The sequence below is a fragment of the Eptesicus fuscus genome, chromosome 3, assembly GCF_027574615.1.
Source record: "Eptesicus fuscus isolate TK198812 chromosome 3, DD_ASM_mEF_20220401, whole genome shotgun sequence".
Taxonomy (NCBI): Eukaryota; Metazoa; Chordata; class Mammalia; order Chiroptera; family Vespertilionidae; genus Eptesicus; species Eptesicus fuscus.
In genome coordinates this window covers 65,587,245-65,694,070 of record NC_072475.1, presented here as the reverse complement: position 1 = coordinate 65,694,070, position 106,826 = coordinate 65,587,245, and the positions used below count along the sequence as shown (strand labels likewise).

Sequence of the window (106,826 nt, the reverse complement as noted above, 5' to 3'; positions counted from 1 at the left end):
AGGTTCTATAAGTAGATAAAAAGTTCTTGCTGGCTCAATCAGAATATGGGTTGCTAAAGACTCAATTTCTAAATGATGCTTGAGGTGAAATAAAAATAAGAGAACTTAAGAGAGAAAACTTAAGCTCTACGGGTTTATTCAGAAACCTTGAATGCTTACTTAAGGCTTCACCTATATGTACAGGCTTGGTATTCAAATAAAATTGGTATTTGATTTCTGGGTGCTAATATCAGCCAATATTCTATAACTTACTGCAGTTAAGAATAAAGGATTTAGATGGAAAGAGATTATGAGTTACTTTTAGTCTCATTTTCTATAGTGGCCATTAGTCTTAAGTTTTTAGAGGATAACTGTGGAGACAGGGATATTGTAGAAGAAATAAAGTTTGATTTAGGGTGTTTTGTCATGTCTGAGTAAATCACACATCTTCCACAGAGGACAGAATCATTTTGCAGGTGGTATAGCTATAGCTAGGTATCCCTTCGAAGAAGTAAGAGATGATGACAGAATTTATTGAATACACAGAACTTTACCAACTCATATTTTCAACCTACCAAATAACAGTTACCTCAGGGTACAGGGACTTTCTCATTTTACTCTGCTTTTATCTACTACTTGAATTTGTTGTAATAAATGTGTTTTGTAATGAAAAAGAAAATTTCTAGCAGATAATTCAGTTCACAGAAGGGAATATCTTTATAGCCTTTAGCACCTTAAAGATTAAAACATTCTTTGAAAGATAAACATCTTGACATATACCAGTTGATCAAACTGAGGTCTAGAAGCCAGATCAAATATTTAGAAGTAGCAATTGGGAGCATGACCAAATATTTTAACAAATTGCTGGACTTCTCTTCCTACTTATCAAGGTGCACTAAAGAAAAGTGTGTTTGGTACCCCAATTTCTCTGAAATTAGGATACGCAGTTATCCATTACAGCTCTGCAAAGAGTACCTTTGATGCGTGATTTTCCATTAGGGGTGGGCAGAAAGGATGGAGTCCGGCAGAATGCTTGTTGCGGATGCTAAGGTACTAACTAGGTGCCTGGCCACAAATGACTCCTTTTCTAAGTGCTCACTACTTTTAATTTCTATTTAATTAAAGTTACATTTGCTAACAACTCACGTTAAGCTATAAGGACATTTTCCTCCACAAGCTCAGGCAAGCAAACACATCCTTTTTAAAGTTTATGATGCTAAAAATACAGACGCTGCATTTGAACAGTGGAACAGGAACAGTTCCTGTGGCTGATCCTGCTGGGATAAATGCTTTAGTGAACTGATTAGCAACCCAAGAGAAATAAAAGAAGGAAGTACAAACTCAAAAAGAAGTCCTTTAATCCAAGGAATACCTGACAGAACAACCAGGTAGATGCATGTGCATGTGGGTGGGTGGTGCAACAGACCTGTATGGACCATGGACATTCCATCCTAAGCACAGGCTGGCTTGTGTTCCCTGGACACCAAGGACTCTTACACGAGGGCGGGTATCTGACGCTGGACAACCAGAGTCACGGTGGGGCCAGCCTCTGGAAGTCCGGAAGGATTTCAGCTACCTTCTTACGGAGTTGCTCTCGCCTTTCTTCTCTTACTCTTTCTTCTTTCATAAACTTTGCAAACTTCTTCCATGTCTGAAATGTGATCCAGAGAATCCTCCTTTAAGAATAAAAAGGGGGAAAATGTGAAATATTAAGGAAAAGTTGACTTTCCATCTGAAGTACATGTAAGAATAAGCCTTAGATGAATAAAACATATTAAAAGGGCACGTAAATGCTGAAACTGGTTTGGCTCAGTGGATAGAGCGTCGGCCTGCGGACTGAGGGGTCCTCGGTTCGATTCCGGTCAAGGGCACGTGCCTTGGTTGCGGGCACATCCCTGGTGGGGGGTGTGCAGGAAGTGGCTGATTGATGTTTCTCTCTCATCGATGTTTCTAACTCTCTATCCCTCTCTCTTCCTCTCCGTAAAAAATTCAGTAAGATATATTTAAAAAAAAAAAAAAAAGCACGTAAATCACAATTGGAATTCAGGCTGAGAAATGCTGTAAAGAAAAGAAAGCCACAGAAGTGGATGGGAGTGACCAATAGGTTATTTTTACTTTCCCTTAGGCGGCCAGGGAAGGCCTGTGTGAGGAGGTGCCACTCCTGTGCCTACACAACAGTCTTTACACCACAGAACGCGGAGGCATCTGCCACATTAAGCTCATAGGAAATGACAGACACCCAGTCGCTAAAGAAGGACAGACCAATTGTTTACTCTCAAAGGGAAGTGCATAATAAAACTTAGGGCATTTCTATCCAAAACGCTTAAAATCACACAAAACAAAGGGAAACTTACACCTTATTCCCCAAGGAATTTAGATTAAATAAGACACCACTATATTATAAATATTAATATGGCATACAGTGTGATTTGAATTACATAAAATTCCAAACCAGGCAAAACTAAACTATAGTCTTGAAGGCTGCATGCTTGGAAGGTAGAAGTGAAAAAAAAAAAAAAAAAAGGCAAGGTCATGCTCCTCACAACACTCAGGAGCAGTTCACCTTGAGGAGGGAAGGCGGGGCCTTTGGGCAGAAGCCAGCAGGGACTCTGGGGCCAGCAATGTCCTACTTCTGGGCCTCGGTGGTGGTGACACAGATGTCCCCTTTATAGTAACTCATTAAGGTGGACTTGCATGATTTAAGCACCTCTGTATTAGTGTTATATTTCACAATAATGTTAAAAAATTGAACTTATAAACCTATGTGACAAAGAATACATACATTTGCTAAAGTGTGTTTCATGTACTTCTCATAATTTTATTCTCCTGCCAGCCCCTGGGAAGCAGAGAAGACAGGCACCCTCCTCATTTTAAAGACGGGGCCCCTAGAGTTCCAGGGGTGGGTTACTATCTTGCTTTCATCACCGAGTCAATGGGTGAGCTGGAACGCTCAGCTCTGCTGGTATCACTGAATGCCCAGCTCTCCTAGCCTCCACCTCCTCTTTCTGGACATGTTCCAGGTACAGAATATATCGCAGGGCAATTATGCAGTCAAAGAGTGACTTTCCTCAGAGATCAGACCCTCACCTGTCACTGTGCTCCACGGCAAGCTTGTGCTTGCTCTGAGAATCGATCCGGGCCTCCCTGACCATGTTAAGCCAGGCCCTGCAAATCTTCTTTTGAAGAAAATGCATACACAGTGTTTGTGCTTCTTCCTCCAGGTCAGTCAGGTACTGGGGATGAAGAAAGGAACAGAAATGAGTCAAATAATGTCACAAAGAATTAGAGCAAATACACAGCACAAAAGGGAATAGAAACACACATAAGACAAAGGAACAAAGGACATTGGAGGCATAAAGAGAAAACGTGGCAGCCAAGAAAACAGCCTCTGTAATGTCTGAAGGAAATAATGGAACCAGAGGGGGGAAACAGTTACAATATCGAGGGTGATCTACAATACAAAGAATAATTTCCTTTTCTTATTTATAAAGGATTTCTAGTAAAACCTCTTGAGCAATTATGGGATAAGAAACAAGTATAAAATCAAAAGTTGATATAATGACATAATTTATAGAGATGAACAGTGTGAAAAGAAATAGGCTTAACATTTTATATTAACAAAAAGTTAATTTGATATTTCCACATGATTGACTATTTTATATTGTTCTTGAAAAAACATAATGACTGGACATTCTGGATTGCATCTAATTCTCTTACACGGATTAAGTAGAGACGGATTCAAAGCTCCCTTCCCTGTGCCTTACCTGCTGCCAGCTCTGGACGACTCTCCTAAGCAACGTTTGGGAATAACATTGGTCGGCCCGGGCCATCTTCCTAGCCAGGCTCTCCTGGCTACAACGGAACCAGCTCAGCAGGCATTTCCTCTGTAGGGCCAAAGAGTGATGTTCTTCGGCCACCTGCATCATTTTATAAATAAGAAAAGGAAATTATTCTTTGTATTGTAGATCACTTAAGAAAACACACATTCATTCCCTTGGCAAACGATGCTGCAAACCACATGAAGAGAGAATATCTTAAGGACATTCAGCCTATGTCCCTAAAGCTTTGACTACTGACTCTATTTTAGGGGGGTTTTAGATTCACCGCATGCAGAGCCTTTCGGTGCTGACTCCCTGAAGACCACTGACTGGCTGGTTATCAGGGAAATGGAATAAACAGTCTCCAAAGCCATTCTTTCGCTTGCACCGAGTTTTGAAGTGGGTGGCTGGCAATATTCTCAGTTTGTTCTGTTGGAGCTCAGACAGCAACTCCATAACAAACCTCTCTTTTTTATGTACTTAACCACTGTCTAAATGAGGAAATGCCAATACTTTCAATTAGTTTTGTAGAATGAGCTGTCACCAGCACTGAAATTTAGACATTATCAATAAACCACAAAACCATCTGATAGAAAAATAACATGATGAATAATTTAATGTCTTACCAACTTAAAAGGCTCAGAGCATCCTTCTTTCAAAATAAACATACAACTCAGAGTTTATAGATTTTAAAAAGGAAGTGTTATATTCTTTCAAGAGGTAAGAGGAAAAAAATCCTTCCCTTTTGTTCTCCCCAGTTACACATTTTTCTAAGCCTTGTCTAGCCACCCAGCATTATGAATGTGATTGACCCAAGCCAATCTCGTGGCAGTCATACTTGGTCAAAATGGGCATTATAAGAGGTCTCTGTGGCACCTGAGATGCTGCCTGTCCTGACTTCTGTCTGGGGACCAAAAGGCAAGGGCAGCCAGAAACCATAGCCTCCTCCCTCCCTTTTCTTCATCCTCTGGGAACACGGAGATACCCAGAAAGAAAACGATTCTCAGAAGGCTCCTTAAAAGTTCTAAAAATGGTTGCTGGAATAAATGGAATATAGCATGAGAAAGAGAAAATTCTGAAATGTCTAAATTAAATGACAGTGACCGGGAAGTGAGAGAAAGACGGAACTGTTAGCCCATTAATGACTGCTCACATTCCTCCCACGGCCTGTTGGAGCTTCAGGTTAACCTCCAGGTTATTTCAACCAGGCCCCACCTGACTCCAGGGGCCGCGGCTTGTTTGCGCGTGCGGGCACTCTCCAGACTGTGGCCCACAGTCAATCCACAGGAGGGAACATTTCTCTTTGTTGGTCCTGCTTCCCCTTCCCCCCATCTTTGCCTGCAGCTAATGAAAATTCTTCCAGATCCCCTTTCCTCTGCCTTCCCTCGGCTCCATGCACAGGAATGCTTGCAAAACTCTGGGACCATGGGCACACTGTCTGATCTACTCAGCCATGTTCCTGGTGATGTAGATTAGAATCTATGCTTTTGGCTAGCATTTTGGACCAATAACCCTTATTTAAAAATACAGTTGTCATGGAAGTTAATTTTATTTGTTTAACAAGCACATGTGAGTTTAAGGGAAAATGCTAAATAATCCGTCTGAAGAAAATGATAGAAATAAACGAGGAATTGTGTAACTGGACCCTTCTCCTTCCTTAATTTTTCTTTCCCTTCCTGGAAGCCAACTCTGATGGGTGAAGAAGCCATCCCTTCCTCTTACTGCTCTCCAGAACTTTCCATTTTACTTTTTATTTTTTTAACTTTCAACTGGTGCCTGGCACCTACTAGTACATGACCCTCCGACTGCTACACCACACAGAGGCTGCGGGAACAGGCAGGATTCTTGGGAGAAGACGGTGCTGAGCTCCTCTGGCTTTGTGACCAAGGCGCTGTGACTCTGAGCTAGCCAGTTCTCTTCTCTAGGGCTCAGTTCCCTGTCTACAAAGTGAAGGAGATGCAGAGGACTACGAACGTTCTAAAATTCTCTTTTGTTGTGGTAGGCTGAAGAGCGGCCCCTCGGATGGCCTTGCCCTGATCCCTGGAACCTATAAGTAGGTGACCTTACATGGTAAAAGGGATTTTGCAGATGTGATTAAGTGAAGGATCTTAATGAGTCCTAAATGTAATCACAGGGTCCTTATAAGAGGGACACAGGAGGATCAGGAAGATTAGAGTGATTTGAGGAAGAGGCTGTGAGCAGTGGAATGCAGGTGACTGTTAGACGCTGAAAACGGAAAGGAGACATTCTCTCCTTGGAACCTCCAGAAGGAACTTGTCCCCCTCACAGTTTGACCTTAGCCTAGTAGGTCTGGTTTTGGACTTCTGACCTCCAGAATTTTAGGATAATAAATTTGTGTTGTTTTAAGTCACTAAGGTTGTAGTCATTTGTTATAACAACAACAGAAAACAAATACACTTGTATGAACTAGAGAGGTTATTCTCAAAATATGGTGCTCAGACAACTTGTATCAAAACCCCCTGGGCTACCTTTTAAACATGCAGAGTCCCTGATATCCACCCCCCTTCCCACTCCCCACCCCAGCCAAGAACCCAGACTTACTGAAAATACTTGGAGGTGGGACCAGGAAAGTACATTTTTATAAGTTCTCCAGATGGTTTTATGATCAAGAAATTTTGGAAATGCTGGTTTCAGATCTGTGATTTTCTGTTTTTATTTTAATTGGATTTTTCTATATTTAAAGCCTATAATTGTTATTTTGAGCTCAAACTCCTGTTTCTATTTTTACATTCTTCTGAATAAATTTTTAAAAATTTAATTTGATTATTCACTCATAAATTCTATTTTGTTTCTAAATTTCATACCTTTCTTGATTTTAGTCCATCAAAAACAATGACCAAAAAAGAAGAGCTAATCCTGTCTGCCTTTCCTTTGTGTATTCATAGTTAACAATAAAGAAATAGATAAAAGCCAGAGAAAACTAGGAGCACTCAACTGGATAGCAAATTATCTGATATGACCAATCTTTGTGGTTATATATTACTAGAGGCTTGGTACATGAAATTCGTGCACAGGTGTGGTCCCTAGGCCTGGCCGGTGATCAAGTTCTCCGTCTCCCTGTCTCCTCCTTACCTCGCTGCCCAAGTCTGTCACCCCCCATCCCAAATTCCCCATCCCAGCCCAGGGGGAGGGACCCAGGAAGTGGGCTGCCAGCCCCAAGAAGGGAACAGCCCTTGGCCCCCCTGGGAAAGGAGCCGTGTCTGCCACTACCCATCCCCGGTTCCCTGTCCCGGGCGATCGGGCGATCAGGGCCTGCTGGCCGGGGGGAAGGACCAGGAGGTTGGCCGGCAGGCCCCATTGGCGATCAGGGCCTGTGGGCTGGGGGCAGCTCCTGCGTTGAGTGTCTGCTTTTTGGTGGTCAGTGCGTGTCATAGCGACCGCTCGTTCCGGTTGTTCTGGTCACTTGGACTTTTATATATATAGATAAGAAGCAAATTTTAATTCAAATTTCAGATTTCATTTCCAGATTCATTCACTGAGAAGACTGAGGAGTCAGCTCGCCCATCTCACTACTAGAAAAGCCAAAGCAAATTAGCAATGGCTGGGGGCACAGGTGGGTCCAGGCCTCCAGATAGGATGGATTCCCCTGCACCCAGGCCTGACCACCACAAATGTGCACCCTCGGGTGTTTTGGAAACTCGATAGTTCCAGAGCCACTGGTAAGGAGGCTGAGGACAAAAAGAGTCAGGGACAGAAAAAAGATAGTGGGAAGGGCATTTGGGGAAAATAAAAAAGAAGGAATGAAACTGTAAAAATAGGAAGAGAACAAGGAGAATGAAGGGTGAATAGACTGGTGAGGCAGGATAAAAAGCAGCCTAAGTCACATTCACAGAGGTATAACCTGCAACATTACTTGATTTAGTGGGGCTCTGATACTATGAAGCATTATTGTTCATTTTTAATCCTGGTTTTCACAACCAAAACTACTAGTCTTACTTTTCAGTATTAACCTGGCCAAATGTATAAATAAGAATGGCCATCAATGGTACACATTACCGAGCTTATTACTAACTAGAATTCTAAAGGCAACATTTTATACGTTTTGAGCTTCATAATCATTTAGTTGAATCATCTATGCACTAGATAATTTTGAAGGTATTTGATTTCATATATCTTTGTGTGGCAGAGTGGATTGCTGTTCCTTGTAATAGGATTATATAGCCATATTCGTTGTGTATGATTTCATAGTGTCTCCCAAAGGAGTAGATGAGCCTCTTTCACCCCTTAGTGACTTTCAGTTTAGCGCTATGATTTGCTCTGGCCAAAAGAATGTTAGTAAGCACAATACAAGCAGAGGTTTCACATGGGTTTACATAAAAGTGTTTGGCCTTTGTACCCCAGACATTTGCCAGGTGAAAAGCATGTCCTGAATAGCTGCTATAGCCAGAAAGAGTGGCTGTGGAGAGACCTGAACCCAATCCACAACTGGTCCACATACATGTGAGTAAGAAATAAATGCCTGAATTATATATATGCCATTAATATTTGGGGGCTGTTTGTTATGCATCTTTACTGAAGCAGAAATCTGACTAACATACCTATGGTAATTATTTTTCCTTTTATTAAACACTGCTAATAGTGAGAGAGGCATCTGTTTGTCTTACCTGGTAGGTCTATAATAAAAATTTACTCTAGCTTTTTTCAACCTATTCAATTACATAAATCTTTCTTTACCTTGGAAGATGAAATCTAAACTCTTATCCAAAACAAATAAATATAAACACCCACTTCATTTATCTTTCTGGCTTTTCAATCACCAAACAACACCCAAATCTAATTTTATGCTATTTGAAAAGTCAATTTTCTAATTTTGAGGGGTATGAGTATGACACTATACCTGGATGTTTTGCTTGCTTTGCATTCTCAATCTCTTCCAAGGCTCCAGACCTTTTTTCCTTAGCAACACGCTTTCATAATGATCTTTGGCTATTGCTTCCAGCTGTTGGTTCCTCTTAATTCTCTTCTGCTTCTCCAGTTCTTTCTGAAAAACAATGAAGACGTAAAAATGGTGAGGAGGGACCAAGAAGACAACCTAGGAGGCTCCTGAACGTCCCTCTTCCTTCAGATGCACTGAATATACAGCTACCCACAGAGAATTACCTCTGGAAGAAATCTAGAAACCAGTCGAATGACTCTTCCATATTGGGCGAGTGAGAAAATACCCACATTGAAAGGCTGAGACACAATTTTGTCATAAACTCACAGTTGGCACAGCACCATACAATAGGGAGGGAACTCCCGACTCCCAGCTGGGGTTTGGACTGCACATCTAAAACCTCAATTTTTAAAACAACCACCCAAAACACCTGGATTTGAAAAACACTGGAGCTTATGTCCACAAGACACACAAAACTATAGCAAAGAAACAGTTCTTACTGGCTAAAAACTTCCCTAACCTGGGGAAAGAAAGAGACATCCAAATCCAAGAAGCCCAAAGAATATATACAGTATATACTAGAGGCCTGATGCATAAAATTCTTGCAAGGGGCTTGGCCCTCACAGCCACGACTGCCTCGTGGCCCCGCCCCCCCCATCACGTTCCCCCCTCACCCCCGGCCCATTGGTCGTTCTGGAAGGTCGTTCTGCCATCCGGTCTAATTAGCATATTAGCTCTTTATTATATAGGATGACTCTAAAGAGACACACACAAAGACACATTATAATGGAACTGTCAAAAGTTAAAGGTAAGGAGAGAATCTTAAAAGTAGCAAGAGAAAAGCAACATGTTACATATAAGGGCAATCCCATAAGACTACAAGTGGATTTTTCAGCAGAAACCATGAAAGCCACAGGGAGTGGAGTGATATAGTCAAAGTGCTGAAAGGACTGCCAACCAGAAATGCTCTACCCACAAAAGTGTCCTTTAAAATTGAAGGATAAAGGGTTTCCAGACAAACAAAAGCTGAAAGAGTCTATCACCATTCGATCAGCCTTATAAGAAATGCTAAAGGGACTTCTTCAAGTTGAAACAAAGGATGCTGATTGGTAACATGAAAACATATGAAAGTATAAAACTTGCTGGTAAAGGCAAATTCAGAACACTCTGATATTGTAAATGGTAGTAAATGAATTGCTTATAACTCTAGATAAAGGTTAAAAGCCAAAGTGCTAAAAATAACTGCAATAAGTTGTTAATAGATAAACAATGTAAAAATATATATTATGACATCAAATACATAAACAGGAGTGTAAAAATAGAGCTTTTGCATGCAAAGTTATCAGCTTATAATAGACTGTTATAGTTATAAGACATTTTATGTAAGCCTCATGGTAATCACAAAATATAAACCTATAGTAGATAGACACACACACAAAAAAAGAGAAAGGAATCAAAGCATACCAACTAGAAGAATCATCACATCAAAGGAAGAAAGAGAGGAACAAAGAACTATAAAACAGAAAGAAAAGAGTTAACAAAAGACAATTTAAGTCTGCACTGATCAATAATTACTTAAATGTACACAGACTAAATTCTCCAATCAAAAACATACAGTGGCTGAATGTATAAAAAAGAAGACCCAACTGTATGCTGCCAGTGAAGGCTCACTTCAGCTTTAAGAACACACACAGACCATTTGCAACAGCATGGATGGAACTGGAGAGCATTATGCTAAGCGAAATAAGCCAGTCAGAGAAAGATAAATATCACATGATCTCACTCATATGTGGGATATAATGATCAACATAATTTGATGAACAAGAATAGATCCAGAGACAATTGGCAGGATGGGGGTTAGAAAGCAACCAAAGGACTTGTATGCATGCATATTAGCATAACCAATGGACATAGACGCTGGGGCTGTGGGGGCTTGCCTGGGGTGGGAATGGCTCAGGGGAGGTGGGTCCCTCGGGGAAAAAGGAGACCTATGTAAAATTTCAGACAATAAAAAAAAAAAGATTCAATAAAATGTAAAACGATGAAAAATAAATAAATAACACACAGAGAATGAAAATGAAGGGGTGGAAAAAGATATTCCATGAAAACTGAACTAAAAGATAAAGGGTAGCTATACTTATATCAGACAAAATAGACATTAAGCCAAAACCTTAAGAGACAAAGAAGGTCATGATATCAGGATAGAGGGGTCAACTCATCAAGAGGCTATAACAATTGTAAATATTTATGTACCCAACATCAGAGCACCTAAATATAGAAAGCAAATACCAGCATACTGAATGGAGAAATAGACAACAATAAAATTACAGTAGGGAACTTCAATAACTCACTTTAAACAATGGATAGATCATCCAGACAGAAAAATTAATAGGAAACATTGGACTTAAACAAATGTTAAACCAGATGCACCTAACAGACATATACAGAACATTACATCTAACTGCAGCAGAATGCACATTTTCTCAAGTGCGCATGAAACATTCTCCAGGATAGATCATATGTTAGGCCAAAAAACAAGTCTTAATAAATTTAATAAGATTAAAATCATAGCAAGTGTCTTTTCTGACCATGATGCTATTGAATTAGAAATCAATTATATATTTACTAGAGGCCTGGTGCACAAATCCGTGCACGGCAGGGGGGGGGGGGTGGTCCCCTCAGCCCAGCCTGCACCCTCTCCAATCCGGGACATCCTTCTCACAATCCAGGATAGCTGGCTCCTAACTGCTCACCTGCCTGCCTGCCTGATCACCCCAATGGCCTCTGCCTGCTGGCCTGATCGCTCCTAACTGCCCCCGCTGCCGGCCTGGTTGCCTCTCACTGCCCCCCCACTGGCCGGGTTGCCCCTAACTGCACCTCACCCCCCCCCCCCGCCAGCCTGGTCGCTCCCAACTGCCCCCCGCTGCCAGCTGGTCACCCCTAACTGCCCCCCCCCCCGCCAGCCTGGTTGCCCCACGCAGCCTGCTGTTCGGTCGTTTGGTCACCCCTAACTTCCTGCGCGCGCCCCCCCCCCCCCCCACCCCGCTGGCTTGGTTGCCCCACAAAGCCTGCTGTTCGGTCATTGCATGAGGGCGTCCCAACCAATTTGCATATTAACCCTTTTATTAATATAGATTCTTTATACAGTAAATCTCCCAAATTGATTTCATTCACTTCCAGAGCATGAAAAATATTGACATGGTTTTGACTCCCAGATTCCTTAGTATAATCTTGATGTCTGGACTTATATATTCACCTGCCTATCTGACATATTTATTTGGATGTCTAATAGGCATCTCACATTTAACATGTCCCTCTTGTAGAGGCCTTTCCTCCTCAGCATCCAGCAGCTCAAATATCTCCTCCCAGAGAGACCTTTCACATCTTGCTTCCCCTATCAGACCTTCCCTCCCCTCCTTCTTAGCTGTTACATATTACCTGTTTTCCCCAGCTAGCATATACATTTTTGAGGGCAGGGCTTTTGTCTGTCTTCTCCACTGCTCTATTCTAACACCTAGAACAATGCCTAGTACATAGTAGATTCTCTAAAGATATTTGTTAAACAAACAGATATGCTTGTTAAGCAATTATGGAAGACTTAAAATCTTACCTGGTCTTCTCTGATAAATTTATCTTTTCAATCACAAACGTCAACTGTCTATCAATCAAAAGCATATTTATATAGCCATAAAAGTCATTGTCTGATAAGGGTTACTAGAAAGTGAGCTTTTAACAAAAATGAGCACTGAGATGTTAGGAGGGGTTTAGATTTTTATTTTTAAAAGGCATTGTGTGAGACCTGTGAGTGACCAGGTTACTGCTGCACCTGACACTAACGGACACCATTGGACTATCACTGACCATGCTGTCCCAGGTGGTACTTCCTGCCATTACTACAGTGGCTCCCTCTCTGAAGAATGAAGCACATCTAGGTCCAGGGGAATTGCAGGTAACAAGGATCTTTCAGAGAGGACAGCCAAGTCTTGATCCTGAACCTGGAGGACATTTTCCTCAATATGGAGAACAAATAGGACGTGAGCTTTTTCTTGATAAATTCTTCCAGTTCCTTCATCCTAAAACTGATGTCATAGGACTTACCTTGCATTTTCTATCCAAAGAAATATGTGAGTGCCCTAGAGACCTTCTTTACCATATCAACAGTTGGGTTGATTATCTATGTAATTAGAAATTATGGTACCACTGTTGAGCAATTTGCTGATAAACTTGAGCAAAAAGTACCCAACTAAAAGAGGTGAAGCAGGCTTCCATCAAGCACATACAGAATATGACTGACTTGGAGATGTCAGGCACAGGTTCAGAAATGTAATTATCTTTTTGATATCCAGAAGAATAACACTGCTATGGCCTTGAAAGTCGCTTACTGTGAACGGCTCTATAAAGTAAAAAGGAGGTAAAGAATCACTTGTGCAGAATATAATGCGTCAAAGGAATAAGACCACAAAAGATAAACTGGGTGGAGAAACACACTGTGTTTGCATCTACGCTAGAGCAAAAGGAGATAAATGCCCACGGCATTTTAGAGCTAAAGCTCTTGGCAAAGAAAGCTCAAACACAGCCAGTCTGTAAATGCATTTATCTCAATTGAGACAGCTACAAACAACTGATTTACTCAATAGAAACTAGTCTATGTGACAACATCTTTTTGTCTATTGCTGGGGACTGAAATTACATTTCATGTTTCCTAAAAAGGAAGATTTCAGCTTGGTATAGTGAGAAAAATTAAATAACTTATTCGTCAGTAATGTATTTCTCATCCTTCTTGCCTTGCACAAGCTGTCTTCATCCAGCAAGAAAAAGCTAGGCAGACAGAAAATTAATAACTTTTTATGAACCAATCAGAGAATTGAAGCCATTACAAATCTGAAGAGACAGGCACCTTTAGGGAGACATAGGACCCAAGCATTTGCTTATCTGAGTCAGAAGCCACCATACACCATATGAGTCAGTAAGATGATTAAACTAGAAATTTTGGTGAATTGCTGGAGGCCAAGGGTAGGCCAGCTTGAGAAAGGTGAAGCTCCTGGGGTCATAGTTATAGGGAGGTTCCCCTCCTTTGTGCAGGCCTTTGTTCTAGGAACTCCACCAGGCTCTCAAAGAGAGGATCAAGGAGAGCCCAGATAAGTTCCCACCATGGTTCCACTGGCAGGGAGAAAAAGCAACCACTGCAAAATCTGCCCAGACCTTTCTCCCTTAAGAAGAATAAGACTTCATCTGCAAGTGGCACCACCTGAGAGCACTAGTGGAATGCCACTGCAGCTGTGGGAAGGGAACTCTGTCTAGGCCACTACCTAAGTGGAGGGGGACCCTCACGGAGTGATGGAATTTCAGCTCACAGACTGTACACTGGATACTAAAAGAAGGGAACAGAAGGGTAGGGAAAATCTCTACTTCTAAAGTAGGAGCAGAAATTCTCCTGAATGCCCAATATTGTGCACTCCAAAGAGTGAGATTTAATCAGAACATTAGAGAATGCTACCCCTCGTCCATACCCTACTCAGCATGCTAACAAACCTCCAGTAATAACAATGGAGTACAGCTGAGAGAGCTGCTAAGAGACAGATTCTCTCTGGGGAATAGTACAAAGGGAAGGCCTAAGGCCAAAAGAGGAGACAAAATAAGTCACTAGAGAAAACTGAAGTGTATAGTACCCACAGTAATAACAAACCTCAACAATAGTAATGATTAACACACTTCAAAAACAGCCCAACTCCTGGCTAGATTGGCACACATCTCCACACTAAAAGCCTGTTTATCTCAGTTTCTATTGTCCTGGACAACATGACAACATGCCTGGCTTACAAATATATATATATATAAATATATAAATATATATATTATATACACACACACACACACACACACACACACACACACACACACACACTAGAGGCCTGGTGCACGAATTCGTGCATGGCTGGGGTCAGGCCAGTGTCAGGCCAGTGGGGGGTGGGGGGGAGAAGGGACACGGGGGGATGGGGGAGTTGATTGGGGCCAGGCCGGCTGGGTGGAGGCTGCAGTGTGCGTCATAGTGCACAGGTCGTTCCGGTCTTTCTAGTGTTCCGGTCGCTTGGCTTTTATATATATAGGTATGTTGGTATGTCAAATATATACAGGGTTCCCCCCAAAATGTATACACACAAAAAGAAATACTTAGGTATAAATCTAACAAAAAATATATAAGATCTCTGAAAAGAAATAAAAACACTTGTGAAATAAGTAAAACATCTAAATAAATGTTTATAAAGACTCAATGTTGTTAAGATGTCCATTCTTCCAACTTGATCTATAATTCAATATGATCACAAACAAAATTTTAGCACGAGTTTTTATACATATCAACAAGATTAGTCTAAAATTTATATCAAATGGCCAAAGAACTAGAATAGCCAAAACATTGTATAAAAGAATAAAAGGGAGAATTCACATTTACTATATTCAAGATTTACTGTAAAGCTACAGCAATCAAAGACAGTGTGGTACTGTTAAAGAAATATACATAAAGATCAACAGAACAGAACAGAGAGCCCAGAAATAGACCCACATAAATACAGTCAATTGATTTTTGACAAAGTTATAAAGGTAATTCAAAACAACTTAATATTAGAAACCACTAAAATTACATGGAACACATGTTGGGAAATGCTACTTCAGAACCCTTATGTAATTTTTAAGGGAGGTAACTGGGCTGTTTCTAGAGACTTCTTAGGCTTACTTAGCTAGGGATGAATTATAGTACATGCCTTTTGCTCCATGGACAAGCTGAACCATTCTGTGGATACCCAGTCAGCCTCTTTTTCCAGTCACTCCTACCATTACCCAATGGGCTCATAAACAAAGTGGCCATGTGGCAGGGATGGAGGCTATACAAGGGCTCAGCAACGCAGACTTCCATTCACCAAGGCCGACTGACTGTGGCCACTGCTGATTGCCCAATCAACCAGCAGCAGAGACTAACACTGAGTCTTCAAAATGGCATCATTTTCTGGGTTGACCAGATAGCTATCAGATGGCAGTTGATTATATTAGACTGTTTCCATCACAGAAGGAGCAGCGTTTTGTTTTTACTGGAATAGACACTCTAGATATAGATTTGCCTTTCCTCTACACAATGCTTTTGCCCCAAACGACTACCCATGGACTTACATGGTCTCATCTGTGGACTTACAGAACTTATCCACCATCATTGTATTCCACATGGCATGGCTTTTAATCATGAAACTCATTTTACAACAAAAGAAGTGTGGCAATGGGCCTACACACATGGAACTTATGTGCCCTACCATCCTGAAGAAGCTGGCTTGACAGAATGTTGGCATGGTCTCTTATAAATATGTTTTTGAATTGATTTTAGAGAGAGAGAAGGGACAGGGAGAGAGAAACACTGATGTGAGAGTGAAACAATTGGGTACTTCCTGCACACCCACTACTGGGTATAGTGCCCGAAACCCTGGCGATGTTCTTTGAGAGGGTAGGTGCAGAGCTGGCATGATCTTGTGAAGACTCAGTTGCAGTTCCAGTTAGGTGGCAATACCTTGCAGGTCTATGGTAAGGTTCTCCAGAGGGCTGTATATGCTCTGAGTCAGCATCCAATATATGGCACTGTTCCTCCCACAGCCAGGATTCACAGGTTCCAGGAATCAAGAGGTGGAAGTGGGATTGGCACCACTCATGATTACCTCCAGTGACCCACTAGCAAAATTTTTGCTTCCTTTTTCCACTTTATGTTCTGTTAGTCTTGAGGTCTTGGTTTCAAATGGGGGAATGCTTCTACCAGGAGACACAACAATGATTCCACTGAACTGAAAGTTAAAAATGCCACTCAATCATATTGGGTTCCTTATGACTCTAAATCAACAGGCAAAGAAGGAAGTGCTGGCTGGGGTGAATAAACCTGACTGCTAAGCGAAATTGGAGAGTCTACTATTCCACAGTGGAGGTAAGGAAGAGTATTTCGGGAATACAGGAGGCCCCTTAGAGTATATCTTAGTATTACTATACCCTGGGGTTAAGATCAAAAGAAAACTACAACAACCCAATCCACACTGGACTACTCAGGAATGAAGGTTTGGGTCACCTCACCAGGTAAAAAACTATGATTAGCAGAGGTGCTTGCTGAAGGCAAAGAGAAGAGTGGGTAGTGGAAGAACATAAGTTATAAACACTAGCTACACCCACTTGGCCAGTTACATAAATGAAGACTGTAATTGTCATGAGTATCCATTTCTTATTTTGCTATGAATATATTTATCTGTATATGTATCTTTGTTTTCTTGCCTTTCTGATTCTCTTATTATGTAACATATGATGTATTGGCTTTATATTATGGTATTTAAGTATTATTCATTTTACATTATAGTATTTAAGTTATGGGTTATCAAGGAGAAGAGTAAACATCACTCAAAACTTTACCTCATCTTCTGGGGCAGAGGTTAGAGCATTTCTGATTGTATGCAGGATAGTTGTATCATGTTAGGCAGAATTATGAAGTTGTTACTGTCCTTATTTGAAGATTATGTTGGTTTCATATGTGTATGGATAACAAGTTGACAATGGGGTGAACTTGTGATGGTTAATTTTATGTGTCAACTTGCCTGTGCCACAGGGTGCCCAGACTAAAGATTATTTCTGGGTGTGTCTGTGAGGGTGTTTTTGGATGATATTAATTATTTGAATCCATGGACTCAGTAAAGTAGATTGATCTCCCTAATATGTGTGGGCATCATCCAATCCTTTACGAACCTGAATAGGAGAATAAGGCAGAAGAAGGAATTTACTGTTTTTGCTTCCTGCCTGCCTGCTTGAGCTGAGACATGGTCTCCTGCCCTTGAACCGGGATTTGTACCATCAGCTCCCAAGTTTCAGGCCTTCAAACTTGGCCTGGAATTATATCACTGGCTTTCCTAGGTCTCCAGCTTCTGGATGGCAGACTGTGGGACATCTCAGCTTCCATAATCATCTGAGTCAATTCCTTATGATAAATCTCTCCATATATATACTAGAGGCCCGGTGCACAAAATTCATGCACAGAGGGGAGTTGTCCCTCAGCCCAGCCTGTACCCTCTCCAATCTGGGACCCCTCGAGGGATGTCTGACTGCCCGTTTAGGCCCGATCCCAGTGGTGAATACAGTGGGTGGGTTAATATTCCCAGGCAAGATCTTTTAACATGTCTTTAACCAAACGCAGAGCATTGTCTTCTTTCCGAAGTGATTTGGCCTTGCAGTCGATGTTGATGGTTGACCTGGATCAACCCATGATTTTGTGCATTTGGGATTCTCAAAATAAATCTACTTTCATCACCAGTCACAACTCGATGCAAAAAAGACTTTGTGCTGTTGAAGCAACATTTTACTGATGACTTTTTGGTTTTCCATTTGTCTTTCGTTCAGTTGATGTGGCACCCATTTTCCTTCCTTTAAAATCTTTCCCATTACTTGTAAATGATTGGAAATTGTTTGCTGAGCAAGTTTAATCTTTGTGCAAGTTGCTTTTGAGTTTGACACGCATCTTCATCCAATAATGCTTGTAATTATCTTTAAACTTTTTTGGTTGACCTGGGCATTCTTTATCTTTCACATAGAAATCATCACTTTTAAAGTGTTTAAACCAGCGTTCACAAGTATTTTGAGATGGAGCATGTTCACCATAAGCTTCCCGAAGTATTCAGCAGCACTTTTCTTCAAAATAATGAATTAAAACTTCCCACAAATGTTTTTTTTGGCACGAAATTTGACATTTTAAGTGTAAAAATATCTATGATGTTAACACCTTCAGCAAATTTGACATATGAAGTTTTGAAGCTTGTTGTCAATACAACAAAATAGCAAACATATCAAATTGCATATATATCAACATATGTGTAACTCCATCTATTTAAAAAAATCCTCATTATTAACTGGGACACCTAATATACATATATTTTCTTTCTCTGGAGAACCCTAATTCAATTTCCAATTCAAATCTCTTTCCTATGAAAATGCCTCTATTTTCTCCCCAATCTTCATGGATCTTGCCTGCACAACTCTATTGATCTCTTTTGGTCTGGGAGGCACCAAACAGCATGTGCTATACTACTAGTATACCATCTTTATAGGTATGTATTTTAAGGACTTACGTTTCCAACTAGAATTTAATGACCTTGAAAAAAGAGTTTTATCTCTTATTTTTTTCTCTCTGTGTATTTTCTTTCATTTGTTCATTTATTTACTCATTCAATACATTTGCTGAGTCCCTACTATATGCTCAGTACATTGCTAGCCAATACAATAGTGAGCGACTTCAGACTGCTCCTTCTACTCTTATGGAGATTACAGCTTAGGAGATGCAGATACAAATAAAACAACCATGGAATAGATGCATAATTAAAACCCTAGTAATGCTTTGAAGAAAATATACTCAGAGTCCACAGAGAGTGACCTAACCTAACCTTGGGTGAAGAGGAGGGTTGGGCAAGACTAATCTGGAAGAAGTCATATTGAGCTAAAATGTAAAGAAGAGTAGATTTTCACTAAAAAGAGAAAAAGGGTGCAGGTGAGAAAAGAGTGTTCTAAACAGAAGTTCTGAGGTGGGGAAAGTGCACAGGGTCTCAGCATTGCACACAATAGGCTTCAAGAGACAGGCAATAGACCAGACAGACACTACTAACCATTTTCTTCAGTCTCTTCTCTTCTCGTTTTTTCTCAAATTGAGCCTCCTTTTCTTCTGCCTCCCTCTTCTGACGCTCCTCCTCTTGGGCCTTTAACTGGGCCTGATCAAGTTTAGAATTTGTAAAAATCAGAACCCTCGATTTGCATGGAAATATGATCCTTAAGTTGAGATTGAGAGAAGTATCTACCCAAGTGTCCACCCTGCCTCTGGAAGAAGCTTGCACTTTGTGATAAAAGTAGAAAACCCAACCAACAGGTGGTCAGTTGTGTAACTTGAAAGTTTCTCCAAAGAACACTCTTCTCCTTGGGAAGATGAGACTAAGCATGAATAAGACCATTAACTTTCTATCATAAAATGATTACTTTCTAGTTCTTCTTTTCATCTGTGAAATACTAAGTCCAAACTATATATAATGTGGGAAAATTTGTTCTTTCATTTCATTTAAAAACCCCTCAAAACTGTTAGTAGTACCTATTTTTTCTTAGTAGGCACAACGTTTACTTCTGACAGGTCAAAACTTCGAAAGATAAGAACTCTCCACCTTTGCAAACTTGTAAGGTTGGACATCTACCTATAACAGACTAGTCTTGGTTACCTGTCAATCTTCCAATATGCTAGTTCTCATCGACTTCTGTAACATTTCCCACTACACACATGATGTTGATCTTTTCCCCTTTATTTTCCTAAAATTGTTACAGAGTTCAGGCCAGTAGGCCAAAAGCCATTTCCAAAGTTGGAATAACTCTATTGTCTCAATAGGCTTAAACAAGCTAGACTTAAATTTTTTTTAATAAACACTTATACAAATCCTTTCTTGTGCCTCAGTTTGCATTCTTGATTTATTACCAATTTTTCCTCTTCTTGTTTTTGTTTCTTCTCTGCCAAGATCCGCCTACGTTCAGTTCGCTGAGCTGCTCTCTCTTCCATGGCTAGAAAATAGTAAGAGTTCCAGTATCAAACATATAAGGAGCACTGCAAAACAAATCTCTCTATTTTACAGTAAAATTTGGTGTTATTAAGGTTTTCTTTTAACTTGAGTGTTCGCAATTTCAGAAATATATGTATAAAATTTCTATAAAATACAAATATATAAACTATAGGTATGTATGTATATTCCCTGTAAGTTAAAGACCTATAAGCTCATCCTCAACAATGATGAGCAATTTGCAGATTACGTTTTTACTTACATTACATTCTATTCTATTAGAATAATGTTTACTGATTTAAATTAGATAATGTGTCTTGATGATACTTTTAGTATATGAAACTGAGAAACCATAATTTTAATTTGATAATTCCTTTAATGAATGTAGATGTTAATTATACCTAACAAATACTTTGAGAATAGAATTACTCCCATTGAATCCACTAATTTTTCCCAAGTCATGATACATACGTCTGTATATGTAACAACAACAACAACCACAAACTAAAGTTTAGGGTCACAATGAATACATTTTAATTTAGTTTTAAGGCCTGGATATCCAGATGGGCAGGAAATGGAACTGTACTAAGCATTTGGAGAGCTGGCATCTGAACGAATTTGAGTGTCAGACTCCTGTTCTTGACAGTCTATTAAATATCAATCCAAAAGAAGCAAATGTGCAAGATGGTCTGATAATATGACTGTCATCAGCCAGGACTTTCAGAGGAAGAGGAGCATGGGTGGGAGGAGTACCAAATTCTGCTCACCCAAGTCAGCCAATGGTTACTTTGGTTCCTTGTGTCATATTATAGGGGAAGAACATTTAAGTCCAAGTTTCAAGAATTAATAAACAAAACACTCACTAGGCTATGTCTTACAGATATTAAGTGTCTGCTTTGCTGGAAAAGAATAGTAGGGTGCCACAGATGGCAGGAGTGAGGATGTCTTTCAGGAGGCAGAAGCAGACTAGAGGATTAAAGTGAGAGAACCCTGAGAAGTGGAGCCTCTGGTAATATGTCCCTTCCCATCTTTTCTGGAGCTAGCTAGTCATTGAAGACTACTTGCAAGGTAGCCTGAGGTGCTAACTTGTTGATCAAATAATAAAAAAAGTAATAAGTGGGCATTTTTAATTATCCTCAGTGGACACAGATGGCATAAACTGCTGTCCTAGCAGAGTCAATGCAAAGACTGCTAATTTCTTCATTAATGGGAATGAACTTCAGGCACAGTGTCCTTCAGATGACCTCAATTTTGGTTAGGGCAGCAATCTTGCCATAGGAGAAAACTCAGATTTACAAAACACAATCTGCCCTAACCGGTTTGGCTCAGGGGATAGAGTGTTGGCCTGTGGACTGAAGGGTCCCAGGTTAGATTCGGGTCAAGGGCATGTACCTTGGTTGCGGGCACATCCCCAGTAGGGGGTGTGTAGGAGGCAGCTGATCGATGTTTCTCTCTCATCGATGTTTCTAACTCTCTATCCCTCTCCCTTGCTCTCATTAAAAAAATAAAATAAAATCATAAAATAAATTTAAAAAACCCCAACACAATCTAATTGTCAAAGTGCCTACCACACGTACAAACACATGTACAATGGTTGACTAAGTATACAGTGAAAACAATTAGCAGATTCATTGGTGGGTTCTAAGGAATGCTTCTCTTCCAATAGTATTGTTTGGTTTAAATAATTATTTCTATGTTATCAACAATCTTATTAAATTAAAATGTGTGGTTTACAGATTTCATTACTAAAAGCCTATCATCAAGGCACAACTCATTATAAAATGATGTACTAATTTAAAATAAATTGCTATAAATTTTAATGTTAACAAAATAAAATTATAGCTGATCTTGATCAATGTTTATTCTAGGCAGCTACTCAGAGTTTTCTCATTTGTGTATCTGACCCACTTTTTAAAAAATCACAATACAATCTCAAATTAGAGGAAAACGATACACCTCTCAGCATTTTTATTTTATTGGCTGGAAAGGCCCAAAGTTTGGCAGAAGAGTCAGGAGAAAAGTTGTGGAGCACTCTGGTGTATTCCATTTCTCACGTGTCTACCCACCTTAGACTGACCAGGTTCTGCCAAGCTCAAAACCCAAGAGTAGCCTGAATTCAGTCCCAGCACACTCTACTCCACAAGGGAAGATAACCACCACCAAGGCCAAAACAAGACAGCCCTGCCTTTAAGTATGGGATGGGGTGCCATCAGCTTCCTTGGGTTCCTTCTGGGTCCAGAAAGATAATTTTGGGAGTTGCTTCTACTACCTTCAGTCCCAGGGGAAGCAACAGAAGAACTGGAGAAGGAAAAAAAAAAATTCAGACCAATAACCAGCGTTGTTCAAAGCCCTTGCACCTGAGGAACTACTCATTAATCCTTTCTTGCTAAGATAACCACGCATTATTACACCCACTGGATAAATTGGTGTAACAAGGCATGGAAAGGTTGAGTGAATGGCCTGCATCTCCAGTGTGTGAGGCACTCCAACTCTCACCCCAGTACTTCAAATCAATAGTGTCACCCACTTCTTATCCTACCATTTGTCACACATATTGAGTATATCTCAAGCACCTCTGAAATCATCCTAAATGGCTTTTAAGAAATTTGGACTCTTATTTCAGGCTCAAAAATGTTTACTTTTATCCAAAACAACTATAAATTTAAGCTAGATAATTGCCATCCCGATAAAGCTAGATAATTGCTCCATTTGGACCCAATATTGTCTGACATGACTTCTCAGCACTTAATATGATTAAAAAACCCGTAAGTCAATCTAAAGCGAGTATTTTTCTCTTTTATTGATATAACAGAGTTCCTAGACAAAGGCAGCTGCAATACCAATGGTAATGTATAAGTGGATCCTTCTAGTTAGGCAGTTGCTAGCCTTAAAGACCTATTTGTATCTGCCATGTACCAATCACAATGCATGGGCCTACTGGGTCTGAGAGTGCACAACAAAAGGAAAGCAGAGATCATGGAGCCTGGAAGCTAGGTAAAGTTCAGGAGCCCGTCTACCACAAACTGAAAAACTCCAAATAATGAGTCCAGAGAGTGTTCTGATACAAGGACATACTTTGAAAGCACCTGGCAGGTTTTTTCAGGTTCTTCTCTGGGGATTGACAGCAGGCGGCTTTGTGTGTCCATGAGAGCTGCATCACGCTCCGCTGCCCACCGAGCCTTCGCCAGCCTCTGGCTTTCCTTCAGCTCCAGAATTGTTTTGTGCTGCTCCTGAAGTTTCTTCTTTTGCTTCTCAATCAGCTGCTGCTGGAAGACATGGCGATTGTGGAAATGACCCATGCAAATGGGTTTTGCTTTCTGGCTGGTGGTTCTGAGCTTCTCATCGCTGTCAGGCTGCTGGGAGGCCTCAACATCCAAGGTCTTGTGCGGCTTATTGTCTGAGGTGTTCAGAGGGACATTCTGCAGGGGAACTTGCAAGGTGCTCTTTGTTGGTCTTCCCAGGTAGGGGCTAGGCATACAATCATTGCTCTTTGAGGGAGGCTTTTCCCGCAAAAGGGGCACGGCAGTCACCTGATAGAGAGGGAAAAGGTTCTAGAGCTCAGCTATTTAAGGACTGTGCTGCTGAGATCCAACTTCATCTAGTCAGCATTGTTCTGTTCAATGGCACAACTGCTCAGCACCCCAGTCAGAGTTGCCTGTGTTCCTGGCCTGGCTATCTCACAGGCCATCAGTCTTCACCCTGGGAACCACTCTTAGAATGTGCAATGCTGCTGGCCGGAAAAGTGTGTGTGTGTGTGTGTGTGTGTGTGTGTGTGTGGAGGGGAAGGGGGCAGGGAGAGAATAGCTACAGCTGCACAAACCACTGACATGGGCTAGAACATTTGTAATCAGAAAAGTGTGCTCTCATAGATGTCTAATTTGGATAGTTCATTTGTAAATTAGACAAGATTACTCCAGATATATATGACAGGAACTTTAATCTGCATGAATTAACTGAATTTTGTAGAAAATTGAAAAATTTGTGGCAAAGGATATAGTCTTTCTCAAGAATGTTTGAAAACTAAAGAATACCTTTATAAATCAATAATACTCATTAAAATAGCTCGTTAATAATAGTTATTTCAATGCTTCTCTTGCCACTAGTAAATTAATCACAGGGTATTTATTTTAAGATTAAGGCCTGGATTAAAGTTTAGAGTCTCTAGTTATTCTAAAACAATCTATTTGTGGGAAATACTGACACACCCAGAATCAATGGGCAAATATCTGTGTTATATAAGAATGTTACCTAATAATATTTTGTATTAGCACGTGGCTTAATAGTTTTCAAAGTTTTATCATTTATATCTCATTTAATAGACTGAGATATCACAATTACAAGTTCTATACAGAAGGAAAGAAAACAGAATTTTTAATCAGAAAAGTTTATCCAAAAAAAAAAAAGAAAAGAAAAGTTTATCCTAGCCAAGTAATGTCATAGTTAAAAATGTCTCTTCTAGAATGGTTTGATGCCATGGTCTAAGGTCTAACCAGTTTTTGATTTTGCCATCTGCAGTGGTATAAGGATAAAAATGCTGTGAACTATCTTACATGTCTTAGAAGCCTCTAGTTCTAACAGAGTGCCATACTTGGATACTCAAAGATATTTTTCATGATGATGGAAATATTTTCTTTATATTCAGCTGAAGTGAAAGATGTGGTATGTGGAAACTCTGACATGTTAAATATTTTTTAAAATAACCTTCTATTTCAGAAATGTCAGTGGACATTTATTCATGAGAACACCTGCGGGGTACATGTTTTAGGCCCTTTTAAACTTCGTGGGAATGACATATTATTAACCCAGCAAGGCTGTAAAAGCCTTGAGTACAGCAACAAGATTTCTTTTGGATCATAGTAACTCTTTAAGGTGAAATTAGAGAAAGAAAGAAAAGCTTACTGGTACAGATTGTACTTAATAGAACAGAACTGAACAATCTGGCTTAATCAGAGAAAATCACCTATTAGCTAAATGATAATTCTGAAAAATTTGAAGATATAAAAATGTGTTTATGATACATGAGTTCCTATGATTGTATAATTAATGTGTGCGCATCTAACTAAAGATTTTATATTTTCATTGTTCATGTTATACTCTACACTCTGGAAAATATTAGAGTTTATCTAGTAACTTACAGTCTATTATAGCCCTTTATTTTCATTTGCTCTAATTTTTTTTTTTTTACAATCTAGATAAATTATTTTGAATTTTATTTCAGAAACATGGAGACCTTTTTTCTTGAGTGTAAATTATGTAAGTATTTTAGTAACTTTTCTGCTTTACACAGGAAAAAAAATACTTTCTGCTGACTTCCTTTTTTTCATTGAAAGATAACAGTGGAACTCTGTAAGGTAAAAGGTTCCACACAGCTATTTCCCAAGATAGAAGACTCTCCTGGGTCTCAATGGAAACAAAATCCTTTGACTGACACAAAGGTAGGTAAACTGCCTGGGGGAAGGGACCAGTTTGTTACATAAGGCACATAAGCATCATCATGCTCCCCTTTGCTGAGAGACTAAGCTTAAATGAAAACTAACTACTTACTAGCAGGAGTCAGGGTGAAAAACAAGGCTGGGGATGCTCTAGGGCCCACTTCAGTTTCACAGATCTGAGGTAAGTACTTAACAGCATTATGTGGAGGGATGGAAGGGCCGGGGCGGAGGTGAGTGGGTAGAGTACCTCCTTTGAAAGGCTTTTCAAACACAAGTGCAATTATGAAAGAAAAAAACTGGTAGGATTGCCTTTATAAAAACTTAACTGTGTATAGCACCAAACACCATAAATAAACCAAAAAGACAAATGACAGAATGAAAAAAATTTGCAAAACATATAATAATAAAAGCACCAATGGCCTTAAAAATATAAAGAGCTCTTATCCTATATAATAAAAGGCTAATATGCAAATTGTCCGAACGGCAGAACGACTGGTCGCTATGATGTGCACTGACCACCATGTGGAAGACGCTCAATGCAGGAGCTGCCCCCTGGTGGTCAGTTCGCTCCCACAGGGAAAGCACTGCTCAGTCAGAAGCCAGGCTCATGGCTGGTGAGCACAATGGTGGTGGCAGGAGCCTCTCCCGCCTCTGCTGCAGCACTAAGGACCCCTGGGCAGACATCCCCCAAGGGGTCCTGGACTGCGCGAGGGCACAGGCCGGGCTGAGAGACCAACTCCCTCCCCCCCCTCTCCGAGTGCACGAATGTCGTGCACCAGGCCTCTAGTAAATAAGAAAAAGATACATAATCAAGTAGAAAAAAGGGCATGAAGAGACAAGTCACTATATATCTATCTTACTAAATCCATTTTCATGTACTACATATCTATGTAAATGGGAAATATAAAAAATGTTTAACCTCAGCAGTAATTAAAAATCCGCAGCCCTGGCTGGTTTACTCAATGGTTAGAGCTTTGGCCTGCGCACCGGGATGCCTTGGGTTCAATTCCTGGTCAAGGGCACATACCTTGTACCTCAGTTGCAGGTTTGATCCCTGGCCCTGGTCGAGGAGCGTGCGGGAGGCAACCAATCCATGTGTCTCTCTCACATGGATGTTTCTCCCCCTCCTCTTCCTTCCCTTCCACTCTGTCTGAAAATCAATGGAAAAAAATATCCTTGGATAAGGAATGAAAAAAAAAAAATACCACATGCAAATGTTGAAGCAATAATATGAAAATATTTTACCTGTTAACTTGTTAACTTGGTAAAAGTGAAAAAATATGTTAAAATATGTTATCAGAAAAGAAAACAGGCACTTCCTACAGTACAACCTTTCTGGAAGGGCAACTTGGTAAGAGTCTTTAAAATGTGCATTCTATTGTTAGGTAATTATCCAAGGAAAAGCATTATGGACGTGTGCAAAGATTTAACTACAAGGATGTTCACTAAAGCTCTGTTTGCAATCGTGGCAAACTGGAAACAACTTAAATGTCCAGTAATAGAAGAGGAAGTAAACAGATTCTACCTTATAATTCATGGTAAAATATCATGCAGCCATTACAATATGATGGTACAGAATGGTAGTCCTTAACTCGGACCCAGTTAAGTATTCACCCTTATACTTCAATTAAGTATAAGGGTGAATATTCATCAGGTTCACCTGCGGAACTTTAAAAAAATACAAGGGCTCCACTCTGAGATTCTGAATTAGTGGTCTGATTCTGCAGTATAGACTCAGTTGAGAACTACTGTTTTGAAGACTTATTGACTTAAAAAAATTCTCATGTGATATTATGAAAACACAAAAGAAATCTTTTAGAAAAGCAGAACAATGACATTATTTTTAAAAAGAAAAATACATGGCCTTCCTTTTCTTGTATTATGGCAGATTAATGTTTTCAATGATTTGACTGAATAAAAATTTAAAGCTAAATAAAATACTGAAGAGCAAATTTTGCATATACCTGAATAGAGAAAAGACTAGATGGCTTTACTTCAACATGTTACTGATGGTTATTTCCAAATAATGAAATTATAGGCTATTTTTCTTTTTTTCCCCTGTCATTTTCTCCTACCAAACTGCTACAATTAATATCTATGATTTTTCTCACTAGGAAAATAAAAATATAAATATTCCCCTTATAATTCACAAGGCTCATTTAGGAAGAAAATATCTGATGATCAAATAAGAGGAGTTCAAGAGTTGTAAACAATGCTTTATATTACCTGTTCCTGAAGGAGTCTTTCTCTTAGTTGTTTTAAATTCCCTCTATTAGGTCCCTCCTAAGCTTGAGCTACACCAAAGTTTATATGTGACTAGAGGCCTGGTGCATGAATTCGTGCACAGGTGGGGTCCCTCAGCCTGGCCAGTGATCAGGCCAATCAGGTCTATTTGGCCCAGTCCTCATCAGGGTGATTGGGGCCGGCTGGCCAGGGGGAGGGACCTCGGGAGGTTGGCCGGCCACGGGAGGTTGGCTGTGGGAGCGCACTGACCACCAGGGGGCAGCTCCTGCATTGAGTGTCTGCCCCTTGGTGGTCAGTGTGCATCATAGCTACCATCTGGTTGTCTGGTCATAACGGTCGCTTAGGCTTTTATATATATAGACTAGAGGCCTGGTGCACGAAATTCGTGCACGGGGGATGGGAGGTCTGCCTCAGCCCAGCCTGCACCCTCTCCAATCTGGGACCCCTCTAGGGATGTCTGACTGCCCGTTTAGGCCCAATCCTGGTAGTATTGGGCCTAAACGGGCAGTTGGACATCCTTCTCACAATCCAGGACTGATGGCTCCCAACCGCTCGCCTGCCTGCCTGCCTGCCTGATTGCCCCTAACTGCTTCTGCCTGCCAGCCTGATCACCCCCTAACCACTCCCCTGCCAGCCTGATCGGTGCCTAACTGCCCTCCCCTGCCAGCCTGGTCACCCCTAACTACTGCCCTCCCTTGCTGGCCTGATCGCCCCCAACTGCCCTCCCTTGCAGGCCTGGTCCCTCCCAACTGCACTCCCCTGCCAGCCATCTTGTGGCAGCCATCTTGTACGTTGGAATGATGGTCAATTTGCATATTACCTCTTTATTATATAAGATTATAAAAAGAGGACGCAGTTCAAGAAAATGAACAATGACTGAAAGTAAACCTTTGTGCATTACAGCAGCTCATCTTTTAGATAGCCTAGTGAGGCAACCTGACAACGGCTAACGTAGCCCAAGCTACCCAAGTGCAAAGCTAAAATACAAGTGATTAATAAGCAGGAAGGCTAAGCAAAAGCAAAGCAAAGTACCTCTCCTGTAGGTGGCTCCACCGTGGCTGTTGCCTCCTTGAGCAGACTGGTGCCTACTGACCCAGCTGCACTGAGTTTTCCTAGTGACGCTGCCTTCAACAGCTCACCCATTTTCTTCCTGGTTTCCTCCTTTGTTAGAGCCAGCTCTCTCTTTAGGATCTCTGCACGATGCCAATGCTGCCATTCTGTAAAGTGGTGCCGGAGAACTTGCTTCTGGTGATGCCAATGCTGCCATTCTGTAAAGTGGTGCTGGAGAACGTGCTTCCTGTTATACTCAGCAGCCAGTTGTTGTTTTCTAAGCAACAAAGCACTTCCATTAAAAAAGATAAGCAATTTACAGCTTGTTACTTGGTGATATAAATGAAACACAAGTCCAGAGGAGTCCCAGCAATGCTCCACTTAGCTCCACCGTATCCTTCCATTTAAGCTAAAAGGAGCTGTTTTATAAAATTCCCTGGTGTAAAGGGTCTGCTCATGGAAGGCACTGGCACTTTAAGACATTACCTCAGAAGAGTGACTATTCTGTTCTATCATGTCACAAAGACACATTACATTTTTTGATTACCATAAAATAGCTTCTAAAGGCTTTTGGAGAGGAAGGAGCAAAAATAATTCTATATAATAAAGAGCTAATAAGCAAATGGTCATTGTGCCCTCGTGCCCTTGCATTGGGGCTGGGGGACCTGAGGCTGCACACCCCCACCCAGTGGGGCTTGATGGGGGACCTGAGGCCACGTCCCCTGCCCCAGCACTGGAGGACCTGAGGCTGTGCCCCTGCCCCAGTGCTGGGGCTGGGGGACCTGAGGTGGGCTGGGGCTTGATGGGGGACCTGAGGCTGTGCCCCCCGCCTGGTGGGCTTGACAGGGGTGGGGCTGGCAGGGTCTGGGTCTCGCGCGATTTCGAGGCTCATGCTGGTGGGTGGGAACTTGACTCTGGGTCCTGTGGCGCACCCCAGACTCTGACAGGAGGGAGATTTTCATATACATTTTACTAATTTTCTTTCATCTCTGACACTTCTATTATAGAGAATGGGCAAATAGCAATATTAAAATATTTGCTCTAATTAATTCCCTTTTAATGTGCATGAATTTTGTGCACTGGGCCACTAGTAGGTATATAGGTAAGTACTTTTTAAAAGATGAGGGAGCTATCCAGCTATCTGGGAAACCTAAGGAAGACAGAAATTTGGGAGGAAGAAAAAGGAACAAAACTGAAGTGAATTGTCAACAATTAAGTATAAGACTTATAATTGTCAACATGGAACTAAGAAGGTAGATCTGGGAAAGGAGGACTTACTTGGCCAGGGAATGATTATCTAAAAAGAAGGACTCATTTACAGACCCTTTAAATTAAACGATTGAAGGACTGCCCTGTGAAGATAACCGCTAACAACTAGTCATGTGTGAAAGGCAAAGACAGGCACTTGCTGTTATGGAGCTCCTTCCCCAGCTAGTAGGGATTCAGGTTCATTCTCTTCCTAAGGAAGAGCTCCTGAAAGCTGCATAAACATTAGGGGAATTGACTGAGTGGAGGTAGGAATTGACTGAGTGGAGGTACCAACTACATGCCCTTCCTAAAGGGACTCTCCATTAGGAGATACCTTGGAAGCAGCCATTGAGAATTTAAGCCTGGCTTTTCTGAGCTCCATCTGTAAGTGGATGCTTACTGTCCCTGAAGAAGTGAGGTATGGAGCTTGGAACTTATGTTGCATCAGGGGTTAGCTTCGAAGTTTAAAACCTAATATTGTTTAGTTACCTACTTGATTTTATCTTGTAAAGGGGAATCAAATAACTTCTCTATAATACTGTATGCATATCCATTTCTGTTAAATAAACATAATGTTTAACTCTCCTCATGGACTTTCGGGTATCACAACAAAAAAAATCAAAGTTCTTGAGTCAATGTGTCAGGAGAACCTTTCTACCGTTCTTATATACTTAAGAGACTTTGAAACCTTTTTGACTGCCACCTACAGTAAGAAAAAAATGTTATACTGTGACTCAATATGCAAGTTTATGTGTGCATGTATGAAACAAAACTATAACTGAAACAAAAGTTTCATCAAACAATATTTATCTTATTATCAGAGACACACTCAGATATTTCTGTTCTAATATGTTATATTTCTTTAAAAAAACATAGCTACTCTAGACTACTCTAGAGTCACAGACTTTATTTAACCTATGTCAGAGGAATTGAATGAAACAACCAATTAGTGAGAGTAAAGTTAATTGAAATGATGCATTTCAGGATAAACACTAACAGCAACTCTGCAAAGAGCATTTTTCATTATACTTAACTAGAAGCCCAGTGCACGAAATTTGTGCACGGCGGGGGGAGGGGGGGAAGCTGGTCCCTCAGCCCAGCCTGCACCCTCTCCCTCTCCAATCTGAGACCCCTAGAGGGATGTCCATCTGCCTGTTTAGGCCCGATCCTACTGGGATCGGGCCTAAACTGGCAGTCGGACATCCCTCTCACAATCCAGGACTGCTGGCTCCCAACGGCTCGCCTGCCTGCCTTCCTGATTGCCCCTAACCGCTTCTGCCTGCCAGCCTGATCACCCCCTAACCACTCCCCTGCCAGCCTGATTGCCCCTAAGTACCCTCCCCTGCAGGCCTAGTCTCCCCCAACTGCCGTCCCCTGAAGGCCTGGTCCCTCCCAACTGCCCTCTCTTGCAGGCCTGGTCCCCCCCAACTGCTTTCCCCTGCAGGCCTGGGTCCCCCCCAACTGCCCTTCCCTGCAGGCCATCTTGTGCCCACATGGGGGCAGCCATCTTTGACCACATGGGGGTGACCATCTTGTGTGTTGGAGTTATGGTCAATTTGCATATTACTCTTTTATTAGATAAAATTGCTTCTTTCTAATGAATTAAATAATTGAATTGGTATTCAATAAATACATAGTGGTTGACTGATAGATTTTGTAATGAAAGTACAATATAGGTGGTTATAAGTATTTGTATTTTATTATACTTTGATGAAAATAAAGTATCTAATATGAGACTGAATAACCTTGAAATAAAAATTTTAGAGGACATAAGAATAATAAATAAGGTAGCAACACAGGTAAGAACAAAGCTCTAGCCTGGCCCATGAGACATAGTGGTGGAGCATTGACCTATGAACCCGGAGGTCATGGTTCAATTCCAGGTCAGGGCACATGCCAGGATTGCCGGCTCATTCCCCAGTAGGGGGTGTGCAGGAGACAGCCGTTCAATGATTCCCTCTCCTCACTGATGTTTCTCTTTCTCCTTCTCCCTTTCTCTCTGAAATCAATAAAAATGTATTTAAAAAAACCACACACACAAAGAAAAACAAAGCTCCAAAAACCCTACAGCACTTTACATAATTAAGTGAAAATCGTAAATTTTCACAGGAGAATGTACATTGCTCTGATTAAAGTGAAAATTGATTTACAACAATCTGCTCAGAAAGGAGGAGTGTGAAATTTACCTGAAGTGTTAATTTCATGTTTTTACAGCATAAACAAGCCAAAACAAAACTGAGATTTTGACTGTCAAGGAAAAGATTATTTGGACACTATCAAAAGGCAAAAAGAAAAAGTATATTTGAAGCATAACAAAAACTCAAAAATGCATGTTCACTATAGTGCTTAGAGCCTACTCTATAATGGTTTTGCAGGCGATGTGAAGATCTAGTTAAGGTATCTGTGTTTGTGGGTCGAGGTGGAAAGGTGGAAACACAGAAGCCAGGGGTCCGGAGACAAGGCTGGGTCCACTCCAGTGCCCTTGCAGTTCACTTCAGCAGTGACAATATTCCAGATAAGCCAACTTCTATACTTTTAAAAAGATGACACAGAAAATATAAATATTTCTGAAAGTGAAAAATCACTTAAATTTCTTAAAAGCTCAACAAGATGTGATTTACTTGGGAATGCTGAGCTAAAGAAATGGTTTCAGACACAGTTTACAGATAATCATTGAATGAAAGACAGAGTTCCTGTATGGAAAACATCCTGTCCCAGTATGCTGCCAAGATGAAATCAGGGAATTTGTGGCATAATCATCACAATTATATAACTGCATGCAGATAAAAGCCATCTCTAAAGACCTAAGAATATAAAATATAAAAGGTTTAAATAGGAATTTAAATATGAACCATGATGCTTAGAACCAACAACTCAAATGATACCTAGTGGTTGGTGCATATTATGGAACCAGGAAGTCAGAACACTAACAGAACACTGGGCAAGTGACTGAAAGTTTCTAAGCTTCAGATTCCTCCTCTAAGTGATGTCATCCTTTAAAAAAAGCCCTATACTGCCTGTCCTATATAGAACAAATCCTCATGTAAGATAATAACACTATCTTAGAATATTTCTAGGTATCGAAAGAATATCTTGAATTTTTAAAAAGGGAAATAAGGAAAAAGGGAATGAGCTCATGAACACAGATGTGGTGATTCCATGGGAGGTAGAGGGTCGGGGGTGGGGCAGGAGGTAGGTGGAGGTGGAGGAAGATATTGGGGAGATAAATGGTGATGAAAAAAATATAAATAAAATAAAGAAAAAGAAGGAAATGAGAAATGACAAATAAGTAACCACATACTAGTGATCTGATTGCGTGCCGAGATCTGATGCAGAACATAAAAACAGCAGTGCCACTAACAGCTGCATCTGGGATGAGCCGCTTCAGCAGGAATAGGAATGGAAAAAGCTAATGTTTTCAATAATGCACCAGGTAGCCCCCAGGGAAAACGTGGAAGACAATACATTTCTGTTTTAGAGCTTTAGCATGAGCCAGATAATGCAAGTCTGTCCTCCTGCCTCTCTGACGGACATATCAGGAGGTTTAGCAGCTTCAGATGCCATTCAGTTTCTGGATACCCAGGAGTCCATGGAGGGAAGGGCAATATAACATGTTAACAGAGGTACTCCATAAATGACTGCCCAAAAGAATGCTGGAAGTGGGGACTACCTGACGCCCTCGAGCCCACGGACATTTCTTGGTTTCTGCTTGCAGCAGCTACCTTTGAGTTTTTTACTCCACCTTTAATATCCCGACCTCTTTGAGCAAAATCACCCACCTTAATATCCTAAACCAATTTCTAGAACAAAAAACAAGATGCACAGAACCAGGGATTTTCAGGAAAGCAGCACAAAGAACAGTTTGTGTCTAATAGATCCTTTCTTCTCATGTATTTCAGCATGACTTGTCATTTGTTAATTACTTCTCTTATTTTTCATCTGCAACCAGCTTAAGTGAATTACAGTATAGTTGAAAAACATGGTTGTCTTAGGGAACCATCACCTGGAAGCTTCTTAATATGGAGCTGTGTGGTATAGAAAAAAGCATCTGACTCTGAATCAAAAAGACCAGGATCCAGTCCTGCACTACCTACTCTTAACTTCATGACCTTGAATTACTTACCCTCTCTGGGTCTTACTTTTACCATCTATAAAATGAGGGGCTGGATTAGACAAGTGTTCAGATAGCCTTCCTGCTCTAAGATATTTTTGCTCTAAAGTTTTGTGGTAAAAAATTATTATAAGTTAAATATTTTCTCTCTTTCATTTTTTTTTTAAAGTAGTATCTTACAAATGTGTTTAATGGTATGTTTGTGTATGTGTGTCTATGCAAGTGTGTGAGTGTGAGTAGGTGTGTAATGGCTTTGTAACATACAGAATTAAAACGAAAAAGTAGTACCCATTCTGAACATTTAAAAAGAGACACCTGAAAATAATTCACAGATATGAGACAAAAAGTTCTGAGATCTTAATAAAAATTGGCACATTATGAAATCCCCATTTAGTGTTTTTATATTTAAACAGTTTAATGTCAATGGAATCTCAAGTTCTTTAGATTTTTTTTCTACAGGTGTCTTCTGGCATGTAAACTTCACAAACATCTCAGTTTCTACTCCTTTATGCCCTTATTCATGTGGCTTCCCTTTTAAAACACCCCCAGTTTCCCTTCTTTTTCCAACAAGTCCATTTCCAGCTATTCCTATTTCAGTTAGACTTAATCCCTTATATCAATCACTGGGTCCTGAGAATTTAGAAATGAATTATGAAAGACTTCCCTATGTTGAATTTTTAAATAAAAATTTCTATAGCATACTATAGAAAGTAAAATCGACTTGGCCCCCCTCTTGCTTAAAAACTTTCAAGAATTTTCCTCGCCGAAACCAGTTTGGCTCAATGAATAGAGCGTCGGTCTGCGGACTGAAAGGTCCCAGGTTCGATTCCGGTCAAGGGCATGTACATGGGCTGTGGACACATCCCTGGTAGGGGGTGTGCAGGAGGCAGCAGATCGATGATTCTCTCTCATTGATGTTTCTAGCTCTCTATCCCTCTCCCTTCCTCTCTGTAAAAAATCAATAAAATATATTTTTTAAAAAAAGAATTTTCCTCTATTTACAAAAGAATATTTAAACTCCTTGTCCTGACATTCAAAGCCTTTTGCAAGTTGATGAACTTTACAACCACATGCTTGATGATCTCCAGCTAATATGAACGGCTACACTCCATGCCATCAACTTGTCTCCCCATTTCCACTTAGGAGCATCCTACTTACTGTGCAGAGCCCAGCTCATGACCCATCTTCTTGATAAAACCTTTCCTGGCACTCTGTAGGAGTCTCCTAGTCACAGCGACACTTCCCTCTGCTAAGGTCTTATCAGAAGGGGATGCTTTACACAGTTTACTGGTATAATGCTATTCGATATCTCTACTGTTTCTAGATCTTGTTTTCCCCACAAAATTGTGAGTTCTTTGAGGACAAGGAGCCATGTATCAGTCTCCTACATGTCCTTCCCAGGGCCTAATGCTGTCACATGGTTGTACAACTCCAGGGGTTGTCATTCCCTTCTACATAACAATGCTCAATGCTTTCATATACCATCCCTTTAGTTTTTCACCCTGAATGAATAACAGGGTTGTTGGTAGAGAAGTGAGCAAATATAAAAACATGAACTGCCCTCTCCCAAATCAACAAATTGTTCCTTCTACATATATGATTTTGGTTCAAGAATGTAAAGTTAAACTTAGAAATGAAAAGAACAGAATGTATTTAAGATGATGGAGCAAAGAAAGTTTTACTTGAAGACAAATTTTGTCATTCACAAGAATAAGAGGGATGCTGGAAGCTATCCAATGTCTACACTATCATGAAAGTGCATCAGAGAACTCGAAGGCTGATGGACCTTGAGCTTTAGTAAGGGCTAAAAGCTATGCACCAATTGTTCTGTCGAGATAATGGTGGCTCAAGCAATTTCCTGACCTAATAGCCTCAAAGTAAATCTTTACTAATATTTACTGACCTTTAAGATAGTCTGCTATCGGATTGCCAGCCTGACTAAGGGCAAGATGTGTGTTCTAAAACTGAATAAACGCTAACAGGGCCTGGGGCCCAGTGGAGCCTTTCCACTAGATAAGGTTTTCCACCTGGCCCCCCATGCCTCTAAATTCATATTTCTTGTCTAGTGTATTCGTTTGTGTGCAGCCCCTTTCCAGATCCTGAACCCTAGCCATAAAGGATGCGGCAATCACAGAGGAAGTTGATAAAAAGGTGTCAAAACCTCTATACAAGATGAAGAACAAAAGATGGGGGAATGGGAGGAATCACTCTTGGCAGGTCTGTCCTCCCAGATGGATGTTCCCTGTGTCCCTAATTAATATTCTATGTGCAGATAGTGATTTCTACCAAAGTGAATTACTGGCATATAAACCAAACTCTGTCTTTTGAATTATAAAACAGTCCAAGTGAAATGCTGCTACATGTGAGGACAAGGGAAAAAGCATACCTGCTTCCTTTAAAAAAGGAAAGCGTGCACATTAATATATTTTAATTAAGTAATTTTTCTGCTTATAATCTTCAGTTAAATTTTTCTAGTTTGGGATGCAACGTAAACCAATTGTTAGCACATTTTATAAGCAGGTGAGATGATTCCAGTGAACAGAGCTTTGAGAATTCGTTTCTGGATACATCAAGAGGAAAGCTGTTCTAGATAAATGCACTAGAAGGGCTTTCATGGTAAATAATGATACCTGTTTTCTTCCCTGAGCTCCCGCTCCATGGCTTGTGTCTCCCGCTCCAGCCTCCGAGATCTCGTGTAGTCTCTCCAGGCCTTCAGGACCTTCAGTTGAAACTTCCAGTTGGACAGAGTTCCAGCTTTCCCCAGCTTAATCCTGTGGTCAAGAATCAGCTTGTGCCAGGCAGAGAAATAGCGCTTCTGACACTACAATGGAAACAACATTTGGAAAATCACCACCAGTGTTTCTAATAGGTAATAAAGCCCTCTCCTCAGATTTCTGCCTCACACTTTTTCTAACAAAATTAGCAACTGTTGTCTTAATGGAAGGGGAACAGACCAGACACAATTACTTTATGCTAATAATGACAAGAAATATTCAAGTCATGCAACTGAGGCACTCTCAGCCTCATGACTTAAACTAAATACTTCATCCTCCTTGTAAGGCACCAGTTCTATGGGGAGCTGGACTAACAGTCACATTTAAGGTCTAAGATAAAGAGCTTGTTTGAGAGACTTGAAAGACCTGCTTCTGATAGGATCTCTCATGCCAGGCTATCTTGGAATTTAAAATACCAACCATTTAATTCATCCCTGTTACTAATTCTGCTGATGTCCTGCATAAATGAACATGGAGGTCCCATAAGGATGGAGTGGGTTCTCTGGTCCCTGGGAACAAGACAACTAAAACCAGTAGCTTGAGCTGGGCGACCCCTAACTATGTTAGGGCCTTGGTGGAACAGGCCTAGAGAGACTAGACACTCAGGCTTCCTACAATCTTCCACTGTATGCATGTGACAATAATCAGACAAGGTCTGCTGACCCTAAGGATGCCCTAGAAAAGTGCTCATGGCCCTCATCTAAGAAAATCTCTGAGATCTAGTCCTTGTCTATATCTTCTATTTTCACAGAAAACTTTATGTTCCTAATACATCAAATTACTTTCATCTCTTGGCCTTACACCAACCATACTGTTTCACACTTTTCTATCTATGGTCATCCTAATTTCTTCCTCCTTTTCTCTCCTCTCCCTGCCTGACTACTTCAGAAGTCACCTCCCTTAGGGAGCCCTCCTATTACCAACCACTCTCCCCAAATGTCAGTGCCCTTCCAGAGCAATCTATTCTTTCTTCAGTCAAGACACTCAACACACTGCATTACAATCACCTGTTCACTGGTTTGCACTAGACTGGGAGCCTCTGGAAGGAAAGACCCCGGCTCCATAAATGGGAATGGCAAGTCTGGGAGCGTTACCAAGTATGGGGAGCACTAAATGGAAAGCAACTTCATAGGAGGTGCCTTTGTGGGAGGTCTGAGGGAAGCCTGAGGCCCAGCAACGAGAACTTAGTAGTACTCTCAGGGTCAACCTGATTTACTGCTTCTTTCTGTATAAAAATACTTACCTTTCACTATTTCAACATTTAGCAAGCGCACCACTGTGTTTGCATTTGGGAACTCTGAACAAAGTTGCTAAAGATATAGATTTTAAGGTGTCATAGGGAGAGAGAATAAATTAAAAGTCTAATAACATAAGGGAGTATATGCTTGATTTTTTTTTAGTTCTTTTTTAAAAAAATAAATCTTTATTGTTCAGATTATTACAATTGTTCCTCTTTTTTCCCCCATAGCTCCCCTTCACCTGGTTCCCACCCCACCCTCTGCCCTTACCCCCCCTCCACTGTCCTCACCCATAGGTGTACGATTTTTGTCTAGTCTCTTCCCACACCCCCCACACCCCTTTCCCCCCGAGAATTGTCAGTCCACTCCCTTTCTATGCCCCTGATTCTATTATATTCACCAGTTTATTCTGTTCATCAGATTTTTTATTCCCTTGGTTTTTAGATCCACTTGTTGATAGAAATGTATTTGTTGTTCATAATTTTTATCTTTACCTTTTTCTTCTTCTTCCTCTTCTTAAAGAATACCTTTCAGTATTTCATATAATACTGGTTTGGCGGTGATGAACTCCTTTAGCTTTTTCTTATCTGTGAAGCTCTTTATCTGACCTTCGATTCTGAATGATAGCTTTGCTGGGTAGAGTAATCTTGGTTGTAGGTTCTTGCTATTCAACACTTTGAATATTTCTTGCCACTCCCTTCTGGCCTGCATAGTTTCTGTTGAGAAATCAGCTGACAATCGTATGGGTGCTCCCTTGTAGGTAACTAACTGCTTTTCTCTTGATGCTTTTAATATTCTTTGTCTTTTGCTCTTGGCATTTTAATTATGATGTGTCTTGGTGTGGTCCTCTTTGGATTCCTTTTGTTTGGGGTTCTCTGCACTTCCTGGACTTGTAAGTCTATTTCTTTCACCAGGTGGGGGAAGTTTTCTGTCATTATTTCTACAAATAGGTTTTCAGTATCTTGCTCTCTCTCTTCTTCTGGCACCCCCATAATTCGGATGTTGGTACAGTTGAAGTTGTCCCAGAGGCTCCTTACACTATCCTCATATTTTTGTATTCTTTTTTCTTTTTTCTTTTCCGGTTGGGTTTTTTTTGCTTCTTTGTATTTCAAATCTTTTGACTTGATTCTTGAGATCCTCTAGTCTGCTGTTGGATCTCTGTATATTATTTTTTATTTTAGTCAGTGTATGCTTAATTTCTAGTTGGTCCTTTTTCATATCCTCGAGGGTCTCACTAAATTTATCGGCCTTTTCTAGAAAATGCTTGAAAAACCTTATAACTGTGGTTTTGAACTCTATATCCAGTCGTTTGCTTTCCTCCATTTTTTTTTCATTTGTGACCTGTTTCTTTGTCTCCACATTTTGGCTGCTTCCCTGTGTTGATAGAGTGGCTTTGTGTGCTAGGTGTCCTATAGGGCCCAGTGGCTCAGCCTCTCCAGTTACCTGAGGTGGACACTCTTGGTGCACCCCTTTGTGGACTGTGTGCACAGTCTTGTTGTAGTTAAGCCTTGATTGTTGTTGGTGTCACTGGGAGGAATTGACCTCCAGGCCAATTGGCTGTGAGGATCAGCTGTGTCTACGATGGGAGAACTTCTGTGCTGGAGACACCCTTATGAGACAAGACTTGCTTCAGTGGGGCTTTGGTGCTCACTGAGTCTGCCCCCTGAGTGTGTCTCTTATGGATCTGAGGAGTTATAATCTGGATGGTCCCACTCTGACTCCTGGGTACACTGACTCTTGGATCTCCAAGGAGGTGCAAATTTAGCCTCTGCCTGAGGCCACCCAGCAGGAGCTACAGAGAGATCTGCAGATTCCTCTTCTTTGTTTGGGTTTTGGAGGTGCCCAGATGAGGCCCAGCTGTGAAGCAATGCAAGCTGCTGCGGGGCCTTGGGCCTTCTTTCGGATGTTCTGGGTCTCACTGACTCAGCTGCAGTTTGTTAGGTAAGTTTAGGATTCAAAGGACAAGGCCATTCATATGCAAAAGCCTCTGCGCTCAGCTTGGATGGGGCGGAGTCTCAGGGTGGAGCAAACAGCAATGACTTTGTGGGGGGGATCTCAGGGCAGGGCAAACAGCAATGGCTTCCCATCAGCCCTGCCCTAAGAGGCCCCTGGGTCTCAGTGTCCCTCAGTAATTGCTGCAAGCACCTCTGAGAGAAAGCTGCCCTCGAGTTCCACCCACTGCCAGACAGTCCAGGTTCTCCCCGTATGAGTCTGAGTCCCCAGAGTCTCGCCTGGAACTGGAGTTCAGAGCAGTCGGGAGCTTTTGTTTCCCTCCCGATTGAGAAAGCCAGCCGCGTACTCAGTTGCCAGCCCTCTCCGCGCACGCGCCTCTGTACCTCTGCCTTCCGCAGCTCCTCTGAGTCTCAGTGTGCTTTTCTCTTTCCTTCTAGTTGTAGAATTTCCACTCAGCCAGCCTTCCTGTGGTTCTGGATGATGTCCATTTTGTCTTTTAGTTGTAGTTTTGAAATTGTTGTGAGAGGCAGCAGTTCAGGTGTTTACCTCTGCCGCCATCTTGGTTTCTCCTTATGCTAGAATTTTTAGAAATAGGCCACTTGGCCAGAAATATTTTCTACATAGGAATAGTCATATTCCCATTTAGACAAAATACAAAATCTTTATTTCCCATCAGGAGAAACCATGGAAAAAGTTAATAATAAACTCTTGTTCCTCTTCTAATATGTCAAACAAGGGCACATTTTCTGAAACATTGTCTCAGATTCAGTAGAAGGAGGGAGAGAGGTGGAAGAAGAGAGGAACAGAAGAAGGGAGATTTGCTGAATATAAGATATCCTTTAGTCATAACAAGGAAGAAACACAGCTGCCAGGCAGAGGGGTTATGCTTTTTGCATTATCATCTGTTTATCCCACAAAATACATCATGAAAAAATGTTCACTTGTGTGCCATAGTAAAAATATCCTCTACTTACCAGATTCAAGAGATTCCTCTTGAATGACTTGATTTTTATCTCCTACAATATTTCTAATGATGAAATAGCACAAACATAATCCACTTTGACAATAACACTATTTACTAATAGTTTCCTTCTTGGATTTCTACATTCCTTTTCTCCGTAAGTTCAAAGCACCCTACATGTACTATTTTACTAGTATTAATTCGTATTTACTAGTATTAAATCATTACAAAATAAAGACTGCAGATATCATTATACTTTACTTTACCAAGCTGAACTTCAAGTAGAGAAGGTCTAATGACTAAATTCACAAAATAAAGAGTTAGTGGTACACCTAAGGCTAAAACTGAAACACTCTGGCATCCTGACGACCCTAATCTCTTAGACAAAAAGGTCTCTCCTCAAAAGGAAGGCACATTCTTTGCTTTTTTTTTTTTTAATGCTGAAAGAGAAAAAACTTGATATATAACTTACTATGGTTAGAAAAGCACTGTTAGAACATATCCGAACTTAAGAATAAATTCTACAGTCAATCTATTTCTTTTAAAATACTTAAGTTTAGATTTAGATAGCAAAATGATCAATTTTAAAGGTCTATAATTCAGTTTCACTACACAGAGGTTAATAGCAGGAAAGTGACAGACTTCTTTTTTGTCCCTAGGGCTAATGTTGCCCCTCCCTTTCTTATTGAGTAACATCTATACTAATAAAAGGGTAATATGCTAATTAGACTGGATAGACTGGATGTCTTCTGGACATCCTTCCGGACAAAGCTGTGGTGGCTGCGAGGGCCAAGGAGGGCTAGCAGCCATGGCGGCCGGCAGTGGCAGCAGCATTGGGGTGATGAGGGTGGCGCTTTCCCCTGATCGAGCTGGTTGCCTCCCGCAGAGGGAGGCCAGACTGCAGCTTAGGCCCGCTCCCTGGGGGAGTGTGCCTAAGCTATCAGTAGGATATCACCCGAGGGCCCCTGGACTGTGAGAGGGGGCAGGCTGGGCTGAGGGACCCCCCCCCCCGCCTCCAGTGCACAAATTTTCGTGCACCGGGCTTCTAGTTTATATCTATAATACCCTAATATGCAAATAGACTGAATGCAGAACAACTGAACAACCGGTTGCTGTCATCAGGGCGAGCCTCTGGTGGTTACTGAAAATTCTTTGCTACCACGAACCACGGACCTGCCCAATGCTCGCACGTGCTGCTGCTGGCACCAGCCCCACTTGCACCTGCTGCCAGCGCCAGAGCTGCCACTGGCACATGCTGCCAGTGCCTGGCACCGGTCCTGATTGCTTGGCACCATCAAGGGGTGCGAGCAGCGGCTGCCGGCCCTATTGTCCCTGAGGGCTTCACTACCTCCTCCTGCTCCTGAGGGGAGATTGGGGCAGCAGCTGCTGCTTGCACCCGCTGATGGTGCTAGCCCTGCTCGCACCCATTGATGGCGCCAGCCCCAATTACTCCGCACTGACAGCGGGTGTGAGCAGCAGTGGTGGAAGTGGAGCTGCCGACAGACAGAGGACCAGGGGCTAGGGCAGGAGTGGCAGGGTGGGGTCACAGAGGATGGGCCAAGACATGCCTCTGTGCCCACCGCAGCCTTGCAGCCCACAGTTCCTTTCAAGGTGCACGAATTCGTGCACTGGGCCCCTAGTTGGTTAATAAGATTATATAGGTTTCAAGTGTAAATTCAATGATACAACATCTGTATATTGCACTGTGTGCCTACCACCCAAAATCAAATCACCATATATTTGACCCCCTTTATCCTTTACTAACCCTCACCCATGTACTTTTCCTCTGGTAACCACCATACTATTATCTGTGTCTATGAGTTTTTGTTTGTTTATCTTGTTTGCTCATTTGTTGCTTTCAGTTTTATATTCCACATATGAGTGAAAGCATATGGTTCCTAATTTTTTTTTATTGTTTAAAGTATTACATATATCTCCTTTTTTACCCCCATTAAACTTCCCCCAGCCTCCCCTACCCCGTCGCATGCCCTCATCCCACCCCCACCCCAGTGTCTTGTGTCCATTGGTGTGCTTATATGCATGCATACAAGTCCTTTGGTTGATCTCTTTCCCCTCCTCCCCAACACTCCCCAGGCTTCCCGCTGTAATTTGACAGTCTGTTCGGTGCTTTACTGCTCATGTATCTATCTTTTTGTTCATCAGGTTATAATGTTCTTTATTTTCCATAAATGAGAGAGATCATGTGGTATTTTTCTTTCATTGCCTGGCTTATTTCACTTAACATAATGCTCTCCAGGTCCATCCATGCTGCTGCAAATGGTAAAAGTTCCTTCTTTTTATAGCAGTGTAGTATTCCATTGTGTAGATGTACCATAGTTTTCTAATCCACTCATCTGCTGATGGGCATTTAGGCTGTTTCCAAATCTTAGCTATTACAAATTGTGCTGCTATGAACTTAGGGGTGCATATATCCTTTCTGATTGGTGTTTCTAGATTCTTGGGATATATTCCTAGAAGTGGGATTACTGGGTCAAATGGCAGTTCCATTATTAGTTTTTTGAGGAAACTCCATACCATTCTCCAAAGTGGCTGCACTAGTCTGCATTCCCACCAGCAGTGCACGAGTGTTTCTTTTTCTCCACATCCTCGCCAGCACTTATCTCTTTTTATGTCCTTTATTTTGAGAACTAATTTGTCAGAAATAAGTATTGCTACCCCAGCTTTTTTTTTTCATTTCCATTCGCCTGAAAAACCTTTTTCCATCCCTTCAACCTCAGCCTGTGTGCGTCTTTTTTTCCGAGGTAGGTTTCTTGTAGACAGCAGATATATGGGTCATATTTTCTTATCCAATCCGTTATCCTATGTCTTCTGATTGGGGCATTTAATCCTTTACATTTAAAGTTATTATTGATAGGTACTTGTTTGTCGCCATTTTTATTCTTTACCCCTGTGTTCCTTCTTTGCTTCCTATTTCTGTTTTGTTTGTTTTTTACAGCAGACCCTTTAGCATTTCTTGCATTGCTGGTTTGGTGGTAATAAACTCCCTTAGTCCTTTTTTGTCTGTGAAGCTCCAGATTTCACCTTCAATTTTGATTGATAGCCTTGCTGGGTACAGTATTCTTTGATTCAGACCCTTCCTTTGCATGACTTTGTATATTTCATTCCATTCTCTTCTGGCCTGATGTGTTTCTGTTGAGAAATCAGTCGCTAGCCTGATGGGGGATCCTTTGTAGGTAACTTTCTGTCTCTCTCTGGCCGCTTTTAAGATTCTTACTTTGTCATTGGTGTTTGCCAATTTAATTATAATGTGCCTTGGTGTCAGTCTTTTGTGGTTCATTTTGCTTGGGACTCTGTGAGTTTCTTGGATTTGTGTGGGGTTTTTCTTCCCTATATCAGGGAAATTTTCTGGCATTATTTCTTTAAACAGGTTTTCTATTCCTTGCTCAGTTTCCTCTCCTTCTGGCACCCCTATATGTGGATGTTGTTTCGTTTCGTGTTGTCCTAAAGTTCCCTTAGGCTCTCCTCCTGCTTTTTAATTTTTTTTCTAGAAGCTGCTCTATTTGGGTATTTTTTTCTACCCTGTCTTCTAGCTCACTGATGCAGTCCTCTGCTTCTTCTAGTCTACTCTTGATGCTTTCTATTGAGTTCTTTACAACAGCGATTCCATTTTTCATTTCTTCTTGGTTCTTCTTCATTTCCTCTTGGTTCTTACTCATATTGTCGAATTTGTCTTCCATTCTTTTCAGCCACCTTATGACCATTTCTCTGAATTCTTTCTCTGACAGGTTGCTTGCCTCCATTTCATTTAATTCCTTTTCTGGTGATGCCTGCTTTTCTTTCATATGCGGGCTGTTTCTTTGTCTCCCCATGATCTCTCTTCTCCGGGTGTCTGGTTATGTAGTTCTCTCTCTCCTGCATTGATTTAAAGGCACAAAATACAACACAACAAGGTACAACGCACAAGGCACTGAACACAAATGTATTCACGATATTAATAATCCCAAATAAAGGTGACCACCAGAGAAAGGTGAATTAGAGGATAGGAGAGAAAGAAGAGGAAAAAAAAGGAGTGCAAAAATGAAATTGATAAAAGGAAAAAATATGAGAAAAGAGAGAGAATAAGAAAGAAGAGGGGAAAAAACTATATACATGGGGAGAAAACTCCAATAGAACAACCACTAATCCCAACAAATGCCAGCAACAAGTAACTGGAGGTGAATGCAAACTACAAACAACAACTAATATCAAGCAAGGCGAGGGAAAACAGAAGCAAAAAACAAACACAAAACAAAAAAACAGAAAGAAAAAGCAAAACAATCTCACAAACAAGCATAAAAAATCAATATAATCAACCATCAAGCAAGGAACAACAAAAGTACAGAGAGAAAAAAAATTTTGGATAGTGAAGAAAGAGAAGAGAGAGGTGTGTATGGACTTTATTAGGTAGAACACTAATCCCAAAGTAAAATCAAGAGAAAATAAAATGACACTTTAAAAAAAAAGGTAAAATAGTAGTAGTAATAATACTGATTGAAAATAAAAATGTAATAATGAAAAAGGTAAAATCAAGTGAGGAAAAAAGAAAAAAATTTAGTTTCTTAAGTAAAAGATGAAAAAAATAAAAATAAAAATGTGCAGTAGTGAAGGTCATTCACTTCCTCTACTGTTCTGTTTGGCACGCCTGTTTCCTAGTCAGGACAGTATTGAAGTTCCCTGCGTTCCACTGCTCCTCAGTGTTGTAAGCCAGTCCTGATTGTTAGGCAGGCAGTACGTCTCTATTTCATGTTTTCTTTTACTTGTTTTTACACAAGAGTCAATTTTTGATTCATCCCCTGGGTGGCAGTGTTTCCGAATTGACCTCCGGGTCTATAGGTCCTCTCTAGCCAGTGCTTAGATCCTGCTTTCCCTGTAGCACTCAATACCGGTTTGTGGGAGTGGGTTGCCCCAGAGCTGGTTCCCCAGGTTCCAGAAAAACAACTTTGCCCTTCAGTCTCTTATAGCGACCCCAATTGGGTGATCCTATGTATTGGGCTTAGTAATCAGAAGCAAGGATTTAAAGAGGGAAAAAAAAAAAGAAAAAAGAGCCAGAGTAAGTGTGCGAACTCCAGGGCTGCGCGCAAGTCTGTGCAGTCTTTTCTTTTTCCCTTGGGTCTAAGCAGCTGGCATACTTTTAAAATTTTTAGGCTGTCCTTTTGCATTCAGATCAAAATGGGTTGCTTTTTAGAGTTCCCTTCTGTTAGCAGCTCTGCGGACCCCCTTCCACATTCATGGATCATGCCAGCCCCAACAGCCACGATTTTCCTAGGCGCAGACTTCCCCAGGTCTCCAGCTCCCGCTGCGCAGTGTTTCTCTCTCCTGCCGGGACCAGAGACCTCACTTTATCCCAGGCAAAATCTGACCTTTCCGCAGTGGAGTGTAGAGCTCCTCTGAATCCGCGTGCTTGCGCCACTCAGGGACTGATGTTCTCGGGTTCGCAGCTGTTCGGTGGGTGCCGTAGTTGTAGATTTTTAGGCTTCTGATAACATCCACTTTCCCCTTCACGATGGCGCAGTCTCTGCGTCCAATCCAGTTGCTTCGGGAGGGAACCCAGCAGCAGTGGGGGCTGTCTGGTCAGGGGAGCCCTGTCCAGCAGTCTCCCACTGTCTCCTGGAGTATAGCAGTCTCTCAACTCACCAACAAACACTCCCCATGTGACCACACACTCTCCCTTTGTTTTCTCACTCACACAGTATCTTGCAGTCTGCCTTCACGTTGGCAGCCATCTTTTCTGGTTCCTAACTTTTTCTAACTTATTTCACTTTGCCTGATATTCTCAAGACCCATCCATGTTGTGTCAAATGGCTGCTTTCTTAACACCAGGTTGCTATTGTTTTTTATTGAATTCAGAGAGGAAAGGAAAGGGAGAGACAGATAGAAACATCAAGGAGGAGAGAGCATCGTTGATCAGCTGCATGCCCCCTACTGGGGATTGAGCCCACAACCCAGGCATGTGCCCTGACTGGGAATTGAACTGTGACTTCCTGGTTCATAGGATGCTCAACCACTGAGCCACACCAGCTGGGCAGTTTGCTATTGGTTTTTATTCTGCCTACTAAAAAATGCAATCCCATTAAAATTTTAATAAAAAAATAAAAGTATGAATGAAGAATAGCTAGTTGGTTATTTATGATTCATAGCAAACATTATTCAGGCAAACAGGGGTCCCACAAATGTGCTTAAAGGAAAACATTTGGGAAAAGAAAATACTCTGTCTCCTCTGGGAGATGCAAGCACTCTGATTAATTTAGAAGGGACGAGAAGCGGCACACGTCCATAGTCATGATCTACACCCTTCCTATTATATGTTCCTGCTCTCCCAGGTCAGTTTCTCCTTTTTGGTTCTACACTCTAGAACTATAATAGTGCTTAATCTCTTCGCTCTTTGAAACAGAACTAGTATTTAAAAAGACAATTGGGTTGGAAGAGAAATATACTCTGTTGAAGCCAGAACTTAATGTTTTAACTAGCTGGATAACCAGTCTGACCTCTCTCCATTCTTAACTAGCTTCAGATTTCTCTGCACCATGTTTTTATTTCTGATAGATTTTCAAATACAGGGATGGGCAAAAGCAGGTTAATAAGAAATAATATAACAATTAACAAATAAATAATAATGCAAGAATAAATTCCATGTTTCACATACTCATAACTTTAAAACTACTTTTGCCTACCCCTGCATAGTAATACATTCTTTTACTAACTTCCACATCTCTTTACATAGTTATGGTGATAATTAAGGCTTCATACAGGTCAATAAAATACTGGAAATCACTTTGGGAAAGACTGTTCTCAAGTACATATCTATAATAATTTCAAAAATAAAATACTACAAAATGAAATTTAGAAACTTCTTAAGTGAAATGCTTTTCTCCTCTCACAGTCCTCTATAAGACATCATTTGGTCATTAAGGATTCTGCTCTAAAGAAGAAATGACAGTTCACCTTGTCAAATTTATTACCTGCACTCGAGTTGCCCTCCTTGTGTTGGCAAGAAAGCTCTTCCCTGAAGTGTAATCACACCACTGTCACTGGGAGTGATTGACGTTGGGTGGAACAGCAATTTGCTATCTAATCTTCATTGTAATTTTAACCCTGTCACTATAGATGCTTGTTCTGATTAATGAAGTGGGTAACTCATCAAAATTCCTCAGCTACTTCCCTTTTGTCAGAAAGCTCAGTGATAATTGCATCAAAATTCTCTGCTATGGAAAACTAAACAATGAACTGTAAAGAGGACAAAAATGTCAACAAGTTTACAATTTATTTCTACCGAATGGAACTAACTGCGGTGCAACTAGTGGTCTAGGGGAGTTGGCCAAGGCACGAATGTTAGGAACCAAGCTACTCTCTCTCTCCCCAGGGCCCTAACTGACACCTTGCTGCTCCCAGGCCAGAAGGAACAGACACTGTATCGCTATACAAGGAAGCGATCTACAACTTCTTTTTTCCTTTTGTGGACTACTATAGTTGGGTGAGACACCACAGACCATATGAAGTGTCTGGGGTTGGAAAGAAGAGGATATTGGCAAAATAAATGCCCCAGGAAGGAGCAGCACTGAAAAGTGGTACCTTGTGAAGCATCCTACTCCTAATTTTTATAATTTTCAAAAGAAAACAGAGGAAATCATTGTGTCTCCTACCCTCAGATTTATACATATGCTCCTATAACTAAACACATTAGGGAAAATACACAGTGCCAAGACTTGACATGCTGTTGAGTTCCACGCAAAAATCTGGAGGCCTAAACTTTGACAAGCATTGCTGTGTGAAACGCTACCTAAGTCTATTGGCTATAGACAAAAAGCTACATCCTTGTTATATGCTGGGAGATGTGATGCTGATTTTACGTCTGTATTTTTTATTTCCTTTCTTTTTTAAACATAAAATATGCTAATTATAAAAATTTAACAAACACATCTAAAAACAGAAGAGAAGAATTAAACCCCTCACTCAGCTTCAAGAATTATCATCCTATTAACCAATGTCACACCAATCCTATCTAATAAAGAGGGAATATGCTAATTGACCCTCATGCCGTTGCAAAGATGGCAGCATCCACAGCCAATAAGGAGGGAATATGCTAACTGACTGCCATGCCCTCAAAGATGGCAGTGCCCACAGCCAATAAGGAGGGAATATGCTAATTGACTGCCACGCCCTCAAAGATGACAGTGCCCACAGCCACAAGATGGTGGCGCCCAGTCCCCTTAGCCCTGCTGGGGTGGCAGGCGTGTGGCAAGGCCGAGCCTGCCTTTAGGCAGGCCCGGCTGCTCCGCACACCTGCCTCCAGAGTCCCCCAGTCCCCTCAGCCCCCCAGCCGCCCAGGGCTGGCCCAAAGCACAGGCAAGCCTCAGATGTCACCTGCCCAGCCACCCAGGGCCGCCCGAGGCTCAGGTAACCAGGGCTGGCTGAGGCTTGCATTGCTGGCAGTGGCAGCAACAGAGGTGTGATGGGGGCTTCGCCTCCCACTCCTGAGGGCTCCCAGACTGTGAGATGGGGCAGGCCAGGCTGAGGGACCCCCCTCCAGTGCATGAATTTTCATGCACTGGGCCTCTAGTACATCCTACCTAATAAAAGAGAAATATGCAAATTAACCATCACTCCGCTACACCCACCAGCCACGCACACCAGCCAATCAGTGTGAATATGCAAATTAACCCCAACCAAGATGGCTGCCACCACAGAGAGCAGGAGGGAGGCTTGGGTTTCCCCAGCAATAGAGGAAGCCAAGCTTTCCACACACCCTGGCGGGCCCAGGCCTCCACTCAAGAATGCAAAGTTTCAATTATAGAAGATAAATCCCAAGAAATATGGTGGCAGCCACGGAGCTGGAGAGAGCAGGCTAGGGTTGCCTCCGGCGACCGAGGAAGCCAAGCTTTCAACCTGCCCTGGCCGGCCCAGGCCTCCGCTTAAGGCTACTAAGTTTCATTATAGAAGGTAAACAAATCCAAACAGAAATGGCAGCAGCCACGGCGTGAGCAGAAGGCTTGGCTTTGCTCCAGGCTACAAAGTTTCGATTGTAGAAGATAAATAAACCCCAGATACCAGGGCCTCCGCTTGGGTTGCCGGGGGGCATGGCTGGCCTGCAAACCACCACAGGCCCCTCGCCCACACTGCCCCATGCCCCAAGGGAATCCCCACCCTGATCCGGGACACCCTTCAGGGCAAACCAGCTGGCTCCCACCCATGCACCAGGCCTCTATCCTATCTAATAAAAGAGTAATATGCAGATTGACCATCACTCGAACACACAAGATCAAGATAGCTGCCCCCATGTGGTCAAAGATCCTGCCCCCATGTGGACACAAGATGGCCACCACAAGATGGCCAGCAGGGGAGGGCATTTGGGAGGGACCAGGCCTGCAAGGGAGGGCAGTTGGGAGCAATCAAGCCTGCAGGGGAGGGCAGTTAGGGGTGACCAGGTCGGCAGAGGAGGGAAGTTGGAGGCAAACAGGCTGGCAGGGGAGCAGTTAGACATCAATCAGGCTGGCAGGGCAGTGGTTAGGGGGTGATCAGCCTGGCAGGCAGAAGTGGTTAGGGGCAATCAGGAAGGCAGGCAGGTAAGCAGTTGGGAGCCAGCAGTCCTGGATTATGAGAGGGATCCCAGATTGGAGAGGGTGCAGGCTGGGCTGAGGGACACACCCCACCCCATGCACGAATTTCGTGCACCGGGCCTCTAGTTTAATAATAATAAAAAAAGAATTATCAACATTGTGATAATCTTGTTTCATCTCTCCTCTCCCTACTTTTTTTTTCTGGAGTATTTAAAAATAAATCCCAGACATCAGACATTTTATCATTTCACCCATAAAAGCATCGAAATGTATTGCTAACATAAGGACATTTTATAAATTCTTCTTAATTTTGTTAAGAAGTTTTAATCAATAATACTGCTATAATGAGCTAATTCTGCTTCACTCTAGTAGAATTTCAGAGAGCAATTGCTTAGTCTTGCCATACAGTAAATTCATAGCCAGTAAGACTCTCTGGGATCTTTTAAAAGAAGAATGACTGTAACACAGCTATCACCGGCCATTCAGATAGGGCTCCTTTCCCAACATGGTCTGGATCATATTTTAAGAGGGAAGGCAGACTTACTGCTCCCCATCACCTTCTCTTTCCTTTCCTTTCATCCCCTTCTAGACCTTTTTCCCCCCTCTATGAATCCCCACTCCCCTCTACACACACACACACACACACACACGCACACACACAATGCCAAAAGTACAGCTTACCTCAGAATATATTAGACAAATGCTCGATTCATCTCTACAGTAGTCCAACAATAAGACAATGATATGATGTCATTTGTTCCTCACCCATAGATCCTTATACTAGTAAATATATTCACCTGAATGTCTAGTGTTTAAAGAAAAGGATATTCTACTCTGTAAAAGTTTAGAAGATGAACTTTATTTGTGCCAAAGGTTCTTTTCTTAAATTTTCAAAGCATAATTTAATTAGTATTTTTAAAAGAAAAAAATTATATATACATGAATGGAATCTGTGGGATCAAAAAAGGCTTCATGCTTGAAAAACAAAACACCAGTGCAATATTTTGGTAAATTGGCCCTCACTGTCCCTTCTGTGAGAATAAGAAACCTGGGTTATTTGTTGGATGAGGGTAAGGAAGAATATAATAACAAAATAAACAACCTCCTTACCAACCCTAGAATTTTACTTGGAAGTTGTCCAGAGAGTTGGTTATATGTATACCACACATGGTCCTTGGCAATAAACTTAGAGGACAGATTTACACAACTCCCAATATTCTTCATGTGTGCCTGACATTTCTCTTTGCAGTAGTTTTATTTCCAAAGAGGCTTTTCTTTCATTTCCTTCCCCAAACAGACAACACTGCTGAAAGGATGGTTGCTATGTTTCAGTTCAGAAACTGTTTTGCTTCAGTAGTGTGTAGGCAGTCCTGATAAAACTAAGATCTTTGGGAAGAAATCATGCTATATAAATGAGGTACTTAACTACAGTTCTCATCACCTTGTCAGAAAAAAATCCAGGCTTTTTTTCTATACATACCCATGCTCCCTTGGTTTAGTTTGGGGTGGCCTTTTGGAAGGCACAATGCCACAAACACAACATTAACAATGATTTTCTAACAGAAAAACCCAACCAAATAAGCAATTTTAGTTTCCCATAGAATAAAGATTTAGTGTCAACCCATCTTTCATTGTTCTCTTCAACTTTTACAAGCAGGAAAGATTGTAGACTTTCTTATCTTAATAAGAAAGCATGAAATGTATTTCAGAGTAGGGTGCAAAATTAAGAAGGCTGTTTTCCAAATGGTGTAAGAGCTTCATAGTTAATCCCTCATGTTGTTTGTGCTAATTAGCAATGACATGTGGATTGCTGAATCTCCCTAAGAGATTTCACTGTAAGATCAAAGAAAAAATAGGATAGGCTAGAAGCAGAAAATTTCTATAAAAAAATCTATAGATTTTTTTCATAAAACAATGAGGCTTAGAAATGAAATGTGTGGGAAAGGTGCATGAATAGTGTTTTAATGAGAGCCTGCTCTGTTTCTTTCAGAACATCTCCTATTAAATAACATGCTCCAAATGTGATGTTAAGAGATTGTTTGGGGAGTTGCCTGGCCGGTGTTGCTCACTGGTTGAGTGTTGACCTATGAACTGCGGGGTCACGGTTCTATTCCTGGTCAGGGTACATACCTGGGTTGTGGGCTCAATCCCCAGTAGGGGGGTATTCAGGAGGAAGTTGGTCAATGATTCTCTATAATTATTGATATTTCTATCTCTCTCCCTCTCCTTTCCTCTCTCTGAAATCAATTTAAAAACATATTTTAAAAAAAAACCCTTAAAAAAAAAGGAGAATGTTTGGGGAACAAATACAATCCAGAACCAAAGCACAAAAAGTACAGGAATTAATGGAACCCAAACTACAGCAACTCTTTAAAACATATTCTTTAAAGTCCTCTTGCAAATACTCTACAGAGACAGCTGCTGGGTTTGTGCCAGTGACCCATTCTGAGGATGCTGACAGGAGCTTCCTGTTATTTAGCCGCTCACTGCAAGGCAGCTAGGCATCTTTCCCCTTTTTATCCTGTGGCCATATGCAGGCTGCTGAGTATCCAGGTTTCATTACCCAAGGGCAGCTCCAGGCTCCTTTGGAATAGGGGAGGAATGTGGGCTGGGACCAAAAGAATGAGCCCAGAGCGCCTGCTACTCCGATGGCATTTACCTGAGGACCATCCTGTCTCCAGCCAAGTCAATGTAAAAGCCTGACAAGCATGGTGGTAGATTTCCCCATGTCTCAGATATACCCATACACACTGGAGAAATCTAAATTAGAGGTTCACTAACAATCATCACATTGAAAGGGAAGGAGGACATAAGTAACTTTGGAAAACAATATTTTGGCTAATAAGGCTAAAAACAAAAATAACAGTATAAATATTATACTCAATAAATTTATTTCCATAGTTACATGGGTTAGTTATTCTGAAGCTACTTTATAATATACTAAGATTAAATAAGTAAGTAAGTATATTTAGATAATAAGCTTTAGGTTACTCACTGTCAGAGAAAGAAGTTCCAGACAAGCAAGGAGGAAAGGCTATGCTAAAACCTGTGTGCTGGGTTAGGGTTAAAGTTATTTTATTATATACTAGAGGCCTGGGGCACAAAATTTGTGCACTTGGGGGCAGTCCCTCAGCCCGGCCTGTGCCCTCTTGTAGTATGGGAGCCCTCGGGGGATGTCCGATTGACGGGTTAGGCCTGCTCCAGGTCTAAGCCGGCAGTTGGACAAACTTAGCGCTGCCGCAGAGGTGGGAGAGGCTCCCGTCACTGCCGTTGCACTTGCCAGCCATGAGCCCAGCTAGGGCTTTTGGCTGAGCGGTGCTCCCCTCTGTGGGAGTGCACTGACCACCAGGGGGCAGCTCCTGCATTGAGTGTCTGCTCCCTGGTTACCAGTGCATGTCATAATGACCAGTTGTTCTGCGGTTCGGTCAATATGCATATTAGCCTTTTATTATATAGGATACACAGATAGATACAGAAATAAGTTACAAATAAAGAAAGGGGAAGGATAGTATGACCCTGTGTGTTACACTGGACTTGGAGGCACCAGTGTGAACTCATGGATTTTAATATGCATACTGATGGACAGCCACAGAAATAAATATAATGTGTGTGCACGTGTGGGTTAGTATACATACACATATTTCCCAACTATGTCTGCCAAGAGGGGAGGGCCTAGAGACAATGACACTCCAGGAGCAGTGAACATACCTAGTTCCATGATCTTGGTTTCTAAATATTATTCTCCTATAAAAGGAACCAGGTTCCATGTAGAAGTGGTTGATTCCAGGGTTAAGGCAGGAAAAAACAAGATTGCCTAAAACATCTTGTGGTGATAGAAAGAAAGGAAGTACCCAAAAAAGATGGAAGCATTTTGAAAGGGCAAAGAGTCAACTTGAAACATTTCCTAATGGCCAAAGTTAGAACAATTTGAGTAAGAAAGTAAACAACAAAAATATTAGGTTATAACTCACAGAATAAAATAAATACCCATGAGCCTATACTGATACAGACAAATTATTGAATAAATGAATGGATGCTAAAATAGGCAAAAGTTTAAGAATAAGCAGGAGAGTTGCATAATTTCACAATATTTCCTCTAAGACATTTATGAGTCACAAAGAGAAAGTAGTAACTTTACAGTGGGGAAACCCACCAGACACAATCTTAAGTGATCAAGGTTAACCTCAACAGTAATAAGACATGTTAACGTTATGTACCCCCAATATGATGTGCTGAGATGGGCAGAGCCTCACTTGCTGTAGTATTCTTACCAAAAATGCATAATCTCAATCTAAGCAGAAGAAATCATCAGAAAACCCCAATTGGGAGACATTCTACAATATGCCTGACTAGCATTCTTCAAAAATGTCAAGATCATAAAAGATAAGGAAAGACAGGAACTGGGAAGAGACTACGGAGACTTAACAACGAAATGCAACATGAAATTATGGACTGAGTCCTAAAACAGAAAAAGGACATAACAGAAAAACTGGTGACATTCTAATCCTATATAATAAAAGCCTAATATGCTAAGTGTCTGACCGTTTGTTCGACCGTTTGACCAGTCACTATGACACACACTGACCACAAGGGGGCAGACGCTCTGACCAGTAGGTTAGCTTGCTGCTGGGGTCTGGCCGATCAGGACAGTGTGAGATGGGCCAGACATGACCTGGAGCCCTCCCCAGCCCCGATCGTGCACTGGTGGGGTCCTTTGGCCTGGCCTGCAGCTTTTGCCAATCTGGGACCCCTCGGAAGATGTTGAAGAGCCAGTTTCGGCCCAATCCATGCAGGCCAGGCTGAGAGACCCCACTGATGCACGAATCCGTGCACCAGGTCTCTAGAAGAAGCTATATTTTAGTTAATGGTATTTAACTAAATACCAATATTAATTTCCCAGTTTTGATAATTATACTATGCTTATGTAAGATATTGATATTGGGGAAAGCTGCGTGAAGGGTATTCAGAAACTGTGTACCGTTTTTTGCAACTATTCTGTATGTCTAAGATTATTTAAAAATAAAAACTATAATAATAAAGTATAGGTTCAAATTAAGCAGAATCTGTGACAAAGTGGAGATAACTCATTCACAATCTCATGTTTACATACACTGGCTGGTCTTTCTAAAATCTGTTTTAGTAGGGCACTAAATTTGTAAAATTCTTATGTGTCTAAAATTCATACCTAGCACTTCCATCTAAAACATACATTATTATTTCTTCTTGTATAGTGGACTTCCCCAATAAAGAATAAAAGTTAATCTTATTGGGAGCACATATTCTACTCATCTCTCACTGGTTGGGTAATATATCATGGCACTTTTTCCTTATGTTTCTCAAGATGGCCCCCTGAGTACTCATTTGCCTCCTACTTTCTTTCAGAAATCTGACCTGTTGCTGCAGGAAGTCACACCAACTCTGTCAGTCTCAGGAAGGACACAGCATCTACGAGTCTTTGCCAATCTTTCTCAAAATGTTAATCCCAAATCTTAACATTTCCTTCTACCACACTTCCCTCTTTATTCCTGAAACCAAAACTCTGACCAAACTCTTGTTTTATATCTGAATTCTTATGACTTCTTGACCATCAGTCTAAAAAGCCACCATCAAATATGTCTAGCTTTAAAAAAAAAATCGCCTCGGTTGGGCTTAGTGTTACTTTGTGCCATCTCTGATGGAGCCTTTGTCATTTATGCTACAGAATGCTGAGTAAAGAAACATTACAATTCCCACCTGCTGATTTTCCTTGTAAGTCTGGATTAATAACTCCTTCAGTTTCTTCTTTCTCTCTTTTGCCATTTTTTCTTCCTCCAAAAGAATATGAACACCTTGGAATATGCCTTTTTCTGGATATTTTGGAGAACTTTCTTCTTGCTTTTTCTTCTCTCTAACAATTTAAAAATACATATATGAACAATAGACTTAACAATGAGTAATTACAACAGACCCTAGTGGAATGAATACTGACTTTTCCATCAGGAGACACAGATTTTTAGATCTGGCGTTAAAGCTCACAATAGGTTTTTTTGGGGGGGGGCCTTACTTTATTCCTTTTTAAAATAAAATACAGGTAAAATGAAATAAAATTATTATAATGTACTCTGAGAAGTAGAAAGCTCTATAGACATTTTAGTAAAGTATTTTTATTGAGTTTAATATTGAGTGATACTTTGACCAAAGTTTGAGAGTTAACAACTACTAGGTATTCTCTAACATAGACATAAATTCTCTCTCTTCTTATAAGGGTGGCACAAAAAAGAAATGAGATTTTTACAATAAGGCATTTACAAGGGTTCTAGGGAGAAAGATAATAAAAGAATCAGGTGTTATTGAGTAAGAACAGAATTTATATTAATCTTGAAAGAGAAAATACAGAACTTAATAAAAATAAAGAAAGTAACAAGAGTTTGTTAGTAACTTGGTTGCTCATCTTTCTGGCCATCCTCTTTCTCGCCCAATTATCGATTCTTTCTCATCTAGGTCATCCCTCTTATATTCATGTAAGCTCATAGCCACTGCCTTCTTATTGGAGTATATTAAACTGCATAGGTATAAGGTCTATATATATATATATATATACTACTAATGTGGTAGTAAACATACCAAGTCAGGAATCAGGATTCATGGACTTTGGCCACAAATCAGCTGTGAAAACTCAGGCAAGTCACCTGGTCTTTCTCCACTTCACTTTACATTTGTGGGAACTCAAATTGAGACAGGGATGTCTGAGTACTCTGCAGACATCCTCTCACTAATTCTCCTATCTCATACAAGGGAGCACACAGTGTTATATCTTATTACCAGTGATGTTAACCATCACTTGGTTAAGGTGGTTTCTCCAGTACAAAGTTGCTATTTTTCCCTTTGTAATTAATAAATCTCTTAAGGGAAGCTCCTTTGAAACTATGCAATGAAGCAGGTTAGCTTACAAATAAGTTAAAAAACCCTACCAACAATACAATTTAACTGAACTTTTCCAAACTTACCAATGCCACAACAACATTGTGTGGTTTTAGGCAGATCATAGTGGGCATTTAAAGAAATACAGTTCTGGATCTGATTTTTAAAAAATAAGTATCTATTGTGAAAGTATTATCTGCTCATTGTGAAAGAGTGGAGAGGTACACAAGCCATCTATATTTCCTCCCGGAAAAAACACATTGATAACATGTCAGCGCTGTTTCATTACAGAATCATTGTTTATTAATTTCTCCACTATTTATTAATGCCTGTTATCATAAATAATATTACTTTAATTACCTTTGTGCACAAATCTTTGTCTGGATTTCTGCTCATTTTCTTAGGGTAGTTTCCCTAGAACTGGAAATTTCCAGGTCCTGATAGCAACATTTTTATAGCTCTTGTTGTTTATTGCCAAATTGCTTTCTGGAATGTTTAAATCAGTGTATCCACCTAGAAGTATAGCACAATACCTCTCACTGTAACCAGGGGTCTGATTTTTAACGTTTAAAAGAAATGACAGGTCAGTGAACATCTGCCGAGTGCCCACTGGAGAAGAGCTTCCCGCTACCATCAAATGTTACTTGCTTCACAATTTATTTTATGTCTGCCTAGGTTTGTCAGGGCTTAAGAGCAATCTGAAAAGCAAGGCTGACCTCAGCAAGAACTCACTGAAACCCTGGTGACTGCTTTCTAAAAGGAATGGCGTCTGGAGGAGGCCTGAGCCTGGCACTTGAAAGCGAAGCACAAGTCCACTGCCGAGCTGTTTCAAATTGAGTAGAATGAGAGTAATCAGGAACACAGGGGGAAGCTGTGTGGGCTGACGGGGTGGGAGGGATTACCTAATAGTCTGGCTGGCAGCTCAGTTTGAGTATTCAGCCACTCCAGGCGCGTTGTTCCAAGGCTTTTGCAGTTCATACATCAATGCTATTTCTCCCAACAAATACATCAGTTATTTCATTTATGAAGCTCATTTTTTTCATGAAGATTCATAACAGTCCTACATCCTGTGAGAACTATTTTGTTTTTCCTCTTACGTTAGATACTAGTGGCCCAGTGCATGGATTCATGCACATTGAAAGGAAATTAATTAGAATATTTTAACATTGCTATTAGCCCTTTCTCTATAAGAGAAGTGTCAACCAAATCGACACACATGTGACTGGTGCCAGCAAGAGCTTTATATGTATTGCGCATGCGCGAATCAACTTAGCCTCTTATATATATAGAATAAACTTGCTTAATTAGACCTGCTTTCTGATTTAGCTAAACTTTTTCCAGCCCAGTGAAGCACCCCAACTTCTCTTTCAGGTAATTGTCAGCAACACAGCAGTAAATATCAACACAAAGCAGATTATTATTGTAGATTATGCAGGGAGAACAAAGGGTAAAATATTTAACTGCAGCAGTGTTTGACTATATTCTGCGCAGTGAGAAAACCTGAAATCATTTTCAAGGTCCACCTTCTTTTCAGTCGGGTCAAGTTTCTAAACTTTCTAAATCTCTGTTTTCCGGCTAATTAAAATAAAATAGGATTCTATGGAGTCTCCTATCTACCTACTCCAGAACTTCTGTGAGGATCAAATGAGATGAGGCACAGGAAAATTCACAGGCATTTGGTTCAAGTGTGAAATGTTTGCACCTGGCTATAAAGCAAGTCATGTTCTTGGGCGGAAGAAACTCCAAGAAGGCTAGTCACTACAGAGAGGAAGCTGGGCTTTGCTATGTGATGTCATTACCCAGTGCCCACAGTGACTGTTTCTGGGCTGGGCTGTGGGCTGCATTTTGTGCCATGGGGTTTTGGCAACATTGGCTGCAATTTGGTGGGCTGTCGCTCCGGGGTGGTAGCAGGGCCTGTGTCCCAGTTGGGAGAAGCTGAGTGTTGCTTTGTTGGCACCAGGTCCATGGTGCTGTTTCTTTGTAAATGGCCAGTGCATGTCACGGCAGCTCCTGCGTTGAGCATCTGCCCCCTGGTGGTCAGTGCGCGTCAAAGCAACTGGTCGGATGGTCGGAGGGACACTTAGCATATTAGCCTTATATATATAAAGACTAGAGGCCCGGTGCACAAATTCGTGCACCGGTGGGGTCCCTCGGCCTGGCCTGCATCCTCTAGCAATCTGGGACCTCTTGGGGGATGTCGGAGAGCTGGTTTCAGCCTGATCCTCACAGGCCAGGCTGAGGGACCCCATCAGTGCACAAATCCGTGCACCGGGCCTCTAGTATACATATATAATATCTTTGGTTAATCTCTTCCTGCCCTCCCTTCTCCCCGCGATTCATTAGCCTGTTCCATGTTTCCATGCCTGTGGTTTCCACTCCTGCGTTGAGCATCTGCCCTCTAGTGATCAGCGCACGTCATAGCTACTGGCCAGTCGGCCAGTAGGCTGGTCGGCCGATCACTTAGGCTTTTATATATATAGATTCTTTTTCTCTATTAGTGGCAGCGGGGCAGGGTGACCTCCAGATGATCATCAGAAGATAAGACTGATGCAATTCACAATAAGGTGAGGCACAATTAACCTTTTGCACTCGGATGTCGAGTGTGACTCGACACGGTTAGCATCGATCGGTAGCAGCTCTTTTTATACTCTTTGAATGTATCAATAATTTGAAATATAAAAAAATCCAAATAAATAAGTTTGTATGAAAAGAAACTCCAGTGTTTTATTCTACTGCCGCGCTTTGTAAAATCTGGGGTATTTAAAAAATTAAATCCTGAGTAGAATAAAGGAATCGAGAAAAAAGCAAGCGAGTGCAAAGGGTTAAATCTTAAGAATGTTCAGGTAACCTAAGAGATGCAAACTAACCAATATAATACCTATTAAAAATACAAATCATGTTGAAAATGATGATACTCCTCAATGCTGAGAAAAGTGTGGAAAACTGGCCTACTGCCAGCAATAGTATAAATAAGTCCAACCCATTTGGAAAGCAGTTTGGCAATGTTTCAAGAGTCATAAAAAGGCCTATACCATTTGACTCAGTAATTACACTCCTAAGAATATAATTCAAATGAATAAAAAAGTTCTGTGCTTAAGGATGCTCAGTGCACTATTGCTGAAAAAAATCTGAAATAGCTGTAATGCTTACCAGTATAAGGAGGGGAGATCATTACATAAATTATGGTATAGGAACTCAATGGGTTAAGATACAGATTTTAGGACTCCAATTAATGTGATAATTGCAACCAGAATAACAAATTAAGGCCCTGGCTGGGTAGCTCATTTGGTTAGAGTGTCGTCCTGATATGCCAAGGTTGCCAGTTTGATCTCCATTCAGAATACATACAAGAATCAACCAATGAATGCATAAATAGTGGAACACAAAAAAGAATAACAAATTAGGTGTACTTTATAGCTGCAATTAAATATGTAAAAGGACCGAGGTCAGGAAGAAATACATGGAAAAGTGAAAGCATTAATTTAAGATGGTGGAATAGTGGGTGATTTCTCTGTTGTGTTTTGCAATTTTAATGTTTGTGCATTTTAAAAAACTTTAGAGTACTTCCAAAATGACTGCTTAATACACCGCTCATCACAGCTGGCTTACATTTTCCATGCTTCTTGCACTGTGAGCCTCCTCTCAATTATCTCCCTCCGCAGCTTTACCATCTCCCTCTGAATCGCCTCCTCCTCTTTCTTGGCCTCCAGAGCCTTCCTCCTCTTCTCTTCTTGCACCAGATACTGAGCCTCTAAGAAGGCAGATTTTTTCAGGGTCTTTTCAATTCTTTGGCGCTCCAGTTCTTTCTCCCGTCTTAAGCGATTTTCTTTTACCTTAAGGAGAGAATACAAGGGGAAAATGCATCCTTTCAAGTAGAAAGGGATTTACAAAACTGTGGAATACATTTTAAGTTCAGAATAGACCCATTCTGCTCCAGAACCCCACTATTTATCAGAAGAATGGAGAGAATTCATTTGTTTACTGCGTAAGGACCAATATGAAATTTTAAGTGAAGTTAGGTAAGATGACTCTCAACAATTAGGGAATAATCTGTACCATGAAAAAGTTGAAAATTTAATGGGTCAGCTGCCAAGTTCTGAACTCTCATTTAGTAATGATTTTCCAAATTAGTGCTATTTATTTAGACCATGCCTGCATACTAATTATAATTTTGAAAAGATTAATATTTTGGGGAGGCTACATTGTAAAGGATAGAACAATGATTTACAGATGGTCCCTGATTTATAATGGTTCTACTTACAATTTTTTTTACTTTAGAATGGTGCAAAAGCAATACGTGTTCAGTAAACCATACTTCCAATTTTGAATTTTGTTCTTTTTCTAGGCTAGCGATATGTGGCATGACACTTTCTCATGATGCCAACAGCAGCAGTGAGACGATTTTGCCCATCTGTAGGCTAATGCAAGTATCCTGAGCATGTCTAAGGTAGGCTAGGTGGTAAGTTAGGTGTATTAAATGCATTTTTGACTGATGATATTCTCAACTTATGATATATTTATTGAGATGTAACCGCATCATAAGTCAAGGAGCATCTGTAGTGCCTTAAGGAACACCACAATCCTTTATTCACTTCTATGATGATTTAAATACTGTATATTAATGATTCTGGATCATACTTGAAAACCAAAACCATGAACTTCACAGGTATTTCTAAATAAGCACAATAATTTTTAAAACCTATTAATTCTTTAGAGGCTTGACTAGCTATGAATTAACGAGTGGTCCTTTCCCTCCTGCTTCACTTAACTTTACCCGTATCTTACTGTCCAGTAATGACTTCTAGATAATGGCTATCTCTTATTGAAAATTTTCTCCTCTCTATCATAAATCTAAACCAGGATAAACCTCTACTCAGTTTTTCTAACATCCCAGTGCCGATTAGGCACACTTTATGGTTTAAAGCAATCAGAGATTCAGTGTTATAAAAAGGTGGCACACATGTATAAACATTAATTCAGTTTAGTCTTAGTTCTGGACTTTTGGCAAAGGCTGGGTCATTCTGATTTCCTGAAGCTCCTCTACAAAGTGTGAGACGCATCTTTTTCCTGTAACCTACTATTCCCTTTAAAGAAAAGAAAGTTTCCATATGCCTTTCTAATTCAAAACAGCTGAACTAGATTTAATTCAGATCTGTCCTTCCTTTCAAATTATAATCACAAAACGAGTGAATTTTTCAGTTGTCTAGGAAAGAATTACCATTATAACATTCAACAGAATATTCATGATATTAATATATTGATGTCTCAATTCAAAAACCAAATTCAAGCAAAACCCAATCTACATATTTGTAATAGGAAGTACCACATCCAAATTAATAAAGTTTAGCCCAACACTCTGTTGGTCAAATTCAATTATTCCTTTTTTGGGATTTTTTAAAATAGTTTCCTATCCTCAGTTTATGAGCATTATTTTTCTTCTGAAGTTCTTATATTTTATTTTTATTCTTTCTAACCAAACGACAGATGGCACCCTTTTTCATAATAAGGCTTCAGTCTTTATTTAAGCTTATTAAATGTATTATACAAAGATTGCTTCCTGTTATCCATTTTAATTTTGTTTTTCCCTCCCACCTGCTTATGTCTTATCTCCATGGTAAGACGAGGATCCTTCTGCTGCTTCTTGTCGTGGTTTCCACTCATTTCGATATCTTCCAACATCTCAGAATCCACCACATCTTTATGGAGCAGATGGTCTATAAATTTTTGAACAGTGCTACTTTCCTCTTCTTCCTCCAAGTAGCCACATAAATCTGCAAGAAACAGAACAATGACAAAAAAATAAAAAAAAATTAAATTTAATATAATTTCCATATTTATATAAATAATCCTGATACAATAAAAATACAATATTGTGAGTGTTTAATAAATAGTAACTGATAATGCCAATTGCCTAAGTATAGAACTCAGTAATAAACTACTACTAAGAGGAAAAAATACCATCTACTCATAAATTGCCCTCACCCAAGTCACTAAAGACTCCCTCACTGTCAGATTTAAAATATATTACTTTAATCTAAACATCCTTGAGGACTCTACTGCTTTTTAAAAAATGGCTTAACTGTGGTTATAATTAACAAATAAATTGTAAATATATATACACACACACACACACACATATATGCATATATATGTATATGTATTTATTTATTTTAAAGCTGGACTTCCATTTCAAGGGAAACTTTTTAATTTTTTATTTTTAAAATATATTTTTATTTATTTCAGAGAGAAAGTGAGAGGGGGTGAGAGATGGAAACATCAATGATGAGAATCATTGACTGGCTGCCTCCTGAATCCCCCCTACTGGGGATCGAGCCAGCGACCTGGGCATGTGCCCTTGACTGGAATCCAACCCAGGACCCTTCAGTCCGAAGGCCAATGCTCTATCCACTAAGCAAAACAGGCTAGGGCTAAACCGTAAATATTTAAAGTTTACAATAATGCTTGACATACATCTACCAGTAAACCATCAGTACAGTCAAGATAATGAGCATTTCTGTCAGCCTCCAGAAGGTTCTCATGCTTATCTGTAATCTCTCTCTCCCACTTTTCTCCATGTTCTCTGCCCTATCCCAAGCAACCACAGACCTACTTTTGTTATTACAGACTAAAGGCCCGATGCACGATATTCATGCAAGAGTAGGCCTTCCTTCCCTCGGCTGCTGGCACTGGCTTCCCTCTAGCACCCGGGACCTGGGCTTCCCTCCAGCCGCTGGCAGGCACCCAGGACCTGGGCTTCCTTCACAGCCCTGGCTTTGTCTGGAAGGTTGTCCGGAAGGATGTCCGGTCTAATTAGTATACTACCCTTTTATTATTATAGATTATAGATAGATTTGGTTATATTTTCTAGAATTTTGTAACAATTAAATCATAAGCTATGTACTCTTTTTTTTTTTCTTTTTGGTCAGGCTTCTTTTACTCAACATAATTATTTTGAGACTCATCCATGTTGTATCAATAGTTTATCTTTTTTTACTGCTGAGTAGTATTCCACTGTATGGGCATATCGCAATTTATTCACTCATTCATCTGTGGATAAACATTTGGGTTATTCCAGATTTGGGCTATTATAAACAAAGTTGTTATGAACATCCTATATAGTAAAAGGGTAATATGCAAATCAACCGAATGGCAGAACAACCGGTCACTATGATGTGCACTGACCACCAGGGGACAGACACTCAATGCAGGAGCTGCCCCCTGGTGATCAGTGTGCTCCCACAGGGGGAGCACCACTCAGCCAGAAGCCCTGAGTCAGGCTCATGGCTGGTGAGTGCAGCAGCCATGGCAGCAGCCTTTCCCACCTCCATGGCAGCGCTAAGCCGTCAGTCCGACATCCCCCGAGGGCTCCCAACTGTGAGAGGGCACAGACCGGGCTGAGGGACTCCTCCTCCAGTGCACAAGTTTCGTGCACCGGGCCTCTAGTTTGTATATAAGTCTTTGTATGAACATATTCTTTCTCTTCTCCTGAGAAGAGAAACTTTTCAAGAAACTGCCAAACTGTTTCTTTCCAAAGTGGCTAGATGATTTTACTTTCTCATGAGCAGTATGGAAGTATCTAGTTCCTCCACATCCTGACCAATATTTAATTTAAATCATTTTTAAAAGGTGTGTAAGTGGTTACTCATGGTAGTTTTAACTTTCATTTTCCTAATGACTCATAATATTGAACATCCTCCCTGTTGATGTTCTGTTTAGTACACCTTGTAGTTCCATACATTATTAAAAATGGGATCTTAAAGCCTCTAGTTGTCATTACTGAATAATCTATTTCTCTCTTCAGTTCTATCAGTTTTTGCTTCACATTTTGGGGCACTTTTGTTAAGTATATATATGTTATATATATATGTTATATATATATATAAAACAAACAAAATACGTATGTTTTCTTGATGGATTGACCCTTTGATCATTATAAAATGCCCTTCTTTGTCTCTATAGCATTTCTTTTATCTTTATTTTTTTCTGATATTAGTAAGCTGCTCTTGTTTTCTTTTGGTTACTGTTTGCATAGTATTTCTTTTTCCATCCTTTACTTTCGACTTATTTATATATTTGAAACTAAATTGTCTTTTATGGACAGGATATAGTTATGTCATATTTTTAATTCATTCTGCCAATCTGTCTTTTTTTTTTTTTTAAATCTTCACCTGAGGATAAATGTCTACTGGTTTTAGACAGAGAGAGACAGAGAAACACTGATGTGAGAAACATCAATCGAAGAGGGAACACAATATTATTTTCTGTGGCACTAATGGGTGAAAGTTACTGAGGACATAATTCTAATTCTCCTAACTAAGAGAGAATGCTGTGACAATCAGAGCCTCACAACAGCTGAACAGGCTCCTCCCAAGTGCAGCCTCTCCATCCTGGGGGGTGTGTGGCAGAGATTACAGCACCCCACAGTAGGTATGCTGGAGAAGGGTCTCTATCTGGGGGTGAAGAGAATAGTTCAGACCAGGTAATCTTGAAGGATTCCTCTGACTGTAAGAGTTCATGACCTTGTGATTCCTGAGCTGGGGATTTGCAGAGTCCTAACAAGGGGAATGCTGCCAGGTGAATTCACCAAGGCATGAGTAATGCATAAGGAGCTGCCACCACTGTCACTATGCCTACCATTATGCTCAGGGGAAAAATCTCAGGCTCTTTGGCTACATTTGAAGAACCATCACAAGTTAGCTATTTAACTAGCTATGTGTATAAGTAATTATTTTCCTTATAAAGATATAAGAAGCATTTTATAAATATAAAATGATATATGGGTGTTTAAATGTAGTCTCTAAAGTAAATAGCCATCCAATAATATATAGGAAGAGGCACTCTTAAACAGCTTTATTTACTATTATAATTATCCTATGTAATAAAAGTGTAATACGCAAATCAACCGAATGGCCGAACAGCAGAACAACCATCCGGATGACCATCCGGGCTATGACACCCACTGGCGCCAGGCCAGCCAAGGTGGGTGTGATGCGATTGGTCAGGGGCCTGTCCATCGCCCCATGATCACCCCGCAGAGGGAGGCCCAGGCCACCGGCCGGCGGGGCTATCAATCGGGAGGCTCCATGATTGCCCCAAAGAGGGAGGCCCAGGCCACCAACCAGCGGGCTGCAGCGAGTGGGCAGGGCCTGCCTCTGTGAGGGAAGCCTGGATCCTGGGTGCCAGCAGCCAGAGGGAAGCCCAGGTCCCGGGTACCGGTGGCCGGAGGGAAGTCCAGGTCCCAGGTGCTGAAGGGAAGCTGGTGCCGGCAGCAGGGGAAAGGAAGGCCTACTCTTGCACGAATTTCATGCATCGGGCCTCTAGTAAGAATTATAAATAATTGAATATTTTAATTTTTAAAAACATCATGAATTTACTGAGGATATAGATAAGTAATTTAAATTGAATCAAGAAAAATTAAAGCCAATTATAAAACTAACACACAGAAAAGTCAAATAACATTTATTATTCAAAACAATTGAAAAGACTTCTTAGACACATTAATTGGACGTTAAAGCTTTGACTGATTAGATCAGTTCTTACCATCAAACCTGTCATATTTCAAATGACCAGTGGCTTCTAACACAGGAGGGATACTGGATACAGTGTCTTCAGCTTCCCCATCACTTGCTAGTTCTTGCTTGAGTTTGGTGTCTAACCAGTCATTGACCAGCTCCTGAGCTATCAATAAAACAAAAACATCTTTTAATATTTCAGCTACTTCAGAGACCTTTCTTCATTCACTGTTTTCATTCATTCAGTACATATTAATTGAGCACTGATCATGTGTCACGTACTGTTCTGGAACAAAACAGAAAAAATAAAACCTACCAGACCATGAAGCTTACATTCTAACTGGGGAAGAGAGACTATAAACAAGTAAGTCAGGAAAACAGAGCCGGGGAAAGAGAAAAGGTGTATAAGAAATGGAAGACAGATGTTATTTTTAAATTGGGTGGTCAAAGGAGGCCTCACTGAGGAGATACTTGAACAAAGAAGGAAAGCAAGTGAGGAAGTGAGCCACATGGCTACGTAAGGAAAGATTATTCCACACAGAGGAAAAGCAAGTGCAAAGGCCCTAGGACAGGAGAGTGCCTAGTGTGTTGGAGAAATAGTAAGTAGGCAGTGGCTGGAGAGGAGCGAGTGAAGGAGGTTGGAGGAAACAGTAGGAGATGAGGTGGTAGAGGTAATGTGGGGATCAAGTTTAGAGCAGTGGTTCTAGATTAGGGTGAAATCGTGCTCCAGTGGACATCTCGCAACGTCTGAAGTCATTTTTGGTTGTCACTACTGGGGGAGGTGACATTGGCATTTAGCGGGTAGGGACTATGGATGCTGCTAAACATCTTACAATGTACACAGCAGCACCCACAACAAAAATTATCATAGTGCTGAGGTTGAAAACCCCTTCTTTAGAGTCTTGACACCATTCTAGGTACTTTGGCTTTTACTCTGAATGCAATGGGAAGCCACAGGAGGGTTGTGAGCAGAGATCACTCGACGACGATGTTAAAATAGCCTATAAGGAGACACACACGGAAGCAGGGCACACCATCCGGGAGACAAATGCAATAATCTAGGAGAGGGGTGATGGTGGCCTAGGAGTGGAGGTATTAAAAATGGTCATTATAAAAAATAATGTTTTGAGGTGAAGTTGACTTGACTTGCTGATGGACTGGATATGAGATGTAAGAGAAAGAAATCTACAGGTTTTTGGCCTAAGCCAGTGGTGGGCAACTGCGGCTCGCGAGCCACATGCGGCTCTTTGGCCCCTTGAGTTTTTAGCAAAGGCCAGCTTAGGAGTACCCTAATTAAGTTAATAACAATGTACCTACCTATGTAGTTTAAGTTTAAAAAATTTGGCACTCAAAAGAAATTTCAATCGTTGTACTGTTGATATTTGGCTCTGTTGACTAATGAGTTTGCCGACCACTGGCCTAAGCAATTGCAAGGATGGAGATACCACTTACTGAGCCAGGGAAGGCCCAGGGGGCAGCAGCTTTGGGGGGAAGATCAGATCAGTTTTAGACTTGAGTTCAGTTTTGAGATGCTTTTGAGACATCCAAATAGGGATGTCAAATAGGTATTGGCTACACCAACCTGTACTTCAGGGGAGAGGTCCAAGCTGAAGAAATAAATATGGCTGTTGTTAGCTTACAGATGGTCCTTAAAGCTGTAGAAGTGGATGAGGTTGCCAAAGGAGGAAGGACTCACCCTGAGAAACTCCAGTATTTAGAGGCTGAAGAGAGAAGGCAGAACCAGGAAACTAGGAAGGAGCGGTCACTGACATAGGAGGAAGACTATAAAAACTGAGTGGGATATCCTGGAAGTCAAGTCCATTTGGATTTCTTTCTTAGTGGTAGCCAGAAAATCTTCTTAAATATATAGGTGACAAAATGTCTACTTCAGCATTACCTTAATCATTATTAGCATTATCACATAGCTCTGAGGGAATGGAGTGTTTCTATACATTGAATGATGCTAAAAGGTACTTAATATAGATAGGAATGTATGATATATAAAACAGGAAAAAATGAATCAAGGTAGTAGAAACTAAGTGTAAAAAGTATACTAGCACCCTGGCTGGTATTGCTAAGTGGTTAGTATGTCAGCTCACGCACTGAAGGGTCGCAGGTTCCATCCCCGGCCATGGTCAGGTGTGTGTGGGAGGCAACCAATCCATGTGTCTCTCTCACATCAATGTTTCTCTCTCCCTCTCCTTCCCTCCCTTCCACTCTCTCTAAAAATCAATGGAAAAACATCCTCGTGTGAGGATTAACAACAACAAAAAAGTATAATAGCAGCAAATATCGGCTTTCAGAGGAAGGCAGGGAAAGGGAGCAGATATTTATTGAGTAACCTGTGCATGATAATTCAGATATTTATATGTATAATAACTTATGTACAGAATAATTCAGATCTACTAAATACCATTCATTGATAAAGAGGGGTTCACAGTATCCCCTCACTCCCTTATCCATGGGAGAAACATTCCAAGACACCCAGTGGATGCCTGAAACAGTGGAGAGTACCAAATCCTATGTGTAATGTTTTTCCTACACATACATACCTATAATAAGTTTACTTTATAAATTAGGCACAATACGAGGTTAACAATAACTAATGATGATAGAAAAGTTATAACAATGTACTGTGATAAAAGTTATGTGGTCTCTCTCTCTCTCTCTCTCTCACAAAATATCTTATTGTTCTACACTTACCTTTCATTTAAAGGAAACATCTACCGCTTCTTTGGCCTATCTGAATTGCCAGCATCACTACTCTTGCACTTTGGGGCCATTATTAAGTAAAATAAAGGTTACTTGAATACAAGCACTGTGATACCCCGATAATCTATCTGATAACCAAGACACCTAAGTGACAATGGGTGGATAACAAATATGTAAATTAGCTTCTGGGCAATAAAATAAGCAAAAATTAAAGACAAGAGAAAGAAAAGCTTTCTTTCTGAATTCTGAAATTCATTATAGGTTATGCTTTTAATAAGTTGTACTCCAAAGAGTTGTTAATCTCACAGCAAAAAATTGAATTCTCTTACCTTCTGCATAGATTTCATCATGATCCTCTATTTGCTCAGATGTTTCCAAATCTATCATTTGGCCCCAAAGCCTTCTAGATAAATCTGAATTTCCAGCTGAAAATGATTTTGAAACTCCAAATTCTGAGGCTTTCTCCACTGTCTTTAATGTAACAGAAAAAAAAATTCAATAAGATGACGAATTTGTTCAAAGTTAGAAAATTTTTCTCTAGTCCTCAAGAATCTGTTTTTTGTTTAACCAGCTACTAAAATAATTTCATTTTTTCCATTTCTGAAGGAACTGTGAGGCTTAAACATCCACCTCAAATAATTTCATTCAATAAACATGAAATGTTAATATTTTACCAAGTTTTAACAGGTGTTCACAACGTTTACATTTGAACAAAATGTTATGTAAACTTTAGGTAACTTTTGTTTAGAACATTAGTTATGGGATGCTGACACTTGAATATTTTAAAAATAAAAATATAATATTTTATTAGTTTCCATGCTATTAAGATTTGCATATGAATGTGAGCCAGAGGCAGAGCAGCTATATTTCCTCAAATTACTACTCTGTAAGGAACCTGCCACCGTAGAGGCAAACTATAGATGCAACAAAATTGGGATACACAGTCACTGAACTTCAGTCTTCAGAATATTTTAACTCAACAGTAAGAATCTACTAAAAAGTTGGCCAAATTCAGGGGTTCTGGGAGGAATTGGCAGAGGTGGACAAACTTTCTTGGTATTCTGGCTTACCTGCACATTATAAAAGAACTAACTTTATAATTAAGCCCCTGTTTTTCCCCCTCCCTACAAACCAGCTTTTCTCCATGCCTGTTGTGTTCCCAGTCTTGTATCTTAGGTAGTGATGACTCCATTCTTTCAGTTCCTAAAAATGCTTCTTGAATCTCCTCTCTCTCTCTCTCTCTCCCCAGATACAATATATCAGGAAATCTATTTTCAAAATGTATCCAGGATCTGGCCCCTTCATGTCACCTCTACCTCTACTGCTATTATCCTGAAAGGCATCACAATTTCCTGACAAGTTTTCTATAATAGTCTCCCACCAGAGAGATCCCTTCAAAATGAAAGGCATAACATGTTAGAACTCCACTCAAAACCATTAGTTTGAGTAGAGTTCATGTTAGAACTCCGTGGGTCCCTATTTCATGCAACTCAGAATAAAAGTCTTGTCCTTATAATGTGCTTTAAGGTCCTGCACCGCCAGGCCCTTTGTGAGTTCTCCAACCCCTCCTCTGCTACTTTTCCCATTGCTCCCTCTCCTTCAGCCACATTGACCTCCTTGTTCATTCCTCCTCAAATATGCAAACATGTTCCCAGCTCAGGACCTTTACACTGAACGTCCCCCTCTGTTGACTGCTCTCTTCCAGATATTCATATGATTGGCACAAGCACTAGAAGATACTAAGGATTAGAAATAATCTCAATATTTCTTTGTTTTAAAATATTATATCCTTACCATGTATTTTCAAAATAAACATATAAGAGACAGGAGAGGTCCATCTTACATTATATTTCAATGAAATAAACATTGTGTCGATTGAACAACGTATTCTTTAAACTAGTTTACTGAATGGTAGCTCTGTTACCAGCTCTATAGTGAACATGAAGGGAAAAACAAAACTAAAATCTGTTCTGAAAGAGTTCACTGTTTCTTGGTTTGTTTCATGTAGCATGTATGCAACAACTCAAAAACAATTCTAAGGCAATACAAGGGTGATTAAACAAAACCGTAAATACTTTCCAAAGTTTATTTCTTAGTAGCTATGTTATAGGTAAGCACATAGATTGTAAAGGAACTTATCTCAATTATTTCCATGATCTTATACATTTTCAATACAGACATACCTTGGAGATATTGTGAATTTGATTCCAGACCACTAGTAATAAAGTGAGTACTGCAATAAAGTCCCACAAATTGTGGGGTTTCCCAGTGCATATAAAAGTTACTAGAGGCACAGTGCATGAAATTCATGCACAGGTGTGTGTGTGTGTGTGTGTGTGTGTGTGTCCCTCAGCCCAGTCTGCACCCTCTCCAATCTGGGATCCCTCTCATAATCCAGGACTGCTGGCTCCCAACTGCTTGCCTGTCTGCCTGCCTGCCTGATTGCCCCCAACCGCTTCTGCCTGCCAGTGTGATCACCCCCTAACCACTCCCCTGCAAGCCTGGGTCCCCCCTCAACTGCCCTCCTGCCCAACTGTCCTCCCCTGCAGGCCCGGTCCCCCCCACAACTGCCCTCCTCTGCAGGCCTGGGTCCCCCCCCCCCAACTGTCCCTCCCTGCAGGCCTGGTCGCCCCCAACTGCCCTCCTCTGCCAGCCATCTTGTGGCAGCCATCTTGTGTCCACATGGCGGCATCCATCTTTGACCACATGGGGGTGGCCATCTTGTGTGTTGGAGTAATGGTCAATTTGCATATTACTCTTTTATTAGATAGGATATTTAGCTCAGCCAGCGTGGCTCAGTGGTTGAGCATCCACCTATGAACCAGAAGGTCACAGTTCAACTGCCCATCACAGCACTTGCACAGGTTGCGGTCTCAATCCCCAGTAGGGGGTGTGCAGGAGGCTGCCGATCAATGATTCTCATCATTGATGTTTCTATTCCTCTCTGCCTTTCCCTTCCTCTCTGAAATCAATAAAAACATAGTTTTTAAAAAATTTATATTTATACTATACTGTAATTTATTAAGTGTGCAATAGTATTATGTCTAAAAAATACATTATTGCTAAAAAATGCTAACCATCACCTGAGCCTTCATCAAGTCATAATGCTTTTGCTGGTAAAGGATCTTGCCTCAATGTTGATGAAATCATACTAATTGTGAAGTGCAATAAAGCAGAGCACAAGAAAGTGAGGCATGCCTGTATGTGCTCCTGATGTGCCATGGCACATCAATTCTATTGTCCATGCTAGACTTCTTTGTAGAATATCACCATCAATAGCAGAAACAGCAGCTACAAGGCACTCCTATATTTCCTCAAGGCTGGGAAGTACAAACATGAGTTTCTTGAATGTGCAAACTTCATGTTCATATATAATAATTTGGGGAGGAATATATTTTCGAAAGTACACACTTCTTTTTTAATAACGCTGTATACAAGCAAATACTTACCACTGTATCTGTGTGTATGAGTGTCAAAATAATTCCAAAGAAGAGTATGAAAAGAGGAGATTAGGCGGTTGAGGTGAGGGGGAGTTGTTTACTGAGAGGGGCATCTTAAGCTGAGCTTTAAGGGAAGAATCCGAATTAGCCTCTCAAAGAGGAAGGGTATCCCAGGATGGGGATCAATATGAGTCAAAGCAAAGAAAGTTTTATCTGGTGGAGGGAAAGGAAATTATCCTGGCAGGGAGTCACACAGAGTATCAGGAAAAGGGTTGTTAGAGGTAGACTGATAGAGGGCATTAAATGCCAGTCTTGATTTAGAGTTTCATCTGATGGCATGTAGAACCACTGAAGGTTCAAGATTGAAAAGCTGACATGATGAAAATGTTTGAAAAGCTCAAAGTAGCAGAATGTACTGCAGTAAGAAGATGAATTAGTCTATCAAATCAGGATGAGGATGAATTGTAAACTGTAGTAGACAGTTGCATTTTGGGTGAGCTATCCCAAGACTTAATAGTTCTACCACATCTGTCTGATTCTAAGTGACTTCAACATCCCCGAGGAAGACCCACACACATTTCCCAGCCTCAAGGTTTGCTTGATCTCCTGTATTCCAACAGCTTTCCCTTTCATTGCACTTCAGCAACCCATTGACATGGTCATCCTGAACCATGTCATACAGAATTTTCCATTGGTCAAACCAAATGATGATAACCTCCTCTCCAACATCAACCTCCTATCCATGTCTCTCTTTCACTCCCCTACTCCATTACATTGGTGTTGCATCTAACCAAGTCCTCCAGTCACCATATGCCTCCTCTTTCCCTCAACCCATGAGTCCTTTAAAAGGTCCCTTCCTTTCCTATTCTGTGTGGATATTCAGCTACTATCCTATATAATAAAACCCTAATATGCAAATCTACCAAAAAGCGGAACAATCTATGACACGCACTGACTACCAGGGGGCAGACGCTCAATGCCCCCTGTTGGTCAGTGCGCTCCCACAGGGGAGCACCGCTCAGCCAGAAGCCAGGCTCATGACTGGCGAGCACAGCAGTGGTGGCGGGAGTCTCTCCTGCCTCTGTGGCAGCACTGAGGATCCCTCAGGGGATGTCTGCCTGCTGGCTTAGCCCCAAGGAGAGAGGGTGCAGGCTGGGCTGACGGACCCCCTGCCCCCCAGTGCACGAATGTCATGCACTGGGCCTCTAGTGTGTGTGTGTGTGTGTGTGTGTGTGTGTGTGTGTGTATATATAAAAGGCTCATATGCTAAGTGTCCAACCGTTCAACCATTCGAATGGTAGCTATGATGCACACTGACCACCAGGGGGCAGATGCTCAATGTATAGGCATGGAAACATGGAACAGACTGATGAATCGCAGAGGGAAGGGGGGAGGGGAAAGAGCGGGAAGAGATTAACCAAAGATCTTATATGCATACTAGAAGCCTGGTGTACGAATTCATGCACCGATGGGGTACCATGGTCTGGCCTATGCCCTCTTGCAATCTGGGGCCCCTCAGGAGATGTCAGACTGCTGGTTTCAGCCGGATTCCTGCAGGTCAGGCCGAGGGACCACACCAGTGCACAAATCTGTGCACCGGGCCTCTATTCTTACATAAGCCTCACATCTCTTGTTCCTTTGCCTTTCCACTGAGAACTTTCAGGACTGGATCAATCTGATCTTTCAATTTTTGGTACCGCAAAAAATTAGGAGTACCTGCTTCAGTCAAGTCCCCAGTGCTATAGTTACACTGACCTTCCTTTTCTGTTTTGAAGAAAGCCCTCCCTAAACCTTCATCAGGCTCCACATCCTTTCCATCTACTCCCCCCTCTTCCACATAAAAAGGTCTTAGCTGTTTTTGAGAGTGTGGTCCACTCAAGTGGATTTGGAAGTCTTAGGTCCAGAGGTTATAACTGTTTAGGATATACCTACAGTTGCAATATACTAGGGAGAAAAATCAGAAAAGAAAATAAGTTAACAGAGAGGTAGGAGAAGCAAGAAAAAACAGTGTTTAAAAAAGATAATGGAAGAGAAGATTTCTAGAATAATAAAGTGATAATCAGAGCAAATGAACATTAAAAAGTTTGAGGACAAAGAAAAGACCATTAGATTTGGTCAGTAAGTCATTTATGACAGTTTCTGTAGAGTGGTAAGAAATAGAAAATAGTAAAATAATGGTGTGCACTAGAGGATAATAAAAATACAATGTCAAGAAGTCCAGGCTACACATCCAAAGAGGTTAGATAAACAAAACAAAACAAAACAAAACAAAACAAACAAAAACAAGAAAGAAACTGTATGGCAATCAGAATGGATGGAGGGGTCAAATGAGGACTTACTGTTGTTGTTTTTTCAAAATAGGAGATTTGAGGACATAATGGAAAAAGAGCTATTGCAGAAGTTTTAGAGGAATAATAAAATCTAACCAAATGAGGACTTACTAATTTTTTTCAAGATGGGAGATTTGAGGACATAATGGAAAAAAAAGCTACTGCAGAAATTTTAAAGGAATGATAAATATCTAACCGAGTCAAGCTGGCTAACAACTACATGAAAGAGGAAAATGGCTCCACCGATATTAGCAACCCCTCACCACGTGCTTCCATTACACCAGTAATTCTCCCAACAGCTTTGTTTATCCCTCACTATCAATTCTGGGAAGGCAGACCCTGCACCTGCCCTGTGTACTATATTATTTCTAGTGCCCCAAATAAAGGGCTAGCACTTAGTAGGCACTTAATAAATACTGGGTGGATGAATAAATGGTGAACAATGATATCTGGCCTAGGTTCCATTTGGCCTGAAGCTCATAATTTCTATCAATTCAGATAAGTAATAACTCTTCAAAATACTACCAGGTAGAAGAATATTTTCAGAAAAAGCCACATGATTTTAAACCATGTGGTGCACAAATGAACTGAGTATGGCAAGTTGCCAAATTGATACTCGGAGGCATTCACCTCAAGTGGTTTAATGGTATTTTCATCTTAAATGGTAGTTGGACTAAAAAATATGTACATTTCAGGTCTCAGAGGTTATCTAATCCAACCCCCCCACCCCCTCACTGAATCAAACATATTTTTCATTAGTCGTTAACATTAAGTGACCATTTAGAATCCCCTTGAAAACTCCTGTGATAGAAAACACTTATAAAAATGCCCACTCCATTTTTGGATTGCTATAGTCATTGGAAGATTCTTACTTGTGATGCACACACAGCTTTTACCTAGTGCATGGGTCCCGGAGGTTAATGTAACTACAGCAGTCTTTTCAGTGATCTGAGGAAGGCCTCTCCTAAGGCTTCCCCTCTCCTCTCCTTGCCTAAACAACTGAGGCAACATATATAGTCACATGGGAGCAAAAACAACATATGTGCAAAATGGAGACCTATTTGTATTTCTTTTCCATCTGATTATGTCTGACTCTCAATTTTCTTTCTATCTTAATTTGTGCAATATCCTTACCTCAATCCAGTGTCCCACATTGCCAGGGTCAAAAGCAGTCTGTGGAGAATATATACAGGATATTAATACACAGCAATATCATTATCAACTTTGCCATTTTAATCTATCCTTCTGACTAAAGTACATGAAAATGTCCTTTATTCTTTCCCCAAACTGTTTCATTAGAAACTTCAGCAACAAAAGCACCCAGAAGGATGACAGGAAAAAGAAACACGGAGCCTTCTCTGGGACAGCTTCTGAATGTTTTTATCTCCTGCCGAGGCCCACCAGATTCTGATTTACTTGGTCTGGGGTAGGGCCCAGGAATGAGCATTTTCAAGCTATCCTGGGTTAAGAGCCAAGACAGAGGAATGCTAGGTATTACATTCCTTATAAAAACCCAAACACAGATTGCCAGGTTTATTCAAGTGTCACAGAAGCAAATCTGCTTAGAGAAGGGTCTGCCCTTCTCCTTAGGCCCCCTTTTCCAGGAGTAGCCTGTAGCACGAGGCTTCCTGTTTATTTATTTTTTCTCTAATCCTCACCGGAGGATATTTTTCCATTGATTTTTATAGAGATTGGAAGAGAGATGGGAAGACAGAGAGAATACTGATGTGAGAGAAAGACATCGATTGATTGCCTCTTGCATGGGCCCTGGGCCGGGGAGGAGCCTGCAACCCAGGTACATGCCCTTGACTGGAGTCGAACCCAGGACCCTTTCGTCCACAGGCTGATGCTCTATACACTGAGCCAAACCGGTAAGGGCATGAGGCCTTCTTATCTTACGTACAGTAGGGATATTGTTTGGTCCAGTAAGGACTGGGGGAGGGAGGTGCAGTGAGGGATAATCAATCTTCTACTGTTTTACAGAGCAGAAAATGAAGAAGAAATCACATAACTTTCTACCAAGGTCAGTTACATATTAATCAGACAAGTCATACACCTCCTTTCTTCACCCTCTGTAACATTCAAAAGCTTGGAGAATTCCCCCTAATAGTCACTTAATGAAGAGAGGTATTTGCTTTGCTAATAATTCAGGTGGATTTTTAAATAAATAAGGGACTATGTAAATATGGAGGAGGAAAAGATATAATACTTTCACTTACATAACAGTTCACCTTCAAAGTGCCTTACAGAGAAGTTATTAATGCAGCTGTGCTGCTGAATAATTTTGTTACTGCAACAAAGCGCTGATTCTATTAAAACACAACTGAATTTTGAGGAGCTCTTGTGATTTTACCATTTCATCCTCTAGGCAGTAACAATGAGCACTAGCAGCAAAAATCCTTCCTTTGGAGTCCTAAGAAATTGTCCCAAATTTTTACTTTTCATCATCAAATCTATATCCATAACCTATTTTGGATCCAATGGAACTGGTACATTACAACAGACGCAGACTGTGTTTCCAACTCTCTAATGTCCCAATCTGCACCCTCCAGTATCTGGGGCAAGATACTCACCAAGTGAAATATATCCAGTGCGTTATTTAGCTGGTATATTTAGAATAAACTGTAAGCACAATTGCCTAGGGCCCTCAGAAAGGCCACATGTCTATAGTTTAGATTTTTAAGAAAGTATAACTTAAGGGTGAAAACAGCTGGTGAAACTGCTCTGGAGCGGAAAGCTGAGAAGCCAGCTCCATTTTGGTACTCTCACCTACATTTAAGGCTTTTATTTTTGTGGCTGTTAAAAAGGTAGTCTGCGGAAAGCACACCTCCTGTGACTGACTTTGCACATGTCATTTACATATGTTTCAAGTTTAAAATGGGGTCAGTTTTCCATGGGATGCCAATTCATCAAAAGAGGGAACAAATACAAAGAGGGTCTATTTTAAAAATGATGGTTGAATTTAGAAATTTAAAACCAAGTATTTATATATTCAGTACCCACTTGCATTAATGAATTCATTTTAGGCATTTTGTATATCAGGCCGAGAACTTAACGTGAAGATCTTCCCCTTCCAATCAAGATCAGTTCCCTGATTTGCAAAACATAAAAAAAAATAAAAATGAATGTGCGGGAATTTCTCTAAAACTGTAGGGTGGTAGTAAGTAGGAGGCGAAAAGAGTTCCTGAATTCTCTTCAACCGGACGAGCACTACCAGACGCTCCGATTTGGGAAAAGCGTTAGATGGACAGTTCTTCACGATGCTGCCCACCAAAGCCGCAAGGAACCCAGACCCCCGAGTTCCTAGGGCCCCTTCACCAGGGCAATGCTGGCTCCGGGGCGGTAAAGGCAGGGGCGGGCCAGATAAGGATGCTCCGGGTGGAAGAGGGAGGAAGCACACGCGGGGACGCGGCTGGGCTGGGAGCCGGTCCCCGCGCCCCGTAACTCCCGACTGGGATGGATCACCTTGGGACTCAGCTTCCTTGTTAATTGTTTCCAGCGACTCAGCCCCGTCCTCTTCCTTGAGGAGGACCCTTCCTGGGGCGCCAGCAGCATTTTCCAGGTTCAGGTCGGGACCTTGGCCGAAGCTGAAACAGCCGCTCCTCTGCCCACTTCGCTACCGCATCTCCCTGGGAAATGTAGTTCCTCCGCCCGCAAGGAAGGCAGGCACGGGGCGCCGGCGAACCACCACTCCCAGGAGGCTTTGCGCAGGAGGAGCGCGTTAGCTCGGTTACCCGTGGCAACGACAGCCGTCTAGGGTCCCGGCTTTCGCTCGAGTTCGCTGGGAGATTACTTTTGCCTTTTCCTGGCGCCCGCTGATGACGCAAAGCTTCCTGATTGGCTCTGCTCCGGAGGCGGTGGTTTAGGAGGCCGAGGGTTCTGCGAGCGGGACACGTGGGAGCGAGCTGTGGGGGAGTCTGAGGGGTCCCCAGACAAAAAAAGTTGGGAGGTTTGTAGGTGAGTGCCCCCTCTTCCCAGAGGGTGTGGGGACTACTACGGGTGAATGAGTCGCGCCGCGCCCAGACACTTCCTGGTTGTGTTGCACGAACTGTTGTACTCCCCACCACGAATCCCCTTTCCTTCTCTGGGTCTCTCCTGAGGGCTTCCGCGTCCAGATTCTCCCAAACCGTGTGCGCTTTCACCGTATCTCTGAGTAAAAGGGACCTGCTTTCAACTGGCCTCTGCCGAAGGGTCAAGTTGTCAGCCGAAAGTTCCCCGCGGGCTGCCCAGGATACCGGAGGGGGTGGGATGATCCGGCATCCCTGAGTCAAGCGCTCCGCGAGGGCTGGCGGTGGCTCCTGGAGTGACGATAAATCCGTTCTTATTGACCTAGCATAGATGTTTCCGTGGACAGTCCATTGTGGGGCACAGGGGTTCATAAGGCAGGGCAGATATTTAGAGCGGGAGCTTTGGACCAGCTACTTTGTGGCTGTATGACCTCAAGCAATTTGCTTAATAACTCTCAGACCCCTCGGCAAAATGGGGGCGATAGTACTTAGATCATTGTAATCTGGTAACGATAAAAAAAAAAAAATCAGTGTATATGTGTAGAACTCTTCCAGGAAACGTAAACTAAACTAGACTTGAGATTGGTGAAAATGAGATCAGGGAAGCCGTGCCCTCAGAATTTTGCAGTAATTTTAGGACCTGCTCTGTTTTCAGTGTCCGTCAGAATGGCGATGGCTGATTAAATTGTGTTACACACGCCCTGGGTGGGTAGCTCAGGCAGGTAGTTAAGTTGGTTAGAGCGTGGACCTGATACCCAAGGTTGCAGGTTCGATCCAGGTCAAGGCATATACAAGACTCAACCAATGAATGTATAAATAAGTGGGACAAATGAGCAAAATGGAATATATGACTTTAAAATTATGTCTTAACATTGGAGTAACATAAATAAACATTGCATATGTTCATGGACAAGACTGAGGACTTCTAATGGACTACCAGCCTAAGAGTACAACCTCCACAGTCAGATTTCTATGATTTAAGTCCTGGCTCTGACACTTCCCAAATGGTGACTTTATTAGCCTCAGTTTACTCATATGTAAAACAATCAGTATTTCCTAAGCAGTGCGACTTTTCTCTATACATTGCAAGGCTGAGAGTGAGCCTTGGCTTCATAGCATTATTTCTATGATTAGCCTTCACTTTCGTCCTTCCATTTGTTTGGATTTTATCAGGTCAGACAAAAATTCAGTAACTGAATTTAAATGGGGTTGATGGCATCATATTGCTCTGGGACTTTTCCCATTCCCCTGTTCCTGGATATATAAAAAAATCCTAGACTGGAAGTAGTCATAAACATGCTGTAATTAATTTTTTTGTAGGTTGTTATCTTTGCAAAATGTTTAGCCTTTAGATGTCATGAAACTTCTGAATTTAATGATCTTTTCTTATCAGGACCTGGAGAATCCCTCAGGATGAAGCTGAGTCTTACCAAGGTAGTTAATGGCTGTCGCCTAGGAAAAATAAAAAACCTAGGCAAAACGGGGGACCGCACTATGGACATTCCAGGCTGCCTTCTATACACCAAGACTGGCTCTGCCCCACACCTGACCCATCACACGCTGCATAGTATCCACGGGGTTCCTGTCATGGCTCAGCTTACACTGTCATCACTGTAAGTAGTGGACCCAACCAGTCCAAGTTTCAACTTTGGCAGCAGCTTAGTTACCTTTACAAGGTAACAGCAAAGCAAAAGACTTTCTTGCTTATATGTGTAAAATTTGTAGATTTTTTAGAATGAAATCAGAAGAAATATATCCAATGTTATACATCATCTGGCTCTAATCTGGAAGGCACGGGTCAGACCTCCATGTTAAAGCTGCTTCACTTTTCCTCTGAAGCCAAGGTTCCTCACTGCCACTGCTCCCAGGGGTGACAGGGAAGGGGCTGCCTTTATGCACCAGCCTCAAAGATTTCTCTGTCTCTGCACATGTACTTGCATGTGCTACTTATGGAAACAGAGCTAATGGAGTTAGACCATTTTGTGTATTGTGCATATTGACCTTATCCTTAATTGAACAATCTGCTCTAGATGAAATGACTCTGCAATATTCTATATAATAAAAGGCTAATATGCAAATTGTCCCCTCCATGGGGAGTTCCACCAGGGGGCGGGGTGGCTGCCTCCCCCCCCCAACTGCCTGCAGCACCTCTCCTTCCCCCCTACTGCCCCCATCAGCCCTGATTGGGCAGCAGACTGGCTGGACCCCACCTCTGCTTGAATTCGTGCACTGGGCCTTTAGTTGTATTAATTACAAACTGATTTGGAAGGGGACGGAGAAGAAGAAACCGAGATACTCTGGAGCAGTTGAACTTTGCCAGTTTCTCTTCTCACAGAACCACTTGCAGATTGAAAACCTTTACTCTGGCTAATGCATCTAGCCTGGTGAGTTGGGACTCTTGAGTAATGGTGTATTTGTTGTTCAAGACTACATTTACTCTCACATAGCATGTTTGGGTGAGAAGAGGACTTCAGTTGTTGTATAGAGTGTCTGTGGAATGATTCATTATTATGTATTTGTCTGTTTTACTTACAGGGCAGAATATCATGAAGTCTTGACAGAATATAAGGAAGGAGTTGGAAAGTTTATAGGTAAAATTAATTAAGTTATTTGTGTGTGCCTTATGATGTATTAATTTGGAGTTTGGAGGTGCTGTTTATTCTTTGATCTTTCATTCATACATTTGCTTGTTCATTAATTTAGTAAGCATTTATTGAGCATCTGAGAACCAAACATTGGGGATTCAAAGATGAATAGGGAACAGTTGTTGCCTTCATGGAACCCAGAACCTAGTTGGGATAAAGATAAACAGGTAATTCCAGTAGAGTGGCGACTACATTTGCAGGATTAGGGATATGTACATGTATCATGAGAGCCAGAGGGAGAAGCACATAACCTGCTATAGGGTGCATGTGGAAGGAGGTCAGAGTAAAGAAAGAACTTTTGAGAGAGAAGATGAGGGGCACCTTAGCTGGGTCAAGGAAGAGTGGGAGTTAGCCAGGCCAGGAGCGGGTGATAGTAGACAGGAATGGGCAGATATTCCAGGCATAAAGCAAAGATCTAGAAGTGAGACACTGCATGGAAACTCCCTAAGATCCAATGTAGGGATGTGAGGGCGATCTGGCTGCGACATCTGTCACCCCATTGATCGCCAGGGTTGATTCGGCTGATCTGGCTGGCTAGGCGGGTGTCCCCCTCCTCCCTCAACGATCCATGTGCGTCCCTCCCGAAGCTGCGCGCTCGGTCGAAGAGGACGACCTTCCCCCCAGAGGAGAGGACCGGTCTTCGGTCTAGCTGCGCTCCCCTGCTAGAACCTCCAAACAAGCTCTCAAAGTAGTTTTGTCATATTTGAACCTAAAATATAAGGCAGAGGACAAAGAGTTTATGTACTGCTACATTTTGATATGTTAGTGTTTTCTTTTGTTCCAGAACTAGGATTTTAAATGAAGATGTATGTGTCCATTTATTTATAGGAAAAGCTTAGTAGTGATAGCTGGAGAATAAATTCTTCTGCGGACCATTTTCTCCTGAAGCTTTTTCCAATATCTAAGGCTCACTTAACTGAATAAAAATCCTGTTTCCATTGGTTATTCAATTGTCTGCTTGTGAGAGAAACTGCATGGTGACTTGTTTGTCACAAGGCCCTATACACTGAGTGGCCAGATTATTATGATCTCTGAACACGTAATAATCTGGCCACTCAGTGTGTGTGTGTGTGTGTGTACATTAGAGGCCTGGTGCATGAATTCGTGCATGGGTGGGATCCGGCCAGCCTGGCCACGGGGAGGGGACATGGGCGGTTGGCTGACCTATCTGCAGGTCGAACTCCTGGTAGAGGGGACAATTTGCATATTAGCCTTTTATTATATAGGATATACACTGAGTGGCCAGATTATTATGTGTTCAGAGATCATAATAATCTGGCCACTCAGTGTATTTCAGTAGAGGAATTTATGTAATACAGTTTTTCTTGATATGAGACCAGTTTTAATAACCAGCTTTAAAGTATACAAGTCTAAAATTAAGTGAAAATAGCTAATATAAGCTTTCTACAGATAATTGTAGCAATTGAGATTGTGGAAAAAGATGAAGAACTGCAGAGATTTTTTTTTTTTAATTTGCTTTATTTTTTGGGGTCTTTTTTCATTGAAATTCCTTTTTTTTTCTTATGAAAATTCAGGGTAGCATATGAAATTTAAGCACATATGGTTTGCTTAACTTTTTTTGGATTTTTTTTTAAAACAACTTTGACTAAAAAACCTAAGAAACTATCATCTTGAGTCAGTGAAACTTACTGAAAATGAGATTCATTTGCACTGTCCTACAGCTTTTAATTTTGCCTCTAGGGACTCATGATGTGGGATGGCTTTAGCATTAATGAGATTATCTTTTGATTAGATCATTTCATCTTTCCTGGAGCTAGTTCATCTCGCATAGTACCTACACTGAACATAGTTGATACTAAATTTGTCTTCAAAGCAAATCGAGTTGGGTTATCATGTAATTAAACACTTTCATTGTATCTCATCCTTTAAGATATACCTTCCCTTTGTAGCAATGCACTGTGTCATTAGAAATGAACCTTTGCGGTTAATTCTTTCAGATTAGCACGTTTCAAAGTCTTTTTCATTCATGTTGTCAGGCCTCCTGTAGTTCTAAGTGCATATATGAGCCATTTACTGGGCTCAGTGTTGCTTTATCCAGCAGTATACATCATAAAGCTATTCTGGTACAACACTGTGTAATTGTTGATATAAGTGCTTTCAAGGGTTCTTGTTTATGTTTATACAGGCATGCCAGAATCACTCTTGTACTGCTCCCTGCACGATCCAGTCAGCCGCTGCCCAGCTGGTTATGTAACAAACAAGGTATACAACTTTCCTCCAAGGCTACAACTTTGTCCCATGAAGTCAGCCTCCTGTATCCCTCAAATACTAGGATCCTACTGCCTGGGATGCTGGCCCATTCCTGCCTTCTCTTTATTTTTATGAATATAGTAGGATGGGTGGTTTACAGGAGTTAAAGGAGATCTGCCTGAGGATGGGGTTAAGGTAAAGAATGTATCCTCAGCTTTCTCATTGTTGCAAAAATTTGGGGCTGGAAAAGGGTTAAGTACATTCCAAAAAAAGAAATTGCTATGATGGTAGAAAACAGTAGTCTTTTGATACCATGCTTTATTTGCAGTTTTAACAACCTCAGGAGGAGTGGGGAAAGTTGCTGATGAGTGTTATCACATGTCCAACTATATATAGTAGAACCTCAGTGTAATACTGCTTGTTTTTAGAACAGAATTTGAAAAAGCTGGGTCCACTTTTTAGCTAGTGAAGAGGAATATCAAAAGGACTTCATTAAAAGTTTTCTCCTGAGACATGACCCCATTGCATTGTCCTTGAGGACAGCGTTGTGGCAAGGTTTCAGTACAGGATAGGCAAAAGGAGGTTCACAGTTGTGAGTATGTGAAACACAGTTTATTCTTGTACATTTTTTCATACGAATAACTGCAAACCTCCTTTGCCCACCCCTGTATATACTACTACTTTATAAATATAATCCCTTTCCCTGCACCCAATTTATTGATGTCAATAATATGTATTAATCTTACTAAGGTTACTATTTGAAATTACTCTTCTGCTTTACACTTTTTATTTTGTAATTTGTATTCAAAAGAAAATATTTCGATGTCAGTTATCTACCCTATTTGTAAGGGAGAGAGGATTCATTTAAATCTGCCAAAATAAAGCCTGCCTGTCGCTTCCCCATCTATGTCCTTGTCAATCTTTTCTGAGAAGAGAGGTGCTGTAGGAGAAGTAACCAAAGGAACATATAGAGGTTCTCGTGTACTATGGGATTTATGTCTTAGCACATAATTCTGTATGTAACTCAACTTGGTAATTGCTTAATGATGTGTAAGGCCCTAGACTGATTTTGAGGCACAACATGAATTGGGATACTCTAGTCAAATATACAATGGTGTGCGAAGGGCTATCATTTCCATAAAAGAAGTAAGCACACATTTCTGAAATAACATGGGTGAGGCAATTGATCATGCCAGGGAAGTTTGGGGGATACATTCGAGTAGGTGATATTTGAACTCTGTCTTGAAGGGTACCAGGCAAGGGAGTAGGGGAAGGGTACTTCAGTCAAAAGGAGCGATGTGATCAAAGACCGAAGAATCAAAGTCTGTGGTGTATTCAGGAGCTGCATGGGTAAAGTGGGGTGGGGGAGACTGGAAGACTGGGCTTTTAGGAAAGTGTAACAAAATTCTTAGGGGCAAGCTCAGACGTTGGTTTGTATGGCCCTTGAAGGATTCTCTGTGAGCAACAAGGTTCTTAGAGAATTTGGAGTATAGTATAAGAACCCTATTTTATTCACCATGTCTAGGATGTTGAATTGCTACCATCTCTAGTTGTAAAGAAGAATTAAATTCAGAATTGCTTTAGCATTTTATTATTTGCATTTCACTCTTGCTAATCCCCCATCATCTATTCATTGGCAGTCTGTGTCTGTGTGGGGTGTTGGAGGACGAATGGAAATGACTGCTTCCAAGTTCATGGCAATTCAGCAGGCCCTTCAGCCAGACTGGTTCCAGTGTCTCTCAGATGGAGAAGCATCTTGTGCGGAAGCAAGTTCCATAAAAAGAGCCAGGAAGTCTGTTGACCGATCGCTGCTATTCCTGGATCATTGTCTGCGGCTGCAGGAAGAGTCAGAGGTAAAGCTGTGCATCTCACTGCTCTTTCTTTGAAACTCTTGCTAATTGACATTGCATGATACCACCTCTTCTGTTCTTCCTACTTCTCTGCTCCTTGCTTCTTGGTCTCTTGTATGCTCTCCTATTCTTTTTTTCCTGACCCATTAATTATAATTGCTCTCTAGGATTCTGTCTAAAATAGCACTGTATGTGTTCTCATTAGGCAGTCTCCCCTTAGTTTTTTTTTTTTTTACTGCTGATAGTTCTAAGATACTAGGTACAATCAAGATCACACTGCTTAGCTTCAGGATCACATAAGTACAGAGCTTTAGCTGGGTTCTGTCACTAGAATATTTCTCATGTACATCTTAAACTCACAGAAGAAACTCCGTATCTTCTCTCTTCAAACCTCTTCTTCCTTTTGCTCTCCGTCAATGCTCTGCTTCAGTTTTTGGCAGCTGCCAAGTTTCTCAACCCAGAAAGTTGAGTCTTTCAAGACTCCTTTCAATATCCAATTTAATCTCCAATATTCACTCCCTTTTGATTCCATCTCCCTAAATATACCAGGAATCTGCCCCCTCACCACTCTTATCACCATCTTAAGGCCTCATAACTTCAGATTTTCTTATGTAAACACTTATCATTTAATTGTTCTTTTTGCCTCTGTTCTCCATTCCACCCAATCCATCTTCAGCCCTGCCGTCCGAGAGATCTTCGTAAAGCACAAATATGAACCGGTTGCCCACTTTCCTAAAAGAATTTGAGGTTCTCCACTTCAACTCTCACATGGCGTGAACGGCCTGCAGAGACCTGGCCTCTGCCTGTTTCTCCACCCAGTGTGGCCTACTTTCTCCTGTGGCTGGCACTTGCAGTTCCCTGAGGCAATATCCTGTCTTATGGCGCTGTGCCTGCATGCAGACTTCCTTCTGGCCTGCTGCTTTTTTCTTATTCTCAGCCATATTTCTCTTGCTCCCAGCTCCAGCTCATTTATTCCATTGTTTTCATTCGAAGAAACTGGCCCTGACCCTCCCAGGAAGCTCTTTTCACTCTTTGCCACTCCTTTAATTTGTATGTGGCTATATTATAGCCCCAATCATATTGTACTGCAATGATTTACTAGTATGTGTTTGTCTTTATTAACTTTGACCTCCTTAAGCTCAATTTCTGTGTATTATTTTTGTATCTTCATCATGTAGCAAAATTCCTGACATCCTCCGTAAATACTGATGGTGAATGGTTATGATGGCTGGGGAAGAAGCTGTAGCAGTAAATAAGGGCTTCCGATAGCAGAGATAGGGACGTTGAGAAAGGACGAGTTCCCTAGGAGAACGCAGAGGAGGTAGGAGTTCAGGAGATAGTAACCAGAAGGGAGAATCAGGGTCTGATGATTTAGGTGGCCATCCTGAGCACCGATCAGTTCCCACTATGGCAGGTGCTTCAGTTTGAGGAACACTATCATTTTGAGTTTACCCATAAAAATGTATTTTGACTAATACAGTTAGTATACACGAAATAATTAGAGGAAACTTAGTTGTCATTCAGAATAGAACTCTCAGTATCTGCAATAGGAGTTCAGCCTGGGACACTGCTATGGGTCTGAATTGCTAGTGTTGCTCACTAGCCATTGTTTTGAGCCAGTAATTATCCGTGTAAAATGAGTAATGTTTGATGAGTAAAAAGGACAGAGTATGACAGGACATGGTTATTAGAAAGGCCAGATGCGCCTCAAGTCTTTCTTCTATGTTATAGTCAGCTTTACCACGTCACACTATTTCTGTGTGTCGGTCAAATGCTGGGATTCCTCTCTGTACCCCTTATGTTTATGCTATTGTCTTGATATGATTATTTATGGTGCCTCTTATACTGTTTAATGTGTTCCATTTTAGACAATAATTATATATGACCCTGCTTCTTATACCCATGAAAGGGAATTTCTCAGATAGAGCTGTGTCAGTCACATAAAGGAGCAAGCCTGTGTAACTGTCTGCTTTGTATGTCTGCATACAGCTTTTCCTTTTCCAGTGATTCCTTCCCCTCTTATTCACTGGATCCACTTATTCTGAGTGCCCTTAAGTGTTGAGGCTTCCCAAGGTTCTGTTGTTGGACTTCTTTTCTTCTTCATACATTCCCTGGGCCCGGAGATGGTGAACAGGTTTCATCCCAAGGTGCTTGGAGCTGTGCCTGGTACGAGCAGGAAGAGAGTGGTCTGTGAGCCATGTCTGCTGTGGAAGCAGGAGTTGGGAGTGGCAGCCCAGTGCCAAGTGTCTACCGTTCTAGCCTGGGCACTCAAATTTGTGTATCTTACATGTCCATAATCTTAGGCCTATGCAGTGGCTAAATGTGTATGTCCCACTGATACCTCAAACTCAGAATACACAAAAGAGGATGTTCATCTTGTCTCAGCCTCGCTATTTTTTAGGATTATCAGTCTGCTCTTCTCAGTATCTCCCTGAACTTCCAAAAAGGACCCAGGAGTCATCCTAGACTGTCCTCATCCTCTTCTTGGACAACTAATCAGTTGTTGATTGTACCGCCTGATGAGGTTTCAGATCCACACCTCTTCACCCCACTGGCACTGCCTTAGTCCAGGTCCTCTTGGACTTTTACCTGGATTATCATATTGGCTCCTGCTCCATCCTTTAGCCATACTCCCTCTTAATTCACTCTCCACACAATATCCAAAGTGTTCTTTCTGGAGGAATAGTCTGATGATGCCACTCCTGTTTAAACTAAGAAGCAAAATTCCTTCTTCACAGCCTCCCAGGGTTCCTCCCCTCCCCTCTGTTCTATCACAGAGCCACTGACTTGTGCATTTCCTTGCAAAGCTTATATTTACAGTTACATACACATAATCATTACATATATATGTGGTTTTTATAACATGAATACAAGCGTATGTTCAGAAATTTCCTTGTTCCTTGCTTTTAACAATATCTTGAAACTCTTTTCCTCGTGAATATATTTGTAGTAGAAATTTGTAGAAATGAAATTTTAGGATATAAAGATGAAACCACAGACATTGTGATACATGTTGTGTACATGCCCTCCCATGAGGCTGGACTAATTTTTACTTTCTAGCTATTGGGATATATAAGTACATTTATCACTTTCACTCTCACTGTGTTGTTATCTTTGAGCTTTTTTGTCAGTGTGATGGGCAAAAATGGTATCTAATTGTTTCCAGTTTGCATTTCCTCACTGTGTGAGGTTTAGTAAGCTCTCCATATGTGCACAGGGCATTTACATTTCTTTTTCGGAAGTTCATATTTACATATCTGTCTAGATTTCAATAGGGTTGTCATTTCCTTAGAGGATTTTTGGAGTTTTTTCTGTGGTGTAGATGTTTACCTATTCCTCCAAAGAGTAAGTTTTCCTTTGTCCTTGTTGATAGTATATTTTACTAGAGAAGTTTTAATGTTTTTGTACTGAAATATGTCAGCCTTTTACTGTAAGCTTTAGGTTGCTTAAGAAGGCCTTCCTCAGACCAAGATTTAAAAAAAAAAATTAATATATTCTTCTAATACTTGCATAACTATATTTTTTATGTTTAGCTTTATTTTTAATGATGGTGTGCAGTAAGATTTTTTGTTTTTGTTTTTGTTTTCCAAATGTATAGTCCATTGTCCCAACCAAATAGTTTAGAAGTTCCTAAAGTTGACTCTAATTAATAATGACTTGGCAGGGACCTCAAGCAGGCCTGGATAGTCATTTAAACAAATTGAAACTATCCATTTGTCTTTTTCCTCTTGTATCTGCTCAGCATGCATTTAATTGCATGTAAGCTAAAGCATGGCTGCATATGTCGATTGCTTCAGTTTCTCTACACAGTCTTTTCATACTTGGGTGGCTTTCAAATTGTGCTCTTTGGAGCCCTAAAAGTTCTCAGGGCAGAGGCAGCACCATTCCCTGCATGCTTCCCGCTGAGATCTTGTCTGTCCATTGGGCTTCTTTGTAAGGTTCATTTTAGACAAAGGTCTCCACTCCTGGAAACGGTTAAAATTGTTCAATCCTTTTTTACCTTAGGTCCTTCAGAAAAGTACGATCATTGGAGTGATTGAAGGTGGAGATGTGATGGAGGAGAGGCTGAGGTCAGCACGAGAGACAGCCAAGCGGCCCGTAGGTGGCTTCCTTCTGGATGGCTTTCAAGGGAACCCAACAACTCTGGACGCTAGACTGCACTTGCTGTCGGCAGTTACCGCGGAGCTGCCGGAAGACAAACCGAGGCTAGTGCTGAGTGACGATGCTGGCTAAGCCTCATGGGTGGCAGAACAGGAGTGCTGGGGATCGAATATTGTGCCGTCTATACATGGGCATGTCTTTCGATGTTTTAAAAAATATATATTTTATTGATTTTACAGAGAGGAAGGGAGAGGGGTAGAGAGTTAGAAACATCAATCAGCTGCCTCCTGCACGCCCCCTACTGGGCATGTGCCCACAACCAAGGTACGTGCCCTTGACTGGAATCGAACCTGGGACTCTTCAGTCCGCAGGCCGATGCTCTTCCACTGAGCCAAACCATTTAGGGCTCTTTGGATGTTTGATGATGTCCTTTCTGGGCTGTCTTCTGAGGCTGACCATAGGGGGAATTTCCATTGAGGCTGTCCTGTGGTTGGTTCAGGATGTAGTCCAGAGGACAGTTGCCATATGAATGAATTTATTTGATGCTCATTCTAAGTGAGGACAAGTGTCATACTGTTTCTTCTCATTCTTGTGCCAAATACCAGCACTGTTCCTTATGCATTAGAACATGGTTTCCAGGGACAGGTATAAGCTGTGGGGACTCTGGCCTTCCTCAGGGAGAGCTGCGGGTGGATCTGTGCTGCCTAGCAGCGTGAAGATGGGCACTACTAATTAGAACTTTGTAGGTTTGAGGCAGTGGTATCATATTTTGAAATTGAGGGGGCTGGCAACACTATGGTTCTTTCCATAAATCCCAGGTTTTGCTGTGTGCTGGTGAGAAGAGATGATCTACATGATTCGAAGCTAAAAGTCCCGAGTTTCTGAGTGCAGCTGATGTCTTATTAGACTACCCCTAATTTTTTTTTTTTGTTAAGAATAGTCTTTTTCCCACTTGGTGTGAATATTTATGCTCTTTCCTATAGATATCATAAGAGGTCTGCTTATGGCGTGCTGTATACCCCTCGGGCTGTTGGCTAGTATCTAACATGCAATCTTACTACTTTTTAAAAAACAGTTATAACTTGCAGTAAAGTGTATGAATCTTATATAGAGCTTGATGGCTTTTTACACATACACGCCTGTGTAAACACCAGCCAGAATGATATCTTTTCATCACCCCAGGCAGCATGTGCCCCGATTTTAACCCCTTGTCTGTGTTCATTGCTCCCCCTCCTAGTCCATTCCGGTACAGACTACAATTTAGCATTAGTATTCCTAGTCTTTTTCTGGACTTCTCTGAGTTAAGTGCTCACAGATGTCTGTTACTGGATTTGAAAGCTGGGATTGTTTTTCTTTCTATAAGTGTGTAGAAACTCCAGCTTCAGTTGGAGAGGAGGTCTAAGACATTACGTTACTTGAGGGAAATTGTAGTCAGAAAAACCAGTGTATATTTAAGAGTTCTGGTTGTTTAATATTACATAAGCCTTTTTTTGGACTTCTTTTAGAAATCAGAGAGTCTGTAAGCTTTTCTCTGCCAGTTCATAAAAGGAACTATGGGTAGAAAAACAAACATAAAAAACAGCAGCCAACCAGCCCTGATCTGGCATCTTCCGGTGTTGTTTTAGTGGTAAGACCTTGGTTGAGTATTAATATTCTCAGAATGCCTTGCCCAGTACCTCTTAAAATTACCACCTCATCCCACCATGCAGACGTTTTATTCATGGTGAAATTATAAAGAAGCATAAATAAAGCCAACTAGATTCCTAGATTCTATGGGCATAGTTGAAATTCTAAGAGCAAGAGTTGCTTTGTAAATGAACCTATGAAGAATACAATAGATAAAAATGTCTTTCTGGAACCAATTATAAACATGAATTATAGGCAACATACAGTTAAAATATAGAAGTATTTGAGGGGGAACGAAAGCACACAGCTTTGCACTCTTAAAAAGAAATCCATGTGGATAGGTAGGCTATAAAGTTCAATCTAAGACTAGGGAGGTTGTTTAGAACAGATGAGGAGAAAGAAAACTAACCTTTATTGAGTTTCTCTTTGGGGACAGAAACTACATTATGTGATTTTTCAAATATCTCATTAGTTCTCCCAGCAATTTTGTGAGGTATGTATTAATGCTCTTATTTTTAAAATGAGAAAACAAAAACTCAGAGAGGTTAAGAAATTTTCCCAAAGAACACAGCAAGTAAATTAATAGCAGAGCTGGGATCCTAGCCCAGCTCTCTCTGCCTCCCAAGTAAAGGTTCTTTCTACCACATCTTCTTATTTGCTGCCTGCCATGCTAACTATTACTGATGGTTTTCATTATTATTTTAATGCCCTCATTGAGTCCTGGCATTGTGCTCATGTCAGTGTTCTTATTTTCACAGGCTCATCTGTGGCATTAGCCAGCCAGATGAGGTGCTTGAGTGTATTGAAAGAGGAGTGGACTTATTTGAGAGTTTTTTCCCTTATCAAGTGACAGAGCGGGGAGGTGCCCTGACTTTCAGCTTTGATTACCAGCCGAATCCTGAGCAGACATGTAGGTCTTTTGAAGTTAATCTCAGTGTTATCCTTAAGTTTCTTCTGTTTCCTATCAGTTTTGGCTTGTGATTCCAGCAAGAAATATGTGCATATTATAAAGCCAGCCTTTGGTGAAAACTCCATCTTTGTTTCTTATCTGTATGCTCTGGCATGTTGGTCCACACAACCCAGGTACTTAATACTATACACATAGCTCATCAATATTAGGAAGTAATTTTGGAGTTAGCAGAAGCAAAAAAACAAAACAAACAAAAAACCAAAAAAACACAACACAAACACACACACACACACACAAAACCTCTTCTATTAACAGCCTCTTCTATTAAAAGACCATTCAGAGTGAATAGTGATGAAAATCTAAGAAAAGAAAACCTTTGAACTGCTTGGTAAAAGTTAATTTGTTTTTCACAAAAGAGTTCTTGTCTGCTTTTTGCAAATCCTTTGCTATTAAAATACAGGGAGTCTCGCCCCCCCTGATCCTAGCGTTACTTTTGCTTTTTTGCCTTTGTGTGCACACTGAGATGTGAGAGCTGTTTTCCTCTGCGATGATTGCTTTGAAACACTGCCATTTTATTTTATTGTTTAGTTATTCAGAAGTCAAGAAAATCAGGTTCTGATTCTGCCATTTAACTGGCAGTAGTAAAGGAATTGGGATGCTGACTTTGGGCTGGGGTCCCTTGAAGCACCTGCCCAATTTTTCTGGAGAATGTTGCATGCCCAATGTTCCCTTGGGCCTCCCTAGGTGTGCGGTCCTTTGCTGTCCTGCTGTCCTTTGAACTCTTCCTCTGTCACCGCCAACCTTAAATTTGACTAGGGCTAGAGACTTCATTTAAAGGTTCATTTTATTCCCCATAAGTTATCAAAATTTCATTCAGAAGATGTTACACTTTTATAGAGCAACTTAAGCATTAATCTAATTGGAATTATTCTGAAAACAAAATAAATCAGGTTGGCCAAATTCTTTTACACACACACACACACACACACACACACACACACACACACGAAGTCAATTTTACTGACTTTTAGACAGACCAGAATATAATGTATGTGGATAGGTGTACCATAAACACTTTATAAATGTTCATGACTTTATTTACAAGCTTAATTATTTCCACCAGGTAGCTATTAGTCATTCCGTACCACGTATATGCAAAATTGAAATAGAACCTGATATTGTTCCTCTTTGGCCAGAGAAAGCTTTTTATTTATGGTTAGGAAAATTGAAACCGTTTGAACATTCTTATTAAAGTATTATTAATCACACTTGTGTGTGTATAGTAAATTATAGCCCTTTGCCAATTACAAAGGAATAAGTTGTCTAATGTAGACAGCAATTCCCTTGGTGAGAAGGATTTCCCAAAAGCCAGGCTTTTATGGGTTCCCGTGTCACCACGCAGATTCATGGCAGCAAAATAGAGCCCTGTACTCCATGCTCGGACCGCACTTCTCTTTTTCCTTTAACTTGGACCAGATTACCTTCCTAGGACCATCTGCCCATTCTCCTTGGGCCAACTCTGAGATTGTTATTACTTGTTCCCAGAAATACTCATCTGTTTGCCCCTGTTTAAGGCAGCTGGCTCTGTGCTTGGGAACTGGTGCTTCTCTTGTTATTCCAGGAATGTTTTTTTCTTAAAGCAAAGAGTTCAGGGGAACAATTCAATTCCCCATTTAATTCTGGATAATCTGAGTTCCCTGGAGGACTGGAGTCTCCATACAGAGTACACAAATTTAAACCATAGTCTACTTTCAATCTATTTGGAACATAGGCAGTTATAAAGCCCAATTAGTTTGCATGTGTATTAAAATACGATATAACTTCAACACACATTTATTCACATAAACACAGTAACTAGTTTTTAAAAATCATTTCTTGACAGTAAGAGTATATTATGTACTTGTAACCATAATTTGTTTAGGCATTGTTGGATCTCCAAATTTTTATATTATAGATTTATAGATAATGGGTCTGTGATCATCTTGTATATATTGCTATTTTTCTTTTTAAATATATTTTTATTGCTTTCAGAGAGGGAGGGGGAGGGAAGGAGAGAGAGACAGAAACATCAATGATGAGAGGGACATTGATTGGTTGCCTCCTGCATGCACAACAACCAGGGCCAGGGATCAAGCCTGCAACCAAGGTATGAAACCTTGACTGGAATTGAACCCAGGACTCTTCAGTCCACAGGCTGACACTCTATCCACTGAGCCAAACCGGCTAGGGCCATATTGCTATTTTTCTTATGTCATTTCCTTGAGATATGATTCAGGAGTGGAATTACAGGGTCTAAGGGCATGAAATAGCAACTAAAATAAGATACTCCCAAAGGCCACTCTTTATCTGACTTTCATTCAAGATTTTTTGTTGGTTTCTCCTCCAGTATTACAACAAAATGGGACTCAGGAAGAAAAACAATATGTGGATCAGTCAAAGAAAATGAAAACAGCCAGTGGCAACCAAGAAGTGACATCATTTGAAATTAATCTGAAGGAAAAAAAGTAAGGAATTTTTTTTTAGTTTAGATTTTGATTTCTGACTTAAATTTCAGTCTGTTTTAAAAGTTTACATTACTGTTCCCTTTTCAGTTTATGACTTTATAAAATATTTATAGTTGGGTATTATTTAGGCCTTCTCAAATTCAGTTTCAGAAATTCCTTTTTCTGTAATGAATTGGTGTATTTTGTCTTAACAGAAAACTGAGGCTAGATAACTATTGTTTTAGAAGAGCTGTCGTAAAGGTTAGGCCAAACCCATTGTTGGCTGTTTTTTACTCCTTCCAATTACTTTAAATAATGACAGAACAAAATAAGGATTTCAAGATAAAATACAACATTTTAAAAAAATTTTAAGGCACTTAAGTTATCTTGGTTATAATATACAGATTATAAACCCTAAAGAAAACATTTGCCTCTATAACGAATGAATTAGGATATCTTGTAACTTTGTATGTATTTCATTGAAAGTGGTAACAATCAGTGAACCAGTGAGTGGTTTCTCTGTGAGTTTGGTATACTTACTTTAGTGCTTGGTGTTTTTGGTCTTATGTGAAGGGACATTCTAGGGACTCAGACTTAGTAATGCCTATCTAGTAATAGTACAGATTTGGAAATTTATGAAAGAATATGAAAATCGTAGTTTTCATCTATTCTCTAGGGGTTTCTTGATTGTAGGTGTGAAATAATGATGTTTACCACATTTAACATCTTAAAAAATAGCCAAGGAGTTTCATTTCTATTTTTTAAATGTGACGGTAATATAAATGGTTACTACTAAAATTCCCTGTATGTTATAGATTTAGCTGGAAATGGGAGTTTTCTTATTGTCAGCACTAGATTTGAAGTTATGGAGACTTGGGAGTTGGGATCCTAGCACTGCTCATGCCTGAGTGACACTGGCCAAGTCATTTGACTTCGTTTTAATAGCTGATAAAAGGTAACACAGTGCTTAGTGTGTGCTCAGCAGTGTCCACGCCTTTTCCTATATTAACTCATTTAATCTGTGGAACAACTCTGTAAGGTAGGCACTGTTACCATTACAGATGAGGAAACAAAAACAGAGGGAGGCTAAGTGACTTGCCCAAGTAAGCTCTGATCCAGGAATCAAACCAGGCATTCAGAACCCTTCCTCATAAGCCCCTTAGGGGTCCTCATCAGTAAAATGACAACAGAAATGCCTGTCTCCAGGGGTGGTTGATGAGATTAAAGAGATAGTATATGTAAGAGTGGTTTGTAAACTGCAAAACGCTATGCAGGTAAAAGGTCGGACCGTGTCTTCTGATACTAGTTCTGGTGGCCAAAGGAGAAATGTGCATCATCAGAACAGCATTCCTAATATTACAGTGTGACCCACAGTGCTCAGCCTGAGGGAGTGACCACAGGACTCTCTGCTGCTCCCTGGTAAGCCTCAGGCTAGGAGGTTATAGCCAGCTGAGGAGGACTGCTGAGTCCCTGGCTCATGGTGTTCTGTTGACTTGGGCCACATTGCCCTCTTAAGCAGGTGCCCGGCGTACATTTGGCAGTGATGTTATTAACCGTATTAGTTATGCACCAGCAGAATAGGTAGCCTAGGTTGTGGAGTTCTTATATTCCTCACTTTCTGGAATGTCATTCTAACTTCCTTTCTCAGGTACCAGGCGGACTTTGGCCCGTTGGTGAGAGGGTGTTCCTGTTACTGCTGTCAGAACCACACTCGTGCTTACATTCACCACCTGCTGGTGACCAATGAACTGTTGGCCGGGGTCCTGCTTATGATACACAACTTTGAACACTACTTTGGATTTTTCCACTCTATCCGGGAAGCGCTGAAGAGTGACAGGCTGGCACAGCTGAAGGAGCTCATCCGCAGGCAAGCATCTTGAGCCTGGCATACAGGTCTGACTTCACATTGAGCCGGTGCCACTGTTGTCATGTGGGCAGCAGAGAACAAGAAACGATCTTAGCTTTCATCATTTATATTTGAGAATACGGTCTGCTCAGATAAGGAACGTCTGTACCAAACTGCCCACAGGAGGCTAAAGAGCTTCTTTCGAAAGACTTAAGTGACCTGGATTGATCAGAAAGAATTGAACCATGACCTTTCATATTTCTGTGCTAACTCTTTTAGTCAGTAGAGATTTGTTTAGTCAAAAGCTTTAGATGTGAAGAGACAGCCTTGAAGTGCAGTGATGAGATTCTGAGGGTACACTGAGTGGATTGGAGCTTAAAGGGAGATGATTGATCATGAGTAGCATGGCCTTGTGGACTCATGCCTATTGACTGGAGAAGGAATCTGCTTCATTCAGGCATTTTCTTTAATTCCATGTGCTCAGGGGCCTCTTGTGGGTACTTCTGCCTTCCAAGCTGTTCCAGCAGTATAGTCAGTCAGTGGTGGCTCTTTCGATTTAACCAGGCACACATCTCCATGGAACGTGGGCCTCACACATTGCTCCTCTGACCGATTGCCCCACTGCACACCCTTCATTTGGCTACATGGTCTATTTGTGACTTGTCTCCCTAGAGCTAACTGGGAGCTTCCCTAGCTGCGTCTGGTTGTGCAGGTGCATGATAGTCTGCCCTTTAGGTTCAATAATAGTCTGACCACATACTAACTGTAGCCTCATCACTTGGGGAGTTTCCTCCATCGTATGTTCACTTGGATAGAGCTTTGGACTGGCAGTTAGAGGATTGGGGTTTCAGTGCTACTCACCTACCTCTTCATGCCTGTTTCCTCCTGAATAAATGGGGACAGGCACATGGATAGGACTAAATGAACTTCTGAGATTCCATCTAACTCTAATATTTGGGAAACAAAGAGTTTTAGATCAGAGTCATAGCCTTACTTACAGTTCTTGCTTATTGATCACCATTGGCCTGATGAAAATGCAGTGGTGCCAGGAGTCAGGCAATAGTAGAGACATTTCAGAGTCTATAAAGAGGTTTGGCCTGTGGATATTGAAGTGGTTGGTGAATTGGCATTAGCAGGTACTGAGGCTGGAAAGACCTTCCTGGATCATCTCTAATTCTGTGAGTTTTTTTGCTCTTCCCAAAGGAGTGACATTCGTGTTGATGGTTGTGACAAGTGATTGGTATTTTTTTGTGTGCTTTTCTATATTTATGAAGTTTTCTACAAGAACATACCTATACAGCCCTGTCTGGTGTGGCTCAGTTGGTTGGGCATTGTCCCATGCACCGAAAAGTTGCTGGTCCGATCCCCAATCAGGGTACATGCCTGGGTTGTGTGCTCAATCCCTGGTGTGGGGCATGCATGAAGGCAGCCGATCAATGTTTTGCTCTCACATCGACGTCTCTCTCGCTCTTTCTTTCTCCCTCTCCCTAAAAATTAATTAAAAAAAAATATATATATATTAAAAGAATATATATACATATATATACACACATACAGACATTTGTATGCATAGTTTTTGTCAAAACAACAACAGAACCAAAAAGAGGCCTTTGTTTTGTTTGTAGTAGTGTGAAATACATTTGTTTTATATTATTGTGCTGTATTTTGCTGTTTGTTCATTTTAGTGGGTGTTACTAAGCATTTAAAAAAGTTATTATGTGGTTACTACATTTTTATATGTTGGATGCCCATCTATATGGTTTACCTTTATTAGATGGGAATAATTCTGTTTTGGAATTCATGGGCATTCCTATGACCTCTCCTCCATGAATGGTACAGGTATTTATGAAAGAATCTCTGTTCTCAAGGATCTGATTGTTTTGAAATATATTGGATGGGACTCGTTCATATGTTTATATTCCTGTTCAATGCCAAATCCATTGTTGGAGGACTATTAATAAATATCCCAGAATTTGTATAAAATGTATGAGTTTTATGTTTAAAACACTGAAATTTCTGCCCAATATTGTCCATTTTTTTCTGGATCTTTTTCTTATTAGCATATTTGAAAAAAAATGTTTCTTTAATGTAAACTTATTAAAGTCGATGGACAATAAACATTTTTAGCTAAAAATATACTGTCTTATTTCCTATAACTAGTAGTGAATCTACTAAACAAAACATTAAATTTCCATGGTACCAGAAATAGTCTCCATTAGAAAAAGATTTTTCTGCATTTATTCCATCTGTAGTCATTGTTTTAAGTGCGCTCACACTAAATGCAGAATCCAGGGAGAGACAGGGATGCGCCTGTCTCTTTAAATTATATAATTAGGGGACCTTAAGGCCATGCTTAGCACATGATGAAAATAATAACTACAGTCTTCGGAGCATTTTTAATGTGCCAGGCACCTCAGTACATGCTTTCCATATATATCTCATTAACCTGTAGAGCAAGGCTGTGAGATGTTGATATTCTTATTCCTGTTACTGAGTTTCAGGAAGGTTGAGTGCCCTGCCTGACGGCCTACCAGGAATTTCTGGAAGGTTGAGTAGTTTGCCTAAGGGAGCTCCCAGGTTAGACTTTGGCTCCATCTGACTAAAACTCAACAGTTCCCATTGCACTAAATAGCTTCTTGCTTGTGACTTGCTCCTGGGTTAAAGGACTAAGAGAAGCAAAGACTGAATAGAGGGGCCGCTGTCTTGAGGTACAGGTGCTTCTGGAGCTTTGCTGGCGCTCGGCCCTTGCTCCTACTCCTGTAACGGAATAGCTGGCACTACCATGTATAGCTACAGTACCACGCTATCACTTGTAGGTCTAAGTGCCCAACGTAGGCTGCCATTCCATGTCCCCAAATCCCTCTCATCCCCCCAGTTTGGGGACTACTTCCACCCTGAACGGTGTTGAAAGGATTTGGGTCTCTGATAGGTTCAAGTGGACTCCTGGATAATCAATAGGAGTCTGAGGTTTCCTATATGCCTTGAGGGAGGAATATTTTATTCTCTGGGAATAAAGGGAAAAGATTCTTCTAAAACATTTAAAAATCAAATATTAGTATAATTAAAGAATTTTAAAAACTTCAAACAAAGACCATCCAAAGGCCAAGATTAGAGTGTGTGAGCAACTATCTTACCCAGGATGTTGTTTTTTTCTGTTGAGGCAGCTTGGAGCTCACTGAGAACCCACAGAGTTAAATGATTACCCTGTGCCTTCCTGATTAGGAACAGGCTGCTCTCTGCAGTTTGATTAGTCTCGCTCGTAGCTACGGGATTACAGCTTATTAAAACTGACAGTGCTGTGTAGGGCAGGCAGCCAGGAAGGTCAAACTCACACGCTGAGCCAGCCACCAGCAAGGCTCTGCCTTTACCTGAAGGTTTGATGTAATTGGCATTCATTTAAAAATTATTTTCCATTTCTTTCCTTTTTTAAAAAAAACCTTTCAGGTCTCTTTCTCATTTTACACCTTTTATCTCCCTTATTCCTCATAAGAGTTCCTGACTTATGACCACATAATCCAAATAACAGTGGGTACAGAAGAGGAGCAAGCCCAGTGTAAGCTGTATGTTCGGATCACCATACATCCTCACAGTCCACTGTCCACTGTCCACAACAATCCAGGTTTACGTCTGTGGTGCAGGCATAATTACTAATAGCAACCCCTTTTACTCTCAAAAGTGCCCTAGTTTGGACAAGTTATGTGGTCACCCTAGTGTGAGTGGTAAAGATGGCCCACCTGGAGAGAGCACAGGCGTCCGCCCAAATCGGACAGTTGCTACCCACTCGCTAACCACTGCTGTGCCTCCAATGCTGTCAGATCTTCCCAGTCTCTCGGAGAAGCCAAAAAGCTGGATTTCCAGGGGAAAGTGCTGGATCAATTTTTAAAAAATATTCTGGTAGCCCAACAAAACCTAGGTGTGCCTAGTTTGCAACATTTGAGTTAGAATCTGGAGGGAAGGCACTTAAAAATTCTCAGTGGCTCATAAAATACACAGAAAAAGCACCTAGAGTTTCTAGCTCCTGCAGCTGATCACAGGTTCCCACGTGCAGAGATTCTCATGTTCTCCCGACTTCATCACATGATCTCCACACAACTCCCAGGACCACTCTAAAAGGCCTAAAGGGGAGGGAAGCATCATCTAGCGTATGGATGGGAACTGATAGGCCTGGGGGAGGAAGGCTATGTCTTTCTTCTTAGGGAGTCTGAACAGACATACTAGGTGTACCGGTTAATAATGGTGGACTTTGTAATCAAAGAAAACACGATAATTTCAAGAGAAACTTTCAAAGTAATGTCCATCGCTAGCTACACATTTCCCCCATCTTTCAGGTAATTTGTGGATAATGTCCCAATAGAACTTTTCTTGTTTTGAGGCAAACCATTCAGACCCAATTTTCCACTTCTTTGTATGTTTTGAAGTGCTGCTCAGAAAGTGCGTGTGCCATTGATTGAAACAAGTGGTAATCTGAAGGAGCAAGGTCTGGTGAATACAGTGGGTGGGTTAATACTTCCCAGGCAAGATCTTTTAACGTGTCTTTATTTATTTATTGAAATGTTTATTTATTTAATTTTTTTCTTTACTGATTAAGATATTACATATGTGTCATCCCCCCATTAACTCCCCCCACCAACCCCCCACTCACTCACTGGCCTGATGTGTCCAATCCATTGTATATCCTAATAATTTTTATGAGAAAAATGGTGTCTGTGTCCATTGGTTAGGCTTATATGCATGCATGTAAGTCCTTTGGTTGATCACTCCCCTCTGAGGTTTGACGGTCTGATTGATGCTTCTCTGTCTCTGGATCTGTTTTTGTTCATCAGTTTATGTTCATTATATTCCACAAATGAGTGAGATCATGTGATATTTATCTTTCTCTGACTGGCTTATTTAGCATAGCATAATGCTCTCCAGTTCCATCCATGCTATTGCAAATGGTAAGAATTCCTTCTTTTTTTACCACAACATAGTATTCCATTGTGTAGATATACCACAGTTTTTTAATCCACTCATTTGCTGATGGGCACTTAGGCTGTTTCCAAATCTTAGCTATGGTAAATTGTGCTGCTATGAACATAGGGGTGCACATATCCTTTCTGATTGGTGTAACTGGTTTTAAAGTGTGTGATGGTGCGTTATCATGAAGTAAAATTACTTTGCCATGTCTTCTGGCACATTCTGGTCGTTTCACAATCAAAGCATGATTCAAGTTGATTATTTGTTGTCGGTAGCGATCAATATTAATGGTTTCACCTGGTTTTAGAAGCTCATAATACACCACACCTTCCTGATCCCACCAAACGCAGAGCATTGTCTTCTTTCTGAAGCAATTTGGCCTTGCAGTCGATGTTGATGGTTGTCCTGGATCAACCCATGATTTTGTGCATTTGGGATTCTCAAATCCACTTTTCATCGCCAGTCACAACTCGATGCAAAAAAGACTTTCTTTCGTGCTATTGAAGCAACATTTTACTGATGACTTTTTGGTTTTCCATTTGTCTTTCGTTCAGCTGATGTGGCACCCATTTTCCTTCCTTTAAAATCTCTCCCATTGCTTGTAAATGATCGGAAATTGTTTGCTGAGCAAGTTTAATCTTTCTGCAAGTTGTTTTTTGACTTTGACACACATCTTCATCCAGTAATGCTTGTAATTGTTGGTCTTTAAACTTTTTTTGGTTGACCTGGACGTTCTTTGTCTTTCACATAGAAATCATCACTTTTAAAGCGTTTAAACCAGCGTTCACAAGTATCTTGAGACGGAGCATGTTCACCATAAGTTTCCTGAAGTATACGATAACTTTCAGCAGCACTTTTCTTCAAAATAAAGTAATGAAAGAAAACTTCTCGCAAATGCTCTTTTTTGGCACAAAATTCGACATTTTTAAGCGTAAAAATATCTATGATGTTAACACCTTCAGCAAATTTGACATGAAGTTTTGAAGCTTGCTGTCAATACAAAATAGCATACATATCGAATCGCATATATATCAACATTCTAGTATGTGTAACTCCATCTATTGAAAAAAATCCGCATTATTAACTGGCACACCTAGTATTTCTTCCCAGTTACCACTTCGGCTGTCCTACATCTTACCCTATTTTCTGCTGGCTCTGCCCTTCCAGGGGCGGTAATGATTTCCCAGTTCTCACTTCCCAGTGATCCTTCTGACTTCACAAAGCCAGTTGCTACAAAGATATAAGGGCTCCCATTGCACCTCCCGGCATTAGTCCTCACTGACACAGAGAGAGCTCAATTATGTTTGTCAAGTGAACGCAAATCCTCCAAGCAGTTGCGTTAGCTGCAGACCTGAGCCTGCTGAGCACTGGTTAGAAGTGACCCGCACAGCAGGACGTGGTGGGATCCTGGCTGAATGTCTTGTCGGTGGTGCTTTTATTTCCTTTATGCTAGGCAAGCTCCCGATGACCTGACATTTTTGTTCCTCTTCTACTGGGTTCTCCTTCCTACCATTAGCATCTTCTAGTGCTGGCCTCAAAGCAATTTCCCCTGCCCTGACAAGAGGAATTCACAGAGTGAACTTTTCTTTTGTTCTCATTCCTCACGCTCCACTTTGAGCCCTGGCTGAAGCTGCCAAGGAGTTCAAACAGCCCGTGCTTCCGCCAGTGTGATTCAGAGGGATTAGCGCGTCCTCTCTGCACACTTTCCCTAATGTTCACCTCTTTCTCTGAAGTGCTGTCCCCTGCTGTCTGCTCCTTTGTCGGAGAAACACATTTTCTCTTATTATCACCTTGTTCCCTGCCTGTTTCAGATGGCTTCAGCTCGCCTCTTAACAAAATCAAGATGTTGCTATTAATGTTCATCTCTTTCTTTAACAGCTTAACGTCACCTTTTATTTAGTCCTTTCCCCCTTCCCTCCCAAACCACGTAATCATCTCTGCTTCAAGTAAAAGTTTCATAACCATTTTATAACTACTTCTTTATAGTTGTTACCAATAAGGCACGAGTGGAAGGAGATAAAGGGGAGAGAAACTAAAAGAGGGTTTTAGGGGTCCTCCAGTAACTGAGAAACAGCAAGCATCTGCCAGATTCTTCTTTTCTGAGGAAACTAGGCAGGATTAGCCCTCAAGACTGAACATCACGAGCCCAGTGGTCTAGTGAAGTTTTCCTGCAGTTTTTATGGATGGAATGGGAAGATGGTCTCCCCTCAGAGGCTAAGTTCTCCCCTTTGAAAGGAGACCATCTTCCAAATTGTTAAAATATTGCTCAGAACCATCCCAGAATCATTTATGTCGGTCATAAATCCTTTCAGGAAATCCAATTACATAATTGATAGGAGTTTTTCAAACCACACCTCCAAAAAGCTAAAATATTTACCCACATTTTTCAGCATTTAATATTCCCTACTCTTTTTGTTTGTTTAACAATCTTATATAACATTTCCATCACAATTCCATTTATTATTCCCCATAACTCCAGCTGAAGGAAACATAAACTATGTGACTATACTCAGTTCCCCACACAGTAATTCCACATCAACAGAGAAAAGACTAGAATGACAGAGTATGTTCAATATTTTTCCGTATCTGATTTTGGTTAAACTCTAGAATTTCATGTTGTTTGAGTATTAAAGTCGCTTCCAGTCGTGTTGAAAAGTCAGCTCAACTTTACTTTTCCATTTGAACATTCAGCTACTACCTCAAATTCAACATGCCAAAAACAAATTTATTGTCTATCTTTAATCAAGCTAGTTCTCCAACTTCCTTGCCTCTGTCCATGGCACCAGTCTTCCAGTCGATCCAGCTGGAAAACTGCTTCCTTGGATAAATGAAATAATGTATAGAAGCAATGGGGATAAGTTATTTCAAGGGAGAGATCAACAAGACTCGATGACTGGCTCAGAGGATGCAGTTAAGACATGATTCAAGGAAGATTACCACCCATCTAGCCCTTGTTCCCTTCTTGTCCCCTCCCACTCCCTTATTCCTCCTTTAGTTCTACTGCGAGGAGGCTAAGTTGTCATAAATACTATCTCATTGGGATACTCCCTGGTAAAAACCTTCAGTGGCTCCCCAATGTCATCCAGAGCAAGGCTCAACTGGCTGATGAATTTCTAGACCTGTCATAATCTGACCCTATCCAATCACTACGGTTTTCTCACCTTTTCCCAGTGGTCATATCTTAATACTACCGTTCTTCAAGGTCCAGTCCAAGAACCAAATCTTCCACAAAAAGTTGGCTTTTCTAGATACCTCGACTCTCAGGATTAGAAGAAGGGCTTCTGTTCTGGCTTCCCTTGTTCATAAAGGCACTAACAACCAGTCCTCTGGGCATTTGCTTTGCTCAGGCCTTCCATTCTGTAAGCCTCCCCTCCCAACCATACTATCAGCTCTTTGAAGGAGGGCTAATTCCTCAATACTCAATTGTCCGCACCTCAATTCCTGCCCCAGGTTGCAACACATGTGTCCACTGAAATAATTAAAAGGGGAATATGAGGCTAGTTTTCTCTAGTATGTCTGTAGTATGACTGCTGCCTCTCTACTTTTAACACGTGGCTTGTCCCATTCCTCTTTTCATTATACATTGCTCAATACTTCCTGTGCTTTACAATATTACCTTCTTTACTGTTCATGGCAATCTTCTGAAGTTGATAATCTATCATTTATAAGAGAAGTAACTGAGGCTCAGAGCAGTTAAATGACTTGTTCAAGGATACAAAACAGGAGATCCAGGATTTCAACCGGGTATTGTGACTTGGAAGCCCAGGATTTTTGTATTTCTCTCCCTGACCTCCCGAAAATGTATTTTTCTTATACAGAGCACCTGCTCTCCTTTAAGAACTAAGGCCAGATGTAGGTGCCAAACGAAACTTCCTCGTGTGATCACCTTTCCTCGTTGCCCTCTGGGCCACTCCCATAATTACTCTCTGATACACTAGAACTGTGAGTCAGGATGACTTAATAACTGTTTTCTTTACCCTTATTGGTCCCAGAAATCTGTAGCTGCATTTTAATGATGATAGGGCTGAGGAGTGATCCAGAGATGGCAATTTTGTATGGTCAAAGACTCATACGTCCTATATAATAAAGAGGTAATATGCAAATTGACCCTCACACCCTCGCATCACAAGATGGCCTCCCCCATGTCATCACAAGATGGCCGCCCCCACATCATCACAAGATGGCTACCCCCACGTTGTCACAGGATGTCCACCATAAGATGGACACCCCCATGTCATCACAAGATGGCCACCCCCACGTCATCACAAGATGGCTGCACCAACGTTGTCACAAGATGGCTGCCACAAGATGGCCACCCCCATGTCATCACAAGATGGCCACCCCCACATTGTCACAATATGGCTGGCAGGGGAGGACAGTTGGGGGTGATCGGGCCAGCAGGGGAGCAGTTAGGTGTCAATCAGGCTGGCAGGGGAGTGGTTAGGGG

The 106,826-nt window shown here is 41.1% G+C and overlaps 2 protein-coding genes and 1 pseudogene across 3 annotated transcripts; 2 read left to right on the top strand and 1 right to left on the bottom strand.

The window, feature by feature from the left end:
* Positions 1-1,378: 1,378 nt before the first annotated feature.
* Positions 1,379-79,396, bottom strand: CCDC191 (coiled-coil domain containing 191). Of its 2 annotated transcripts, XM_028153313.2 has the most exons (17): positions 79,210-79,396; positions 76,879-76,917; positions 70,304-70,445; positions 67,291-67,428; positions 63,343-63,521; positions 61,360-61,583; positions 56,584-56,737; positions 37,001-37,191; positions 28,994-29,288; positions 23,361-23,815; positions 22,471-22,583; positions 20,207-20,289; positions 19,359-19,460; positions 8,656-8,799; positions 3,744-3,896; positions 3,067-3,212; positions 1,379-1,655 (listed from the first exon to the last, which is right to left on the bottom strand). In XM_028153313.2, exons 1-17 carry the CDS (start codon positions 79,297-79,299, stop codon positions 1,511-1,513), a joined length of 2,793 nt encoding a protein of 930 aa, XP_028009114.2. In that variant the 5' UTR covers positions 79,300-79,396; the 3' UTR covers positions 1,379-1,510. The 2 variants fall into 2 exon arrangements, with proteins under 2 accessions (XP_028009114.2, XP_028009115.2); XM_028153314.2 differs by lacking the exons at positions 76,879-76,917; positions 79,210-79,396 and having other exon boundaries at positions 67,291-67,423; positions 70,304-70,389.
* LOC114233389 (ATP synthase F(0) complex subunit B1, mitochondrial-like) lies at positions 12,557-13,300 on the top strand (annotated as a pseudogene).
* Positions 79,397-79,622: 226 nt separating the features above from the next.
* On the top strand, positions 79,623-99,475 carry QTRT2 (queuine tRNA-ribosyltransferase accessory subunit 2). Its single transcript, XM_008146612.3, has 9 exons — positions 79,623-79,701; positions 81,145-81,364; positions 82,287-82,342; positions 84,543-84,619; positions 86,248-86,460; positions 90,463-90,662; positions 92,943-93,094; positions 95,481-95,598; positions 97,226-99,475. Exons 2-9 carry the CDS (start codon positions 81,165-81,167, stop codon positions 97,455-97,457), a joined length of 1,248 nt encoding a protein of 415 aa, XP_008144834.2. The 5' UTR covers positions 79,623-79,701; positions 81,145-81,164; the 3' UTR covers positions 97,458-99,475.
* The last annotated feature ends 7,351 nt before the right edge of the window (positions 99,476-106,826 follow it).

Excerpts from the sequence above, each read along its gene's own strand:
- CCDC191 (XM_028153313.2), bottom strand. The coding sequence starts at position 79,299 with ATGCTGCTGGCGCCCCAGGAAGGGTCCTCCTCAAGGAAGAGGACGGGG. Across the intron at positions 19,461-20,206 it reads AACAAGAAGAGGAAAAATTG|GCCCAGTTAAAGGCCCAAGA; the intron begins GTAATAAATCAA and ends AAACTTGATCAG. Across the intron at positions 8,800-19,358 it reads AGAAGAGACTGAAGAAAATG|AAAGAACTGGAGAAGCAGAA; the intron begins GTTAGTAGTGTC and ends ATTGTTTTTCAG.
- QTRT2 (XM_008146612.3), top strand. The coding sequence starts at position 81,165 with ATGAAGCTGAGTCTTACCAAGGTAGTTAATGGCTGTCGCCTAGGAAAA. Across the intron at positions 84,620-86,247 it reads CTGGTTATGTAACAAACAAG|TCTGTGTCTGTGTGGGGTGT; the intron begins GTATACAACTTT and ends ATTCATTGGCAG. Across the intron at positions 86,461-90,462 it reads GGCTGCAGGAAGAGTCAGAG|GTCCTTCAGAAAAGTACGAT; the intron begins GTAAAGCTGTGC and ends TTTTTACCTTAG.